The following is a 127,408-nucleotide window of genomic DNA, read 5'->3' as shown; positions in this document are numbered from 1 at the left end:
CTTGGGGGCAGATCTGCCTATTTGTATTAGGTCAATCTGCCCCACTAGACAACAGGGATTTTTTTTTTTGCGTCAATTTCACGCAAGGGGAGCGACCCCTTAGGCAAGGGTCGTTCCTCTGTGGGGCAAATTTATTTTAGGCCATTTCTGCCCCCCTTGGGGGCAGAGTGGCCCATTTCTATTAGGCCGATCTGCCAATGGGGGCAGAAACCACTTAGGCACTAGGGATTGGTGTGTGTGTGTGTATGTGTGTGTTTTGTTTGGGGGGGCAGCCCCTTGGGCAAGGGTCGCTCCCCATGGGGGCACATTACTGTTGGCTATATCTGCCCCCCCATATGGGGCAGATCTGCCTATTTTTGGAAGGCCCATCTGCCCCCCCCAGGGTGGCAGAAAGCCCACCAGAGACCAGGGCAGATTTTTTTTCCAAAAAAGACGGTGGGGGTTTGGCCATACCCCCACCCCAAATAAATGGGGTCAAAGTTGTTCTGCCCACTGGTAGGCAGATGGGGTAATTACCCATGATCCACCCCCCGAGGGGGCAGAAAGCCTACTAGATGCCAGGGAATATAAAAAAATAAAAAATAGTGGGGTGGAGCTACCAACCAGTATGGGCATGGTTATGCCCCCACCCCAACTGAAGGGTGTAACAGTCTTTCAGCTCTCCCCCACACACTAAAACACCTTATCCCACGGCAAGCAAGAAGACATTTGATTATTTTAGGTTTTGGTTTTACATTTGGGCCATGAGAGCTTGTCTAACTCTAAAAATCATCCCACTTCGAATGGTGAGGGCTGCACTTTTTGGACTTTGGGACGCTGTCATGTAAAAAAAATCCAAAAGACCTAGACACATCTGAAAAGTAAACATCTGGGTGAGTCCAGGGTGGTGTGCTTCACATGCACCCTGCACCATTTTCTTACCCACAATGCCCTGCAAACCTCAAACTTTGCTGGAAATCACACATTTCCCCACATTTTTGTGATGGAACCTTCCGGAATCTGCAGAAATTGACAAAATTCCTACCACCCACTATTGTCTCATATAAACCGATAAAAATGCTGCCCCACGTGCCAGCCTAAAAATTTTTTTTTTCCAAACTGCCCTTTTGGACCCGCTTTGGTTCCCCCTCAAATTCAACATCCTTTTGGCTCTTCCCTGTCACAGGCACTTGACCCACCTACACAAGTGAGGTATCGTTTTTACCAGGAGACCGAGGGGAATGTTGGGTGGTAATAAATTTGTCCCAGTCCGGTGATCCCACACAAAAATGTGGGACAAATGTGATTTTTTAGCTAAATTTGAGGTTTGCTGAGGATTCCGGGTAAGAAAACACTGGGGGATCGACACAAGTCACACCTCCCTGGAATTCCTTGGGTGTCTAGTTTTCAGAAATGTTTGGATTTGGTAGGATTCCCTATATGGCTACTGAGCCCAGACCAAAAAAAGCAGGTGCCCCCCAGCAAAAACAGGTAGTTTTGTATTTGATCATTTTGATGTGTCCACATAGTGTTTTGGGGCATTTCCTTTCGCATGCACTAGGCCTACTCACACAAGTGAGGTACCATTTTTATCGGGAGACTTTGGGGAACGCTGGGTGGAAGGAAATTTGTGGCTTCTCTCCGATTCCAGAACTTTCTGTTTTGGAAATGTGAGGAAAAGGTGTTTTTTTGGCCAAATTTTGAGGTTTGCAAAGGATTCTGGGTAACAGAACCTGGTGAGATCCCTACAAGTCCCTCCATGCTGGGTTCCCCGAGGTGTCTAGTTTTCAAAATGCACAGGTTTAGTAGGTTTTCCTAGGTGCCGGCTGAACTAGAGGTCAAAATCCACAGTTAGCCCAAAAAACATGTCAGTTTTCAATGTAAAAATGTGATGTGTCCATGTTGCGTTTCTTGTCGCAGGCATTAGGCCTACCCACGCAAGTAAGGTACCATTTTGTATCGGGAGACTTGGGGGAACACAGAATAGCAGAACAAGTGCTATTGCCCTTTGTCTTTCTCTACTTTTTTTCATTCCATATGTAAGACAGCATGTAAAAAAGAAGTCTATTTGAGAAATGCCCTGTAATTCACATGCTAGTATGGGGACCCCGGAATTCAGAGATGTGCAAATAACCACTGCTTCTCAACACCTTATCTTGTGCCCATTTTGGAAATACAAAGGTTTTCTTGATACTATTTTTCACTCTTTATATTTCACCAAATGAATTGCTGTATACCCGGTATACAAGGAAAACCCATTGCATAGGGCAAAGATCATCAGTGCTTATTTTGTAAATAAAAACGGGCCGGTACCCAAACCACACCTTTGAAATGCGTGGCTGCTGCAATTAAATGTGCGAACACGGAATACTGAGGCAGGTAGTCCTAAACCCATCTCAGGCCTCTTTAATCCATTTGCAGCCACTCCCTGCCCGTTCAGCTCACTCTTGCAGCTTTCTGCTTTCTCCCTTTGTGGCGCTTTTTCGTTTTTCCCTTCCTCTGTCTTTCCATATGTGTCTTTTGCTCACAGTAAATGCTTGAGGCAGAAGAATAAGCGCTGGCCCTCAAAAATAAGTGCTGGTGCCCCGCACCGGCAACAACAAGCACAAACCAAGCACTGTAGTTCATATTATTAATGTTACTTTTTTGTAACTATGCAGCAGAAGTTAAAACAATTCTGAAATGCATCAACAGTCTTGGCAACCCCTCAAAAAGACTTTTGGGCCCTGAGCAGCTTCCACCTTGGATCAGCAGCTCGATGTAGAAAGTTACTAGTCACTTTGTGAGATCTTTTCCGTGGAGGCCACCGAGTTTGCCTCTGTTTTTGTAAATATGAACCTGTGCAAGGGTGACTGCATCGGACCCCACTGAAGGCGCTTCGCTGGCCTCTGGGGGAAGGAAGAACTAAGTTTAAGTTACTCTGCTCTGTCCACAAAAAGTACTGCATGAGAGGTCTTAAACTTACTATAACCCCCACCCCCTCAAAGGTACAAACTGTAGCCCCCAAATGTGTGCTAATCAGGAACGGCTGCTCCCTTCCGCCCCCAAGATATCCCTCAAAATATTAAACAGAGAGGTCAATTCTAGAGGGTTCAAGGTTCTTGGTTATGGGGAGTCCAGAACCCAAGCTGAGAGCCTCACCCGGCTACACAGGGCTCGGACACCGGCTGAGAAGAGAACCTCTCAAGCGTGGATGCAACCCTGCTGTGTGGGGGAAAGAGGCTGTGACTGAAGGAGACCGGACAAGGTGCACCTCACAGGTCCAGTTCTAATGACTCCCACAAGCCACCAAAGCTGGCCTTCATCTTTCAGACCGCCAGCACTCAAAGGAGACATACAGAGCTTTAAAGAAGTCACGAATAAAGCGCTTTGGGGGGCAGCAGTTTGCACATAAGACACTATTTGCAAGGACTTTAGAGACAGCTATTTTATAAACGGGGTGACCTACCGTCACAGAAAGAGCAAGCCCGGCAAGTGACCATATGGTTTCTGTGGTCCATATATTCTTTGACTCTGCATGGGCGACAGACCGTCTCGTCTGTTGCTGTGCACTCCTTCTGCAGGTGCTCACCTATAACAAAAACATAAAATACTCAACGAGGCACCCTGAGCAGAACTTCAGCAAAATGTGGGTTATATACATATAACATGAACACTCGAGAAACCCCATCAAAGGCTAGCAAGTCCTTTCAAAGTTCACAAGAGTGGGTCCAATATTATTAAACACCTCGGCACACAAAATCTCTGGCACCATCCCAGCTGGAGGCGCTAGAGAGACAATGTTAGTATTAACAGGAAGGCGGCGAATTTTACAGCTGATCTGTGCAGCCCCAGATGGTCTAAAGACGAGTCCAAAGCAGTGGTTAATTTGGAAATAAAAAGATGCCGGTGCTCAAAGCTCTCCTCTTAAACACGCGGCTCCTGCACTTAAAAGTGCGAACACATAATAATGAGGCAGCGTAATCCTGAAGCCACCTCGGGCCTCTTTAATCCATTTACAGCCACTCCCTGCACCTTCAGCTCACTCTTGCAGCTTTCTGCTTTCTCACTTTGTGACGCTTTTCGTTTTTCTCTTCCTCCGGCTTTCCCAGGCGTCTTTTGCTCGCAGTAAACGCTCGAGGCAGAAAACTAAGCGTCGGCCCTCAAAATTATGTGCCGGTGCAACAAACAACAAGCACAGATTAAGCACTGGCCCAAAGTATTTTACCTTTAAGGTGAAAGAAGTTACAAACACTCAACAATTACTTGTACTGTACCAGTGAAATATTATATGGGATAAAGTACCCCTCACTGTACTTTATCATGATACTGCGAGGCTCCAAGGAGTTCGGCTGCAGTGTAGGGAAATGAGGCAGAAGGGCGATTTACTTTACAATTTAAATAGCCTCCGAGGCAACTTGCAATATTCTCTCTACACATAGAATGGGGCACTTTATTCTGTATAATAGGTAATAATAGGCGAGAACACACACTCGTTTGCATCTGTTACAGAAAGACATCCGGTCGCCACAAGTATGTTGACTTAATGAGGACTCTTAAAATTAACCTGCCAATGTGCAGCCTGTCACGTGTCGCAAACACATCTGCTAAGCAGTTTAATAGAAGCCACTTTGAAGCCAACCTGGTGACCTGTAAACTAAGGCCCATATTTCTCCTTTATTAGCCCCTCATTTGCACCGCTTTTTGACGCAAAAGCGGCGCAAACTTACAAAATACAGGCCCATATTTATACTTTTTTAGTGCCACATTTGTGTCATTTTTTTATGCAAGAGCGGCGCAAACTTACAAAATACAATTGTATTTTGTATGTTTGCGCCGCTTTTGCGTCAAAAAATGACGCAACTGCGGCGCTAAAAAGGTATAAATATGTTCCGAAGTCCTTCTGTTTTGCAGCCAACCTCTGCATTTGAATACATACCAATGTTAACACAAGTGCCTCTCTACCTGGTGGATTTCAAGAAATTGTCAGAAGAGATCTGAAAAGCTAGTTCTCCCTGTTTTAGTATAAGCCTCAGTGGTGATTCTGTTAAGAGACTGATCTTTTACGTTGTCTTATGGCTTTGGGATATCATAAATCACTAGTAATACCTCACTACAGTAGAGAAACTAAACAATTTTCGTATTACAGATGAGTGGTGATGTCACAACTAGTAGGTAATAAGAACATCTTATAAAAATGTTTTCTACAGATATTACAGGCTTCTTTGTATTGTATATCAATATTTAATCACTGACTAGGGTTTAAATGAAATGATTGAAATAAAGTAATTGAACTGTTACACACATGCGTTTAGTAGCATGGACAGGACTTACAAAGCCATTTTTGGTCTGAAATAGGCAGATTTACGCCTGTACAGATTCGACAAAGGGCTCCATAGTAGGCGTAAAGTCACTGACTGCGGCATCACTGTATATCATGAATGCAAACAATTACACTGTAGTAAACTCAACACAACGGGTGGGGAATGGCCAAGCGTAGTCGTGGTTTGTCTTTGTTTGTGAGCCCCATAAAAGTGTGAGCAGTTCAGTGCTTAACATGTGGTTGTTGGTGCCAGTGCGGAGCACCGGCACGTATTTTTGAGGGCCGGCGTTTATTTTTCTGCTCAAGCACTTACTGCGAGCAAAATACACATATGGGAAAGACAGAGGAAGAGAAAACCGAAAAAAGCGTCACAATGAGTGAAAGCAGAAAGCTGCAAGAGTGAGCTGAAGGGGCAGGGAGTGGCTGTAGATGGATTAAAGAGGCCCGAGATGGCTTCAGGATGACTCTGCCTTAGAATTCTGTGCTCGCACATTGTATTGCAGCAGCTGAGTGTTTAAGAGGAGGGCTTTGGGCACCGGCACGTTTGTATTTACAAATTAAGCACTAGAGATCTTGGCATCACTAACTCCTCTCTGACCGGATCCCACCCTGGAAATAATCAGAGTTTTGTCCCAAGTAAAAGCTTTTTGAATCTCTTTAGGGGAGGGAAACTCACAAAGTTTGGAGAGAGAGGGTTTTCCATGAACGAAAATATTTTGCCCGTGGAGAAAATAAAAGAAAAAGTTAAAAAAAGATATTCTGGGTTTGCTTTTCTCAAAGACGATTTGTACTGTGAATTTTGGGGAAATTACATTTCCCAGGAGAACCACCGACAATGTCGCTGAACTGAAAAGGTAGTAAATCCCTACCCATCGTAGGAGTACTTCTACTGGCGAGATTTACTACTATTTCTGTGACTCGGGCGTTTGTGTTTATTAGGGGAATTTGTAACCAAAACGTTGCAGTTAATTAGACACGAAGACTTAGAAACGATGAGTTTGTTTCAATGAGTATTATAGTTGGTGACTCGTCGAATGGGGTTTCCAAGCACCTTTCTGGACCTCCCCTTATCTGCATTTCGAAATAAACAGCTTGTCTCGGCGCTGTGGGCCCTTCTATGCCCCTTCAGTTCTTCTGAGACAGTTTCATGTTGTACACAAACTCATACCTAATGTTCAGCTATAGGAATTATATTAAGCTGTGTACAGATCTCGAAAAAACAACAAAAACGCTAGCTTTGCTTGTTTTTCATATTGTGAAGCACTTAAGTGGGGGGTTTTCCTCCCACTTAAGTGCTTCACAATATGCCCTTCCTGCGTTGTGATCTACTTCACCCCGATTACGCTCGCTTGATGGTTAGTAAGTTTTTAAAGCTTTTTTAAAAAACACCTTAAATATAAGTCGCCCTGCGTTTTCTGGTGCCTCGTCTCAGTTTCCGTTGCACCCTCGTTGCACCCCCCCCCCCAAAAGTGCCTGCATTTATTTATTGCATTTGCTCAGGTAGGTGTTTACACTTCACATCTTTAGGGTTTGTTTTCAAATCTAATTTCCTGTTTTTGTCATTTGCACTTTTTAAAAACATTTTCTCTTTCTATTTTCATTGTTGCGATTAACTGTATTTCAGTTTCTCTATTACCTCCTGGTTCTTCCCTTCACTACCGATTGTCTCGGTGGTGAGTCTCTCTTTGTTTACATGACGCTTCTCTGCTTCACCTGCAAATCAGTTACGGTTCTTGGCAACCAGAGCCCAAAACTACAAAGACAACAGCGGGGCTAACACATGTAAACAAAGCTACCTTGTCAGCCTGAACGGAAATGAATAGCAACACACCGAGCCAGACGGGCAGCCATAACTGAGGCATCCTAACTCCAGACAGATCTATCCTGGCTGCCTTGGGAGGGAACAACTACAGATGAACTACCCGCAGCCACCAGAGGAACTAGGGACCAGATGTGCAAAGCCATTTAGCATTTCTTAATGGTCCAAATCACTATTTCAGGCCGTTAAGAAATGCGTGAAGGGCTTTTCTGATGTACAAAGCCCTTTAAGGATCGCAAATTTGCCATCCCCTAAATGGGAAACTGCAAATAGGGATTACCTGTTTGCGATTCCTATTCGGATGTACAAAGCTGTTCCTAAATGTGAATTGGCCATTTAGGAAATGCAATTACCATTGACTTCAACTCGATCGCAACCAAGTGTAATTTTAAAAAAGTACCCCAAGATGCTTTTTATAAAGTGCAATAGAGCACACACATGCCCCTGGGGCATGGGTGTACTCTACACGTGCACCACTATTTGGGGGTGCACCGGGGGGGGGGGGGGGGGGGCTTTTGTCCATAGTCATCCTTGGTTTTGCATTTCACAATAAATGCAAAACTGGTCCATTGTCTCAAATGGCATGGCATTTCTTATTTGAGATTTCCTAATAGCGGGAAATCGGTATCTTTGTATATAGCATTTTGCATTTCCTAAATAGTAATTTCTATGAAGTCGCTATTTAGGAAATGCAAAATACCGTTTTAGTACATCTGGCCATAAATAACCTCGGGGAAAAACAACCTGGCAACCATTAAGTAATACAAAATCAGTGCTTAATTTGTAAAAATGAGGTGCCAGGGGCCTCATCAGAAGGCCACTTCTGCTTGCACGCCATTGTCCCTGCCAGTGCTGCCAATTACAGTAACAACATAACTACTAACCATTACACTCCTACAAGTGTGACAACTCTGACTATTCCATGCCCCCCAAAGCTATAAGAATGACTTTGGCAGTAGGTATTATTATTTTTTACTATATATTGAATTAAGAAACAAGTCTTGTTGGGTTTGCCTCTAAATTAGAGAAACAGCGCCACAATGTGGCAGACTGTTATAAGAACCAGTGTTGAAACCACTGGCTCAAATTAAGTACTGGACAAAATAAACTCAGACAAATCTACTCTGGCAGCCAAAGGGGAAAAAACAGCTGTAGACATAGTAACCTGGAGCCACCAGAGAGACTAAAGAACTTGAGACACAACTTACCCGGCAGACAAAATAACTACAGAGTATAACTTTTTCTGGAAGCTGTAGGAGGGAGCAAATGACTCTAGATAAAAACCTCCCTGCCAACACAGGAGAGAGTCAAAAATGATCAAAGTAGGCACTGGAAGTAGTAAACCTTACTAAAGAAAAATTGCCACATATGTCACACCAAGTATTGTACAATTACTAATTACTAAACATGTACAAGCCATTAGAGAACTAAACAACTTCATTTAAAAATTACTCTGACCACATGTGATGGGTTGAAACGTAAACAGGCAGTAGCCACACTGAAAGCCACCGAGAGGGAGCGAAAGACTACATGGAAGAATTTACGTAGCCGGAAGTGAGGTCGAAATACTACAATGGAAAACTACCTCAGCAGCTAGCGAGGGATCAAACAACTATAATGTAAAACTCTTCTATAAGCCATCAGAAGTACTAATCAACCGCAGAAATAGTACTCTGTGAACACCTGAAGGACTATACGGCTAATGGAATAAGTAAACAAGTCCCGTGAAAAGCAGGTACTGGCGAATATAGTAAGTCTCCACTGTGAAACCTATTGGCATGGCATTGTCTTTGCTTTTAAGACTGTCTTGACAGTGCATCTGTGCAAGATATTAGCTGAACAACCTAAAAAGGGCTTTCTGGAGTACTACAGAGAGAGAGAGCCTTTGGCTCCTCCCACACTTTGGAGGATCTGAGTGCAGCATTTGATTGGGCAGAAGTTGTATGCTTTCATCAAAAGAGTGCTTGCTTTATCATAGATGACTGTTGTCTGAGCCATCTTTAGATGCATTTTACTTTATTTTAATAAATCCCATTCAAAGATGGCCATGGTTGCGGGTGCTTCTGGGGAGATCATCTTTGAGTGAGATTTGTAAAAATATTTAAAATGTAGTTTCACAGATGTCATGATGTGCAAATGTGACCGGCCATCTCGGAATGGTTAAAACAACATTTTTCAGATAACCACTGCTGAAATTCTGATGGGTGGCACAAACGGCACTTGAGGGGAATGCTAAGGATGGAAATTAGGGGAGAAGGGAGAGAGAGAGAGGTGGGGGGGGGGAGAAAACAGTACCTCACATGCATTGCAGGGCAGTGGTGTAACAAAACTTGAGGGGTCCTCTGCAAAGTACATGGGGAGCCCCCCTTTCAAGATCACCGAGGAGCTCGCAGGCCAGGGTACTGTGCTGAGGGGGGCCCCTGGAGCTCGAGCCCAGCATGGTGGGAATGCATCATCCAATCAAAATACTGTGAGACTAAAATGCTCCAGAGTGAGGTAGACAGAAGAACAGGAAGGGAAGCCATTGAATTAGAAGCAGGATATTACGATAAACACAAAGCCATCCAATCATGAGAAAAGGGCTGACCGAAAGCCAATTCTATATATAACTAAATGAAATGTATTAGACACAATTAGCCTTGAACGCAAGCTAAAGCTACCTGTAAGCGAGATCTTGACAGGCAGAGTAATGTTGTAACTAGGCTAGGCAACAATTCCACAAAAATCTGGAGGACCTGAATGCCCTCCCTAGCAACAATCAGTTGTAATAATCTGCTGTCGCTCGTGCTCAATGAAGTGCAAGTTGTATATTTTATTTGTGTATACTGTATTGTAATTGCATGTAAACAGTAGATGTGTAACGGAGTAAGGGGAGGGCAGACATGATACATTAAACCACTCTTTAAGCGCCACAGTATCAGGACTGCAACAGCTTTCTTGACTTTATTACAAAATGTAAAGTCTGCAAACATTTGTTAGAGACTTGTTACATTTTTACAACTCTTCAGTATATTTGAAAATGTGTTTAAATTAGTTCTTTGGAAACAAGCCTATTAACAGTATCGAAAACGAAACCAAAACCAGAGCACTTAAATAAATACGTTTTAGGAGTAGAAACAAAAGCCACGAAGAGCCTAAAAAGTGCAAAGTTCAAAGCAAAACCTTAGAACTTCAAAAAGGCCGTGGCCCTCCCATCATAGACAGAGAAACTACAAACGCACCTATGGCGCTCACTGCTTCATCAGCAAGCTGGAGCGATTTATCTCATGACACTCTGCCGTGCACATGCTGTCATGAATGCATTCATTCATTCAAATACACATTTGAATAACTCCCCCATGACGCTCCTCAATCTATCCCTGCTCCTGACCACAGACTTTTTTTTGCAGTTCTTCAAACTCGGCCCGAAGATATTGGAGCGCTTTACATGAGCGCCAGTTACGCTACACAAGGACGTGTTCATTTTTTAAAAAACTTTAAGGAAATATCTCCGAATGGCACCCCCGTGCAGTACCTAGGTAAGTGGACAATGATTAAAAGAAATCCCATAACGGGACCTGCAGAGCTGCTCAAGGCAGGCAACTTAGTAAAAACAATAACTTCACGCCTATCTCTCACAGTTCTCCAGCTATCGCACTTCTAAGCGCTTTGTTCTACAACACAGTAACTGAACGTCCGTTCATTTTGCACGACATGGAAAGTCTTCCTGCATATTGTCAAACACAAAGACAGCAGGTTTACAACCACACACCCTACACGGCGTGGCATGCTGCCCATGTAGGGAAGCGCTTCAGTGCCCCACATAGGGGTGGGGAGCACTATATATTGTTTCAATGCAATACAGTATATGGCAGAAATGCTGTTTCGGGGTGACACTCCAGCCCAATACAAGTTTCACACAGGAAAGAAGACTTCTGACCTCACCTGCACTGCACTTCCGGCAGCACTTGTTGGGTGTTTCTGCCCAAAAGTGCTGCTCCCCGCAGGAGCGAGACATGTCTGAGGCTCTGGGGTGTCGATGCAGGAGATTCTCATTTGTGACTCGTCAAATGGATCTGGTGTAGCATATAGCGTGTGGGTGGGAACAGCCAACCAATCAGTAATGAGAGGGATGCACCATCAGCAGAGGGGTGGACCTACAGTGCTGAAGTCAGCGGTATGTCCCGGAGGCATAGACTGACAGCTCCTCACCATTCGGGGAACACCAGCCCATCAGCAGCGAGCAGGTAATCTCTCCCCCCCTCTGTCCGGCGAGAAAACGCAGCCCCTAATGAATCCTGATATTGGTGAACGCTTCTAAGTAGCCAGAATATGCGGACCCTCATGAGTCACAACACAACTGCAGCTCACCAGCCTTTCCTCTGCAAGAATATGACGCCGCTGACGCTCTTTAGCCAGGACCATGGCTGCCCCACATCAGTACTGAACGTGGCTGTCAGATATCAGTCAGGAAATGAACAGAACTACTTAGAATTATGTAGCAATGGTTGGAAACATTTCCTACCGAATTTGACAGAATTATGCTGCAAGAAAAGGCAAATTATGCGGCATAATGCAGAGCAATTTGAGCCATGACTGTATCATTTTGTCATTATGCAGCAGATGGTGAATTATGTGGCAACTGCAGCAAATCTATAATAATGCGGCAAACACCGCGGCAACAAAATTGCATTCTTCTGGAGGCCCTGCATGTACGTGACCGTCGTCAGTCAGAAACTAGCCGTCCCTCCTGGGCCAGGGACAGTTGCGTCTGCTTAAAAATGGCACGAGCCCTCACGAGGGGCATACCACCACTGGAACCAGAACAGATGCGGTCTAGGAAGCACCCCTCAACTAAAGAGGTGACAACTCCTGCCCACATATCATCCATATCACAATAAAAACACAGAAACTGATTTGGGCGGGGCTTGTTATGGCAGGCCCGGTTCTAGCGGCTGGGCCAGGCCCACCCAAACATGACCTTTGGCCCTTCCAATAACAGCAAAAGAGGCCACAGAGAAAGCACCTAAGCGCTTCCTCTATGTTGGCAAACATGATTTTTTTGTTTCACTTTTGTTTACTGTAATTATCAGTCAGGGGTCAATGAGAAACCTCTAGAATGCATTTTATAGTGCATGGTTTTAATAATAGCTGTTTTACTTGTGTACTTTTAGGGAGAAAAATACCAGACAAAACTGGGCATTCCCGTAAAAAGAAAACAGCCGGGTGGCAACCTTAGCTCATGTCTGAGGCAAGCTGCTGAGGGGAGGTGTGTGTTGGGGAAGAGGAGACAGGGGTTTACCTGCCAATGATGCAGCAGGTGCAGTGGCACCAGAGCCCAGGTTGTAGGCTACCCCCAGAATTGTAAAAAATTGGGCACACATTGGCCCACCCAAAATCACCCTTGGCCCATCCTGATATAAATTCCTGGAACTGTTATGGACGTTGGCACACATTAATAATTATCCAGTGCTGTGTTTGCAAACTAAGTAGGGAGTGCATTCGAGCGCACTGTTAAGGGGAGACGTTCTAGGAGCTACGCAAAAAGGAATGCACAGTTACACCCGACAATGGAAAACACAAGTCACTGCTACGTGCACGACAGGACCAGTAATGAGTACGTACCATGGCGTTTTTGTGCTCAGTATTGAAAAGTGCAGCTCTTTAATGCCCTCAATATCAATGCGAAGTGCACACTTCAAATGTGCTAACCAAGGTATATCCCTGCCATGGGCGTAGGAAGTGTGGGGGACGCGGGGGATATATCCCCCCCAGATTTTGGAGGGTGGGGGACACGGGGGACGAAGGTGGGGGGGACAAGGGGACAAAACAATTTCCCCTTTTACATCTATTATTCAGAGGACCATTAGCGCACAAAAGCGCTACTTATAACAGCCCTGTACCGACCATCCTCCGATCTGATGGGAACAGAATGAAGGTGAGTCAGGAGGCCCCCTGTGCCCTCTGCCCTTTTGTTTGTCCTGTTTACAGCTGTGGGCATTAAGGGTGCTCATAAGAACAAAGGGCACAAGGAGGAGAAAAGAGTTTTGGATGATTACTGTCTGCATCACCTGCCGCCTTGAAGAGGAGCACTGCAGGAGGCCTTTAAGAGGAGCTGCAGGACAATGAGGAAGATCTAAAGTGGAAACAGAGTCACACAGCCTGGTGCCTGCAGGCTAGAAAGGAGACTCTGAAACACAATATTTGTATTTCACTAAGATCACACCAGTTGGTGAAACAGTGAAGTCGAGATTGGGCCCAGATTTTACCTTTTCACACAATTTAGCTATTAGAAGGGTACATTTTTCTAAGATTTTATCTAGGTAATGAAGGGCTTGATTATAGCATGGCTAACAGGGAGAAGCGATATTTCATTTTGGGCCGTTATGCCTAGCATTATTATTTATGTTGTTGTTATCATTACATACTTCAGCATATTGAAGTATATTATCTTTTCTCTATCTTTTCTTCACTGTACTCTGAAACAATCTACCCTATGCCACTGCACCCTACACCACTTTTTTCCACTCTGTGCTCCGTGCTACTCTACGCCACTGCAATCTATGCTGTACCACTCCACTCTACATCACTCTACTCTGCAGCACTCTACACTACGCCACTGCAATCTATGCTATTCTTCTTTAACCATTGTACACTACACCCCTGCACTCCGCCAGTGCACTCTTCACCACTTTACTCAAAACCAATGCACTCTATGCCAATCTACTCTGCACCACAGCACTCTCTTCCACTGCTTTCAATGCCACTGTACTCTGCGCCACAGCACTCTAGGCGACTGCACTCTATGCCACTCTACAATACACTACTGTACTCTGCGGCCCTCTAATCTGCAACACTGCACTCTGCCACTGAACTCCACGCCACTCTACTCTGCACCACTGCATTCAATGCCACTGTACTCTGTCCCACTGCACTCTTCTGCACCACGACACTCTACATCACTCTACTCTGCAGCACTCTACACTACGCCACTGCAATCTATGCTATTCTTCTTTAACCATTGTACACTACACCCCTGCACTCCGCCAGTGCACTCTTCACCACTTTACTCAAAACCAATGCACTCTATGCCAATCTACTCTGCACCACAGCACTCTCTTCCACTGCTTTCAATGCCACTGTACTCTGCGCCACAGCACTCTAGGCGACTGCACTCTATGCCACTCTACAATACACTACTGTACTCTGCGGCCCTCTAATCTGCAACACTGCACTCTGCCACTGAACTCCACGCCACTCTACTCTGCACCACTGCATTCAATGCCACTGTACTCTGTCCCACTGCACTCTTCTGCACCACGACACTCTAATCTACTCTACACCACTCCACTGTAGGAACTTCACTCTACTTTGAAATCATCTCCTCTATGACACTGCAATCTACACAACTCCACTCTATTCTATGCCAGTCTAATCTACCCTGCACCACTCCAATGTACCCTGCGCCACTCCAATCTTCTCTGCACCGCTCTATGCTACTGCACTCTACATCACTATGCTCCACTCTGCAACAATCTACTCTTCACCACTATACTGTACTCTGCAGCAATCTACTCTATGCCACAGCACTCTATGCAGCTCTATTCTACTCTGCACCACTGTACTCTAAGCCACTCTTCTCTACTCTGCATCACTGCAGTCTACACCAATGCATTCTATGCCACTCTACTTTACACCACTGCCCTTTATGACACTCTACTCTGCACTCTGCCACTGAACTATACTCCTCTCTACTCTGCACCACGGCACTCTACTCTGCACCGCTCAACTATATGCCACTCTACTGCACTCTACACCAATGTACTATATGCCACTACACTCTATGCCACTCTACTCTGCATAACTGCACTCCACCCCTGCACTCTACACCAGTCTACTCTACCTTGCACCACTCCACTCTACCATGCACCGCATCACTCTATGACACATCACTCTGAACCACTGCAATCTATGCTGTGCCACTCCAATCTGTGCTCCTCGACTCTTCACCACTCTACGCTACTACAATGTATGCTAAACCAGTGCAGTCTTCGTCAATGCACTCTACACCACTTTACTCAAAACCAACACACTCTATACCAATCTACTTTGCACCACTGTACTCTATGCCACCTCACTCTAGACCACCCAACTCCACTCTACGACACTTCACTCTGACATTATACTCCATGATACTAGACTCTGACACTCTATTCCATTAAACTCTAACACTTTCTCCACTCTGTAACTCCCTATACGCCACTCCATTCCACTTTACTCCACTCTATGCCACTCCACACCACTCTATGCCACTTTAATCCACGATAATCTACTCAATGCCACTGCACAACCCTCTATGCCACTCCACTATACAACAATGTACTACGCTCAACAACACTCTACCCAACTTTCTCTACGCTAGTTCACGTTACTTTACTTCACTCTACTCCAGTTCACTCTTATTTATGCCTTTGCACTCTACGACACTCTACCACTCCACTTTCTGACACTCTATTACACTGTGACACTACTCCACTCTACTACTACTTTATGGCATTGGCGCTTGATTAGATATTCAGATCTCAATTGATTGCCTTGTCAATCATATGAGCCGTGAGTCAGATTTATCTTCGCCGTTTTGGTTACAAGCACTCTGTAACCCTTTTAACTCAAGCTTAACGAAGGCTTAGGATGATCCTGATACTTTTCTAGGGGATCGAAATATCATCGGCCAAAGTACCTTGACTTGAATTTGTGATATTGTACATAAGTTGGCATAAGCATAGGTACTATGAGCTAATGACTTCTTGATTCACTATTTGAGTCATTCATGTAAAAGTGGGTGTATAAAAGCTTGTAACTCATTATTGTGGATGCTAACCTTGTAGGAAAGTAGCCTCTTTCTAGCTTGGTTACCCCCACATTTGGCCTGTTTGTCAGTGTGTTTGAGTGAGTCTACTGGGATCCTGCTAATCAGGACCCCAGTAGTTATGCTCTCTCCCTTAAATTATTGTTGTTGCATACTGGTAACCCAGTATTTCACCCACGATTGGCATACTGGTGCCCCCTTATAAGTACCTATTGTATTGTACTTGGGTACCCAGCGCATTGGGGTTCCAGGAGATCCTCATGGGCTGCAGCATTTCTTTTGCCACCCATAGGGACTCCATGCAAAGGCTTCTGCAGGACTGCCATTGCAGCCTGCGTGAAATGGTGCATGCACCCTTTCACTGCCAATTACACTGCACCAGGTCACTTATAGGTCACCTCTAGAGCAGGCGCTCCAGCCCTGAGGGCAGGGTGCAGAGTACCTGTGTGTGAGGGCACCCCTGCACTAGCAGAGGTGCCCCCCGACTTCCAGGACCATTTTCCCAGACTTCAGGAGTGCGGGGATGACATTTTACACTTGTACTGGAAATAGGTCACTCCCTATTCCCAGCTACATAATGGTAACTCCGAACATAGGTATGTTTGATATCAAACATGTTGGAATCATACCCCAATGCTTTTGCAAGCATTGGTTGTATGATTTCATGCACTCTGGGGGCTCCTTAGAGGACCCTCAGTATTGCCATTCCAGCCTTCAGAGGTTTTCCAGGCAGCCCCAGCTGCTGCCACCTCTCAGACAGGTTTCTGACCTCCTGTTGCTTGAGAAGCTCAAGCCCAGGAAGGCAGAACAAAGGATTTCCTTTTGGGGAGGGGAGTTACACCCTCTCCCTTTGGAAATAGGTTTGAAAGGGGTAGCTTCCTTCCCCAGGCCACTGGAAATGCTTAGAAGGGCACATTTGGTGCCCTCCTTACATAATCCAGTCTAAACAGGATCAGGTACCCCCAGTCCATGCTCTGGCACGAAACTGGACAAAGGAAAGGGGAGTGACCACTCCCCTGTCCATCACCACCCCAGGTGTGGTGCTCAGAGCTCCTCCAGAGGGTCCCTGAGTTTTGCCATCTTGGATTCCAAGTTGGCAAGGACCTACGGGAGCATCTGAGTGGCCAGTGCCAGCAGGAGGTGTCAGAGCCGTCCTCTGATAGGTGCTTACCTGTTTAGCTGACCAATCCTCCTTTCAGGGCTATTTAGGGTCTCTCCTTTGGTAGGTTCTTCAGATTCAGATTGCAAGACTCCAGCAGGGATCTTCTGCATCCTTTACTTCACCTTCTCACTGAAGAAACTGCATCTGGACCCTCCAGGAACTCTACAAACTGCAACAACGAAGCAAAGATGACTTCTGCAACATTGTAACTTCAGCTCCTGCCAGCAACTGAAGCTGTTTCCGGGTTGTGCATCCTCAGAGAACAGCCTGTCTTCAGTCTGCACCAGAAGAATGAATGAATCTCCCTTGGAGTGAAGGAGTCACTCCCCTGCTTCAGCAGGCACCTCTCTGCAACGATGACCATCTGCATGGGTCCCCTCTCCTGACGAGTTGCATGGATCCTGCATCACGGGTGGTAGACTGAAGTGGTCCCGATGGTCCTGACGTCCTACTGTCCAACTTTGGTGGAGGTAAGAGCTTGCCTTCTCATGCAAGACAGTACCCCGTGCACCACGTGTTTTTCAGTTGCCAAGGCGTGTGGCATCCTTCTATGAAATTCTTTGTGCACAATGTAGCTCCGGCCCCCAGCACTCCTTCCTGAGATGCACAGCTTCCCGAGTGGTTCTCTGGCGGTGTGGGATCCTTTGTTTTTGTGCTGCGCGGGCCTCCTTTTGCAACTCCATTTTCTCCGTGCTGGGGGACTCCTGTGTGCGCTGGCTGGTATTCTGTGGGCTCTCCGAGTTGCAGAGAGCCCCCTCTGACTCCTCCTCCTGGGTAGAGTCCACCAGGTCCCTCCTGGTCCCAGGCAGTGCCATTTTCCGCTAACCATGAGCTTTTCCTGTGCCAAGGCTTGTTGGTGGAATCCAGCGATGCAAACCAGACTGCAATTATCCATCCGGTATGGGATATCATCTGCACCAACCACGAACTCGCATCCATCTTCTTGGGTGCAGTACTGACTTCACCAGTGGTTCTTCTTTTGCACCTTGATTCGGGTTAGCAGGGGCCCCTGTCCTCCCTGGACTCTTCTGTGCTTCTTGGACTTAGTCCCATTCTTCCACAGGTCTTTAGGTCCAGGAATCCACCCTTTGTGTCTTGAAGTATCTTCTGGTTCTTGCATTATCTTCTGTCTCATGTTCTTGTGTGTTCAAAGAAAGTTACTGTGATTTACTCCTGCTTTCCTGGGCTCTGAGGTGGGTTTTATTACTTACCTTTGGTGTTTTCTAATACTCCCAGCGCCCCTCTACACACCACACTTGCCTAGGTGGGAAACCGACATTCGCATTCCACTTTCTTAGTACATAGTTCGTGTTTCCCCTAGGCCCATTTCTAACCATTGTGATTTTCACTAATTGCACTGTTTTCTAACTGTTTTTATTGCTATTGCTGCATACTAGTGTATATAATTGGTGTATTACTTACCTCCTAAGGGAGTATAGTCTCCATGGTACTTTTGGCATTTGTGTCACTAAAATAAAGTACCTTTATCTTTGTAACACTGAGTATTTTCTTTCATGTGTGTGAGTACTGTGTGACTACGGTGGTATTGCATGAGTTTTGCATGTCTCCTAGATAAGACTTGACTAGAGCCACCCCTAGAGAGCCTGGCATCTAGACACTGCCTACGTTTCACTAGTAAGGGATAATTGGACGTTGTATAAGGTGTAAGTACCATAGGTGCCCACTACAAACCAGGCCAGCCTCCTCCAAGCCACTGTACTATACAGGTTACTTTTTACATTTTTCTTGTAATTGGCGACATTGGGTCATCCAGATAACTTGTGTAATGCCCGAATACCAGTCTTTCTCGATTTCCCCTGTTGATGTTTTCCCACTACATTTGATCTTTTATATTTTGATTGAATAAATGCATAAAACATTCCATTTGCATACTACTTTAATATCATTGTTTATGGGAGTGGTGTTGCATTTTTTTCAAGCGACCCCTGTTCCTTTAAAGTTAAGTTTACTGCTCCATTCTAGGGCACTCCACTTACTCCATGATACTACGCCACACCAGTCGATGACACATCATTCTCCTTTATGCCATTAACTTTGAGCCATGCTGAATAGTAGTCTCACTAGTGTACAGGGTGGCTAAAACACATTGGCAAAGGCAATAGAACTTGCATAGGCGAGACCTATTGACTTTGCCAATGCTTGTTTATAGGGTATGAACTTTAAAGTGACTTGCAATATCCTTATGTACACAGGGGGTATTTTACACCACCAACTTTCCCACAAACCACTTAAAACCTTAGTGCATAGCTTCTGACATTCAAAGCTATGAAAGTAGAGCAGAAGAAAGAAAAGCAACAGTCCATTTTCTGGTTTAAACAGCTGCATTAATTATGCTCTGTGACCTGATCTGCCTTTTACCTTGGCTGCTAGCTCTGGCAGAAGGCATTGTAATGTCAGAACTCGACTGTAATAACCCTATCATAGTCATTTTCTGATGTCTTTTCTTTACAATCAGTGAATGTCTTTTCTTTACACGCTGTGAATTGGTGCATCACAAACAGCCGTTTCTAAAGAAATTAGTGACTGCAGTTTATACAGAGATTAGAGAATCCATGTTATATAGCCTGTAACTCCAAGAGCTTCTTCAGTTGAAATGCTCCTAGTTATGACTGATGTGGAGCTGAGCTTCCCAAGATCACACACAGGAGTAGAAGTGTTATTAGAACTCTGGTTTCCGAGCACAGTTTCCAACTATTGTACCTAATCGCTTTTGATCTCTCCAGTGCGGTTCCAATTGGCATGAGGCGAAGGGCATGATGGGTGTGGGGCGCAAAGGGTATGTTCTTCCTTTTTACCCTCCTACCTTTATTTGCTTGGTGCATGAAGATGCAAGGTTAATCAACATGTTATTTTCATATTTGAGCTAATTACTTTGTGAATGTAAATAACAATAAAATATACTTTCAGACTGTGTAAACATGCCTTCCTTTCTCCCTATTTCACTTCCAATATATATATATATATATATATATATATATATATATATATATATATATATGATTGTGTATTTTTATCGGAGCCTGCAGTTCGTAAACAACGAGCGATATTTGTATAGGGTTGATTGAAAGTCCCCAAGGCTGTCCCCGTCCCCCCCAGAAATTTATTGTCTCCTACGCCCCTGATCCCTGCTTAAAGACATGGTTCACTTCAAACCTTTTCTAAGCTCAATCATATCTTTAGACGTGAACGAGATCTGTGAGCCTTGCAAGTTGCAACAGGCGACCATTACCTGCAAATGCTTTTTCAGTATTTCTCTGTGTGGTAGTATTTTCTTGTTTGTGTGCTGTTTTTGTGTAAGTTCCACTGTCGCGATCTTTGAACCAAACACCCAACGCGAAGCCCACGTTACCACTTCCACTGGCCAGGAGGGGGGGCTCCTGCCAGGATGACGTTTCGAGGCCTCAGGGGCAAACAGGGGCTTCAATTCTAACAACTGAAGGTGCATTAGATCGGTTCATAGATTTGTTTATTTCAGTGCTTAATTTGTAAATAAAAACGTGCCGGTGCTCAAAGCCCTCCTCTTAAACACGCGGCTGCTGCAATTAAATGTGGGAACACGAATACTGAGGCGGTGTAAACTGGAAGCAGTGCTTAATTTGTGCTTGTTGTTTCCGGTGCTGAGCACCAGCACTTATTTTTGAGGGCGGGGGCTTAATCTTCTGCCTCAAGCATTTGCTGCGAGCAAATGACAAATGTGGGAAAGACAGAGTAAGGGAAAAACGAAAAAGCGTCACAAAGGAAGAAAGCAGAAAGCTGTTAAGAGTGATCTGGAGGGGCAGGGAGGGTCTTTAAATGCATTGAAGAGGCCTGAGATGGCTTCAGGATTACGCTGCCTCAGTATTCCCTGTTCCCACATTTAATTGCAGCAGCCGCGCATTTAAGAATAGGGCTTTGGGCACCGGCACCTTTGTATTTACAAATTAAGCACTGACTTGAAGCCATCTCGGGCCTCTTCAATCCATATACTGTAAAGCCACCCCCTGCCCCTTCAGCTCACTCTTGCAGCTTTCTGCTTTCTCCCTTTTTGACACTTTTTCGTTTTGCACTTCCTCCGTCTTTCCCATATGTGTCTTTTGCTCACAGCAAATGCTTGAAGCAGAAGAATAAGCCCCGGCCCTCAAAAATAAGTGCTGGTGCTCAGCACAGGAAACAACAAGCACAAATTAAGCACTGGTTTATTTAGGATGTTAGTCACTTAAACAGTCCATCAGAAATTCATACTCTTACTTGCAACACATTGCACATTAAATTGGAGGTGTCCTGGGGCCTCCTTACTAGAGGACTTACAACACCAAATAGACCCCTTCAGTTCTAACTCTTGCGAGGCAGGGCATTCCATGGCTTACTCAGGGAGATGACAAAGGCTAGACACTCAGAACACAGTACAGCGCTCTAATACCTGGTGCTACATCAATGTCCAGTCAGGGCTTTACTCTTCGGAAAAAAGGACGAAAGAACTGAGGGGCTTATTTACAAGCCTCTCTGCACAGCCAGAAGGTCCCTTTCAGTGACGGTCCGGCGGCCCACACTGCAGGGCCATATTTACACGACCACCTCCGGCCACCCTGTGTGGCTTTTTATGGCCTTGTAAATATGGACTGAGGCAATGCAACGCAAGTCGCAGCACTGCCTCAACATATGACAGGGAGGCAAGCCATCGGCGTTATAGTAGGTGCCCCCACGTATCACCCATGGCATGTGACAAATTCCCAGATTTACGAGATTTCGCAAAGCTGGGAATGTGTCAAAACTCCTACGCCTCCCCAGGCGTAGGGAGGCGCAAAGAGGACAAATACCTTTATTTCTCCTTGTTGTTTCTTTTTCTATGTGTGCTGCATTCTGCAGCACACATAGAAAGAGGAACATGCCTCTTGTAATTGTTTTTGTGCAGGAAGGTGTCACCAAAGTGCAATGGTGCCTATGTTGGTGCATGGCAGCCCATTGTATGTCAGCACATGGGGAAAAGGACAGGAAAGCAACATATCTTATAGATACAGCTCATTCCTGCCCTTTTCTTTTGCCGCAGGGCAGCGCAGCAAGAAGGCTTGCAGCTTTCCCCTGTGCCAAACACTGGTAAATATGCCCCTGAGTCTGAAGTGCTTTGGCGCTTGTTAAAAATGGGGTCTCTAATTGGCAGTCAGTTTGCACTCTGTCCAAGCAGGGACCCTCACTCTAGTCAGGGTGAAGGAGAGAAACAGCTCAGATAACCCCTGCTCACCCCCGTGGTAGCTTGGCACAAGCATTCAGGCTTATCTCAGAGGCAATGTGTAAAGTATTTGTACCAACACACACACTAACAAAGTGAAAGCACCACAGAAGGACTCTAGACCCCTTTAGAAAAATAGCCAATATGTATCTAAATCAAACAAGACCAAAACAACAGAAATCCAACATACACAAGCAAAGATATTAATTTTTAAATTAAAAAGAGTCTTAATCCATAGAAATCAATGCATCCATTGTTTTAGCACAGAGTACTTGGTATGTGTCAAAAATAAAGCCGCACAGATGAGCGTGCATCAGAAAAAGAAGCGATGCGTCAATTCCTTATTAGCAAGTGAGGCTGATTCTTTCTCTGTTTAGTAAGTGATGCATTGTTTCTTTCCATGGAGGGAAGGGATGTGTCGATTTTTGGACAAGCAGCCTCAGGCCTGTGCGGAGATGTTGAAGATTTTGATGCCCAGGGTCGATACGTGGAAAATTCAGATGTGCTGTGCGAAGTATCCACGTTGAGAACAGATGCTGCATCGATTCTCCTGGCGCGAGGCAGGCACTGCGTTGAATTTTCAGCCACGAGACAGGTGCTGCATTGATTTTTCTGATGCGCACACAACGGTGCGTGGATTTTCCCTCACAAGTTACCAGCTTCCACTTCTAAGGACCCAGGGACTGGATATTGCACCACTTAGCAAGTCAGGACTGTCAGTATATGAGCCCAGGCACTGGCAGGTGAAGTCTTTGAGACTTCTTAAAAGAGGGAAGCTCAGTCCAAGCCCTTGGAGAATCTTCTCAAGCAAGATACACAGCAAAGTCCAGTCTTTGTCCTTTCTAAGGCAGAAGCAGTAACTACAGGCCAACCCAGCAAAACACACACAGCGAAGGGGCAGTACTCCTCCTCCAGCTCTTCTCCTTGGCAGAGGGTCCTCTTGATCCAGAAGTGTTCTAATAATATGGGGCTTTGGGTCCACTACTTATACTTATTTCTGGCTTTGAAGTAGGCACATTTCAAAGGAAAGTCTTTCTTGTTCACAAAATCCTGCATTGCCCAGGCCTGGCACCAGACACACTCCTGGGGGATGGAAAATGCATTGTGTGAGGACAGTGACAGCCCTTTCAGGTGCAAGTGACAGCTCCTACCTCTCCACTCTAGCCCAGGAAGACTCATCAGGATATGCAGGACACACCTCAACTCCCTTTGAGCTACTGTCTAGAGGGAATTCACAAACAGCCCAACGGTCAGTCTGACCCAGACGTGGATTTCACAGGCAGGTAGAGGCACAGAACGGTTAAGCAAGAAAATACCCACTTTCTGAAAGTGGCATTTCAAACAGACAATCTAAAAACCAACTCTACCAAAACCTGTATTTTTAAATTGTGAGTTCAGAGACCCCAAACTCCAGATCTCTATCTGCTCCCAATGGGAAACCACACTTAAAAGACATTTAAAGGCATTCCCCATGTTACCTATAGGAGAGAAAGGCTGTGCAATAGTGAAAAACGAATTTGGCAGTATTTCACTATCAGGACATGTAAAACACACCAGTACATATCCTACCTTTTAAATAGACTGCACCCCACCAATGGGGCTACATAGGGTCTAGCTTAGGGGTGAATTACATGTAGTAAAATGGAAGGTTTAGACTGGCAAGTTGGCACACTTGCCAGGTCGAATTGGCAGTGCAAGAGTGCACACACAGATACTGCAGTGGCAGGTCTGAGACATCTTTACAGGGTTACTCATGTGGGTGGCACAATCAGTGCTGCAGGCCCACTAGTAGCATTTGATTTACATGCCCTGGGCACCTCAAGTACACTTTACTAGTGACTTACTAGTAAATCAAATTTGCGAATCAGGGAAAACCAATCATAATCACAATTTATATAGGGAGCGCTTGCACTTCAGCACCGGTCAGCAGTGGTAAAGTGCTCGAAGCACCAAAAACCAGCAAAAACAAAGTCCAGCACATAGTAAAAAAAAAGGAAGCAGAGGCAAAAAGACAGGGGAAACCATGCCAATGACACCAGGTTTAACACTGCTAACTGCTACACCTCTTACATTGTGAATTAGGATAAAAGCCATGTGTTAAATATATATGTGACAAAAATGCAGGTGTTCATATTGTTCCTCACACTGAAATCATTACAGTTTTCAGATACATCTGATGTTTAGTCCAGGTAGAAAAATGGACAAAGATCTGCAGGGCCTTCACTACCTTTGGAATCTGGCATTCATCAGCAAGCAAGATCTAAAATTGTGTGCATCCCGACCTAGTGAAACACACTTCTTACATACAACAGTATCATGTAGCCGCTGAGCCACACAATCATAGATTGAAGTGAATGGGCATCTGCACCTTTGGTTGCTGGGGTTCGCGGATCTGAGTTATGGTTGTGGGTGAAGTATCTACAAGCACTGTAGAACAGCAGTGGCAACTGGATTAAAACAAATTTTGCAGGCCCTGCCCACACTATTGCTCCATTGATGTATGCCATTCCTGCCATCATGTTCCTCTTGTGGCATGTGGATGGCCTTCCGGACCATACTAAGCACACAGTGGCCCTTCGGTATGGCAAATGAATGGGCCAGGACATACAGCTGTCACAAGAAACCCACTTAATAGGAACTCAATGCCCCTTCCTGGGCTGATACGGATACAACAGAGTCTACCACTCTGGATTCACCAGAGCATCCCGTGGGTGAAGTGAAGGCTTATATATGTACCCAAAAGTGGGCAAAGCAAATGCATGTGTTGGAGATTAAGTCCCGGATCCGGACATTGGAATTTCAGTATGCCCTTGATTTGAATCTGACTACCCTTCTACAGTTGGAATTGGACAGAAGCTCCTTTCATCAGCTGACCCTTGAGGAAGTCTCCCAGTGTTGGAGTGCTGCGACCCAACTGGTCTATAAGCAAGGGGACAAATCTGGCAAGCTCCTATACTGGCTGGCAATGGCAGATCAGTCGTCCAGTATTGTGCCAGATATACTTGATGGACATGGGCAAATACAGACATCAGTAGGGAAATAGCACAAGTCTTTGCATACAGTTATCAAACACTTTACGCACAGGCTTCACACCCTCCTGCAAAACTGGAGGATCCCCTCCTCCAGGCCATTGCGCTGCTGGCTCTGTCGGTGGCCCAAAGGGAAGTGCTTCAGCCACCCTTGAGGAACACCATGAAAATTCTGGGCCCAGATGGGTTCCTGGTCAAGTACTACAATCAACACCCCACCTGCTTAACCCATTTGTAGATGCAGTAGACAAATGTCAGTTCCACCCAGAGCTAGGTCTGGCGACCATAGTACTAATCTACAAGCCTGGTCAAACCTCCGGAACAGTGCTCCTCCTATCGGCCAGTTCTATTGATCAATACGGAGATTAAGTTCTATCCAAAGGTCCTGGCAGCTTCTCCTGGTGCTCCCATCACTCGTTTACCCTGACCAATGTGGCTTTATGTCATCCTGTAGGATTCAGCATTGTATCAGGTGCTTTCACCTGGCACTGGCCAGCAGATTTGAACTCTAGATGTTGAGTTACACTTCTCTTAGTTGACTTAGAGAAGGTGTTCAATATGGTTGACTGGTTTTACCATGGCGAGGTGCTGGAAGGGATGTGCTTCGGTCCCCTCTTCTGGCAACTCATGGAGCGGCTGTAGAATGCACTACAGTCGCAAATAAGTGTTAATGGGGAGTTCTCCTACACTTTTCCTGTTGGCAGGTGTTAGAAATTGGGTTTTTGGTTGGCAGTCAGGTTGCCCTCTGTCCAAGCAAGAACCCTCACTCTAGTCAGGGTAAGTCACACACAATCCAAAATCAGCCTGTGCTCACCCTCCGGTAGCTTGGCACGAGCAGTCAGGCTTAACTTAGAAGGCAATGTGTAAAGCATTTGTGCAATAAATCATACAATACCATAATATAACACCACAAAAGTACACCACACAGTGTTTAGAAAAATATATAATATTTATCTGGGTATTTGCAGGTCAAAACGATCAAAGTTGCAATATGAATTTGTAAAGATATCACTGAAAAGTGATATAAAGTGTCTTAAGTCTTTAAAGAGTAAATAAAGTGTCTTTCAAGCACAGAGTACCTGGTTTCTGGTGGGAAATCTCCTCAGAGGGCCACAGGAGAAGAGATACGTGGAAAAAGGGTGTGTGCGTCGATTTCTCCTCAGCACACACGGACTTGCGTCGTTATTTTTCACGCGGGGAAGTCGGGCGTCGTTTTCCGGCGCGCGGACAGTCTCTTTCTGTGGATCGCGGGGATTACCAGATGGCCCGGGTCTGAGCGTGGATTTTCCTGCTTGTTTACCGGCTGCGCGTCGTTCTGCGGGGCGGCGCGTCGAAGTTTCGATCTCACGGCGGGCGTCGCGTCGATTTCTCCTTGGAAGTCGGGCGGCGTTGTCCTTGCGAGGCCATGCGTCGAAGTTTTGGTCTCACGGCAGGCGTCGCGTCAATTTCTCCTTGGAAGTCGGGCGGCATTGTCCTTGCGAAGCCGTGCGTCAAAGTTTCGAGCTCCTGGTAGGCGTTGCGTCGATTTCTCCTTAGAAGTCGGGCGGCGTTGTCCTTGCGAGGCCGTGCGTCAAAGTTTTGGTCGTCCCGAAGGCGTCGCGTCGATCAGCGTCGGTGTGCGGCGTTTTTCTTGCCGCGGAGCAAGATGTGCGTCGAAAATTTTGGCGCACTGAGTGTCCAAGTGAAAGCGAGAAGTCTTTTTGGTCCTGAGACTTCAGGGAACAGGAGGCTAGCTCTATCCAAGCCCTTGGAGAGCACTTTTACAGCCAGACAAGAGTTCAGCAAGGCAGCAGGCCAACAGCAAGGCAGCAGTCCTTTGTAGAAAAGCAGACAGGTGAGTCCTTTGAGCAGCCAGGCAGTTCTTCTTGGCAGGATGTAGTTTCTGGTTCAGGTTTCTTCTCCAGCAAGTGTCTGATGAGGTAGGGCAGAGGCCCTGTTTTATACTAAGTTGTGCCTTTGAAGTGGGGGTGACTTCAAAGAGTGTCGAAGAAATGCACCAAGCCCCCTTTCAGTTCAATCCTGTCTGCCAGAGTCCCAGTAGGGGGTGTGGCAGTCCTTTGTGTGAGGGCAGGCCCTCCACCCTCCCAGCCCAGGAAGACCCATTCAAAATGCAGATGTATGCTAGTGAGGCTGAGTACCCTGTGTTTGGGGTGTGTCTGAGTGAATGCACAAGGAGCTGTCAACTAAACCTAGCCAGAAGTGGATTGAAGGGCACAACAAGGTTTTAGTGCAAAGAAATGCTCACTTTCTAAAAGTGGCATTTCTAGAATAGTAATATTAAATTCGACTTCACCAGTCAGCAGGATTTTATATTACCATTCTGGCCATACTAAATATGACCTTCCTGCTCCTTTCAGATCAGCAGCTGCCACTTCAACAATGTAGGAGAGCAGCCCCAATGTTAGCCTATGAAGGGAGCAGGCCTCACAGTAGTGTAAAAACGAATTTAGGAGTTTTACACTACCAGGACATATAACCGCATAAGTATATGTCCTGCCTTTTACCCACACAGCACCCTGCTCTAGGGGTTACCTAGGGCACACATTAGGGGTGACTTATGTATAGAAAAAGGGGAGTTCTAGGCTTGGCAAGTACCTTTTAATGCCAAGTCGAAGTGGCAGTGAAACTGCACACACAGGCCTTGCAATGGCAGGCCTGAGACAAGGTTAAGGGGCTACTGAGGTGGGTGGCACAACCAGTGCTGCAGGCCCACTAGTAGCATTTAATCTACCTGCCCTAGGCACATGTAGTGCACTCTACCAGGGACTTACAAGTAAATTAAATAGTCAATCATGGACAAACCAATCAGTAGTACAATTTACACAGAGAGCATATGCACTTTAGCACTGGTTAGCAGTGGTAAAGTGCCCAGAGGCCAAAAGCCAACAACAACAGGTCAGACAAAATAGGAGGAAGGAGGCAAAAAGTTTGGGGATGACCCTGTCAAAAAGCCAGGTCCAACAGCAGGGGACTAGACAGGGCTGCCCCTTATCTCCGCTCCTCTTCAGCCTAGCCAATGAGCCGCTGGGGGGGATCCTCTGGTGTGATGACCAGATCTGGGGTTGGGGTGGAAATGGAAGGAGGGTGAAGAAGACCTAATCCCCCTCTATGTGGATGATTTACTCTTGCACTTGGCACAGCTACAGGACCCAGGGCCCTGGGTGCTGCACATCCTAGACCTCTTCGGGGAGGCCTCTGGTCTATGGCCCAACTGGTCCAAGTTGTTCCTGGTGCCGGTTGGCCCACTTGTGAGTTGGGGAAAAGGAGAAAAAATATCCCAGTGCAGCAGCTCTGTTTTTGATACCTGGGAGGCTTAGTTTGCCTGAAGACCCTCCTGACCTAGAGCCTTAACCTACAACCATTGGTGACAAGGATTAGAGAGGACCTCCAGCAATGGATAGACCTCCCACTCTCCGTGCGAGGCCAGGTAGCTCTTTTTAAGGTGAAGACCCCCCCATCTCCTATAAGCCCTCCAGAATTTTCCCCTCTAGATCCTGGAAGCTTAGTTCTGGAGCCTCATGACTACGACTTGCTCCTTTTTATGGATAGGTCACCGCCTATGAATTTCTCTAGATAAATGCTGTTGACCGACATATAAAAAGGGGCAATGGCATGGCAGACACTAGGACGCACTATTGGGCATCCCAGCTTGTAGTGATCAATGACTAACGTAACAGGGGCTAGAGGACCCTGCTTACTTGACTGAGCTTGCACTACTGGGGCTAGACAACATCATGCATATACTCTACTGGGGCCCGATTCGAAACACTCTACCGGCCCCAACTAGAGTGGTCCTCACGATATGGAGACATGTGACTCGACTGCTGGGGTGAGATGCTCACCCAACTTTCCCTGTTCTGGATGGGTACCTGGCTCTTCCACACAGCTCAGTTGGAGTTCTTCACCAAATGGGATAGAATTGGGATTTCACAACTCGGGGGTGTCTGGGCAGGATCGGTCATTAGATAATTTCAGGAGCTACAGGATTAATTTTGCTGGCCATCACACAATTCCACAAATACCTTCAACTGTGACATGTGCTGATGGCACATGCCCTAGAGTTGCAAGAAGTACCTGAGTCCTTTGGAGGCTAAACTCCCTATGGACCACTTGGGGGAATCTCTCAAATATACAAAACACTGATTCACAACACCCTGGGCAGATTCTCCGCAGTCAAGAGCACATGGGGAATCTAGGTGGGACCCTTGGATGAGGCGGATTGGAGAGATGCAATAATGGCATCCCATCCATCAGCCATTGTATGGACTCCGATTGATACAATTTAACTATGTTACGACCACATACTACATGCCATTTAGGCTGTGCAGGGCCGTGGCACCCCCGAATTTGAGTTGCTTATGATGTGGGGAACTGGGCACAGATTTTTACTGTATAGTTTGGACCTGCCTCCATATCATCACATACTGGCAGGCGGTAAGGGGGGAGTTATCTGAGATTATTGGAATGCCCTTAGACCCTACACCCAAGGTGGCTCTCCTCGGTATACTGGAAGATGTGGGATTCTCCAGGGTGGAACAGACACTAACTGGGCTGGCCACACTTTTAGCCAAAAGGGACATAGCACATTGTTGGAATCATCCCCTACCCCTACCGAAACAGACCCGGCAGAGAGCAATGGAATGGTTTGCCATGTTGGATGAGCCAATTTATAGAGCAAGTGGCTGTCCTCAGAAATGTCAGAAGATCTGGGGGCTTGGTGGGAACAGTCGGGCTGGCTGTTTTGACTGGTACTGTGTAAGGGGTATGATGGAGCTGGCAGTGGGTGGGGATTCGGGTGGTGGGGAGGTGGAGGCAATCTTGGATAGGTTATGTGGCAAGGGCTGGCTATTGGATGGTACATGCTGTGAAAATTCAATAAAATTGGTTATATAAAAATTTTATTTGCATGCTCCCAATTTTGAACGCGTATGTGAACTTTGTCATTAAAACTTGGTGTGTAAAAAATTATGCTACTAACTCATACAGTAAAGTATGCCATTTTATCATTTATTCAAACTGAAAATGTTTTAATTTTAAAACATCTTTGGAGAAATTCTGCTGCTGTCACATTCAGATTCTGTCAAAATGTCTTTGGGGGGGTTTTAATGTCTTTGTTTTTTTTTTTAGCAAAATACCTAGCAGAAAAAAAACAGCAAAACGGTGATGCATTTTCAAGAAAGGTGCAGTTTCCCATCACATTTCCTTGAAAACCTATAATTCTGAATACTCTTAAGTAAAATCCTAATGTCTAAGGTGATCTTTTAAAACTACAGTTTCTAACAGGTGGAGAGTGGCTGGAGTGGGACCCAATTAACTTGAAGGCACACGCCTTAGACCCTTCCTTGCTTCTTCATTGGTGCTCACCTGGTACACTATCCGCAGCATCGCAGAGATGCCTGTGGATTCCCTATCTGTGGTGTGCTGAGCACCAGGCTCATACTCACACCCCTTGAGGCCTTGTGGCACTGTGATGGGCTTCACTGTAGTCAGAGCCACTGAAATGATGCAGCAGCAGAGGACCAAATTAATGCGCAGAGTTGAGTAAATAATGCAGCAAAAAAAGGCAGATTATGGGAATTAATGCAACACAATTTCTGATAAACCCAAATTCATCATTTTGTCATTTTTTCCACATATTAACCCTGTAAGGGCGAAAACTTTACTTCATTAGTCCCAGTTTAGCATCCAAATATGGTTCAGTGACTAAATATCAAAACCCTAAATCTTGTGATGCAGAAATATAGTGTCAAAAATATTGAGCACAAAATATTGTTTTCCTGTACATATAATGGTGAGTACAAAAATATCCCCCAAAAATATTGTTTTACACTAATATCGAAAAAATATACAAAACTAATGTACTAAAAATATATCATATATTACAAACTAAAAAATATAATTTAAAATACCCAGAAACAAAATAATAATATAATTTTAAACAATATAGACAAAATTATAAATTTCTAGGAATAATACATATACTATTCCCACTCCAGTCTGTGAAACAGTAGGGAAAGCGTTAAACTCAGGAGGGTATCACTATTCCCACTCCAGTTGGTGCAACAGTAGGATACGTATTTTGCTTCAAACACATACTGTTAGAAATGGGGTCTCTAGCTGGCAGTCGGTTTGAATCCTGTCCGGTAGGGACCGTCACTCTAGTCAGGATTAGGGAGATACCCAATCAGATATCCCCTGCTCACCCCCTTGGTAGCTTGGAAAAAGCAGTCAGGCTTATCTCAGAAGCAATGTGTAAAGCATTTGCACATAACACACAGTAACACAGTCAAAACACTACAAAATGACATCACACCAGTTTTAGAAATATAGCCAAAATGTATCTATATAAAAAAAGACCAAAACGATAAAAATCCAACATACAGTAATAAAGATATAAATTTTACAAGATTTACTCAAAAATACAGTTCCCTGAAGTCGACAGTCCCACCTGGGGCTATCACGGCGACGTGATCAACAAAACCAACAGTTTAGGCCAGCTGCGGTGTCGCGGGTCAGTTATGGTGTTGGGAAGACCCGCAAACAGTACCTTGGAATTGCAGGACATTGTGATCCTTGTGGTGCACTCCAGAGAGCAGCGTTGCTGGCGTTGTGGTGTTGGTTCCGGAGTCGGTGCTGGAGTCATTGTGCCCTCGGGGATCGGACCCGGGCTGATGAAATCAGGTGCGCTGGCGTGAATGGCATTGTGGCTGCGGTGTGAAGCAGGACGATGCGATGTATGGTGCCCACAGGTCACGGTGCAGGCAGCGGCTCGGTGACAGCGTCCAGCAGTGTCAGTGAGACCAGGGCTGCGATGTGAAGAGGGGCGGTGCGACGTGCGGTGTTACCAGGTCACAGTGCAGGCAGCGGCGTCATCGTTGCTGAAGCACTGTCGTCGGTAGGCCCAAGCCACCGGTGCAGGATGGGACGACGCTTTGTGACCCTCACCACTGGTGTCCACAGGCCACGTGCAGGCAAGGATGCCTGGTGATGACTCGGAAGGCAATGATGCTGGCGTCGGTGGACAGGGACTGCGGTGTGGGACGGGATGGTGCTTCGTGTGCCTCATGAGTGGTTTCCACAGGTCACGGTGCAGGCAGCGGCGACGGAGTCAGCAGGAGCATCGTCGTCGGGGATGGCCAGGCTGCGGTGTGAGCAGGCGATGCTGTAGTGCGGGGCTCACATGTCGCAGTGCGAGCAGCGGCTCAGTGAAGTTGTCCGATGACGGCGTCGGAGAGACCAGGGTCGCGGTACGAAGCGGGGCAGTGAGGCTTCGTGCGGCGTCGGCAGGTCACAGTGCAGGCCAGTGGCTTCGTTTGCAGTGTCGCAGTGGTTTCTCCTCTTGAACAGCACAAAACACACAGTTCCCAGTGCTGCAGGTCGAGGAAATTGAAGTGGCAGGTCTGAGCCATGTTTACAGGGCTACTAATGTGGGTGGCACAACCAGTGCTGCGGGCGGACTAGTAGCATTTGATTTACAGGCCCTGGGCACCTCCAGTGCACTTTACTAGGGACTTACCAGACTTACCTTATTTTAATACAAGTATTCATTTCATAAAATTATAAAACGATTAACATAAAATTAAATATATACATAAAAAAATAAACAATTAAAATTATCAATTTTTAAATAATTAATATAAGAAAAATTGCTATTTTAATAATTATTTCATTAAATTCCTACACTATGGTCACATATTTAACATATATCTAAATTTCAAAATTATAATAATTACACAATTTACAGAATTACTTAACAATTAATTAAATAATAATAAATAAATAGTTTATAATTAATCAAATAATATTTTTTTACCTTCCCACCCTATGCCCGTACAAACCCAACAACCCACACCGAAAATATAAATTAAAATTATAATAATTGCACAATTTACACAATTAATTAATGATTATTTAATAATGTATCAATAATTCATAATTAATACATTATTATTTAATTAACTTCCCATCCTATACCACAACAAACCCAACAACCCCCCCAAATGATAACTTAAAACAATATTATTTACACAATTTACATACTTAATAACCAAATAAATAATTAATATGAACTAAAAAATATATAAATTAATTAGACTTAATTAACTTCCCTGTACCCCTACAAACCACACAACGCACTACAATACTATAAATTACTATTTTACAATTAAATTAAAAATATGAATAATTTAAAATTACTAACTATATTTAAAAAACATTACCAACAATTGCACAAACAATATAAACCATATACATTAAAATACAATTAAAATATTATTTAAACACACAAAGAAACTTAAAAATCAATATTTCTCACCTTAAACAATCGATATTTTTGTCAACGATATTTTTGCACACAATATTTCTGTCACAATATTAAAAACTCAATATTTCTGCAAATCAATATTTTCAACTCAATATTTTGTTTCAACGCCTCCAAATACAAGAGACACTGGAAGGTGATCAGTCAACCAGATCTTTAGTTACTTTAGAAGCAACATTTTCTATTTAAAATCTGAAAATTAAGCAGCAGATGATGGATTATGTGGCAAGTTCAACAAACCCATAATTATTCCAAAAACATAGCAGAATCGCATAATTCCAGTGGCTGTCAGTAGTTTACTGCATTCTTCCACTGGCCCTCGCCTCACTTCACACCGACCCATGATGATAATAAATCCTCTTCGTTTGTTCCACACAAACTATCATCATTAGGTGTGTCCCCCAGGCGCCGGTCTCTTGGTTTGCTCCTCCCATCTGTACCGTGCCAGGTGTTGTCCTCTTTGTGAGGCGGCCACTGCCCGCGGACAGTGCATCATTGGTAGTGGGGTGCACTCACCTTTCACGTGCAGCCCCAGGGTAGGGAATCTTGTATGAACGTCCCTGGAAGCATCATGATTTCTGTCCCTTTCTCCGTCACTCAGGATGCCTCTCATTTGTTGGGTCCAAACTATTCTTAAGATTGTAGAATGATGGAGACTGAAGTTTCCCCTATGTGCCCACAAACCTGCAAATCCGCTCACAAAATATCTTATTCCCCTGGTTATTCTGTGTGTCTTCTTATCATCCAACACCCCCCTGAACACTTTGACAGACAGGTCCTTCAGGGGTTGTCCATCACATAATGACACCCTCTGTGTTGACATTAAATTTGTGTGTACATTCTTGTCAGCATCTTGCGGCAAATGTCACCCACTGACTAACCGTATGGATTCTTTGGATACGGTATGAAAGAGCCTTGTTTCCCATTTATGTTCTTTTTTGCTTTCCAGTCATCCCTGGAGTCTAAACGAGTTTCCCTTTGCCTCCACCAGGGGAACCTTTTGCTCTTTCCTCCCATGATGCTCCCAAAATTCTAATTCCATGAGTTGCACAGGAGTTGTCCACTATTGCGTCCAAGTGTGTATTGTGTTTACCCCCTTTTAAAGAGATTGCTTTTTAATAGTTTCAGTCTCTCCGCTCATAAACTGACATCCAGGCCTTCCTTCCATGACACCGCTGTGTTTCATGGCTATCAGTGTAGCCGTGTTTTGTGGTTGAAAGGGAATGCTTCACCGCTCATATTATAACTGAGATCACAGAGGGAGTAATACATTCGATTGTACACTGATGTGACTGACAGGAGCAGACGACACTGTTAAAGTTTTGAATAGTGGCAATTAGGCCTTATCATTCATCAAACGACCCCTTAGCAAATGTTTTTTTCTTTTTTACTAAATAAATTACAAGATCATCTTCTTGGAGAATACTGTCGATAATGGACACTAGATGGCGGAAGAGGCGCATTTACAGATCAAAAATACTTTTGCTTTACACACCGTCTAATAATGTTTGCTGTAGTAATGTACATTTTTAAAGAACTTTATTTATACATTAAAAACCCGCACATACCCATAATGCTCTCCACGAAATTGCTTCTTCAGCTGTTCTTGTGAATACTACTTTTGTTATAAAATTGCTCTATTTTGCTTGTCTGTGGGTCCTCAGCTTCTGCTGTTTTGCCAGTATCTTGTTTTTTATCATAGTAAAAATAAATTCATAGACAAAAGACGGGCTTTCAATCAGCCTTCCTCTTCTATTGGTCTTTTCATGTGTCATTCACATTTTGCTTCCGCCCATCAGAGATAACAGCATGGGTCACTGGGTCAGCCCACTTTAACCATTTGGGTGATCTTCATTCTGAGTCCAAACTGAGGTGGCATGGTGTGCAGAATAAATATGGACTAGGATGCAGCCTGAGTAATTACAAGTGGCTGAGATGAATTCAAGCTTTCCATCCATCACTTTTATGTATACTTTAGAATGATGGCCAGAGTGGGATGGGTATGCCCGGATGTGAGTTCCATGTACACTTGTAAACTGGAACCCAGCCATGCTTCACTGGTGATCCCCAACCAGGGCGAAACTGCTCTTGGTTTGCTTGTGTTACGGTTTGGAGAGTGTATTACCTGGTAATTCGGGCTGACCATTTCCCGTTGGTGCAGGGTCAGGACTGATTTGCATATGATTGGGTCCAAACTAAGGTGGCAGGGTAAGCAAAGTAATTAATGCTTGGGATGCGGCCCGTGAAATTACTAGTGGCTGAGATTAATCCAAGCATTCCATCCATCACTTTTTTCTGCAATTCAGTGTAGCACCATCTTTAGAAGGCATCATTTTTTCTGAACTGAAACTGGACTTAAAGCTCCTAGGTCATGCTTTTATTTTTCCAAATCAGTAAAACCTAACCTACTACTTTCGTCTATCTTCGTTATTTACCACCATGTCGCCCGCGGCTCCCACAGGCATGAGGTGCTTCCAGCTGTCCCATCTTTTTCCATCACAGACTTTTGTGGTGGACAATGTGAAGCCCTTAGAGTTGAACCAAAGTAAAGCTAGATTTTATTGCAACCTCCCTGGGATGCAGTAAAGCTTCTTCCTACTACCAGTATTCCAGGGTACTGAGGTTCTTCTCCCATGGACTTCTCAAATTGTCAAGTATGACCTGGGAATTACTGGTTAATTTCTTATAAGTGTGTGGTGCCAGAATATTGAGCTTTCACTATCGACCTGCACGTATCTCTACCCCAAAATATTGACTTCAACTGCATTCTCTATATAATTTGTTTGGGAGTTAGAGTAGGTAATCTAAACTTCTTTGTGTATGCTTATTTTGACTGTACATTAGTAGAAGTTGAAATTTTAGGGTTGATACCATTCAAGTAGATATTTCTGTGGTTGATATTTTGACACACAACCCCTGTAGATCATATACAAAGCCCCCTGTTAAGAGTATGTGTCTGTCATCTCAAGACGAGTGATCAGGCATGAACATCCTCACCTCAATATGGTGCTTGCAACTTATGGAGAACCTGTATTTCCCTAAATTTGTAGCTCCATGGCAATGAAATATATGGATCCACTTTTGCGCTGTTCAAAATATTTCGTTTCCTTGTGTCCCCAAGGAACTCAGTTTAGATATGCCCATCAGATCCCACCTCCAGAAACTTTCCAGACCTGAAAGGTTGCACAATTTGTTCATCGCCCATAGGGTGGTCGCGCATACCAATCACCCTTGCACCCTACCAGGGCTACAGCAGCTTTCAAGGCCCGTGTGACCGCTTCATTGCAAAAGGCAATGTTGTGTTCACAATATCACAAATGCAGGTACTTTTCTGATCCATTTCCAGCTTGTCCAGCCTCAGTGATGGCTCATCCTGTTGAGCAAACACCAGCCTAATTTGTAAAAAAATAAAGAAATTCATAATAATTATTGCAGGTCCTCAAAGTTTTTCTAGGAGTCCATCACCAATGCTGCCAAATACCAGCCTGCCAACTAATAAGGTTGCCTGGCCTTGATTCTATATCATGCCTCTTTCTTCAGCCTTGATACATTTCCTCTCCTTTAATCAGACTCTAGCAGGTTCTTTTTGTTCCCTTTGTTCTCCATTTGTCATTTATTCCTATCATTCTCTGCCTTCTTCATTCTTTCCTTTCTGTCTTTCTCTCTCTCTCTGGGTCAAAGTCTGAGGTTGAAAAATAAGTTCTGGTCCCTAAGAATGAGTGGCGGTGCCCACCACCCGCAACCACCAGTACAAATTAAGTGCCGGCCAATCCCCAATCCCTTAACATGATTATCTGTGTAGCCCAGTGCTAGGTCCTAAGATGTGAAAGCAGTATTCGTCGTTGTACACACTTTTAAAGGGTCCCTACTGAGATTTGCAGTTAACCTCAGCCTCACAACAGGGTCTAATGATTATATTCGCCTTGTCAAGGAAATCTTTTCAAATCCAGAATAGGATGTTCTGCATTACATGAAGAAACTTGGCCGACGTCATCATCTAAATTAGCTCCCCTGCTCACAAGAGATGGGGAAAGGCCTCTTGTCTAGTGCATGGTAACTGGTTCTATGTCCTAGGGGTGGGGTGTTGTCCTCAGATCTGGCCTGCTCTAGAGTTATTTGTTTCCAGTTTTGCAGAGTATTTCTGCATCGTGGTGTACATTATGGGGCTCGATTCATAATGGGACTCCGCAGTCCTGGCAGAGGCCCTGCAGTCGTGGCGGAGACCTGCGCTCGTGTCGGGACCTCTGTACTCCAGTTACCCATTGCGGATGTCCCACCACAAGCGCAGGACCCCTGTCAAAACTGCGAGCTGCCACGACCGTGGGGGCTTTTTGTGAATCAGGCCCTCTGTGTCTAGTTTCAGAGATCTCATCTAGAAAGCGATACCCAGTTCACAAGATCAAAAGCCATGGCTGTAGTTCCAGGGCCCTGGTCTAAAATGTGGTGTACAGTTCTGGAGACCGGAAGCCGCAGCTCTAGCTCCAGGGACCTTATCTAGAATGCACTGTCCAGTTTTAGACACCAGAGGCAACAGCTCTTGTTACAGAGGTCTCATGTAGAATGTAGTGCCCACATCAAGAGACCTGAGGTGACTGCTCAGGTTCCAGGAGCCTCACCTAGAATGTGGTTTCCAGTTCTGGAGACCAGAGGCCACAGTTCCATCTCCAGGGTCTTTATCTGTAATGAGGTGATGAGGTGTCCGCTTCTGGAGACCGCAGGCCACAGCTCTAGTTGCAGAGGTCTCATCTAGAAAGTAGAGCCCAGTTTAGGAGACCTGTTGTCACACCTCTAGTTCCAGAGGCCTCATCTAGAATGTGGCGACTAGTTCTGGAGACCTGAAGTCACAGCTCTACCTCTGGGAGCCTTAACTAGAATGTGGGGTCCGGTATTAGATACATGAATCAGCAGCTCTACTTCCAGAGGCCTCAGTTAGAACGTAGTGCCCACTTCAAGAGAGCTGAGGTCACAGCTCTAGTTCCAGGGGTCTCATCTACAATGTGGTGTGTAGTTCTGAAGATCCGAGGCCACAGCTCTAGCTTCAGGAGTCTTACCTAGAATGTGGTGTCCAGTTTTAAAAACTGGAGCCACAGCTCTAGTTCCAGAAGCCTCATCTAGGAGACCTTTGGTGTCAGCTCTAGTTCCAGGGGTCTCATCTAGAAAGTGGTGTCCAGTTCTAGAGTTTGGAGGCCAAGCTCTAGCTCCACGTGCCTTAACTAGATGATAGTGTCCAGGTCTACACACCAGGTTCAACAGCTCTAATTTCCAGGGGTAATCTAGAATGTAGTGCCCACTTCACAAGATCTTGGGTCACTGCTCTACTTCTAGGAGCCTCACCTGGAGTGTGGTGTCTTGTTCATGAGACCTGAGGTAACAGTGCCATCTCCAGGGGCTTTATCTAGAATACAATGATGAGGAGTCCAGTTCTGGAGACTGGAGGCCATTGCTCTGGTCTAAGAAGTCTCATCTAGAATGTAGCACTCCGTTTAGAAGATCTGAGGTCAGAGCTGTAGCACTAGAGCCTCATCTAGAATGCGGTGTCTAGTTCTGGAGACCTGACGTCACAGCTCTGCCTCAAGGTACCTTATCTAGTTCAGTTCTAGACACCTGAAGCAACAGCTCTAGTTCCAGAGGCTTCATTTAGACAGTAGTGCCCACTTAAAGAGACCTCAGTTAATAGCTCTGGTTCCAGGTGCCTCATTTAGAATGTGGGGTCTATTTCTGAAGACCAGAGGCCACAGCTCTAGTTCCAGAAGTTTCATTTAGACAGTAGTGCCCACTTCAGAAGACCTGAGTTCATAGCTCTGGTATCAGGTGCCTCATTTACAATGTGGGTTGTAGTTCTGAAGACACAAGGCCACAGCTCTGGTTCCAGGTGCCTCAGTTAGAATGTGGGTTGTCGTTCTGAAGACCCGAGGCCACAGCTCTAGCTTCAGGAGCCTTATATAGAATGTGGGTTCTAGTTCTGAAGACCCGAGACCACAGCTCTAGCTTCAGGGGTCTTATCTAGAATGTGGTTTTCAGCTCAAGAGACTGTAGGCCACAGCTCCATTACCAGAGGCCTCCTCTAGAATGTGGCACCCAGTCTAGGAGACCTGAGTTCACATCTATAGTTCCAAGGGTCTCATCTAGAACGTGGTGTCTAGTTCTAGAGACCGGAGGCCACCCCTCCGCCTCCAGGTGACTTATCTAGAATGTGGGTCCAGATCTAGAAAACGGAGGCCACAGCTCTGGCTCCGGAAGCCTGATCTAGGATGTAGAACCCAGCTCATAAGACCTGAAGCCAAAACACCTGCATCCTGGATGAAGGGAATGTGACAGATAAGTGTGCAGTATTGATGTCTGTATTCAAAAAACAGATATATGAAAATAAGCCTGCATTTTTCAGTGACATTTTCTAATAAAAAAGAGATTATTTTAGCGCGGAATGTGGAGACTCCGGAGCAATACTAGAGCAACGTTAGAAAAAGTTTCTTTGAAAATACATTGATAACAAGGAACAACATTCAAAAGAAGGGGCAAAGTTACATATAACATTAAAGAGAATCTAACCTGCCTGGGACATGCAAGGGTGAAATGGCAGGGAGCTCTCGAGGAGGATGCTGCAGCCATGTTAATGCCAATATGTGCCAGCAGGCCGGATGGATTGGGAATACTGCGTGGGATTTCAGCAGACGTGGGAGAATAATTGAACCGAGTAAGCTCAGGTAAACCAGGAGGGGGTGCAGGCTGTGCATGGCAAGAGGATTTAGAGAAATGGGCAGAATAGATGTCACTTGAGCAGGCACAGGGATCAAACAGGACATAGCACTGTCCAGAGGAGTGAAGATGGAGACCGCTCAGAGACTCCGTCTGGGAGAAGCGAGGAGGCAGTGAAGTGGACCTGAATACATGCAGCTTCTGTAAGGACAGACACTCACAGGAGCAGCCTGGATGTGGCCCACAGAGACACAAAGAAGAGATGTACAGCGCGCATAAGCAAAGCTGAAGACCGGCCAGGGTATGTAAGGACAGACACTCACAGGGCAGCCTGGATGTGGCCCAGAGAGGCACAGAGAAGAGAGGTACCCCGCGCATAAGCAAAGCTGGAGACCAACCAGGGTCTGTAAGGACAAACAGTCGAAGGTCACTCTGGGTGTGGCCCAGTGAGGCAAAGAGAAGAGATGTACAGCGCACATAAGGAAAGCTGGAGACCGAACAAGGTCTGTAAGGACAAATTCGAAGGTCACTCTGGATGTGACCCAAAGAGGCACAGAGAAGAGATGTACAGCAGGCATAAGAAAAGCTGGAGACCTGACAGGGTCTGTAGGGACAACCAGTCGAAGGACAGTCTGGATGTGGCCCAGGGAGGCACTGAGAAGAGATGTGCAGCGCCCATAAGCAAAGCTGGAGAGCGGCCAGGGTCTGTAAGGACAAACACTCACAGGGCAGCCTGGATGTGGCCCAGGCAGGCACTGAGAAGAGATGTACAGCGGGCATAAGCAAAGCTGGAGACCGGCCAGGGTCTGTAAGGACAAACAGTTGAAGGGCAGCCTGGATGTGGCCCAGGCAGTCACAGAGAAGAGATGTACAGCGCACATAAGCAAAGCTGGAGACCGAACAGGGTCAGTAAGGACAACCAGTCGAAGGTCAGTCTGGATGTGGCCCAGGGAGGCACTGAGAAGAGATGTACCCCCCCGCATAAGCAAAGCTGGAAACCGACCAGGGTCTGTAAGGACAAACAGTCGAAGGTCACTCTGGATGTGGCCCAGTGAGGCAAAGAGAAGAGATGTACAGCGCACATAAGTAAAGCTGGAGACCGACCAGGATCTGTAAGGACAGACACTCACAGGGCAGCCTGGATGTGGCCCAGAGAGGCACAGAGAAGAGATGTACAGCAGGCATAAGAAAAGCTGGAGAACGGACAGGGTCTTTAGGGACAACCAGTCGAAGGTTAGTCTGGATGTGGCCCAGGGGGCACAGAGAAGAGATGTACAGCGCGCAGAAGCAAAGCTGGAGATCGACCAGGGTCTGTAAGGACAGACACTCACAGGGCAGTCTGGATGTGGCCCAGGGAGGCACAGAGATGTACAGCGCACAGAAGCAAAGCTGGAGACCGACCAGGGTCTCTAAGGGCACTGCGAGAAGACAAAGCGCATACAAAAGTGGGCCGATACAAGAGACAATCATTTGGACCAGTTCTGAGGCTGCTCCACGGCCAGGAGGGAGCAGCACAGGCCCGCCAGAGGAGCGTAGCGAGAAATCCGGGAATTCCCTCAAATCTGCAATTCCTGTGTCTGGAGCCAGGACACTCCCCTGCCGCCCCCTCGGCCGGGGTCTGCTGGATCCAGGGAGAGCTCTCCCAGCCTGGCAGAGAGCGGCGTCCGGAGACTGGACGAGCTGGAGAGGCGGCATGTGAGTGTCTGGGGAGGAGGGAAGGAGTTTGGGAAGAGGGGGAGGCTGAGTCGGGGTGCCTAGGGGTTGGGATGAGAGTGGGCCAGATACCTGTGGTCCCACTGTGGCCTATTCACTCTGCTTCTGTAGCCCGCCATGGTGTCCGAATTTACCCTGAAATACTGACCCATGGTGTCTGCCCCAGACCCAACCTGCCCTCGTCCTCCCAGCTCCAGCGCAGTACTAGGCCGCCCCTACCCAGCCCAGCCCCCTCCCGCTCGCACTGAGGTTACTTCCTCGTGTCGAACAATTTTAATTTACGTCTCTAATCACGCACCCTTACTCCTGGAAAAACCATACCTTCTACTACTGTCATTTCTTAAGCATATCAGAAGACTCCCTCAGCAGATCTTTTCTCAAGATGAACCGCTGTGATAGAACCCCATCTTCCCCGTCATGTGATTGGTGCGATATTTTTTTGTTTTAATTATTTGATTTTTTTTCCATTTTAAGTTTTATATGGGGAGCGCCTAAAACCTGTCAGAGTACCTCACAATATGTTTTACATCTCGTAATACAATATACGACAAATGATGAGTTTTAATATTCCTCAAAAGGCAACTGTCGCGATACAGCGCGACTTAGCAGTGTCACTATACCAGTGAGGGCTCTAACACAGCCCCCCCTCTACTGCGGTTTCCACGTAGTTCAGTCATTCCCGGTCTGTGCATCTCCTCTCTCCTCTTCGGGTGTGTTTGTAACAGTCAGGTGCGTGACCATTTTTACAATTTAGTTTCAGTTCCAAGAAGTCTTTATTTATGTGCACTCTACTAATCTGTTGATATTATTTAATTTTCTAAACTGTTGTGGACCCCCTGAGTAAGTGTCGCGGCCCCCAGGGGTCCCCCGGATCTCAATCTAGGCACATCTGCGGACAGTTGAAAATGTTTGGCAGTTTGGATGTTGTGTGCTTGTAATGGTCAGTGCTCTGATATCTCAGTGTCTGTTTTTCATTAACTGGGATCTGCACAACATCCTCTTAGGCAGTAAACAAGTGAAGGCATAACTGGAGAGCGCAGATATTGACGTAGTTTGGTGGGTTAGTGTGCGCATCTGTGCTGATTACAGCACAAACCAATGGTCAGGGGTTACATAGGTACCAACTCACACGGTGGCATCGTGTGTCACACAGTATCTGCTCTCCTCACACGGTCTCCCAGTCAGCAGCCAATATCACACGGCAAACCACGCTCCGGTTCAGAGTTTCCAAATTGGGTAATTTTTCAAATGGGTGACCTTTTTCTCATTTGTACAGGAAAAAGTACCACTGGCGGCTGTGGGTCAATATTTTTGGCCTGCTGGATAATAGTAGTGTGCGTAAACAACTTAATTTTCCACCCGCCTATTATGAGGCACGCCGCTCCAGAAACTGGGGTCTCTCCCTGCCTCAGCATAAGCGGTAGGTAAAGGTCTACCAATGACAGTGTGCAATAGATTATTTGCCCCTCCCTCCTTGGCCGCGTTGAATCACGTGTCCTAAGTCGGACCAATTGATGAGTACTGTCTTCCCCTCATAGTGCGCAGCGTGCTGCTAGTCAGTCAAAGAGAGTGGCTGACAGAAGAAGCAAGCAGCGTGTTGTGCACTGCAGCAGCACTGCTCACTGGCGGCCTGAGATCATTAATAAACTCACTTTGACAGTAGTAAAGGTCTCATAGCAATGAACTTGAGGCATCATGATACCCAAATGGGACAAACCGAACGTCAATGTACTAGGGGACTGCACCACTTTTCTAGCGCCCCATTGTATCCCCCTAACTACACCATGCATGCGTCGTATTTACAATACAGCACACCATTGCGGTTGCGTTCACATTAGCGACATCATTTATGATGCTAATGTAGCGCTTTGCTGGATTAGCACCATAAATTATGGCAAAAATGCAGCAAAGCACAGGGAGGCCCATTGTTTTCAATTGGAGCATCATCTTAGCGGCTGCCTTAGGCATTAAGAATGACGCTAAAAATGGCTCAGTGAAATCTATTACATTTCAGTGCGTGATTTTTCTGAGCCTTCCTATGTGGGAACGCCCCCTTACATACATTATGCCTGGCGCAGGCATAATGTGGCGCAGGGGTTTACAAGGTGGTCCACTTTGTAAATATGGCACGTGGAAAATGCCAACTCAAAAAAACATGACGCAAATGTGGCGCAAGGTGGCACTAGAGACATCATAAATATGCCCCTCATTTTTTTTCATACTTTACCCTAAGCGCGCCATGTGCGCCTAGCCAAATCAGGACAGAAGGAAGCACTCTGTGACATGTGTTTCGGAACTGCACAGGCCTCAGATAATTTTCATCACATTATCCAAGCTCTGTGCAGTGCTTCAGTGGACGACACACAGGGCTTGCTTCTTCTGACTCTGACTGACTAGCGGCACACTGATCAATTATGGTAAAGCAAGAGAAAATTACCGTCACAGCCACGTCTTGAGCTTGACACTGTTAATGTCAGTGTCTCAAAGTTTAAGACACTGACAGTAACAGTATCGGGCACGTCTGCACGAGATGTAATGGTCTCTACGGTAATTTGCTCATACTTTACCCTAAATGCACAGTGCACCTCTAGTAAGTTAGGGGTATATTTACTAAGATTTTACACTGTGTTTGCATCACAAAAGTGACGCTAATCAACAGAAAATCTTTTTTTTACCTATTTACTAACCAGCACAAAACTTGTTTTGCGCCGGAGAGTACCCTAAAAGTAACACAAAGCAACATGAAGCATTGCTTTGCGTTACTTAGGACCATGGGGGTGTTACATGGGTGGCACATGGGCGTTCTCATGCTATCGCCCATGACTTTTGATGCAAAACCCTATCTACAAACAATAGTAGACATGGTTTTGTGCCAAAAATAATGACGTGAAAGCAGGCGTTACAAGGAGAATGTTTCTCCTTTGTTTTCCAGCTTTGCATGTGTGCTGTACTGTGCAGCACACATACAATGTAGGAAAAGCTTTAAAGAGTGTCTATGCATAGTATTTTGCACACGGAAGGGTACTGTTCCAGTACAAAACCTATTCTAGACTCACGCACACACCCATGCACTGTGGCGGAAAGGTGTGTATGTGTGACGCACTGCAGCAGATTTCTGATCCAGCGCAAGGGAGTGGGGAGGAGAGTGACATATTTCTGTAAATATGGCGCTCTCTTGCGTCCTCCCTCTCATGCAGTGCAGATTTTTTGGCTGTTGTAATGTGCTGCATGAGAATTCAGTAAATCTGGGCCAGTTAGAGTCAGAAGAAACAAGGACTGTGTGTGGGGTGCAACAGCACTGCACAGGCCTCAGATAATTTTAAGACACTGGTGGTAACATTGTGAGACATGAGACAGTTGACTGTGACCTGTCGTGTCCCAAGAAGTATTATAATTGAGTTCCTATTTCCTAATTTAGATGAAGGCCGCACATTGCATCTACTTTGTAAGGGTGCGCAAAGTCAAAGAATTAAGGGCCAGATGTAGCAAAGGTTTTTACCCATTCTGTGTCTATGGGAAAAGGTGTTCGTACATATGGCCCTAAATTCCTGACCCTTGTTGCAATTAATTCGATTCTTGTTCCTTTAAAGCCTTGCATATTTTGGTGTGCATTTTAATTTAAGAGATGGTGCACTAGGAAATATAGCTTGGTGTATTAACCCCTTCCTTGATGAGGACGGAGCCGTTCCGTCCTCAAACACAGTGCTCGTGTGCTGAGGACGGAACCGTTACGTCCTCGGCACATGAGCAGGAAATCCCTCTGGTGCAGGAACCAGAGGAATTCTTTTCACCCAAAACAGCCTCTGGCAGAGGGGAACAACTTCCCCACCGCCCAACGCTGTTTATAGTTTTCAGGGAAATGGTGATCAGCGCTCACGGTGTGCTGATGTCATTTCTCTGAAAAGGAAAGTGAAATGAGCCGATCACCTCATTTCACTTTCTCTGCATCGGTGCTCATGGGGATATCGCAGCCCCTAGAGCACTGATCCAGCCAGGAGAGGTATTGTTAAAAAGGGGAGAAACTCGCCTTTCCAATGGTACCCCTCGCCAGTGGATCCATGCTTGGGGATCACCGCTGCAGGGCGATCAACAAGTAGGGATCCACCTACTAGACACCAGAGAGGGTGGAGCAAACGCTTGGGCAAGGGCTTTAGCTCTACCCCCATTTTTCTTTAGGCCAGTTCAGTCTTCATGCCTCCCGGGGTTGAGAGAAAGACCTCTACGCATCAGGGATCTTTTTTGTTCATGTGTAGGGGTGGGGGCTGCCCATAATGGCTATGCCGAAGCACCCCCCAAAGTAAATAGAAAAGACTTTCTGCCCCCCCACCCGGGGCAGATGGGGTAATTACCCCCGATCTGCCCCCCAGAGGTGACACAAAGCCCATTAGACACCAGGGTATTATTTTTTAAAGAGAGGTGGGGCTGCCCACAATGGGCAAGGCGATGCCCGACCATATTTATAAATGGGGACAAAAGTATTTCTGCCCCCCCAAAGGGGGCAATAGCCCTGATCTGCTCTCCCAGGAGGAAGAATGTCCACTAGGGAATTTTTTATAACACATAGGGGTAGGGCCTGCCTAAAATGAGTATGCTATTGTCCCTCCCAAACACAAATGGGCAGTGTTTTTCGGGGCAAATGGGGGTTATTACCCCAGTTTGTCCCCTCCAGAGGGGAAGAAAGCCACTAGACACCAGTGATTTTTTTGTTTTGTTAGTGTAGGGGTGTGGGCTGCCCAGAATGGGCATGACAATGCCCCCCCCACACAAAAAAGGTCACAGTTTTTTTGCCCCCCCCGGGAGGCAGAAAGCCCACTACACACTAGAGGAGTTTTTTTTTTAAAGAAAGGTGGGTCATGCCTCCACCCCAAACAAATGATGACAAAGTCTTTCTGCCCCATGGGGGAACATGAGGTGATTACCCCCTATCCGCCTGGCTGGGCATACAGCCCACTAGACACCAGAGAATAAAAAAAAAAATAGAGGGGTGGAGGCTGTCCACCACCATGTGCATGGTTATGCCCCCACCCCAAACTGAAGCGGGTCACAGTCTTTCTGCCCCTCCCCCTGCAGACCAAAGCATCTCATCCCAGTGGCAAACAAGAGGACATTTGGGGCCTGATTAGGAGTTCGGTGGATGAGATGATCCGTCTGCTGAACTTCCGACGGGAAGGTTGTCGCAATGCTGGCTACCTCCCCGCTGGGCCCCTTATGACTTTCCTTCTGGGTTGACAGGCAGAAACCAAGGTTTCTGCCCGTCAGCCCAGCGGGAAAGTGGAGGCAGCATTGTCGCTAGCTCGTAATTGAACCGGCAGCGATGCTGCCACCTGCAGGATACACCAGCACAGTCTCAATGCTCACTATCTTCTGTACACTCAGTGATCATTGCGAGAGTGCTGAGCAGAGGGATCCCTGCACTGCCCATGCCAAGTGCATGGGCAGTGCAGGAGCCTTCCCGTGGCCGCCTGCACCTGTTCTCTGCTAACCTTTTCATGGCGGTCGAAAAGGGTGGCGGAGAACCAGGCCATAATCAGCAGGAAAGCGCTGGATGCAGCGCTGCCCTAGCTGATTGCGATCTGCACCCGCCGTCAAACCCGATGGAGATGCCTGCACCCTGGCAGTGTGACCGTCAGGGTCGTAATGTGGCAATAGGATCGCCACAGCAGCGGCGCTCCCTGACCGCCACCGGGAGGCTGGCGGTCTCAAGACTGTCAGCCTTGTAATGAGGCCCTTGATTCTATTGGGTTTTGATTTTACATACAGGTATAGAGAGCTTGGCTTACTCCCAATATCATCCCACTTGCAATGATGAGCGGCTGCCCTCTTTGGACTTGGGCACACTGCCAACTGGAAAAACCTACCAGACCCATACACTTCTGAAAACTAAACATCTGAAGAGAGTCCATAGTGGTGTGCTTCAAATGAACCCCACACCATTTTCATACCTACAGTGGACTTTGCCTGAAATCATATATTTTCCCTACATTTCTGTGATGAAAACTTCTGCAATCAACAGGAATCCACAAAGTCCCTACCATCCAGCATTGCCTCATCAGTATTGATAAAGCAGGTGCCGCCCTTGCATAAACAGGTCATTTTGTGATAGATAATTTTGATGTCTCCACAATATGTTTTGGGCCCTTCCCTGTTTGGGGTTTGCAAGGGATTCTGGGTAACAGAACCTGGTGGGAGCCACACACGTCACCCAATCCTAAATTCCCCTGAGTGTCTAGTTGAAAAAAATTTAGAGGTTTGCTAGGTCACCGTAGGTGCCAGCTGAACTAGGACACAAGATCCACAGCTAGGCACATTGCAAAAAAATTTTTTGGGTGGAAAAATGTGATGGGTCCATGTTGCACTATGGGCTGTTTCCTGTCGAGGGCAGTAGGCCTACATACACATGTGAGGTACCATTTTTATCAGAAGACTTGCTGGGTAGAAGGAAGTTTGTGGCTCCACTCAGATTCCAGAACTTTCCATCACAGAAATTGGAGGAAAATGTGTTTTGTTAGGCAAATTTTGAGGTTTTCAAGGGATTCTGAGTAACAGAACCGCATGAGAGCCACAAAAGGCACCCCATCCTGGATTCCCCAGGTTGTCTAGTTTAAAAAAATGTTCAGGTTTGCTAGGTTTCCGTAGGTACCGGTTGAGCTAGGGCCCAAAACCCACAGCTCGGCACATTGCAAAAACAAACAGGATTATTCTAACTTTGGAGGAGGTGTTAATCCGTCCCAAAAGTGACGGAAAAGTGACGGATTTACCACCAGCCGTATTACGAGTTCATTATATCCTATGGAACTCGTAATACGGCTGGTAGTATATCCGTCACTTTACCGTCACTTTTGGGACGGATTAACACTCCTCCAAAGTTAGAATAACCCCCAAAGTCTGTTTTGGATGAACAAATGTGATGGGTCCAAGTTGCGGACACCAAGCATACCAACACAAGTGAGTTACCATTATTACAGGGAGACTTGGGGGTATCAGGCACAGCTCCTCCATAAGCGCGGAGAAGCGTTGCTCCCCCCGCCAGCAACGCCAGCTGAAAAACCTTTCAAAGAAAAGGATAATAAACAACGTTTATTATCTTTTTCTTTGAAAGGGGCATGCCACAGGGGATTTCTTTGAAAGGGGTGGCCCACAGGGGCCACAGGGGTGACGTGGATTGAGGGGGAGTGCGCATGTATATTTGACCGGCCGTCTCGGGCTGGCCAAACACACATGCGTACAGGGCTCTCTCCAGCCCAGCAACACAGTTGCCGGGCTGGAGGGAGCCTGCACAGGCTCGCAGTCTGCCTGGAAACACCCAGCCAGAGCACTCCCAGCCAATCCTGATGCTGCTTTGAGCTGGGAGCCTGTGCCTGTGTTCAGTGACGACGCAGGAGAGAGGAGAGGCACGCGTCGGAGGAGGTATGTTTTTTAATATTTTATTTGAATAAATCTAAATGTATTAATACTCCCCACGCCACCACGCCCGCCCCCAGAAATCCCTCCGAGCTGCGACTGGTGGGATGCTGGGTGGAAGGAAGTTTGCAGCTCCCCTCAGATTCCAGGACTTTCCAACACAGAAATGTGAGGAAAATGTGTTTTGTTAGACACATTTTGAGTTTTGCAAGGGATTCTGGGTAACATATTCTGGTGGGAGCCATATAAGTCACTACATCTTGGAATACTTTAGGTGTCTAGTTTTCAAAAATATACAGGTTTGCTAGGTTTCTCTGGGTGTTGGCTGAACTAGAGCCCAAAATCCACAGCTAGGCACATTGCAAAAAAAGGGTCAGTTTTTAGTGGAAAAATGCACTGTGCCCACATTGTGTTTTGGGCCATTTCCTGTCGCATACACTAGCCCTGCCCACACAAGTGAGGTACCATTCCTCTATATTTTTTTTCACTCTTTATATTTTACCAAATGAATTGCTATAAACCATTGCAAGGTGCAGCTCAGTTATTGGCTCCGCGTTCCTCAGGTTCTTGGTGAACCTAGTTGCCCTATATATCAGTGCAACCACAAGGGTCTAGTGGATGTGACAATATATTGCTTTTAAAAATCTGCCATATGTAGACACAAATGGCTGTTTTTTTAACTCAATTTCAATTTTTTATTTACTTTAAATGTTACTTTCTGTAGGGAAACCTTGAAGGATCGTCTTAAATGACCCATTGCTGAATTCAGAATGTTGCCTACTTTCCAGAAATGTATGGCTTTCCGGGATCCACTATTGGTTTCATACCCATTTCTACCACTAACTGGACGGAGGCTGTAAGCACAAAAAATAGGAAAAATTTGCTATCTCACAGTAAAATGCCAAAAACTCTGTTGACAAACTTAGTTTTCTGATTCAAGTTTGCCTATTACTGAAAACTGAAAAGATGATGATTTTAGCACTGTAAACCCTTTGTTGAAAAACCAGACACTTTCTTCTGCATCACTTGCCCCACATTTTGCTGTATATTTGGCTAATTTCTCTGTACCCTCCATGGGAATCCACACACCCTGGGTACTTTTAGAATCCTTAAACTGACATCTGTTGTAATTTATAAGCTAAAGGCTTGTCAGCTTTGTCCACCCTTCAAATTCAGCTACTTGCTTAATGGTATGGGCTGCATCTGTCGCCAACAATTCTTACAGTTCACCTCTCGCACATCTAAGATTCCTGTAGGTATGTCTTGAACTTTTTTCTTACATTCCTGTTCCATTCTGCCTATCTCTGTCCTATTCCAGCCTAAGGTTTTTACAATTTCAGCGAGTTCGAAACCGAAAATGCAGAATGGCAATGACTCAGTTTATAGATAAGCAAACTTTCATTGGAAACAGATGAGGAAGCCAAAGCAAAATCAGGGTTAGGCTACAGTTTCAGCCACGTCTCTGTTAAAGAGACTAAATCAGCACTTTTCTCACATAATTAAAGTGCCAAATGTCTGCAGAATGTTTAGGGAAGGGGAACATGTTTTTTATTTACAAAGGGCCTGATTCACAAATGTAAACTTAGACGTTTGGTCTAAACTTGGACTAAACTTAGACCAAATGTCTAAATAAACGACTTTGGGAATTCACAAAGGGCATTTACGAGTAGTATCTTTATGTCTGCACTTGGGGCAGAGATCTACAGCGAATACGGACATAAAGATACTGCTCGTAAATGCCCTTTGTGGATTCCCAAAGTCATAAACTTAAATGTTTAGTCTAAGTTTAGACCAAATGTCCACGTTTACCTTTGTGAATCGGGCCCAAAATGTGCAATCCAAAACAGCAGATTAAAGATTTTGCTTTTCTTTGTTCAGCTCTATTTTAATAGACAAGCAGAGACTATCTGGCTCATTATGAACCCGGCGGTTCAAAGCGCCATGCCGGTGGCGGGGGAAAAGACCGCCACTGGCATGGCGGTCTGAATGGCGGCGGCGGAATACATTATCCGACAGGGAAGCACTGCAAGCAGCACTGCCCTCCGGAACATGAACCCTGTTTCCCCCAGACTTTCCCTGGCGGGTTCCCCCACCAGAGAAAGGCTGGCGGAAGGGGTGCTCCGGGGCATGGGCAGTGCAGGGGCTCCTGTGCAGTGCCAAGGTTGCTGCTGCCCCCGCCGCACTGAGGCATTGACGACGGCTCCATGTCGAGCTGTCAGCAATGTCCCGGCCCTGCATTCTGCTGGGCCGGAGGGCGGAAACACTGTTTCCACCTTCCGGCCCAGCGGAATGTTCATAATGCAACCGGCGGGGTCGCAAGGAGGCTGGCGGTCTATGGAAAGACCACCAGCATGAACACGGCAGGGTTTACCGCTGTGTTCATAATGAGCCCGTATATGTTTATTGTTTGCACTCCTTAAATAGAGAAAAGCTAGAATGTCTTTCTGCATGTTTCTACACATTCCGGGGTACTGCCCCTTTTAAAAATATTTTTTAACTGACTTGTATTGAAGTGTTTCTAATATCTGTCTGGAACAAATATCCACCAAGTTTTTGATGTGTTTAGTTTTGCACTAGAGGTTTTATTTTTATTCTTTATGTTTAAATGTACTCACTCTTTCATATGAAAGAGCTACACACCAAGGTAGAAAAACACCCATTTAATAAACAAAATGAAACCAAATGACAAGAATCCAAAAAGGGAACCTTGGATGCTTGCCTGGCAGACCAGCACTTCCAGTGGGTCAAACAGCCCACATCAAGGGTGAAACATTCTGTGTCATGTAAGGTCTTCCTGGTCCAGAGCTCCTGTTTCCTGTCACTACAACAGTTCAGGCAGTATCTTCTATGCTCCACCAGTGCCAGTTTTGTGGTCTGCTCCTGTCAACGCAAGTAACCCCTGACCCTTTGTTCCTCCCACTGTGGATGACATCCATCTCCTTCTCCTTTCTCTTCTTCCAGGCCTCTGTACCCTTCATTTAGGGGCAGTCCACCAGGAAGTACCCCCAGGCATCTGTATTTTTGGGGGACCCTGGGAGGCTGCCACTCCAAGCAGTTTTCTTGATTGTGGGATCGCACTGCCAAGTAGGCAGTCTATGGGCAAGCAGGGGTGGACATCTACCTTTCTATGAACAACTATCCCCCTACACTTTAGGGAGACCAAAGGCAAAACACAGCTGCACTCCCCCATTGACATTCATTACCCTATAGACCTCTCCCTTCAAGCACTGTTCTGGGAATACCTGACCTTCCACTACCAGGCTCTGGTTGGCATAGCTATCCTACAGAGCTGTGATTTGGACTCCATTCACTGCAACTTTCTGGAAAGACTTCCTGGAAACCCCTGGGATCACCAGCTTACCTCCTGGGTCCACTTTCCATCAAGGAGCACTAAGGTGTGGTCTATCCTCTCCTCCTGAGAATCATCTCCCCCTTTCGCTACACTAGCCACCTCTATAGAGTGCCCATTAGTGAGTGCCTTCCGGGGCATTGGGTAGCTCCCCTCCTATGCCTGGCTGATGACAGTCAATGCACCTGCCCCTTTCAAACGGCTTTTTCTCCTGTGGGTACCTTACTTCCTTCTTCCCTGAGGTGGATTGGGACTCTCTCCCTTGTCGGATGTTTGGGGCCCTAAGGTGTTCTCACTTTTCTGTCTGTTGGTACAAACTGGTACCTTCTTGTACACTCTGGCGCTGAGCCAGAGGTCACCCTCTTCACCTGGCTCCGTAGGGGTAGTGGACTTCAGGTCTGTTAGGCACTGGTGCAACTCTGTGAAGCAATTACTTAAGCTATGTTCTAGCATAAACAAATTACATGGCCCCTCGCAGCCCTTAACTTTACTGCGCCTTTTCACCCATCCCATGCCTTACCTGACAATTCTATAAAATCCCCTCAAGATGAAGTGGCTATTTCTGTTCCTCTGTGTACTTCAGGTGATAAGTCCCTGGGATTACACTATATTTGAAGTTGAGGGCCTACTTTATGAAGAAATACTGAACCTGGTCAGCTGCATCCAGGACCAGTAGTGTGTCCCTATCCCTATTGGGCATGTGCTTCCACAGGCTAACCTCCTTTCCCTCTCTGCGAATGCACAAGGCCACTTGTCAAGGTCATCCCCACCATATAACTAGGCACCAGGTCTTATGTGGACTCTACGTTCACATCCTTTAGGCAGTTCTTAATTGCTGACATCAACATCGCTAGACTTAAATGCCCTTCTGGACTTCTTGTCCATCTTGCACTGGTTCTTCTTGTGAGCCAGAATTACTTTCTTTTCTACTAAGGCAAAGGTCTACTTTTCTCATTAGCAACCAAGGCTACCATGTTCTCTTTAGCATCACAGAGCAGCGTTTTCTCTCCAGGAACTGGGGTAGTGAGCTTCAATTTTAAGGCCTTCTCAACCTTGCTATCCTTCAGTTTTGATGAGGACAAACTGCAAGAGGACATCCCTGGACCACAGACATTATGCTATTTCGTGGGGACAACCCCATGTAGGATTGTGGCCTTCTCAGCTTTATCCTCATTCTCCTTTTAAACTTCATCCTCATTCTCCTATGAAATGGACTGTCGATGACAGACCTCCCAGGCTCAGACGGCAATGTGGTAATTTTCCTTCTTGGATTCCCTGCTGATCTTCAGTCCTTGCTGTTTGCATATGCTTCTCAGCTCTGCCACGCTAAGTCTATTCAAGGTAGGTCAGATCTAGCATCATGCCTCCCAATGACTTAAGGTGCAAATTTGAGTGCAATAATTAATTTAGGAAAAAATTAAAATTACATAATAAGACTAAAATCTATTTAAAAATCTAAAAAGTAAATTTATCTTGTTAAATTAGAAAAGGATGTTTAATATAAATTAAGATCAGTGCATGGGACTGTAGAAGACAAGTACTGAATCCCACCGCTGAACACCAGTGTAAGAAAGTGGATTATTATTTGAGGTGGGAAGTCATCCACTTCAACAAGCAATGATACTAACTTGTCAGGGTGAACCCAGAGTGCTAAATTAAGTAAGCTCAACCCTCTGGTAGCTATGGTACAGAGCAGACAGATTTAACATAGGGTAATGTGTAAAGTATTTATGCAGTACCAAAACAGAAATAAAGTCAAACAGCAAATAATAAAAATCCCAACCCAAATAAAAAAAATATAATTCAGCGTATTAAACAAAATAACACCCAAACAAAAATCAAATAGGGGGAGCTGGAGATATGAATGTATAAAGTTGCAAGTAAAAATAGCACAAATAGCACCAAAATGCACTAAGGGCCCGTGGTGAAGGTTGGACAGTCTGACCGCCACATTACAACACAGGGGACCGGGACTGCCGGAAAACCACTGCCGTCGCCAGGAACACTGTTCTCGACAGGCTGACGACGGTCTGAGTTGTGGTCAGCCATGGCGACACTGCACTCAGCACCGCCTTGCTGATTACAACTCAACTTTCCAATAGCCTATTCATTTCGGGGACCCCGCCATGAAATGCTGGTGGAAAGCCAGTGTGGTGGACCACAGAGGGGCCCCTGCACTGATTATCCCCATGGCCTGGGCAGTGCAGAGAGCCCATGCCCAACACCCTTGGAATCTCACTGTCTGCTTTGCAGATAGTGCACATTCAGAGGCTGCTGTTGTGCTATGATATTGGCCTCAGCTCCCTTAAGGGGGCTGAGACTAATACCGTAGCACTGTTCCCGCAAGTCAGCCTGGCGGTCACATCATAATACAGTTTTCCTGCTGGTGAGCCCAGCAAGAACATTGTAATACAACTGGCAGAGGGGTGCTGCCGGCATGACAGCAGTGTCCTCCCTGTGGCATTGGCAGTCCTGTGGTGTAACCGTCAATGTCATAATGAGGGCCTAAGTGCCAATGATGGTCTATGGAAGTGGTAGACCGAGGCCTAAGTACGATTTCCGACCGTCTGCAATAGAGTGCGAGTCAGATACACCAAGTGGGTTCAACCCAGTCACAGATGTTACCTTCTGACTTCATCTTCTGTAAGGAGCTCAAAAACCTCCAGCAGGGCAAGCCTGATGCTGTATCTGAGGAATGTGCAACAAAGTCATACACCTTTGCCCCAAGGGCTTCCATACAGCTTCAAACGTCTTGAAAGTCCGAAAAGTTTGAAAGTCCCAACATTTCAGAGGGAAATATACCCACCCAATATACTGTTTCCAGATGTCTCCTTCCTTAACGTTCATGTGGCGATTCTATTGTTTCAGTCTCTATCACTCATTCTATGTCCTATCCATGTTTAGCTCCAGGGGCTGCCACTGAACATATCCTTTTAGTTTGATCTAAATTCAGTTTTAAGTTATGACCACTAATAATCTCCATGTAGTCCATCAATACATCTTCCTTCAAATGAATAAAAGGTAGTAAGTAAAGCGTTTCCAATTAACTTCGTGCTCATGCTAATTCTAGAGCAATGGGGTCTGAACCACAGTCTGCTTCTATTATGTGGTAGCTGGACAGACAGAGGGTGGTACAGTAACTCCATTCTGCTGTACTCTAATTCTGAATAAAAGATTCTTCATTGGACATGAACATTTGCATTATATCTGACACACCATTTAAGAATTGTTCATTAAAGTATTTTTTTATTCAGAATTTAGGTAAATTAAATGCTACTAGTGGCCTGTAGCACATATTGTGCCACCCACCTAAGTAGCCATTTAGAACATGTCCCACGCATGCTATTACAACCTGCGTACCGTTTTAAAACTTGCATTTCGACTCAGCAAAGTAACCTCTTTGGCAAGCCTAAAACTCCCTTTTTAATACAGATAAGTCACCACTACAGTAGGCCCTAAACAGGCCATAGGTCAGGGTTCATCTTATTTAGAAAGTTGGACATTTGCTTTTAGGTCCTGCTAGCAAATTTGATTTTCACTACTGAGACCTATCCCTCCCATAGGATAACATTGGGTTACCTTATTACATTTAATATGTGATACCACTTGCATAGTCCAGGTAGAAATATCGTGGGAATCCCAATTTAAAATCCTTTTTAATTGTAAAGTTGGATTTTAAGTTACAATTTCAAAAAATACCACTTTTAGATAGTTGATATTTTTTCTAGTCATAACAATTTGGTGCCTGCAACCTGTTCCTGGGTCACATGAAAAGGTTAAGTTGACCTTTGTGTATTCTCCCTAACAGCCACATAATAGCGGGATTAGGTGTTACCTGGATGGACCATCCCAGTTAAAATGGGGGATGGATGTGTGAACAGCCACACTTGCGTTTCAAAAGACTGGACCTCTGCTCTCGCACAAATACCTTCTGACTAGCCTATTGTGCCGGCAGACAGACTAGGACCAGGGCAGGGAGGTAGGAAATTCCAGACACTTCTGTGGGCTGAAGTCTGCAGAAGTTTCTTGCACTTCAAAGGGGGGACCCGGTATAAAAATCGGACCCTCAGACTTACTCTTCAGTACACCTCTGGACCTCCGGATAGTACAGAAGAAGGCGGCCTGCTGCTTGAGGTTTTCCCTGCTTGCTGAGAAGGAAGCCTGTACCTGCTCCCTTCATCACAGGCTGAATGACTCCAGGGGACAGCTGAGGGACCTCCTGTTCTGAGGTACAGGGACATAACAAGCTCCGGAGGCCTTCCTGCATCTGTTCCCCTGACCTGCTGCCTGTACCTGCAACTGGAACTGCCTGAGCCCAACTGGCCTCTGCTAGAGTTAGTGCCAGATCCCCAAGAGGGGCCTCCCCAAGTCATGTACCCTTTGCTGGCATAAGAGTGCAGTTCTTTGACTTAAAAAGGAGACATTTTCATGTTTTGGACTCACAGCTGCTAACAGGCCAGTTCATGGCAAGACCACCAATGCGAAGTTCCAGTGGACGTGACCCTTCACTTTTCAGCGACTGCCTGCGGCAACCAGCAATGCGAGATTTGCACTCTGTGCTACAGCATCAACAGCCCTTGGTTACCACCAAAGCGAAACTCCAGCAACGCCCTTCCGCAACGCCCAATAGGTCCTTCATGCTACAGCGACGACCATCAGCAATGCCCAATGTGCTCTTTTACATCGATGACCACCGTGACGCTCTACCTGTTCCTCACGGCCTCCTCTTCCATGAAAGACTCTTCACACCAGACTTTGAGAAGGTAATTTTTTCAGCAAGAATAACATGGTTCCTGTATCCGACTTGTGCTCTATCGTGGTCGGCCTGAACTTGTATCTTTTGCCCGGCATAGTGTGGCCAGATGACCTTGAGTGGCTCTTAGTGCATTTTGGCGCTATACTTTCCATAAATCTTGGTATTTTTGTTGTTTTGGTATTAAACAATTTATTACTTTTTAATTTATTTTTCTAAATCGGTGTATGGTTGTTCTTGTGTTGTGTTTTCATTTCATTACTGTTTAAGAGCTGCATAAATACTTTACACATTGCCTCTGAGTAAGCATCACTTCTTTTGTGCCAATCTACTAGATTGTTAAGCACAGATTAGTTCCTTTTGTGTTTCACCCTGACAAGGATTTTGGCTGTTGCTTGAAAAGGGCTCACACACCCTCAACCAATAACACAGGTTTTTCACATAGGGTCACAAATCCATACCCTGTTACCCTCAGTTTCAATCCCCAGTGTTTCACAAACAGAAAAATATTAAAAAGTGTTCAGTTGAAAGTTGTATGTCTGTGTCACAGACTACAACTCTCTCATGCAGTGTACTTGCAAAATCTTTCCATGAAATACTTCACCTCCTAGATCGCTATGTTTTGTTACTGAAAGCCTTGTGGTAATTCGCTATATTCAGCTCTAGAGAAAGGGCAGTCACACATTCTAGTTTATCACTGCAATGTATTGGAACTCTTGTCTCTCATCAGTATTCACCTGTCCTTCTATCTACTTTGTATTCAGGTATTTCAAAGGCAGGACAACCAAGAGTGGATAAATGTCACTCTATTCGTTCGTTTGTACATTCATTCATTTACACATGCATTCACCGTTCAAGTTAATCATAACTTGCAATTGCCTTCACTTCCTGATGGTAAACCTGTCATGTCTTCTGACCTGTTACTTGAAAAAAATGTATTCACGTTAACTTTGAATGTAGAATCAAAAAGATGTATTATTGATCCAGATGTAATAAGGTTCTGGGCATGAGAAGTGGTTGAAAATGTTTCAAACTGACCTCAGTTTGCGAAATGCAGAATCATAGAGGGTCGCTGACCGACCTGTCTAATGAACATCAATTACGAAAGTCGCAATTTGCAACCCTGCATGATTGGCTGAAAATGTAGGGAAGGTGGTCCGCAGTGGTCACCAGACCACCATCCCTGTGATACAGGTACCGAATCTCAATTTGGTTGGGATGTCCACAGCTCACCAATCCAAGCTACGATTCAGTATCTGTTTCTAAACCCATTTTAGGATTCTGTAAACTTTTTAGACTTCTCAAGTGGGCTTAGTACATACACAATAACATTTTAGCTATTGCAAATTTTCAGTTTTTGTGAATAGCATTCTTTGTGGCTGCTAAAACCTTTAATTCATCTGGCCATTAGTCTACACCACAACCACATCTCTCTGGGGAGAAAAGTCAATCATTGTTTATCATTTGAAAACATTCTCATACGTACAAGGTTAAACATGTAGGGCCTGATTATATGTAGGCTTGTGTGACAGAATAATTATTGCAGCTGCTAAAAACTTGACACCAAGGTATTCATACTTTATCACATAGTGTAAGGGCCTCGTTGTGAGTTTGGTGGTTCCACCACAGGACCGCCAAACCCAGGGGGTGGATGCCACCCCCATAGCAGTGACATCCCCCTGAGCGTATTAGAATGTTCCTGCCGGGCTGACCAGCGACAACATTGTAATATGCGTTTCCGCTGGGCTGCCCGGCAGGAACAGTGTGAGGATATTATTAATGTCAGCTCCTTTAAGGAAGTTGAGGATAATATCCTAACAATCCAGCACCCTTGGAATGCGCACTGTCTGCAAAGCAGACAGTGCTGATTCTGATGGTGCTGGGCGGGGAGGCCTTGAGCTGCCCATGCCGTAGGGTTGGGCAGTCTGGCTTTTTGCCAACCTTTTCATGGCGAGGTCTCGGCCATGAAAAGGCAGGAAGAAAGAGGGGTTATTAGCTGCCAGGCAGTGCTGAGTTCAGCGCTGCCCTGTCTAGTTACAAGCCCAACCACGTCATGTGGTCGGGAACCATATTCCCAGCAGGGACAGTGGTCCCCTGGTGGGGCCGCCCACCAGGGTTGTAATTGGGAAGTCAGACCGCCAAAATTGCAGTGGTCCGACCTCCATCGTGAGTGTGGCGGTCCTCGGACCACCACACTCGTAATGAGGCCCTAGGTGTTTAGCTTATTGCACTAAAGTCTGCATGTTCCAGTAAATTCCTGACTTTTTTCTCTTGTTAGGGTGCAGCAGATTTGACCTGTGAAATTTTAACATAGGGCGTGATCTTTATCACATCTGGCAATTACCTGGTAAATACCTGTAAGCTTTGCTCTACTTGTCACTCAAATGTGAGCAGGGATTGCAATTTAACGGACCACTTGTAATCAGGCCCTATAGGGGTTATTAGGAGTTCTGATAGATGCCCTCCTCCAACCTTTTTAAGAGTGTATACAAATGTACACAGTGTACGGCAACCTGTTGTGCATCCACTAAACTCTAAATCACCACTTGACCCTTTTGGTTCTGTTTACAATGTCACCAAAGCCTTTTCTGTTATTGTTAATATTTGCTTGCTGACCCTATGTGGATACCAATTCCGAAACGCTGGAGCCGCTCTTACCTCACCTTATCCTCTCTCACAGTCATATGTTCTGTTTTCTAGACACTGCAGGGTGCTTCTATAAATCACATTTTCACCACCTCCTCCTTTGTTCTTAGCACTGAAATTTGGTAAGGTGGAGGATAAAGAATCGCAGGATGAAGAAAATAAAGCAATGCATATATTATGTTCTTCCCTGTCATTCTGTCTTTCTCTTCTCAAATTTCCACAAAAACATGTACATAAACCTAGAGAAGATTCTTGTTTGTCCCATCCAAGTTTGTGTAGATTGCTCTCTTTAATCTTTACTGAATTTCTCCAATCTAGTATTCGCATCTTACCACTTTACTATCACATCATCTGGCACATCCGTTGCTATGATCTCAGATTCAAGTGCCAAAGCTTATTTGTTATATAGCAGTTGATCCAAGGAGCCATGTTTAGCCAGATTCTCAATCATTTTCTGGTTCTCAGATTGTGATTTTCCACCAACTCTTTTAGCAGGCTCAGGCTAGGTCTGCATAACTCAGAAGATCAAATATTTTAATTTTCTCAGTATCTCATTCACTGAAAACATTATGCATTCTAGTAAGTTTCCTGCATTTAATAAAATCTTGACTGCTCTTCAAAAACAACATGCTTATTCTCATAGATCTGGGTCACTAGTTCCCCATCTTGATTTAGTCAATTCCTAGAAGTGGACAAACCTGTTGTTCAATACATTGTCCTGCTTACTGCTGTCCACTTTCTTCCATCACTTTTTGCTAGTGAGAAAGGAGCTCGTAGTTTTATGGAAAAGGCAAACATTAATTTGGAAAAGTTGATCTTGCATGGTCAACTTAACTTTTATTACCGACTAGTGTTGTTCAAAGGATCTATCTAAACCTTCCAAACCAATTAGCCAAGGGTTCGGACAGCAACTGAGTAGCAAGATTTTCTCAGAGTTCACAGGAGAATATATGAGTATGGGCGTACCCCTTGTTTCCTCACACATGTACCCAGCTTGGGCCCCAACCCTATGTGGCTATGTGATGTGAGACACTGACACATATTTCATTACAAGAGTAGTATAACGCTCTGCATTGTGGAGCTTGGTCAACAGTGTATTTGTGTGTTTGTGTGTGGGTGTGCCTGTGTGTGTGTGTGTTTACAGGGGCTCAGGATGACACCCTGTGCTTGTGCCCATGTGTGATATTGGGAGTTCAGCATGCCTTGTTTTTGTGGTTATGGATCTGTGCTATCAATGGTACATAATATTGAAGACATACCATTGTAGGTACCTTAATATTGTAGTTTTGAATATCGATGGTAAGTATATTACTTTACATTTTTTTAACAATAATGAAAAAGTTTTAAATATCTTATATTTAATGTTGTGGTTTTGGTTATTAATATCAATTTTATGTGTTTTTGTTAATAATTCAATTTATATTTATTTTAAATATATTTTAACTTATTTGTGTTTTTCATAGGGGCATTTAAAAATATACATTTTAGACTTTTTTGTTTTACTATTTTAATTAAATTTGTAAATCTAATGTTTTCATTGTTGACTTTAAATTGTCTTTTTTAATTAAAATGTTTAATTAGTTTTATAATAACATTGAAAATATTTATTTTTTATATTATTTATCTTTTGAAAGATGGGTTTTACAGGGGTTTTGGGTGATGGACATTTTACAATCATGTTTGTTATATTTCTTTTAAATTAATGACATTGTTCATATTATTTTTTTATTTACTGTTCAAATGTTTATTTTAAATCATGTTTCAGGATGATGTGTTTTGTAGGGGTTTGTGTAGGTAGTGTTTTAAAATTTAAATATTCTTATTTCATTATTTTAAATATTTGTGCATATTTTGGTTAAACATTTAAAAAAAAAACTTTTAGTGTTGTAGTAGAAAATATTTTGTTTAGGAATCTTGTTTCTGATTTTTAATTGTTTTACATTTTTTATCAACTGTTACAAATTTAAAAATTGTGAATGAAATTATTGTGTTTATCTAGATTGACATGGCAGATATTATTACATTTATTGAATTATTAATTTTGATATTACTATTACAGGTTTCATGTTTTAAATAATATTATTTTGCTTTTCACTTTATTAGGTAAATCATTTCTCATATCTTTATTGGTATTTATTTTATTTGTATGCATCTACCTTCTTTCCATTTTTACTTCTACCATTGATTAGTTTGGAGGGGAATAGTACATTTGAAACCTCCCCCCCACACATTTCCCTCAATGTTAAGGTTGTATTGGAAATAGTAATGCTGACACGCAGCTCCAGGCCCAAGTGCCCAGTGTTTTCCCTAATGTTGTTCAGTTTTTAATCAAAATAGTAAATCTTGCCCTTGAGAGCCCAGTGCTTTCTTGAATGCTGCTTTGTTTTAAGTGGGAATAGTATGCTTGACCCCTCCAGAGTTCAACACTTTCTCCAATTTCGTTTCATTTTAAGCGGTAATAGTAAATCTACTCCCCCACCTGACAAGTGATTTCCTCATGTTTTTCCTAGTGTGGAGTGGGAATAGTAAATCTTACACCACAGAGTCCAAAACGTTCATCTCTGTTGCGTAGTTTAGAGTAGAAATAGTTAAAATGACCTCCCACCCCCCAGAGTCCAATGCTTTCCCTATTGCTGGTTAGTTTAGAGTTGGAATAGTAAATGCTTACATTTTCTATAGTTTGGAGACAGAATAATCAGACTCCTGTGCTACTCTATCATCCAACATTTTCCCCATTATTGCTTAATATTGTTTGAGAATAGCACATCTGAAATCCCCTGGGTCCACCGCTTATCGCACTACAGCTTAGGTCATAGTGGGAATATTAAATCTCACCCCTCTAGAGTCCAACACATTCCCCAGTGTTACTTAGGTTGGAGTGGGAATAGTAAATTTGCCCACATTATTCCCGTAATCTACTGAGTTTGGAGTGGAAATAGTAAAAATGGTGCCCTCAGAGTCCAACGTTTTCCCCCATGGTTTTAAGTTTGGAATAGGAATATGAAATCTGACCACTCTCAAATATATGTCAATTTATTAAAAAAGTAAATGTTCTAAATATGGTTTAATATTTTTGCTGAAGTATATGAAATTATGTAAATTTTTAAACTTAAAAAATGTATGAAGATGTTCAGTTTTAATATTTTTAGTTGTATGAATTATGTTATTTTTTAACTGATCTGTGTTTTGTAAATTTAATATTTTTCAATGTAGAAAAGTATATACGTTTTGATTAATTGTAATTTAAAACACATTTTAAAAGAAGAATTACAAAATACATCTATGTTAATTATATACAATATATTTTAAGGAGTACTGCAGCTTTCAATTCAATTTAAAAATAATTTTAATAAAAAAAAATGTTATATTCCAAAATTATATTCTACATATTTGTCACATTACATTTTCTTAATAATATTTTTATCATTTTAATGTTTATTTTAAAACTTATGGGCTGATGACGAGTTTGGCGGACGGTAAGACCCGTCCGCTAACTTCCGATGGAAAGGTTGCCGCCTTACTGTCGACCTCGCCAACGGCCCCATTACGACTTACCCTCTGGGCTGACGGGTGGAAACCAAGGTTTCTGCCCATCAGCCCAGTGGGAATGTGGCAGCAGCATTGTTGATTGCTTGTAATCGAGCTAGCAGCAATGCTGTCGCCCACCGGGGCACACTATGAGGGAGCAGACAGTGCGCATTATGAAGGTGCTAGGCAGGGGTACACCTGCACTGCCCATACCTTGGGCATGGGTAGTGCAGGGTCCCACCTGTGGCCCCTGCACCTGTTCTCCGGAAGCCTTTTCATGGTAGTGAAACTACCACGAAAAGGCTGGTGGAGAACCAGGTTGTAATCAGCAGGGCGGTGCTAAGTTCAACACTGCCTTGGCTGATTCCAACCTGAACTACTGTCAGACCATCAGGAACATCGATGAGTCATTTGACCGCCAAACTTGTAATGAGGACCATAACCTTATTGTAGTCTATATTTTTGCATTAGATTATTTTTTAACCTTATATATTTTGGTAGGACCATAGCGTGAAATCACTGTTTTAATTATATGTGTAGGTTGCCAATATTAAGGTTCTCTATATTTTATCCTCAATATTATTGTAGGTCGATATTTTTGTAGTTGATATTTAGGACTATAACTTGTTTTGTGTTTCCACCAGGCCTTATCGTGCACAAGGAACCCTGTGTGTAACTGTAGAAAGAATATGCACAAAGAACTGCTTTGCACAACACTATGGTCTTATTATTTTATGAGACAGTATACTTTATGATCACTGATAAACGTTGGGGTCCCTTTCTTGAGGCAAGTACCACTGCTAAATACGTTGGTCACTCTCACAACATAGAAGTGCCTATGGGCTTCACAGGCACACACTCCTTGACTCTATTGGACTTCAGATCAAGCCACGTGTATTTTTTTGCATCCTCTCCACCTGAGTTGTTTCCTACTCTCACCCTGCAACATAGAGGTCCCAAGAGTCCCCTTTCCCTCCACTAGTAAACCTTTCAGGTCCCTCTAGCGACTCATTAGGCTTGAGAGATAATAAGTGAGGCTCAAACCCTGGACATGTGGCCTTTCCTTGGAAACTAGTACCACCTGTACATTTGTCAATGGCACTGGATAGTCCATCTCTAGGACACAGGGCATTTGTCTTTACTTGCAGCTGGTGACTAGGCCGAAACATATCCATTGACATAGAGGAAGATACTGGAACAGATCCTGCAGGCAGACAAAATCACTTACTCCCTGGTCTCCACTATACAAGAGTTGACACATCCTTCCTCAGCCTGATAATGAGAGCTGAATCCAGAACATATAGGGTATTACCTGGGAATGTAGAATGGACTTGCCCCCTTTTACTGTCCCCAATTAGGCTAAGGGCACTATTTTATTAGCAGTCTCTGATCTCCCCTTCAGTAGGCTTGATTAAGCAAAAGACTGCTAAGCTTAGTGATAACTAAACTATTGCTATTTGCAATTTACTGCATCAAAAATGTTAAGATAAAAAGCATATACGTCTTTTTACTCTGCATCTAACATATGTTGTTGTGGTGCTCCTATTTGGTGGTGATGAATTACAGTCACCCTCGTGTTCTATGTTTGTTACCCATCCCTTGGGATTCCTTGGCATTCTGAGTGTATAGTTAAGACATCCATTGTGTGCCGGTTGGGCCACTCTGTTTATCCTTATGACTACCATCCCATTCTGTGACCCTACTTTCATGAGTTGAGCTGGTGGCATCCACTTCTAAGCCAGACTGATCTGATTATCTCATGTGCTCATTTTGGTTTCAGTTTGAATAGTAAATAAGCCTCATGGACTATTCAGGAGAAAGTTGTACTTTCTTCAGATATTTTAAGGCTGGAGTTAGAATACTTTATTAGTATGTCCAGGATCCACCAAACCCTCTGCAAGCCTGTAGGCAAACTGATGGCAAAACACCTGCTATGGTCAACATGGCAAGTCCCCTGACCTATGGCCAGAGAGAAGCAGTAACAAGGAGCAATAGACAGAATATTATTTCTTCAGTGAAAATGTGCAGAGAAAGAAGGTGCTTTCATGAAACAGAAAGAAAGACTTTCACTCTTCAACACTGGCTAAAAGCAAACAACTAAGACCATGGTTCTGTTGAGAAATGTGAGGCTCAGAGTAAAGAAGTACTTCAATGAAACCAGAACTTTCCCTAGAGTAATAATGTTCTTGGTGCCCCTTTAACTACAGAAGCAAATATGTTGTGGTATCTCTGCTCATTTATCATACCCTGCTTGTGTTCTCAGGTTTGCGTTACTCATCTGGAGTTCCTTTATTGGACTGGTGGGATCGGTCGTGGTAACCCGGCCTTATTTTGGAGAGATCAAGTCTCCCAATTTCCCCAACCCATACCCTAATGACAATGTGAGCTCATGGGACATTATGGTGCCCAAAGGCTTTTCGGTGAAGCTCACATTCTGGCAGTTTGACCTGGAGCCATCTGAGTCTTGCCTGTACGATTATGTGAAGGTGAGTGTTAAAAGTAATATCACCTAAGTTGTGTGCTATCAGGGACACTAATGTGCATCTATGGTAGGTACATAACTATGTACCTATTCTATGAATACTGCCTCCTCATCTCTAGCTCTATGTCTCTCCTAAGTTCCCTCACAAAGTATCACTTCTCTATTCTGCTGCTCCCTTTTGTGCTGGAGAGACTTTGCAAGCATACCTGTCCTCTTCTAATTCAGCTCTAAAGCACATCTCGTTAAGTCTCATTCCGCTGTTTCTTATTTGCCTCTTTTATAGGCCATACTGAGGACACAACTCCACTTTTACTACTCTCCTTTCTCTACATTCTTAAGGCACACCACCACCTGTCTGCTCTATATGTCCCTACTTCACCGTGTGCTCATCGCTCTATCCATATCTACCTCAGGTAGGCACCTCCTCTTTTAACAGAAGCACTCAGCTTCATTCAGTTCAACCCAGTATACACCACTTCACAAGCACCCCAAGATTTAATATACCACTCCAAACCCTTGGCACATCACTTCACGTGTGTACGTTCCTCTACCAGAACCTGATGCAGAAGGCTGCATGTGTACCACATTTTTCAAGACATTCTCAAGAAACAGACCTCTACCTCTACAGCTTGCATCTGGTCCCAATAGCACTGCAGCACTCCCCCCACCTCCACATGTTTCCTATATTACAGGAGATTCTTCCAGAAATCCATCTCTGGTGCCTTCTTCTTCTTAGTGATGGGGTATAAGAGACACAGCCCTCCCCTTCTAGCAGTCTCTCTTTGGTAATAGGATACAGCAGACACATCATGTTACCATTAAAACTATCCACAGTAGTGCTATATCGCAACCATGTTTTACCACTTTCAGGTCTCCTCCTTGGTGATGTGATAATGTACACACAACACTCCTGCTCTCGTCATCTCTCACGGGTGATTGAATCCTCCAGGCACAGCCTTCCTCTTCTACCCTCTCCTGAATGATTTGATACTGTAAACACACTGTGCTTCTTCTAACACTCACTCTGCGGTGATGGAATATCACAGACACAACCTCCCACTTCTAGGTGTCTCTTCACAGGTACAGGATACCTCACACACATACCAAGGACACATTCCTTCACTTGTAACCTCTCTGTCTAGTGATGGACACCTCAGACTCATCCTCCACTTATATACTCTCTTCCTAGTGGTGGCACACCTCAGACACATCCCTCAGACACATTTCACCTCTTCTAATCTCTCTCCCTGTTAATGAGGTACTATAAACATACCACTCCACTTTTACCCTATCTCCACAGTGGTAGACACTGTAAACACACCACTCCACTTCCCCCTCTGTCCCCAATGATGGGGTACTGTGAATAAAGTACTTCACTTTTACCTTTCTCCCTATTGATGGGCTAGCACAGGCACATCCCTCTATGTATATCCTCTCTTCCCACTAAGGGATACCTCAAACACATCCCTTGAACACATCCATCCAGTTCTGCGTTCTCGCCCTTGCACACTGTTTCTCCTTTTCCAGTCTCTCTTCATTGGTGATCTATTGAATAGCCATATCAATACTGTTTACATCCTTAGTCCTCAATAGTCATAAACCTATGTCCTTCAATGTTTACAGAAGTCAGAAGACATGCCGTCTTTACCTCTGACAATGCCTCCGTAATTGCCAGTCATGCCCGGTTGCCTCATCTTCTCTTGATCCTTAGATCTCTGCAGACAAAAAGGACCTGGGGAGGTACTGCGGGCAGGTGGGCTCAAAGCTGGGCAACCACCCTAAGAAGAGGACATTTGTGTCCAGAGGGAACCGAATGAGGTTGATCTTCAAATCAGACTTTTCCAATGAAGAGAATGGCACCACCATCTTCTACAAGGGCTTCCTGGCCTACTATCAGGCCATAGGTATGTGGAACCGTGCAAATATATCCTAAACTTCAACCTGCAGCAGGTAAGTGACACCAGGCAAAAGATTCCGTAATAAAGTGTGTTCTCTAGACCATGTTTGGACAATAGGTGTGGAACACTGTACCAGGACATCCTGATCTATAACTAGGCATCAGTATATGGCAATGTAGTTCCAACCTATGACATTTTGTATAATGTTGTGTTATGTGCTATATTGTATTGTTATGATATGCATTGTGGTGTTTGACACAGAACAAGGGGTTCATAGTTACATGATACCATCCCTTGGTTTATTGCCATTTTCGTGAGCAGTAGTTATGTCACACAATACAGAGAGTGCCTAAAACAGCCAAAAGGTGATTAATGGAAATAAAGACAAAGCTTCCTAACACCTGGCTTCTCCACTTGGAAGCACTTCATTCCATCTGAACCTTCCATATGAATATCATTGCTAACCCTTAGCAATATGGTTAGAATTGATGCACCATGTTCTTTCTACAGTGGAACATAAACAACTCCAGATACATGTGCACTCTTTAATCACTCTGAAGCCTCACCGCTGCATGGTGCTCCTACTTAGCAAGAAGACTCACTGAGACAGCCAAGATTGGTGGGTGACTATTTACTAGCCAATGAGAATATTTCTAAGTAGAATTCCATTCATTCCATCTTAGCTTGTTGGTATCTTGGCCCTGCCTCCAAGGAGCAGTGTTATGTCTGGATTACATCACACTATACATCTGTTGAGTCTCTGCATCATTAAATAACTCCAGCTGTCACCTCATAGTGCTTTCTTGGCAGTGAGGCATGCAGAAGTCTGATGATTGGGTTGAGAAAGGTCTCCATCTGTTAATTAGACTCAGAATTGGTTTTGTAGGGGAAAGAATGCCAAACGAGGGGTGGGTTTGGACACCAAGTTGTATGAAACGCAACACATATTTCATGATTAGAGCCTAGACCTTGTTTTCCTCCAGCGCTTTTGGGATCCAGTTTTACTGTTTTTACTCAAATGTTCAGTGGGTTTAATCTGTTTCTTGTTTGTGTTTATGATTTTAGTTTTGTGTCTTTCTCTGTAGTTTGTCTCAGGGTTTTTGTATTCATGCTTTTGCTTTGTTGATTTTTTTGCTTTGTCTCACTTTCATGTCATACTATGTGAGACCATTCTGTTTTAAATAATGTCTCTGGTGCACACATTATAATCATGTCTGCAAGGTAAGATGACCTCGTAGAGATCAGGCTCGAAAGGAAGATGGAAAAGGTATCAATTGCTTCCATTTAGGCACTGGTATCACATTTTTTGTAGCAAAACAGGAGTCAAGCATGAGTGACCCTTCCTTGCTCCATAAGACATCATTGGTGGACAACCAGAAATCGACAAATACCACTTTCAGGATTAATCACAAAAAGAAAACCATAAGGATGAATGACAATGGAAGAATGAAAGCACAATTCAACATAATAGAAAGAAAGTCTAGAGATAAAAAAGAAAAACTCAAACTACACTAGTACAACAGAGCCTACAGATGAGTCCCTAGAACCACAAAGGACCACATTATTTCACAAATATAATAGAAGCTGACTGCCCTTGTAAGGAACCCTTCATAATCTGAGCAGAATTCCTTCCATCCAGCGAGCCAAAACACAGAAACACCACAACCACCAACCTTCTGTAACAAAATACCATGGAATAGATCCCAATGATTAAAAAGATAATTACTTTAAGGTAAACACATATAGCACCCCCTCTACACATGACTCAAACACCATTGAAAGAGACATTGCTTAAAACTCAATTCATTTAATAACATTATCACTTTTAGTCCCAGTATCTCCAAAAATCTTTAAAGATATCCTTCACAAATCCTGTGCAGGGGAGGAAACTGGAGGTTTACTCTTCAAGTTATGGAACTAGGTTCTTTCCCACCTGAGTTGAACATTAACTTGAACTTTCCAATTTAAAGAGGAAAATGAGTTGATGTAATGCAACAATCTGGATAGAGACCAGGTAGAAGCAGAAAGTCAGCATTTGTATTAATTTGAGATGACCTAAAACTTGCATTGGAAAATAGTGGGTAGGCCACTAAATTGCTTCTGCATTCTGCACCTGTCAGCAACATTTGACACTGTCCACCTCCAGTCATTAGTGCAAAAACTTTGTCCTCGTGGAAATGTGAAAACTCTTTGAATTTCATTACCTAATACGTTAGTGGACACAAAACACATAAACATGTTATACTTACCCCCTTTAATATCAGTCTTTCGCACTCAATTGTGGCATCCATCAGGATCTCTCACACTCAATTGTGGCATCCATTAGGATCTCTCACACTCAATTGTGGCATCCATCAAGAGTCTATCATACCTTCTATTTTTGTTAAAACCCCCCCTAACCTCCTTACCAGACCTGATTAAATCATTCAACCTCACCTGCTACACCTATGGAGATCATACACAAATCAGTCTAAAAGTGGATGGCTCAGAAGAGCGTTACAAATCAAAGCTTAATGAATACCTTTGCTTAGTAAATGTGTGGATGATTAGTGACTACCTAAATCTCAAAATCAGAAAGACAGAGATTAGGACCTTTGAACCATGGCAAAACATCCGCCTATGGCCATATCACCCAAGGGACTCAGTGGTCCTCCAACAACACCAAGTGAAGTAAGAAACCTAGGGTAACCATGGATTTATATCCGTCCTTGATAACACATGTCAACTTGGTGTTAAAGAGCAGGTAATAAAATGAAAATACTGTGACATATTTTACCATACTTTGTATAGCAACAAAAGCTAAAAACTGTCTGAAACATTGTAATCGCCAACAATTCACTATGCCAACAGCTTTTTATGTGGTACCCTCAGTTTCATCAAACACAAAATACAACTAATCCAAAATGTTGCTGCGAAACACGCCACCCTTCACTCAAAAGAACGCATGACTCCAGTACTGCTATCACAAAACTGGCTACCTATACCAAGAAGGGCAATATTCAAGGCACTCTGCTTTGTCCCCAGAGCCTCCCAAGGAAAAAGACTGTTATATCTACAAGTTGAATTTAAGCAATACAAAAAATAGGCTCTGCACGCCAGGTTATTATCGCCGACCACCATGTCACCTTACACTAAGAAATCCATAGGAGGAATCTTTTTTGTAGTACAAGACACAAAGCTATAGAGTTCACTCCCAGACAGTATTTGAAACATTCAGCAGCATTTACACTTACCAAGAGAGGTGAAAAGATTTCTATTTCCAAGATAACTACGTCATGTAATAACCTTGGGATACAAAGTGGAATAATAATTGCTCCTTAAAGTACAAGCTACATTATGAAGGGCTACCCAGTGTTGAGCCTGGATGTCATATAGTAATGTCAATTGATATATAACCCCCGGGTCCTCACTAATATCATAGAGCACTTTTCTCCATGTAAATACTGATTCTGAAAGCGTTCTCCGATTAATCTATAGTTCCAACTGAGCATAAATTCAAAATTCATTAACGTGAAGCTGATTCGCCTCCACAAGGGAGACAGTGGTTAATGTTCTAAACCATAAAGGTTAATTTAATGATTTGCAAAGTTGCAAACTCAGATCATCAAATTAGTGGTAATCGATAACCAGGTGTTAGGCAACATGTTCAAAGCAATTCAACGCAATATAATTAAAGGCAAACCATTACAGCGTTGTCTCAAAATTAAATTTAAGCAATGAGGCCCTGATTGTTCTGGTTAAGTCTCCACCATATTGCATCCTAGCTCCTGCCACTTTCTCATTGACATCTCTTTTGTTATGTTTGGAATGGTTTTATAGACCAGGGCAGTATGTGAGGGGCAAATGGTGGTTGTCTCAGTACCATTTAAATCGCTTTCTCTCAGGCCATTTTGACCCGGCAGACCACAGATGGGTAAGTAATGGACACATTTTGTCACATCATCACAGTGCTTTTAGCAACGGTCCCTATGGGGAGGTTACGAACAATTCTTTTTTCACAATTAGTGCTCTTGCCAAACAATTTTACTGCGTTTTGTAATTGTGGAGCTACAAAATACAATACGGAGTCCACTAGCTAGTGGGAGTTTCCACGTGGCGAGTTTAACTCAGTTACACTTACTTTTCCAGAGTGAGTACATAAGAGTGCATCTAGTTCTGTGAAAAGCTTAAAATGGGTCGGGGACATTGAGTTTTGCAGCAGATATAAGCAGGATGGCAACAATAACATTTTCCACTGATATCCCTCCCCAGCTAACGTTTTCCAGTAATCGAAAGAATAAGTGAATCAAGTAACAACTTTCCCCATACCAAGCGTATATTGTGTATTTATGTTGTTAGTAACTGTATACTCAGGTATTGGAAACTTCCTGTTATCCATTTTATGTCTAATTTTGGTAGATCATTTTTGTCTACAGCCTTTAGTTTGCCCAGTAGGTATATTCTAGATTTACCCCAATTAGTAATATTTCTCTTAATTTGTTTAATTCTTAGAGAAGAAGAGGGGCCCATTATATTGATTCTTTTTAGTATATCAAGGCATCATCTGCAAATAGAGATATTACATGTGTTGTTTCCCACTACTATGTCCCACTTGTCCAATGCTTTGTTTCGTCTATATACCAGCGGCTCCATCGTCATTTCAAATAGCAATGGGGTCAGTGGCCAGCCTTGTTGAGTTCCCCTTTCTAGCATCCTACTACCCCGAACCAACCGTCTAGTTTAATTCTTGCTTTGAGTTCTGAATATAGTAGCCTTAAACAAGTAAAAAAAAATAGCAAAATGCTTTAAATTAAAAATCTCAGTTAAACAACCAAGGGCAGTAACCAGTCTTTTGGGCTATGATCATAAGGAATACCATAAAATAACCAAGAGAGCTGGTCAAAGCTGCCGACCTGATGAAAAACATAAACTGCATGCCTATTTCAAACATTTCTTCATTCATCTCTCTGGTAAGTGCTGCGTCCCATAACGCAATAATCCCACCTCAGTGGTCATCATGCCCAACATGGAAACATTCCCACATAGGATTGTTGCACAGCCATTTTAGTGATGTCTCTGGGCACATTATTTTAGCAACTTGGCCTGCTGCTTGTGCCCTTTAGCATAGTTACATTTTATCCTGCTTCATTTTATTATTTTAGAATCGGCCACATTCGTGGTGCTGATTTTTTTTTTTTTAATCTAGTTGTCCTTTTGCCTAGGAAAACATTGCGTCTTTTAGCGCAATACTCTTTCACCCTGCGCTTTAATCAAGGCTGCAGCAAAGATAGGATTGTTGATACAAGTGGTACACCGTGTCTCTAACATGCAAGGAAACACATATTTTGATGTGGTAACACTTTCTTAATACACCCCCTGTTTTATTATAAAAACATTTTCCTGTCCCAAGTACGTTATAGGGAGGTTCAAGCCAGATGACCACAACCGCATGCTGATTGACTTTGCTACAGCTTCTTGCAAGATTACCGGTTCCCTGCCCTACTTGGGGATGGTGTCTCTCTAGACAACAGGCACACTCAGGTGTGGGGGGGATGATGTCTTCCAAGGGGGGAATCCTGATGGGTGGCTTAGGCTTAGTACGCTGTGCGCTAACATAGCTTAGGTAGGAATCATCTACATATGTAGCGCTTAATGAGACTATGGTGGGACTTTTTCTGTGGATCACTTTTCTTGTCACAATTTTGCTTTTAGCATGTTTCATCATTCTTATTATTGCATTTCATGCCATTTTATCTAAGACGCAGCTGATTCAATAAGTCTTAGTGAACCATCTCCTGACTCTGTTTGTCTTCGGATGTGTGAGACTCTTGTGACTGAGAGAAAAGGATGCAATCTGATCCACCATGATTTCCCTGAGAAGTCATTCTTGTCATGTGCTCGGTTGCACAAAAAATCACTGCTCTCGGGCAGAGGTGAGATGCTGCAAATTGGCCAGGCACCAGATTAGACCGACAGTTGTCACATGGTGTGGGATTGGACTCACAATTCCGCCCACATCCAGCAGCTTCATTAGGATAATGAGAGCCCACGTGACAGGATCATTACAAAGACAGTACCGAACCACACACCCTACATAGCACAGCACCCTTCCTATGTAGACAAGTGTTCAGTGTCCTACGTAGGGGTAGTAAGCATAGTGAGCAACACATACAGATAGAGGCTTTGGGTAAGTCCTCTTCACCCGTTGATCCTTTCACCTGTTATTTATGTTTTGCTTCTGCCCACCACAACATATAGCCTGAGGCAATAAGGCAGCCCATTTTAGCCATGGGCTCCCTTGCATTTTGAGTGACATCCTTTTGTCAGGCCATCTGTGCGTATTTGCCTAAAAGTATGCTTTATGCCAGGGCAAAGGAAAAAAATAAATTAGCCATTGCACCAGCTTGCCAAGGCCAGACTTATTGACTTTGTCAATGCTTATTTACAAGGTAAATCCCAGAATATGTTCCAACACTTACCCACTATTGTGGGGGGGGGGGAGGAGGAGGATGGTGCTTTGGCTGAGAACCTGGAAGTAGTACAAAGTTTAGAGGGGCATTTTAATCGATGGCAGTGCCTGGCAGTGCACTGCCACATGTTGTTTAGAGGAACAAACCATGAGTCTGTTGATGAATATGTGTTGGGGGTTGTAGTTACCTTGTGGGAGGTTGGGAACTTCACACCACATATTACTAGGGACCGGCTGCTAGTTGGATGTTTAATTACACAAGTTCAGGAAAAAGCACTAGTCTTCAAGCACAATTGAGTGGATGATATCATTGGCATATCAGGAAGTATTGACATAATTCAAGCTCATATAACCTCTTAAGTGATGCCAAGACAAGTGCAGCAACATCTGTGGGTGACGCAGACAGGAAATGCATCCGGATGTTTGCCTGTGGTGAATAGAAGTGAAAGAAAGAAGTGGTGAATCGCATGTAGGAGATCAGAAGCTGTGGGTTAAATAAAAATGCTATAAGTATGTGACGCCTTCTTTCCAAGTTCCACCACAGAAGGCTGTTCTTTTAAGAAAGGGTGCCATTTGTGTGGCTACACCCACACTTTGCAAGAGTTTGCAGCAATGAAATGTACGTTGGTGTGAAGGCTGTTGTTGGAAGTTTAGAGGATTTGCAAGGAGTTAAAGAAGGCACAGGTTCTGCTAATGAAAAATAAAATTGGGTTGGCTGTGGAGTGTGTAGACCTGTATGCTAGGGGGAAAAGTAAAAAAAATGTCTTTTTGAGCTATAAGTGGATGTTTTTACTTTCATAAGAAATGCATAAGAAATGGTAAAGTGCTAAGGTGCAGGTTCCAGCAACCTGTCATTGGATACTCTTAGTGGGAAAAAGATGTAAAAATATTACTGTGTTAGTTCTTAGATGAAGTACAAGGATTGTTGCAAAATGTATGGTACACCCAAGGGTATTAACATGTTGGGATGAGAGCACCGCAGTGAGATTTTATGATTTTCAGGCTCAACAAAAAGTGCAATTATTAAAAATTCTGTAATGGTATTGTGAGGAGTATCGATTGAAAGCAGAATAGAATATTCAGATGTTTGTTTGGGCGCATAGATTAGAACCTACTTTGTTTCTTGGTATGAACAGAGTGTTGTGCTGTGCCAAAGCAGAGACTTTAAACATGCCAGAAGAGGAAACATAGTGCTAATCCTATGAAACTATTTAAACTTTTTTAATTCTCTATCACTGGGAGGAAGGAGTTGTCTCTTGAAGGCCCCGCATGAAGAGGTCATGACTAAGCATACCAGAAGTTCTCAATGGCTTTCTCCTATTAAAACTATATGCAAGAACAAGGGCTGTAACGTAGTGATGCTTGCAATAGAATCATAGTGAATAGTTAAGGTCTACCATCCTCTGGGAGAAGCATGATGTTTTTTCAAAGACAACTTTGCATGTCCCTTATCAAGTGGAGTTAGAAAGAGGGTCACACCACCTTCGTACACTTGTGTATCTGGAGGGCACATTCCATTGTTGAGAATATGCTTTCAACTGGCATGCCTACATGCTACGTTACATGTGTTTAGGGCGGTGAATGAAGCTTAGGGAGCACAATGAAGCGGTCTATAAGGTAATACTTACGTTGGAAAAGTTTAGGAATAGTTTAAGGATAAAGAAGTGCATGTTCTATCTATAGAATGATGAGTTTTTGAGACACATTGCATCTAGATGTGTTAAACTAATGCCAGGGTTAATTGATCCTATCATCGATGTTTCCATACCCCAAAATGAAAATAAGTTAAATAGTTTTTGGCTGCAGTATCACGGTAAATGCCAAATGTTATTTGTTTAAAGCATTCTTGACCATCCTGTTGATGAAGCAGATCCCACCAAAGCTTTCTTGCTCCATTACAAGTGAGTGTACATCTCTGAGGAAGGAACACCATGGCTAATTTATTTTCTAGGTTACTGATAGAGTTAGCCTAGTGTGATGCAGTCTGGTGAGATGGCTGAGGAGGGTGGGGAATGTCTCATTGCCTGGAAAGATTGAGTGACTAGTGGCATAATTGATATTATTGAAGATGAGGAGCTGGGAAGAGCCATGAACTTGGCTGTTGATGGATGGACATGTGAAATATATTTTATACAGTTTTTGTGATTATATTCCAAATCCCCTGACAAATATCTTTAAAAAACATATTAAAGTGTCACTGAATTGACGCCTCTTTTTTGTAGTACTTGATGTTAGTGGATTGGGATCATGCAGTACAACCATGACACTGACTTAGAGGCATTTACAAGCTGATTTCAGTTGGTGGGCTGCCCACACTGAGACATAAAAGTAAGAGTTAAATTTTGTCCTGAACATTTGAATAGTAACCATCTTTCCTGAAGATTGCAGCATTGCCGAGTGGGCTGTGAGATAAGGCTGTTTTTCATGGCAGTTCAGAATATCAAGTAAACATATTGACTTACTAAAATATTGTAGGCAAAATACCAAGGACCAAAATATCATTAAAGTAAGTATATTGGTAAGAATGAGTATACTTTACTTAACTCCAAATATATGCAACTTGCCAATATATATCCTTATGGTACGTTGATGTGGAGTTAAAAATAATCAATACTTACCAAAATGTTTGTACCTCCTCAATATTTTAGTCTTCAATATATTGACTATAATATTCTGGTATGTCGATGTTCCATACTCGATATTCGGGACTGCAGTCATTTTTTTTCACAACAATCCAGGTATTCTCAATTTAGGAAAATATACTGCAGTTCTAGTTGACAAAAACAAGTGCACAGGTGAGGTTTGTACTTGAACCAGACACAAAGAGTATGGTCAAGGTTTTCATTGACGGTTTTCCCAAATAGGAGTTTTCTAGGGGGATTTGTCAGGCAACAGTGTCCATTGCACTTGAAAACAATGTCACATTTCGCGTCAAAGAAGCGTTGTCAATAGTGGCCTTAGATCAGACTTAAGTGAATGGTTTTGTGGAGAGTATTTATAGGTTGGAGGCATAGTTTGTCCAGGAGTAGTTGCTCATAGGAAGTTTGTGGTTGAATCTCTTTGTTCAATGTAATATGGGCTTATCTCAACACCCCAAATTCCACTACAGACCTTTAGAGCTTTAGAGCTTGAATAAGGTTTGAATATGCATGAGTTCTGGACATGCAGGAAAGGTATTAGAGAGGGTCAGTTTTTCTGCGTGATTTGGCTTTAGTGAAGGTCCCACAAATGGTGCAGATGAGAAGATCTAAGTTCCTTAATTCTAGAGGAGGTGACTGGTGACACTCTGGCCATGATTCCAAGTAGGCTGGAACTTAAAGGTAGTGTCCTGGCCGGTGCTATATTTACAGAATGCAGTAAATACCTCCTATTAAGAGTTCCCTTTACCGAAATGAGGGACATTCAGTACATCTACAAATTTACCTCATGTTTTTTATCCAGTAAATGTCAGCAGGCTTCCCCAGCCAAAATTAATCAGGATGTGGTGGGGTGGTAACTACCGTATGTCTCAGGGTTCGATTCCTGCAGAAACAGGACCTCTACAAGGAGTAAAATTTACCGGCCCACTTGAAATCGGGTTCTTTTTTGTATGTGTGGTTTGTGGTTGGTTAATAGGAGAGTCTGGAAGATGCTCACATTGTCACACCTGAAATGTGTGAGTGGTGCACTAGGTATCAGAAAGCAAATGGGTCAAGGGATCATACAAGATAAATGTGAAAGAAGAATACCCATCAGCTTTAGCTATTAAATGTTTTTTCCTCCGAGTGCTTTTATGTTCAGTTTAACAATCATGCTGGCTTGTTGCTCATGGAACAGTTACAGGGATTTCCTTGTTTCTTTCTTTCCCTACTTTGTTGTTAATCTGTGTCTCACTAGACCTGCTGTTTTTTGTTTATGTTGTTTTGTTTCTACAGGGGTTTAATGATGCCTGTGTTTTACCTTAATTTCCACTCTCTCTGAGATCTTAGTATTTTAATGTATAAAAGATGCAATGTTTTGATATTTGATGTACAGTAGACCAGGGATGGGTGGTTGAGTTGTCGGGTGCTGCTCTTTGTTTCACTGCATCATTAGAGGGCCTAAACTACCCCCTACCCTGCTTTTCATTACAGTGTGGCAAATAAAATGTTCCTTTCACCAGGGTCTCACGCAGCTCCAGACACTAATAAGCTTTGTGAGGGAGGTGCAGCTGCATTCACCCAACACAGCAACTTCTGAGCCAATTTCTGGGCTTACACTTCCCACTGAAGACAACCAAAAAGTAGTAAATTAAAATGCTCAAGTCAACATGGGTTAACATTTGGATATTGTTCTAGGCAGCATTCTATCCTTGTTGGTTTGACTTTTATTTCAGAAGGCACCAACCATGTGCAAACTAATTTTGACTCAACCCCAAAGGGCAAACCCAATGTGACTTAGAAGGCCAAACCACCATTCGACGAGCACACAGCAAATTCCATTGCAAACCTATTAGGACTCATTGATGTGCTGATTGAAACCTTGGCATAATAAGCTTGGGAACCATATCCAGGCATCCCCCATTGCAATAATGAATATCCTAGAAGACGGTAATCAAGTGATGGATAAAAACCCTTTGTAAGCTTCTAGGATTGCCAATGTAAGTGAGTATGTCTAGGTTGTAGGCTTTACTTCACACATGAACCTCATGATGACTGAGATGCATGTTTTGGGGCAAGTCCAAGACTGACCATTCCATTCCTCCTCTGCTCCCATTCACTCCTTCAGTGCCCTAATCTCCTAATCATCTCACCCTATTTCTCCCACAGATCTTAATGAATGTGCCCAGACCATTGACGATGAAGCCCCGGCGGAGCCACCTTGCAGCCACATCTGTCACAACTATGTAGGAGGCTACTTTTGCTCCTGTCGCCCAGGTTTCCAGCTGCAGAGTGACCGGAGAACCTGCCAAGGTAAAGCCATTGGTCATAAACCCCAGCTGCCCTTTTGATCTTCCATGGTCTCTTGTAATTATTAACCTCTGTCTTCTAGTTGACTGCAGCAGTGAACTGTACACTGAGGAGTCCGGGTATATCTCCAGCCCAGAGTACCCCCATCCGTATCCCCCGAACCTCCAGTGCAACTACAGCATCCGCCTCGAGAAAGGGCTGCTTATCACACTAAAGTTTCTCGACACGTTTGAAATCGATGATCACCAGCAAGTGCACTGTCCATATGACCTTCTGAAGGTGCCTCCAACAGTCCTTCATCTTGTGGTTTCATTGCATGCACAGCGTTACTGGCGAGACATAAGGATCCAGTTTCTGAATGTTCATTATTACATCTTCTGGCAGGACTTTGATTCCACACCTCACTTTTTCTTTCTTTGTTTTTTTTCTCTTTTTCTTGCCTTTCAATAATTGCATTCATTCACTCACATGCCAAGTTGCTGGTTCCATTTACATTCTTCAACATATTTATATTGCCACATGTTTACCCTTTTTTGTTTTGCCATTCAGCATCTTTCAGCATCCCAATTTTTCATATGTACAATCTCCAGTGGCTTCACTCTTTGTTCATACACGTGAATCCATGCTTTTTTCATCACCCACTAACCTTTTCAAATTTCCGTACACACATATCACATTATTATCAATCGATCATTCATTTAATATTTCAGCAAATCTTAGTCCTCTTTCGATTTCTGTGCTTACGTATATGACCATCCTTACCTCCTTTCTGGATTAATCTTCTTATTTTTATGTCAAGCAGTCCCTATATTCCTTCTGTTTATCTAAATTAATTTGCTTCAATTTTACATTCATCTCTTATTTGTTCCTTCTATCCAAGACATCTCCTTCTAAACATTGGCTCAACACTTTTCCTTTCCTGTATTCAGTTAAATACTCTATTTTTGTTCTTGTAGCAGTCCTTCCACCCACTCATATTTCTTTTTGCATACATTTATTGTGGCTTACTGGTTTAAATTAAATCATCTTCCTTTTTCCTGACATCCATCACCGAGTCCTTATATTTTCCTTCTAAAAGGTTATCCACACATACATCCAAGTCCCCCTTACGTTTCTCATCAGTCGAGCATTTGACCCATCCGTCCTTCTTTCTCCCTCTCATCAGTTAGATTACCCTGACACCAAAGCTTTCTTTCTTGTCCCATTACGCAGGACATTGGTTCATCCTTCCAAGTTCTTTTTTTTGTCCATCTACACAACCTCTTTGCATCCTTAAAATCATAAAGAATCTTCAATGTGCCCCTGTGTATTTATGAGTCTTCCTTTATATCATATCCCACATCAGTTCAACCACCTATCATTCACTGTGTTTGTCCATTCAACAATCCATCTTGCTTCCTCCATCCTTCCATCAGTTGCTGAGGGCCAGCTTTTGAAACTTTAAAAGTAAGGCATTGGACCAACAATGTTTACTTTGGTCTGCTTTCTTATTGCCATCTCTCTGCCCTAATCAGATTATTTGAATCCCTTATCCCACAGTTCTTCTAGGCATATATTGCAGAAGAATGACCCGATGTACTACTTTCTGTTCCTTAGATACAGACCGGAGAACAGGAAATTGGTACTTACTGTGGCAGGCAGAGCCCAGGCCTCATCCACATCAACACCCACACTTTAGACATCTTCTTCACAACGGATGATTCTGGGGACAGCCGTGGCTGGAAGATTCGCTACACTTCAGAGAGTAAGTACACAATCTCTGTCACCACATTGTTTCTTTTACCTTACTTCATAACATCTTTTAAGCAACATTACTCTTGCATGCAGTGGGCTTTCAAATATAAAAGCTTCTCCTTCTCAAGTGGGCTGTTTGAAGGTTTTCAGATATTTTTCACTTTCATTCTAACAAGGAATGCTCCAACCCATTTTCATGTTATGGACGGACTGTAGAAGTTGTGTAGAATTTGTAAATCTACAGAAGAGCCTATCTTCTTGCTCATGTCTACAGTTGTTTGTGTCCATATTACAGGAATTTCAGACAGATATGGTAAGAATGAAGTCAATTTTAGGAACAAGTTGCCATTTGGATACAGGATGTAGTGCTACGTTATGCAATTCAGAAATGAGGACTAGACGATCAATTACTGACTGTGGAACAGCAAGATCATAAGTCACACTGGTACATATTTGTAGTCCATCCCACCTGTCAAAATTGTATGATCTCAGGTAAAATACTGAGTGAGATCTGCAGGCTTCAGAAAAAGGAAGACAACAGATACACTCCAGTATTGAATGCAATAGACTAGTCTGACCAGAACTACATATCCATTACTTGCAGCAATGTTTTTTTCTGGTTTACAACTCTGTGCTCACACCACCAAGAACGTAATCTCTGATGTGTCAAACTTCATTACTAAGGTCTCCAGGTGGCTGGAACACAGAAATGAAGGCTATCGTGTGTTATGTTTGCTAGATAGATAGCACTGGTCCTTTTCACCTGTACTTGAAAGCCTGCTCCTACATCGAGCTCTCTTTTGTTCCTGTCCACAGGGGTCAGCTGTCCACAGCCTGTCGCACTCGATGAGTTCAGCATCATCAGGCCTCAGATTGCAGATTACCGTTACCAGGACTATATCATCGTGAGCTGTAAGACTGGGTACAAGCTCATGGAGGTGAGTCATTGGCACAACTGCTGTCCTGTCCGGTCACCCCTTCCTCCAGTCCTGCCTGATCTACTTGTCTTATGTCTGCATTGTATCTTCCTTCTTCATCACCTGCATCAGAGATCTTTGTTTCCCTGCTCTCTATCTCTGCATCCTCTTTTTTTACCTATTCTCCCATTTCAGTGTCCTCTTGTAGATTCTACATGGTTTACTTATTGACTCCTGCCTGTTACTCTCAACCCTCTATCTCACTTCCATTCATCTTTCCCATCTATTAATTCCCTTTTACCTATTTTTCTATACCTCTGTATAATCCTTCTTTCTTCCTTTTCCACCGAAATGAATTTCTCTGTATCCTTCGATTCCCTCTTTCTGTCAGTTATTTGTATTTCTTTTTCTCTTATCTTTCTTCCTGTTTTATTTTGTCAGTCCTCATATCTTAATAAGGTTTTTAGGCAATTATTCTCTCTTTCTGGTCCCAAATGAAACAAATAAAACATCCACGAAATTCTGCTTGATATATCAGCTCTAATTAGATTTGTAAACTCAATGTAAGATTTAATAATTGAACTTTAGGCTTTTCAGTAGCCAATAATCCAATCAGAAAAGTAAACTAGGCACCAACCTCCTAATAAACTTAAATTCAAACAAGTGAAATCATTTACCCTGAAGTAGACATTCATCACCAAAAAGAGATACAAAAGTTAGCCAGTATTTACAGACTATAGCTCTAGCAAGCAAAACTAGATACAAAGTTAGGAATGTTTTTATTTGTGGAGAGCAGCAAATCAAAGGAAGGTATCCCAACATTTTTTGCCAGGTTGTTTACTGAAGTATTATGTTTTACAAACACTAACATCACCCTCGCAGCACCCTAGTGATTGAGAATATAAAGGCAATGAAAAAATGTAGGGAGCTACTCTTCCATAATGTAGTCACATTTTTGGCAAGTCGTTATTGTGTGTCATCATGAGCTCCACCATTCAGGATCCCATATAGACCCATGTCCTCACTACATGTTTAACCTCAGCTTTAGCACCATTGGCAACAAACTAACAAACATCCTTAACACCTTCATCACCTCAGCCACATACCCTGAATATTGGAAACACACTAGTCAAACCTACCCTCAAGAAATCCTCCACCGACCCCCAATGAACTCAAAAACTACAGTCTGATCTGCCTGCTCCCCTTTCCAGCAAAGGTTATTGAAAATGGCATAAACCAACAGCTCACAACTTACTTAGAGGCACACAAACTCCTGGGCTCATCTCAATCTGGTTTCCGCTCCAACCATTGCACTGAATCTACACTGATTGCCGTGACGGACTGGATTAAAACCCTCCTCAACCAAAGAGACTCAGCTGCTCTCATCCTCCTCGACCTCTCCGTGGTCTTCGATACCGTCTCCCATCACACCCTGCTCAAGAGGCTGCACCAGATTGGCATCAGAGGAAACACCCTGAAATTAATCACCTCCTTTCTGTCAGGCAGAACTCAGAAAGTCCTTCTCCCTCCCTTCACCTCAAAGATGAAGGACATTACCTGCAGTGTCCCCCTGAGTTCATTCCACAGCCTCACCCTCTTCAACACCACCTACATCAACCCCTTGGACAGCATCGTCAGAAACCTCAGACTAAGAACAATCTCCTATGCAGATGACACACAGCTCACCATCCAAAGACCCCTCCACCACGAAGATGAACTTCAACATCTGCATGAACAGCATCAATGACTGGATGAAGGACAACTGCCTCAAACACAACATTCACAAAACAGAAGTCCTGCTGTTCGGAAACACCACCTCACCTGCTGACCTAGGAGCCCACCACCCCAATGAGCCATGCCATGCCAGAAACCTAGGAATCATCACCTACAAAAAACCCAACATGAAGAAACAGATCAATGCAGTCTCATCTGTCTGCTTCCTCACCATTTGCATGCTCCGTAAGATCTTCAAGTGGCACCCAGTGGCCACCAGACAAACTGTCACACAGGCCCTCATCACCAGCTTCCTAGATTACAGAAATACTCGATATGCTGGACTCATAACACACCTCACGAAAAGACTTCAAATCATCCAGAACTTAGCAACCACACACATCTTGCACCTCCAAGATAGACCCACACCTCCCTCTACCCAAGGAACCTCCACTGGCTCAAACAATGTAAATTCAGACTGCTGACATACACCCACAAAGCCCTGCACAATCAAGGACCCGCTTGCCTTAAACACCACCTGAATTTCCACTGCCCCTCCAGACACCTGCCTTGCACCTCGCTCTCCCTCCCGCATACCCCCACATCTGCTGCAGTACCTATTGTGGCTGCGCCTTCTCCTTCATCACAGCAGAAGCCGGGAACAGCCTCCCTGTCCATCTAAGAACTTCTCCATCCATCCAAGAATTCAGAAGAGACCTCAAGACCTGGCTGTTCGAAAGAGGCCCATGCAACATCCTTAGCACCTGGATACCCTCATGGGTGATAAGTGCACTCTACAAATCCTGTTGATTGATTAGCTGCTTATCAACTGTGTTGAATTTAAGGTATTTATAGAGCGTACAAAATCTGTAGGCATCAAAGCACTGAGCCGGAAGAAGACAATTGAGAGGAGAGTACCTCCCTCACCACAGGCAAAGCTGATATCCTGAGGCTAATTTGAGAATATCCAGGTTTTCACCTATCTCTGGAACAATAGGTATAACTTTGTGCTTTGTTGATTTTAGGATTTCTTTTAGAAAAACATGTGATACTTGGTGTAATTTAGAGATCGCCAAAGGTAGGAACTATCCCCTCCATGGTTTTTCCACAGGTTCCATGAAAGTTCCAAGATGTTGGCAAGTACATAGTACCGCTAAACTCTGAAGCAGTCCCTTCCCATGACTCCATCCTTTGTTGCCCCAGGAATATTACACAACCTAACTTTCATTTACCTTCTTCTGTAAGACTGCTAAGGTTTACTCTGAGGTCTGAAATCTGGCCACAGTTTATTGGTTTGCTGCAATATTTTTCTGAACCCACAACTCTACTGATTCTATTTTCTGAACCAGGTCATCCATCTTTCTGCCTGCTCTGCACTAGCCACCTGAATCTCACTCTGATACCCTTGTGAGGCTTACAATTTGACCAAGATGTTACAGCAAAGTATCTTTAGCAAATGTTCAGCAATCTCTAGAGGGCCTCCACATAGCCGACCTTTGAAGCTATTTAGGGGCGTGCCCGTGACTGGGCAGTGTTGCAACATATTTTTCAAACTGACATCCGTGTAGCATAATCAGCTAGAGATCAAGGATTGAACTTTGAGAATGCGCTATTCAAATATCTTCCTGAAGTTGTGCTTAATGAGGGAGGAGATTTAGAAAAGTATCAGGGAATGGTAAAAAAAAAACTGGCTTTAGGATGTGATGTGCAACCAAATGTAGTTATGTTAAAGCACAATTGGGGCTCCTTTATTTACCTCTCTTCCATCTCCACTTCCTGCTAAATCACCACTACCACGTTGCTCAAAGTCTCTGCTAAGTTGCCTTCATCACTAACAACATTGGCACAGGCATTTTTGTTTACTGCACTAGGCATTCCGGCAAAATGGCCTACAGCACCTCAACACTACATTTCTGTTTTCCAGTGATGAGATCATTTTTTACACCAGTGCTTAATTTGTAAGATAATATGTGCCAGGGCCCTTGTTAGGAGGCCACTGCAGCCTACACCTTCCACTGCCTTTCCAGCACTGCCAATGACAGTACCATGACAACTACTAACAATACTGGTGTAACAAAATAGACTATTCCAGGCCCTCAATGGTATAAGAATGACTTTGGTGTCAGGTATTAGTCATTTTTAAAGTTTATTTAACTAATAAACAACTGTTGTGCCCATCCTTAAACTAGACATACAGTGCCACCATATGGTGCACTGTCATATGTGCCTGTGTTAATAATGAAGTGCTGGGTCGAGCACCAAAAACCACTGGCTCAAATTATGCAATATTTAACACTCATCATCATTACTAGAATTTAATGACCCTTACCACTTTTGTTTATTTTTTTATTTTTTCCACCATTTTGGGAAACATTATGAGTACGTACTGCAGCGGTTTCTTCTCCAGCCATACGCTGTTCTTTTACCTCACCTTGTGGATTTTCAATACTCTCCTTCATCTTTTACTACACTAACTTTGCCCTTTTTGCTTGCTGCTCTGAATACCCCAGCAAATGACTGGCAAAAACCACACCACACTCCATATTTTTTTTGTTCGCCAGACGTATGGGTAGCACTCTTCAACGTTACTCAAATTTACAGTGCACCCGCTCCCCTGAATCCACTTTTTTAGAAAACTTTCTCAATGTGTACTGCAATTTCTCCTCCATCCTCAATCAGTTCTTTTGCCACACCTGCACATTTTTTCATAACAACCACTGTCTCAATAGCTTCCAGTACTGAAGGTTTCCAACAAGTTAGTAACTTTTATTTTCTTATCAGATCATCTTACAACCAGTGGCTTAGCAAAGTTCCTAGATTGACATGGAGCCCTGCATGCTAGTACATATGAATCAACAGTATTTTGTGGAGAGCTGTTCTGTGGAAAAGAAAGTATGTCTTTGGAAAAACCAAACTTTAATGCACTGTAAGATATTTGTTAAGCCTCTTTGCCAACTCCTGTGTGTTCGTCATACTCTTCCCACTCTAGTAATTTAAACATAGGGTATTGGAAAAATATTTTTAGCCTCCATTAGAAAATACATCTCTTCCTAATCAGCAAAAACTGGATCCTATCAATGGTTACAAGGTACATGTTAAATGCCCTGGACCTTCCCATACAAAAATGTGTTGACACATCAGGTATTTGTAAAAAAAAGTGAGGAAGCATAATTAATTCCATGTAGCCTAGGTATGTAGGCTGTCTTCAGATTATACAGATTAAAATTAAAAAATCAATGAATGGATGCAAGATAAGAAGAAATACTATACATTTTTGAAGTTCCAACACTCATCCTATATTTAAAAAATAATACAGGAAGTGCACACGGAAGAGGAGAAACCAATTTGGTTCCTCCACATGGCATAGGCGCCATATCAGGGAATGTACCCATGCATTTTTGTCAGATGCGGCTCATCTTCAGATGTTTTGGGAAGAAGGGCCATACTTATTTCTATTGAAATAATTTATAATTCTGATTATTAGGAATGACAGAAGAAGATAAAGAGGTGGAAGAAGAAAGATTCACTGTAGATGATAATGATCACCATGCTCAAGATGAGGATGATGAGTGTAACAATGAAGAAAAGCATAAAATAGTAATCCACAAGCATCACTTCCAAACAGTGTACCTTCCTTCTACAACCTCATCTATAAGGCAGACAGTTTGTTTCAAATCTACATAGAGACACTCTGTTTTGTGACATAAAGAATTAGAATCAATACCAACTAAATATTAAATAATTTGGAAAGCCTAGAGGCTCAAAGTTACACAAAAAGTACAAAGCATCTAGAGATGTGCATTTGTTCTGTGCTGCTCTGTGCAGATTCCCTAGTAGCTCTATGTACCACAAGGCACTCTGTCCTCTGCCTCCTTGATCATGTTGCATGCATAAGTATAGTGGAAAGAATAATGCTTTTAGCTAGAGGGAGAGAACAACACCCTTACTAACAGGCACAGGTTCTGATTCCCCCCACTTGTGGTTACATGTAAAAGGTAAGTGTGGAGTATTATCAGGTGCTATGGTGAATGCTGTTCAGGTAAGAGGGAAAAGGCAAAAGCAGTCATCAAGAATAGAGAACTGGCATTCAACTCTCAACTGATGATACAAACATGTATTTTAATGCATAAACTTTCACCATGATGTCCAGCCTATAGATTCACAAACACCATGAAAAGAGAGGAGTTATTTGGCATCAAGTTGTAAGATAAAGCAGGCTCTAAAGGGGAGGTTTCACCTGGACAACGAACAATGGATTTTCTCACTCAAACAAAACCTTGCCAGCCATTATGAGAGATTTTCATAAACCTGCAGATGTCTAAATACTAGCAGTTTCATGACCAATGCAGATCAGCTTTGCCACCAAAACCTATAGATTCCATCAGCTTTTTGGGGCTAGCATTCAGATCCTTGCAGTAAATACAAATGGGATCAAGACCAAAAACACAGCATACTTACCACAGCTAACATCTCTAAACAATGCCATCCAAAATGAAATCTTAATGGTGCTCCATCCACTAAAGACAGTACTACTGCAGAGTTAAGATGGCTCCCACCAAGACAGGCCAGATATTTCCAGTCCTAAAGAAAACTCACACTAGACCCTGATGACCTTGCCAAGCACTGATCCACCACTTACCTGCCCTTCATAACAAAACTTTGAGTAAGCAGTCTACGTTCAACTGCAAGATCATATAAGTGCTAACCAGATCATGCTGCAGCTCAGAGACCACCACCTTACACATCATAGACAATGCACTTCTAACCACAGATAAAGACCTCTGCCTCCTGATATACCTGGACCTCTCAGCTGCCGTCAACACAGTCAACCATTCAGCCCCCATCCTTATCCTGGAGTCTTGAATGGGATTCAGCAGCAAAGTCCTTCATTGGTGCGCTACTTACCTTTATAATCAACACAAGTTTTGATCACATGGGCACATCCAGGTCCCAAAATATCCCTATCACTTTTGGAGCACCCAAGGGTCCCACACTGCCTTATGTTATCTTTAACATCTATATGGAGCCCCTTGGGGCTCTTCTAAGAGATACAAAAAATAGGATTCATCAATATGTAAATGATACACCAAACATTCTTGAAACTCTCCTCTGCTCTTGACATCCAGTACCTCAATCATTGCCTGCACATCATCCAAACCTGGATGTCTAGTACCTACCTGAAACTCCACCCAACCGAAACGCTGCTCCACTTTAGGAAAGAGTTTAAGACACTACACAATAATGCAGTCACATCCACTAACCAACTAGCAACCTCTCCTATCGCTCAAGACTGTAACAATCCACTAACCAGATACATCTTCTTATAGCACTCAACGCAGTAACTGTCCACTAACCAGCTATCTCTACTGTCACTGTTTACTTTCTTTTGACACTGTGCAGCATCCCACTGCCTTTTTTATACTATACAAATACCACACACATGCATACCATACACGGACATTTCACTCCCAGCCTGGAGGTTGCATATTTCTATATTCTGTTCACAAAAAGACGCCATACATTCCTCAGAATTGTAGTTACTGATCATGCAGTGAAGATGTCAAATAAGAATCATCATCGACTGCAGATGCAAGTTCAAATGCATACAGGGGTCATGTGAAGGAGTACAGACATCCTTTGACTTATGAAAACAAATCTTTGGTGAAAGAGGAAAGCAAACCTGATTAAAAAACTCTTGTTTCAAATTGCATCTGGGCACAGTGACCATGGTGAGACTGAGTGGTGCATTGGGACATCTTCACAACAGAAGGTACCAATTAGAGTCTAGTTTTCCAGGTGACCAATGGTTGTCACTGAAAATAAAACTTTGCTGTTCTATAAGAAGAAACATGGTGTATAAGATTCTTTGTGCTGCTCGAAGATGCCCAAACACTATAGACATGTCTATCAAAATGGGGAGTGACCCTGTTGGGAAATGGGTGCAGGATTCTTAAATCAATCAACACCAACAAATACTCCCTACACCATAAATGTCTTGTGTTACTTATGAAGGCCACATAGTTATACCACGCCTCTCATCACTATTATTTCATAAAACATTGCTTTAACTATTGCTTTTTCAATCAGTAGCTGCCCTCTACCATACTCTTCATGCTCACCCACTGTTCAAAGCATCAATCTAAACATACACCAAAAGAGTTTTTATTATATCATGGATTTTTTTTATGTATCTACAGGCTGTATTTCTAGAGCATGACAAAACATGAAAATACATAAACAGTACTTCAATATACATATGACATCACATTGTACACTGTACATCCACATCCATAAGTGTCCAACATACAGGCAAGTATTTTATGAAGATGTGTCCATATGGGGTGTATTATTGTCCTTCACAAGCGTGATCCTCCAAGTATCGTGGGGGCCTTAAGCAGTTGAGGCATATTATTACTAGAACATTCAAGATGTCTGAAAGGTACAAATCCTTTCAGTCCTTGTCATATAAGTTTTGATTTTATGTAGGTGTTCAAGCCTTCAGTCCGCACTACAAAGTATGCCGACGTGCTAAGATCTTCTGGGTGGGCCTATAATTCTTAAGGAAAGTCTTCTTCAGGGCTGAATGGTTTTAAAGGAAGTTGGACACTATACAAAGGACATAAAAATCAGGGAGACATGATTAATGTAATGTTGCAAGAACAGTGTAGGAAGTCATATTGGGGGGAGTACTTCTAGTCACACTCTCTACATTTACCCTGTTACAGTGATACATCCATAGGATCTTCCTGGTGTGGAGGGTTAGCTTGTCTTCTAGGGTCCACCCTTTAGGAAAAGAGACGAGGCTTCTTTAGACCAGTATGGGGCACACGTAATGCATTGACAATAAAATTGCCAAAATACAAAATTATATGAAAGTGGTGTGGTCTTACTTATAGAGGCATGTGTCCTCCTGTCATTATAATTAATGAAAGAATGGAACGCCAAATTAAAAAGCCCTATGACAAGACAAGAAATCAGTAAAAAACACAATGAATGTCTTATCTTGGCAGGTTGTCAGTTCATCTGTGGCTGTGAAAATGACTCAACGGACGCCTACCTTAAAACAACTGGGTGGGTTGAATAAGGAACTCGTGCAGTCGCATTATGGCCTCGGAGTAGTGTGCTTCCTAAATAGCATGTACAGCTCCTCCCGATGTTGGTTAGGCGAAAACCGGGAGGCTACCGCCAGAGCAAACTTCCAGAGGCATATAGGCTGCAAAGTTACAAAGCAAGATATTCCTTATCTTTTATAGGCCTTACCTTTGCTCATAGTTTAGTTTTGTGGGATACAGGAGTTTGCTTTTGATATTGCCGGGTCCAACCTTAGGCCCATATTCATACTTTTTTAGTGCCACATTTGCGTAATTTTTTTACACAAAAGCAGTGCAAACTTCCAAAATACAATTGTATTTTGTAAGTTTGCGCCGATTTTGAGTAAAAAAACGTCGCAAATGTGGCGCTAAAAAAGTATAAATATGGGCTTTAATGTCTACGCTGGAACCACTTGATGCACAAATACGCGGCTGGAAGTGGGTGTGGGCACGACAGAGGCAATGGAGAGGTCCTCTCAGTGGGGACTCTGGCTTCAAATAATGTGGGGAATATGTAATCTTTATTAGGCCTGGATGGAGTTTGCAGGGTTCTGCTAGGCAAAACGTGCAAAGTGCAGAAAAAAAACTGCTGCACTACACATAGTTCCACGAGCGGCAGAGTGCTATAAGTCGTGCTGCTCATGCTGATTTTTAATGGTGGGAGTTTGTCCCATGTTGTGAAATCAGCACAAGCGGCACAATGCGCAGCGCAAGAGGGCACTGCTTCTTTTTGCCACTTCAGTAGATGTTCTACTCGAACGGCAGCTTCCTCAACGCGAGCAGCAGGTTTTTCACTGCGAGCGGGATTGTGACCTTTAGCGACTGCTCGTGTTGAGATATCTTGCTGGGATGTGGTCTCTTATTAGATTTTATTTTAGTTATTATGTGATTTGAGAGAAAAAACTCAGCTCTGCTCCATGCCACTCTGGTGAGTTTTTGTGAACTCCGCGCTTTGCACGGAGTGGGCAAAACTCTGCGAACTCTTCCAGCGGATTGGACTTCATCACCCACCCCTAATCTTTATGAGTGCTGTTTACGCGCCCAATCAGTGGTTTTAGGAACAAAGGGGGTTATTCTAACTTTGGAGGAGGTGTTAATCCGTCCCAAAAGTGACGGAAAAGTGACGGATTTACCACCAGCCGTATTACGAGTCCATTATATCCTATGGAACTCGTAATACGGCTGGTGGTATATCCGTCACTTTACCGTCACTTTTGGGACAGATTAACACTCCTCCAAAGTTAGAATAACCCCCAAAGTTTGAAAGCTCTTGTCAGGAGGGCCTATAATTAAAATAAGTGAATTGTTGAAGTACAGTGGAGGTATCTGAAGGTGAGGCAGGTGTTTCACCAAATGCAGTATGGGAATGTGTACGCTAATAAAAACGCAATTTTAACCCTATCTGGTACTGTGAGATTGAAACATATACATGTGTTGTGTACATGGATTATCATAATATCTTTTATATAAAAACAACAAGCCATATCATTCCAGAAACATTCCAGAAACATCACAGTGGTTGAAGTCCATCCATAAAACAAGATAGAAATCTTTCCATTACAACAGTATTGAGTATATACATGTTATACATGTTATGTATTCCAGAACTGGTAACATCGTACGATAGTTTGGAAAAATAATGATGATGTTCAGAGATACATTTTTTACATCCATGTCAATAGTGCTTACATTCTTTCCCTATTCCTAGAGCACGTGAGGCCCACAAATCCCTCCCTAGGAACCCTTGATGTGCGCTCATGTGAGTCACTTAAGGTGGGATCTATTCAAAGGTGCCTATGCAGATCTTAATAACTGGCCTTTACCCCTTGTTGGCAATAAACTTCTATTGTGCAAAAAAGTTTCCCATCTCAATGGACATACCGGTCATACAAAAAATATCCTTCAAAGAAAAACATCTTCTAAGGCTTTATGTGAAGGCACTGAGTTGTGCCATGAGGGATCAGATGGACAGTGTTTTAACTGATTAGAAAAGGTAACACATGGACTTGTTCATTGCAAATAGACTTTTAAAAATACCAAGAGTTGACCAACATGTAAAGGCCACAATATTCTCTGGACAAAGTTTTTTTAAATTCCTTATGTGTGCTTTTCTTCTGATCTGATGGTAAGTTGAAACATAGTTGTAATTGCCACAGCCTAGGCTATGTTTGTGAAGCTGACTAGGATGTCCACACAACCTCTACTTCTCATGGAAGAGAATGAACAGACTTTTCATCACAAACCAGCTTTTCAGAGGTTTAATGCATAGCACCAGAAGTCCTCGAAGTAGGGCAGATCTACCTGGTCATTCAAAGATTTATGTGAATCTTCGGTTTGTAGCAAGGGGGCGCATGATAAGTATTGAAAGTGCCTTCTATACACAGTGTCAGATTAAAGGTATCTATACAATCATTGCTTTTTCACATCAGATTTTGCTGTATTTCATTCCTGGCCGAGCCATGTCTGCATCAAACATCTACATTAGAGCCCACTCAATCCTCCAAAAGCCCATCAAAGAATTGTTAAGGGGTTTGTTTAGAGGGCATTTACTAACTCACAAGTCAGCCACTTCCAGGGAACTCCATACTGTACTGTCCAAGATGAGGGGCCTTTACAGTGAACACCAACATAAGCGTGACATGCCATTTCTATCATGGAATACACCTCTAATTGTATGTATGTTGTCTGGTATACACAACAATTAGCTACAAGGTTTTCAGTCAAAAGCCATGCACAAGAGTCTTCAAAAAAAGGGGCTACGCCCAGTATTATGTTTGTGTATCTTGGTAGTGGTGGGTCAGAATGTTGCAGCTATGGGTTTTCTGGAACGCAATAAAGTTTGTTAGAATAAGTATAATGTTACGGTTTAAGTCTGACCACCCAAAAATCGATATGTTGTTGCTCAACCCATGATTGGAAAGGACCTGCATGCCCTGGCTGTGAGCTTGGAATAATGAGTTATCATTTTGACACACCCTTTGTCGATCCTAAGATTGACAAGAAGAGTGTCATTCCACAACAAACCCCAATCAAGAAGAAACCCTAGTGTGCAGTTATGTCTTCTGATCAGATATTCCTGATCTCGGTTGATTCCAACCTTCATGCACCAAAGGGTGTGAACAATACAGAAGACATCAGTGCTGGTAGAGGTTAAGGTCTGAGTTTGAATTCTTGAATCAGAGGCTAGCCAGACAAATCTCTGCAGATAAGGCAAGCATTTTAAATAAAAATGATTTACTATTTCCAACCTTACTACTTTGCTTCCACTCCCTTTCATTTCTCTTGTTTCCCTTCATCTTTCCCCCTCCCCTTTCCTTCTACCTTTTCTGATGCCTCTAATGCGTCCCCCACTTTCACTCTTGGTCAAACTAAATTCTTTTATTTCCTCTTGTCCTCTCTCTTAATTTTTTGCTTGAATTGTTTTATCACTCTTGTTCTGTTCTGCACTCTTCAATCACATCCTCTTTTTTCTTGTTCTCTTGTCCCTCCTGTGACCTTTTCATCTCTTTTGCTCTTCATTTTGTTCCCCCAAGCACTAGTCCCCCATTCTTCTTCCCTCTGTGTTGACTCATCCCAAATCTCTACTCACAAACTTGATGGCAGATGAAGAACTCCTATGACTAAAGTCTCCTTGTTCAAGTTTACCCTTTACTTCTTATCCATATTCTCCTTCTAGAATGGAGTAGAGCTGAGATCCTTCACTGCCATCTGCCAGAACGATGGGACATGGCACAGGGCTCTCCCACGGTGTGAAAGTGAGTGTACACAGCATCCTTCCTCCTCCTCCTTTTGTGTGCGCCAAACCCAACTCATTGCTGATGTAAGAAAGACACAACACAAGTTTTAATGGATATGAACTTCACCGGTAGACATGATTGCTCTATGTCAAACACGAGTCATCTGGCTGGGTTGAACCATGCGATCGACACTGAAAGGGTGAGGCATGTGTTACTTTCCTATTGTGTACATTATTTGGGGTAGGACAGGTTCAAGAGAACAAGTGTCATCTCTTTCTTTGTTACATTGTGAGTTGGAGACAGTCTTGAAGGGTGTGTGATACTTTTTCTTCTTTTTTTACAATGAGGTGGTGACAGACTTGTGCCTCGTGTTACATTGTTACACTGTGTTGTGAGGAAAGGCTTGAAGGACCATATTTATTTGTGAATACTTGAAGGTTTTAGCCCACCTTACAGAGAACAAATAGCAATACATTTATCAGCAGAGATCTGAATGTTGTATCAGAGATCTGAATCAATTTTCAAGGAAATACATCAGAGTCAATGCAGGTGGCTAAGAAAAAGTTGTGTTTAAAAATCTTGTGGTTTGACATAACGTGTTGATATGTGGATGTACTGAGAATGAAACCCAAAGATTTGATAGTTGAGGAAACAGCAGGAGAACATCCTTCTGTCTTAAGTTCATGCATGATAGTGGGATAAAGTTTCTGATGTAGTTGAGATTATGTGAAGGACTTTGACTTTAAAGGGGTTTAACGCTAAGAAGTTGTCTTGCGTTCATTTTGTGGTTTATATAAGCATGAATGAAAAGTGAGGATGTCAACTGAGGATAATGTTTTCAGACATAATTCTATATTGTAAAAATGTTTACAAGAGATCCAGTCCCCTCGAACAGCGAGGTCAGTGGTTCAAGATACATGTTGGGGTGGATGTGGGTGCCAGCATGGACCACTGAGGAACACCACTTGACTATTATTTGTCTATTCTTCATTATTTGAAAAGGGTTCAGCAAGAAAGTGGGGAGCTAGTCCAGGGCTTATCTTTGAATGCGTGTTTGATGCCCTGGCGTTGCTAGTAACTTGCAATGATTAGCGGTGTCATCGGCTGCTGATAGCTCAAAAGGGAGAGTTTGGCAGGGTTCTCCATCATCTACAAACAATAGTGTCTGTCTCTATTTTACATTCAGAGTAGAACACAGATTAACAGGGTGTAGGTAATAGTTTTTCATCGACGTAAGGGGTCTACTGTCTTTGTAACACCACATGGTGGGAAAAGCCTCACCGGACTACGATTCTTACTATCTCGTTCACGGCAAGCATTGGGGACATGATGGAAGTATCATGGGTCGCATCTGCTTGTGTTCTAATGCTATTGGGACACGTTTGATTGGTGGTGAGACCATCTCTGTCTTTTTTACACCATATAGTGGTTTAGACATGACTTGGCTATAGTGGCAGTTATCACATTATAAAAACAATTCATACACTTTATGTTCTACCTCCTACTATTTTGCAGCATCAACAATTATTAAATTGGATTTAATGTCACAAAGAACAACACTTTCACCAATTCTCCACCTCAAAGACACATTTAGAATGAAAAATTGACAAATTTTATGAATAAACTGTGCTCATAGATTTAATTGACTATACTAATATTTTAAGATCGTCAATATGTTCTTTTTTCTGTGAGTGCTGATGTTAAGAAACACAAGGCACATGCTTGGACAAATCCTTTTGTCTTTTAGTCATCAGCTGCATGACACCTCAGACGTTGACCAATGGGATGTACAAGTACAAGACCAAAGCCGACCTCAACACGTACCAGTCGGTGATTAAATACCAGTGCAATGAACCGTACTACAAGATGGTGACACAGAGCGGGGAAGGTAAGTGGCTCTATGATACAGATATCGGTAGTGAACTCTGGGCGTGCAGTGCACAGCAGAATCATGAGACTGAAGAAAGTTATCTGAAAGTCTGATTGGCTAATGGGAAGCCTGATAACAACCTGACTGCTGCTTAATTTGGATGCAATATTATACATTTTTAGAATTCAAAAGACTAAAACACAAACTGTTTACAAAGTCCATCCCCTAATAATTGCCAGTCAGAACCCAAGCAGGATGAGAAAAATCTTTTGAATTTATTTAAATGTTGGGAATGGGAACCTTATCATATAACACACAATGGGCCATAAGTACGAACACTTTTTCCCATAGACATAGAATGGGTAAAAACCTTTGCTACATCTGGCCCAATGTCTCATACTTAAGGATTTTGATCCTGATTTAAAGTATGGCGAGCTGTGCTCCGTTCCTAAAGCTCAGCAGATCACTGTTGTAGCACAGCCCAACACATCTACAGATATCCTCCAGGCAGGTGGTCCACATGTGCTGAGGCTCTGTCCCTGTAGTCAGGCATGCTCAATGTGCAGAGTTTTTCGTTTTTTAAAAAGTTGGAAGTGTTTATGCATGAACAAAAAATGAATGCCCCTGACAATCTGAAATTGTTTGCCAGTATGTAGGGGTTATAATTTTTGTCTCCATTTTGGGTTAACAGGAACTCTCTGGAGGTCCTGAGCAGGAACAAACAATGTCAGACAATCCATTACGTCTTAGGATAGAACAGGGTAGCTTAGGTTTCGGCAAATAGGGCACACTGACCATTTCTTTAATGGAGTACCCAGTTTGCCAAACTCTTGATAGAGCCCTTTGTTTCTTTGGGGATTTTGTCTAATTTTCCATGTTTCCAAAGATCTATGCTAACTCTTAACTTGAGCATTTTATTATGAATGATTACAACAGCATTATCGCAGCTCTAATTTCAGTCCTCTCTGTCATCCCTCTAGTAAAGTTGAGTCCTGCTATGAAATGACAACACTTAATTAGACGAAATTAATGTTTATCTGGCTTTCTGGTGCTTCTGAGTGAATTGGACTGTATTTTCATTCACAGATTTTTTACAGGTGAGGAGTGAGGAGCACATAGTTCCTCACCCACATCATCTGAAAGAACCTTTAATTTGTTCCATTGTTCATTACAATGATCTAATTTCACAGTCGGTCATGTCACTGAAAATAAACTTTTTTCTGATTGCTGTGAGCATCAGTAAGTTGTACATGTTTGATTTAAATTGGATTGTTGTCAAGACTCAATTGCCTTATCTGCATCCAGCATTTTTGCTATCTGATTAATTTGGATGTTGGTTATTTAAGGTGTTCTCCTTGGTGCAGCAACTACTGTAGTTAAGCAGAGGGATTGACCACCCCTCTGATCACCCTTGAGATCTACAGTTTTTCAGACTTTCATTCACTATTACATTTAGGGAAGTCCCCTGTCTCTTTCAAAGCTTGTCTTGCCGAGATGGTGGTTGATTGTTGCAGGGTAAGCTGTCTCATAATGGCAGATTTGCACTGGCCCTGCTTTCTGGAGGACAGACACAAAACCTGAAAATCAATATCAGGACTTCAGTGCTTTAGCATAAGGTCAGAGAGAGAGAGAGGAACTAGACAGATCACAATGGAGAGTTCAAGTATCAACGCTGAGCAGCTGCGAGACACCCCGGAGCTCCTCATATGCCCCTGACTCATATTTCAGACCAGAATTGCCGGTACCCCTTCACCGGTTGTTGTGTTATAGAAGGTATTGGATTGCATCATTTATTTTGTTTTGAGACATTGTCTGAAGTGTCTAACGTGAGGAGCCAGTGCACTGTTCCTCAGCGCTGAAGGCAGACCATTGTGCACGCAGGAAAGAGCTCAATCATCATTCAGGATCCACGTTGAAATGTTGAGGGCTTCAGTTTGGCGCCGGTAAAGGTTGTCATTTGCTGAGTGCCGTTAATTTTTAATATTAGTTTGAACTATCCATGCATATATTTGGTACTTTAAAATAATTTTCCATGATGGTGGAAGTAGTAATTCAGGCAGCCGTCTTGGTCAACATCTTCCAGAACCCCAGAGACGTTTTAGGGCATGGGCAATTTGGCAAGTGCTCAGAGAGCCACGCTAAGAAAGTAAACCTTCTCTCTAGTCCACTGGTTCCCAACCTTTTCACTCCAGAGGACCCCCACTGAATCACTACTGGAAGCCGGTGACCTGCGAGCAGTTTGTACAATTTAAAATTCAAACGTTAAAACATTAATTCACAACAAATACACAAACAAGTACACACCAAACAAATACTCAAATTACTAAAGATTTGATTATTTTATATTGAAAAAATATGCAAAACTCGAAAACTTTTAATGGGAAGGTGGGCGCTTTATCTCGGCGACTAACTTTTCAGTGGTTGGCTTTATTTAGGAAAGCTGAATATTCAGGTCAGTTTTTACATTTCCCAAGCAATTTCTGTTTATTTTTTTAGGTACATAAGATCACATGTAATTCATTTGTTCTGTAGCACCTCTCATTACCAGTGTAGGGTATCGAAGCACTTTACAGGAGATTACAAGGTGTAGGATTCAAATGTAATCCGGACTGGTAGGCATTTTCTAAGAGTGCTTGGTCTTCGTTGACTTTAATAATAAGAATGTATTTCTTTGCAAGCAAATCTTTTTTAGCAGCATAAGGATAATCAAAGACTGGGAAAAAACATAAGTTTCTAATTTGTGCCATACAGTTTGCATGCAGCTCTTTGATGGCAGGTCATAGCTCACTGTACTAGATAATGATTGTAATTTATGAACTGCACAGTAACAAAATAATCTCTGTGACAAAAGCAGTAACCTACTGTGCTATGCACATAAAAAGTGTTCTTCGCATGATATACACTCTTTGCAGCAGGTATATTACTCATCTGCGCTACCACAGATGAGTCAAAACTGCCACTAGACAAAACTCTCATCTCTCTCCAGCAGGTACATTTATCGCCAGTTATCGTGACACTTTTAGTTTTTGCCTTTAAAAAGCTGCTGGTTGTATAAGGAACTTTGCAGCACTTTTAAAACTGCTGCACAAAGAAAGTAATAAATATAAAAACGTGCACATGTTTCTGTGGAGAGGCCCCAAATGGAGAAGTGCCTTACTGCCTGCCCAGGTCTGCGGAGCCCCTGGGAATGTGTCACGGACCCCTGGGAGGCCACAGACCACAGGTTGGGTACCGCTGCTCTAGTCGAATTCTCTATCTAAACATCTCTCCCTCTCTGCCTATACCTGTCTCTGACTGTCTCTGTACTCAGTGTCATCTTCTGTTTTTTTTGGGGTTCTAGTAATACATATTTCAATTGTTTTTTCTGATCCTGTTCAAATTTACCATATATTTTAATATTGCTTGGCATTATTCACGATTGAATTAGCAAGCAACTGAAAATAATAATCACATTTCTGCCCTAAAGGGGTCCTGTTACAAATGGGTCTCTAGTTGGTGGAAGCGTGCACCCCCAAGTAAGGACCACAATCCTAGTCAGGGTAAGTCACCCTAAATTATCCTGTGCTCATGCTCGGGTATCTTGGCACAGAGCAGTCAGGCTTAACTTAAGAGGCACTGCGTACAGTATTTATGCAACACTTTAAACAGTAGCACAGTGAAAACACATCAAAAACACTCCAAACCAAGTTAGGAAACTATATTATTATTTTATAAATAAAACAAGACTAAAACGGCAAAAGTCCATTCAGTAGAATTTGAGATATAAATTTTTAAAGATTAAATGCAAAATATAGTGCTTAGAAACAAGTGGCGCTCAAAGAGTTAATTGGTCATGCTGGACAGGGACAAAGTTAAGAGTTCATGCCTCAGGGATGGAATGTAAGGCGACTACAGGACCCAAGCAGGGCCCAATGAGGAAAAGTACCTTAATCCTGCGTTGACGATTCCCTTGAAGTTGGGGTATTGCACCGGAGTTGCTGGAGGCAGCGATGCGTTGATTACGGTGAGCGAAGCACCGGTTCATGAGGGCAGCGGTTCCGAAGGTGATGCACCGGGTTAGTCCATGCTGGAGGGGCAGTGTGTCAATCTTCTTCACTTTGTGGCGGTGATGCGTTCATTTTGAGGCAGTGCGGCAGTTCAGAGTGCCTAGCACCAGTCCAGTTCTGTAACAGCGGCAATTAATCAATGCTGCTCTTGCAGCAGAGGATGCGTTGGTTCCACTGGAGTAAGCCACTAGGTCCACTTCCGGGGGTCCAGGACTGGGGTGGCACCACTTGGCAGGACAGACTCACAAGCAGACGAGCCCAAGGGTTGAAACAGGAGGGTTCTAAGTCTTTTGTGTTCCTGAGACTTAGGGAACAGGAGGCACGCCCACAAGCCCTTGAAGTCACTCTGGTTTCAAGTGATGTGGGTCCAGTCCTGCTCATCCAGGCATGGGAATAGCAAGCACCTGGGTAGCTCAGCAAGGTAGTTTAGCAAAGCAGCAGCCCAGCAGAGTGGCAATTCTTTCAGCACAGCATTTCTTCCTGGCCGAGTAGTCACAGGTCTTGAAGTGTACTGAGTTCTTGGGGTTTGGGGCCCAGTACCTATACCCAGTTGTGCCTTTGAAGTGGGGGAGACTTCAAGAAGGTTCTTTTAAAGTGCACAGAGGCCCTTTCTTCCCTGCCCTTGCTCCAGACTATCATTGGGGGATAATCAACCCTTTATGTGGGAACAGGCACCACCAGTTCAGGTGTAACTGTCAGCCCTCCCTCTCTTCCTGCCCAGGAAGGGCCATTAGAATGCAGATGAGTACTCAGACACACCTAACCTTCGTGTGTTTGTGGCTGTGTAGAGGAAATGCACAAAGTGTAGCTTTCACCTATCCCAGACATATATTAGAAACTTTTAAAAACAGGCATTTCTAAAATAGTAATGTTAAATCCAACTTTATCAGTAGAGAGGATTTATCATTACCAATCAAATGAAATTAAAAATGACATAGCCACTCCACCCCAAACAGGAATTACATCTTAAAAGCGAGATAAGTAATTCCCAATGTTAACCTATTTGAGGAGTAGGCCGCACTGTAGAGAAAAATGAATGTAGGTGTTTTCACCACTGTGGTATGTAAAACTTAAAAGCACAGGTCCTGCCTTTACTTACACAGCACCCTACCCTAAGGTCTACCTAGGGCCTCCACTAGTATGAATTATGTGTAATAAAAGGGAAGTTTATGGCTTGGCAAAGGGTTTTAAGTGCCAAGTCGAAGTTGCAGAAATACTGCACACACAGGCTCTGCAATGGCAGGGCTGGGACATGGTTAGAGGGCTAATGAAGTGGGTGGCACAATGAATGTTGCAGGCCTGCTAGTAGCATGTAATCTACTGGTTTTGGGCACAAGTAGTGCACCTTACTAGGGATTTATAAGTAAATGACATATGCCAATTGGGGTTAAGCCAATATTTCCATGTTTAGGGGAGGAAGCACAAGCCCAGTGCCCACAGTCAGAAAGCCAGTAAAAACTAGGTCATAAGAATGGAGGGAGGCAGGCAAAAAGTTGGGGGAAGACCACCCAAAGGCTGGCAGGTCTAACAGGCCCCAAAATATGTATTCCAGGGGGCCTCAAAAACCTTAAGATGACAATTGATTATTTATGTATGAAGCTATGGTGTAATGATAGAAGGATTTTCCATTATTGCTCTTTTTTTGTCTTGTTACTATTCTATATATAATTATATGTAACATTGTAGTTTACATGTGTGCAGTGTTTCCTGATTATTGATATTATTTGTGAAACAATCAATAAAGAAGTATTATTTAAATAAGATCTTCGTGGCCCACTGGCCTTTATTGGCCATCTGAGACAAATCTGTAAAAAAGAGACAACATGGTTACAAAAAAAGTATTGAAACTGGCCACAAATGAAATTATGCAGCCTCTATAATGCTCAGATCAAAGTCACAATGCATTGCTTCCCCAAATGTAAAACATTACCTCACTTTAAAACCTGCATCCATTTCAGCGGTGCCCAGCTGTAAGTTTGAGCTGTGGTTGCCGGTGGGGGCCACCAGCACTCATTTTGGAGATTGCCATTTTTTTTCTTCATCCTATATTGACCTAGAGCAAGAGAAGGAAAAACATAAAAACAGGAATGAAGGGAGAAGAGAAAGCCACAAAGACCATTTAAAAGGAGGAAGTGGGGACCGGCAAGAGTTAGGCAAAGGGGCGATTGGTAGTGAATTAAATAGGATTGAGGTGAATTCAAGACCATGAAGCCATGGTATTCAGAGGCCACAGGTCACCAGCATGCATTCCTTTAAAAATTAAGCACTACCAGTGCCTTCTATTACTTTTCAGAAAGTTTACACTTTTGAGTAAGTATTCTACTTTTCATTATTCACAAACTCTGAGTGCAAGTTACCATTTAAAAAAAAAAAGCAGCGGGTCCCAGGCTACATACGGCCAATATAATTCTGTAGGAAACAATGTCAAATTAAAATAAATTATTTAAAAGAGTTAAACTGAGTTCATTCCTGCACGCAGTTGTCAGACCCTACCCACTCCCCACTGAATTCTATTGAATTATATTCGGAGACCAACAGCCACCGCTTGACTAGGTTTGATGTGGGGGGGATCAAGGTGTTACTCTTAGGGTCAATGTAAGCTGTCTTTCCCTTACAAATACCTCAATGGAGGTTTCCATCTTACTATCAATTGCTGGGTCATACACAAGCCAAGCTTATAAAATGACAGAAGAGTGTAGCCAGCCCTCTTCAAATCCAACCAAGAACTGTTTAGGTCCTTCCAATTTTTTATTTTGTCTTACGGCCTCTTGGCTGCCTCTTCTGTTCACAGACCAATATACCTGCACCGCAGAGCGTCGCTGGAAGGACAACCATGGCTCTGAGGGCATCCCGCAGTGCTTACCAGGTGAGTGTTAAGAGGAGGGGACATAAGTGAACACTGTGTCTGAGGGGATGAGAATGGCTTTCTCCATCTATGCACCCAGGATCTGGAAACACATCAACACAGCCACCTGAAATTTAGGGCCTGATTTAAGGAAAGTGGTGCTGCACCCAGTGCAGCGCCACTTTCCTTGTGCCCCTTAATGCCCCCCTAATGCCAGCATTTGTGCACCGTATCTAAGATACAGCGCACCATGGCGGTACTTAGGGCAACTAGCATCAAAATGTATGAGGCTAGTTTGGAGCTTTGCAGGATTAGCATCAAAAATGTTGACGCTAATCCTGCAAAGCCCATTGAGGTCCATTGTAACCAATGGGAGCCTTCTTTTAACGCCTGCTCTGAGCGTCAAAGGGATGGCACTCATCATATTCTACAGTGTCCTATCTATAAATTTTCAACTACACAGTGAAAGGGGGGGTGGCAGAAACAATAAATGAATATAGAAGAACCAAGTAAAGGCAAGAACAGAACTGAGAGGTTCACTGTAAAGGAAAAAAAGTAGGATTCATTGTTATGAGTATTGTAAGTCCTTGATTGGGTTGTGTAGGAAAGTATGAAAGAGAGTGAGTGAGATGGAGTGAGACAGAGAGGATAAATATTGAGGAAATGCAATGTTTTTATTCTTGAGTTGTGCTCATTCTGCCAGTCTGAATGTTACCCGAGTGAAGAGGGCAGAAAGATATAATGGAACAAGCAGGAAAGAAGCTGACAAGGATGACGTATTTCTCTTTCTTTCATAGTATGTGGGAAGCCAAAGCAACCTGTGAGGCAAACTGGGAAAATTATTGGCGGGGACAAAGCGGAGGCTGGAAATTTTCCGTGGCAGGTGTATCTGAACACAGAAGGCCCAGGTGGTGGTGCATTGATCGGTGACCGCTGGATTCTCACCGCTGCTCATATGCTCGTCTCCAAAGGGGACAGTGATACAGAGAAAAGAGTGACTAATGTGAGTGAGGTGGAGGTCTACATGGGAGATATTGAAAAGGGTAAGCAGATTGAACTGGGACCGTACCCTGTAGAAAGCGTATTTGTTCACCCCAAATTCATACGTGTGGACCATAACTTCGAAAATGACATTGCCCTGATAAAGCTGAGCAAAAGTGTGACCATGAGTGCCAACATCATGCCTATCTGTCTGCCCTGGAACAACACCGAGGCATTATATGAAGATGACCTCCTGGGCTACGTCAGTGGATTTGGTGTCACTGAAAAGAACACAATAGCTCACCACCTAAGATACGTCATGCTTCCAATAGTCAGCCATAAGAAGTGCAAGGACTTCCTTAGAGGCAAGGTGATTGATGGTCAACCATATCTGTTCTCTGATAACATGTTCTGTGCAGGTTTATCTCCGAATGAGAAGAAGCAGAAGGACTCGTGCCAGGGCGACAGCGGAGGAGCCTTCACTGTCTTGGACGAGGAAGCAGAACGCTGGGTGGCCACAGGGATTGTGTCCTGGGGTATCGGATGTGGCCGTGGCTATGGCTACTACACCAAAGTTATCAACTACATGCACTGGATGGAGGAGGTGATGAAGGAGGCACCTCCAGTCCTCTGATTCCACTGACAGAGGTGTAACCAAAACCAAGGGCAAATGGAGGTTTTCCGTATCAGCTCATTCCACCCCATTTCGGGTTCCCTGTTCCCAGTCACATTTTATTCCATGACTTGAAAAGAAGCTATGACAGGTGCAAATGTGCCCTTCACAAAGCAAGGAAGTCCTCCTGACCTCCTCAGTCCTTCTTTCTGCTCAATAGAGCAGACATTCATTTTAAGAAAGGGGAAACCCTAGCAATTGTGCCAAAGCTTTGCATGAATTAACTTGCTTCATATCCGGCATTCCATCTGATGTGCTTGTCCTAAGTTAATAGGTGCATCTGTAAATACCATCTGTAAAGAAAGTTTTTCAGCAAGGAGCTATTGGGGCTTCCCAGTCGTGGGTGTCGAGTGTCCTTGCTTGACAGTCTTGTGCACTGACTGCCTTTGCCTTTAAAGCTAAAATCAAAGATGCTATTCCAACAATAAAAAAAATACTGAAATACACAGTTTGCTGACAATCATGTATCCACCAGGAGGTAATCCTGGCTTCCTCTGTCGATCTTGACTGTGGCTCAACCATTCACAGCAAGTATTCAATGATGGTCTTGGCCACACGTCTGCTATGACATCACAGACTCTGTCACAAGTTACAAGGTGGATTGATGATGTGCTTGTCCTAAGTTAGCAGGTGACGTAGCCTCAGATAAGGTAATAGATGACGATCTGAACACATTATAAGTTAGTAGGTGTGAGAACATGTATATTATCATGAGAGTCGTGTCACTTTCCATTTATATTATGTAAGTACGTATGGTAATACTTCCAATATTTTTACATTCCAAACTTAGGTAAGAACCAAGCTTGTCTTTCTTGTGGGTAGCTGCTCCTCCCCTGGGCTTGCTCTTCATTCCTCGCACTTTACTTGCTACTTTACTTCTCAAGGGTCTTAAGCATGGCTAACTTTTTAAAAACTGCATGTTGCCTGTCTTCCACAATGCAGCAAAGAATAAAACTGAAGCATTAAGTACCATATTTATGAAAAGTTTGCGCCACCTTAGTGTCATTTGTTTGACGTAAAAGCAGCGCAAATTTACAAAGTATGATTGTGTTTTGTAAGTTTATGCCGCTTTCGCGTCAAAAAATGATGCAAAGGCGATGCAAACTTTTCATAAATCAGACCCTAAGGGTGGGACAAAGAGTAGACCCTATGATGTCATCAATCGTCAAAAAGTCACTTTCACCACCCCTTGTATTCAGGTGAATCAATTCCTCAGCTAAAACTCCTAACATGAATGTTTCAGTACTGCGACACCTTATTTCTCCTGAAAGCTTCAAATTCTGAGTTGGTTTCCATTCAAGCACTTTGTGTTCTGAAAAATACAGAAAGCTATGAGTACCACTGAGATAACTGCTAAACGTAATGTTGACTCCTACCTTTCTAGCCGAGTCCTTAAAAACATAGGCCCAGATCTGCAAAATATGATCTGACACCTCAGTCCTGTGTTTTAAATTTCCCCTACAACTATTGGTCAACTGATGCTTTTACTCAGACATTTGAAACCCTCCAGTCTGATATTTGGCAGTGCTTCTTGCTAGTTCCTACAATCTTTCCAGCACTGTTTCACTGCTTACTTGTTGAGCATTTTGTATTAATCTTTTTTGCAGGGAATCATCTCAGATCCACTGAAAGAAACTATCACTGTTCTTCTTCTGAAAAGAAAAACATATTTACTGTAGACTCAGGCTTTACAGTGAATCACAGACCTCATGCACGTCTCCCCACCCCACCAAAAAAGTGAGCCACTGGAAAATAATTTTACCTATATCGAACATCAGATAACAATTATTGCATTAGACAGAGATCAATCAAGATTTCACACCTGTTTTGGTGCATAGACCATTATTATCAATGGTCCAGCAAACAGACCTGCAAACAGCCTGCAAAATATTCAATTTTTGTTCATGCTCACTTTCCTTGTCTAACAAAATACTCTGCCCAATAAGTTTAATTACTTGGTGTGTGTTAGAAATTGGGTGACTTATTGACTGTTTCGTGAGCCCTTTTCAAGCAGCAACCACAATCCTGGTCAGGGTAAGGCACAAACAAACCCCAAAGTAACCTGTGCTCAGCCCCCTGGTAGCTTGACACTGAGCAGCCAAGCTTAACTTAGAGGACATATGTAAAGTATTTGTGGAACACATTAAACAGTCAAACAGCGAAGACACCACTTAAAAAAGATCCCACACCGAGTTAGAAAAATAGAGCCAAATTTAAACAATGAAACACCAAAAACAGCAAAATCAAATCAGTAGAACCTGAGTTGCTCTGAATTGGGTGAACGTCAAAAGTTCAGGCCTGCCGTAATCGAATGAGGGTTGGATACTATCCCAGGCTAGCCCTGGTGTCATTTTACCTTCTCTGTTTTTGGGCCATGAACCCCATTTGCATGGAGAGGATCACCAGAATCAAGGAGAGCGTTGCAGGCAGTGGCCGGTGTTGTGCGAAGAGCAGGCTGAGCTTCGCGGACAGATGAGCTGGAGATTCACGGTGGTGGTCCTCCATGGCATCGATGCTGGCTGTGCAGAGATAGGCTGGCAGTGGCTCACGCTGAACTTCGGTGTGAACAGGCCCGTTTGCAGTCTCGAAGAGCCCAAAAGCTTGAATTAAGAGCACACTAAGCCGCACTAAGGATCATATAAAATACAAATGGCTCTAGCAGGACAGATTCAAGCTCATAAGTCTACCGGAATTAACCTTTCGACTTTTATAGGTAAGGATTATTATGAGCCTTCTCAAATACTTTCAAACACATTTCTTATAACCTGGATTTTGTTACTGTGTTTTTTTTACCATATAAGATATCACACACATATTGTTGCAGAAGAACTTTTACATTTATCTTAAAACAGAAAACACTTGTGCAAATAATGCAATTGTACAAAGAAAAAATCACATATATCTTAGATGATGCACAGTTCTAGCCAAAACAATGGGGGTTATTACGAATCTGGCTGTCTACTTACCGCCAGACTCCTGGTGGCGTATGGAGTGCTGCCAAATGCGGTGGTCCGAACGCCACATTATGACCGTGGCAGTTCTGCCGCAGTCGGACAGCCAGTCCTGCCAGGATTCGTTGTCCCGGTGGTCTGGTGGTCGTGGCGGTCCTAATAAACCAGGGCAGCGCTACATACAGCACTGCCCTAGGGATTACGACTACGTTCTCTGTCAGCGATTTCATGGCAGTTTCACCCCCATGAAAAAGCTGTCAGAGAACGGGTGCAGGGGGCCCCAGGAGGGCCCCTGAACTGACCATGCACTTGGGCAATGGTCACTGTCAGTGCAGACAGTGAACATCACGAGCATGCTGGTGCACCCTGCGCACTACAGCATTGCCGCTGGCTCTATTTCGAGCCGGAGACAATGCTGTAGGCCATTTCTCGCTGGGCCAGCGGGCCGAAACTGAGCTTTCGGCCCGCTGACCCAGCGGGAAACACAATAATGGGCCTGGAGGGCAGGCCACAATGGAGTTGGAATTTCATCGGACGGGCTTTTCCGTCCGCCAAAATCATAGTCCGGCCCAATATGTTGCATTAGAGATGGTCTATCCTGTTATTAAGGGCTTTGTATCATGCAACACACATCTAGTGCATTAAATAGGGGAAATACAAGTAAAATGTACACAAATACTGAAACCAAAGCCATGTTGAAAACATAACATTAAACGTATGAAATTCTACAAATAGTGAAAAACTCACTCACCAAATCCACAAACTGAAAAACTCAAGTTACATGCAGAAGTCAGTTAAACCACATCTCATGCATCAGTTAGAACATATTGCATCATGCAAGCAAGTGTAACTGCTATGCTTAAATTATACTTGAATTATACCTGATAAATCATGCATATCACATGCTGGTGAAACCAACCCAGTGCAAACAAAATAGACAAAAAAGTACTGAATTACCCCATAAACATAATATAAAATTGTTATAATGTTTATTAATTTGTTTCCATCCTTTGGATAGTTTGCACCCTTCCGAAAATACAGAGAAAACCATGGGAGTATACCAGCACTGGAGGTTCACTTGTCACTATGTTTCTACGTATAGAGAATTCCATCAGGAATGACTGTTACCATCTTAATAATTGATGAGCATTGTTACAACTTTATAGACGACTTGAATTGTTCATTATGTAGTAATCGTATTTATATGTATTATATGTTTTCAAGCAGTACTCCGTTTAGTTATTTATTATTTTTAAACATTAGGATAATTCTATATTATGATTATGGGGTAATTCAGTACTTTTTAGTGGAATTTGTATTGTTTCATGTTGTTTGTTTTTCAAAATGCACAGTATTTTGTGTGATTGATTTTTTTGTCCATTTTGTTTGTATTGGGTTGGTTTCACCGGCAGGTGATATGGATTAATTATCAGGTGTAATTTAAGCATAGTGGTTACACCTGTAAACTGTAATAGGTAGAGTTTCATACATTTAATGTTATGTTTTCAAAACGGCTTTGGTTTCACTATTTGTGCATGTTGTACATGTATTTCTGGTATCATAATAATGGAAGGACAACAGTAAGGCAGAATTGAAAATGTAATCGCATGCCAATAGCCACCATAAGTACCAAAGTGACAAATATTATACATAAACCATTGTCCAGAAAGGGCCAATGCCCAGTCCAAAGTAAAAAAGGCCCACATGGCCACAGTGCAGCGTCCAAGCCCCAACTTGATCCTGACATTCACCGCACCAAACTGTGCAGGGCAACATGTTGGAAGTGGTCAGGCACCTCAGGGGGAAGGGGGTGGTGGGCACCTCAGCTGAAGTGGGGAACTCGCCCACTGGTTCTGGAAGGGGCTGCATGCCATTCCCCAATGCTGGGGAGTGCAAGGTCACAGTCTCTGAAGTGGGGAACTTGCCCACTGCTTCTGGAGGGGGCTCCATGCCCATTTCCCAATGCTGGGGAGGGCAAGGTCACAGTCTCTGAAGTGGGGAACTTGCCCACTGCTTCTGGAGGGGGCTCCATGCCCATTTCCCAATGCTGGGGAGGGCAAGGTCACAGTCTCTGAAGTGCGGAACTTGCCCACTGCTTCTGGAGGGTGCTCCATGCTCATTTCCCAATGCTGGGGAGTGCAAGGTCACAGACTCTGAAGTAGGGAACTTGCCCACTGCTTCTGGAGGGGGCTGCATGCCCATTTCCCAATGCTGGGGAGTGCAAGGTCACAGTCTCTGAAGTGGGAAACTTGCCCACTGCTTTCTGGAGGGGGCTCCATGCCCATTTCCCAATGCTGGGGAGTGCACGGTCACAGTCTCTGAAGTGGGGAACTTGCCCACTGCTTCTGGAAGAGGCTCCTTTTACAACAGTCCCTGGAGGGTGTCTTACATGCCCTCTGATGGAGGTGAGTGGTGCATTGTCTCTGCTGGTGGAGGTGTCTTCTGGGCAGCCTCTGCTGGAGGTGAGGGCTGCTGTGTCTCAGCTGGAGCTGAGGGCTTCTTGCCTTACATTGGTGGTTGAGTAGGAACCGCTGCTGTCATTGGTGGTTGAGTGGGAACCTTACCCCTTCTGGCTGGTGGAGTGGGATCCATCCCTTTCCTGGCTGGTGGAGTGGGATCCTTCCCTTTCCTGGCTGGTGGAGTGGGACCCTTCCATTTACTGGCTGGTGGGGTGGGGTCCTTCCCTTTCCTGGCTGGTGGAGTGGGATCCTTCACTTTCTTGCCTCCACGACTAGGAGGTGCCTTTACTGTCCCCGTGGACTGTTTGGCTGAGGTGCTGGGCTGGGTCGTTGGGACCCTGCTCTTATGGGCAGGATGGGGGAGTGGAGGGGGGAAGAGGTCAAATTGGGCAAGGAAAAGTTTCTTAGGGACAATGGAGCGGGATGAGGGATGGGAGTGGAGGTCGATGGAGTAGTTGGAGGAATACATCTGTTGGTCTTGGGTGCAGGTGCATGGGGAGTGCGCTGATGTGAGGTGGATGGCTGTTGGGTGTCTGAGTGTCTGCATTTGTGTCCCTTGGGGGGAGACAACTGGGTGGGAGAGGACACAGGGGATGGATGTTGTGGAGGTGTCTGCTAGTGAGGTGTGTGTGCTGCTTGGCGTGGTGATGATGGTGCTGGCTGGTAAAGCAGTGCATGCAGGTGTGAGTGTGGATGTGACTGTGAGGGAGGAGGAGTGGGAGACAGTGGAGGCATCGGATGTTGTTGTATGTGCAACTGTCTGTTGTTTGTGTGAGTGCCTGTGGCCTGAAGTGTGCTGCCTGTGTTTGACTGTGCTGCTCTTGTGTGATGTTCTGTGTGCATGCTTGTCTGTATGTGTGCATGGGATGGGATGGGGTTGAGGAGACTGGGACTGAGCAGTGGTAGTTAGAGGGGGGATGGTAGGAACAGGGACAATGCCTGCCATCAGGGAGGAGGCCAGAGCCTGGCACGATCTCTGTTCGGCCGCCAATCCAACGTGGATGCCCTCTAGGAATGCATTGCATTGCTGCATCTGGGATGCTAACCCCTGGATGGCATTCACTATGGTTGACTGCCCTACAGAGATGGTTCTCAGGAGGTCAATAGCCTCCTCACTCAGGAAAGCAGGGCTTACTGGGGCAGGGCCTGAGGTGCCTGGGGCGAACGAGGTGCCCACCCTCCTGGGTGAGCAGGCACGGGCAACTTGGTGAGGGGCTACTGGGAGGGCAGTGCTGGTAAGGGGGGTGGCGGCTGTACCTGGAGCTGGGATGGTCCCAAAGGTGTTCGCCACCACCAGGGAGTTCCCATCGGAGGAGGAATCAGAGTCAGTGTTGTCACCTCCTGGTGCTCCCCCGTCCCCTGTCCCACTGGTTCCCTCGGCGTCGGTGGACTCTGCCTCCTGGGTCTTGTGGGATGCAGCTCCCTCGGTCCCCGGAATCCCTGCTCCTCCACCAGATGATGCTAATGCACACATTGACAGGATGACAGAAGAAAAAAGGGGGGAGTTAAAGGGAACACTGAGTCAATTACAGCACCAACACCACAGTTGGCATACACATTACCATCACACACAGGGTTCAGGATTGAGCACTATGCACCATACTGGCAATCAATTGGCTAGGTGCCACAGCAAGATGAGGGCCGAACACTGCCAACTGCAGCCCTTCTGGGACCCACTAAGCCCTATCTGACATGGAATACAACCTCGCTAGGTTTCCTGAATTAGCTATACACCCATTACCCTTGAGCTGGGTCATGCTGCAATGTCTGACCTGGCATTAAGGGGCACCCACTGACTCACATCCTCCACCAAGATCCCATGCCACTTACCAATGATTGTAGTTATGCCCACTGTACTCACCCCCTCGTGGCTGCTGTGATGCCCTCAAGCACCCATCCAGATCTGGGTAGGCCACCGCTAGTATGTGGGCCATCAGGGGGGTCAGGTTCCGACGGGCATCCCTTCCTCGTTGGGGGGCTACCCCGGCTGGACCTCCGCAGTCTTCCGTGCCCAGCGTCTTAGGTCCTCCCACCTTTTCTGACAGTCAGTGCTCTGCCTGCTCTAGACCCCCAGGGTCCGCACGTCCTTGGCGATGGCACGCCACAATCCCTTCTTCTGATGGGCACTGACCTGCAGAGGTAATACAGACGGAAGGACACCATTACACATACAATATAGCCTGTCACACATATGGCCCACAAATCACATTTCCATCTTCATTGGCTACCACATCACCCGGCGCCCACCATGTACACTGCCAACAGACATACCACCCCCCCCAAATTACACAATGCTTCCACAAGGATCTCCATGCAACCTTGGCACATGCATCGTGCCCAAGGTGTACTCACCTGTTGGTCTGGAGGCCCATACAGCAGTCCATACAGGGGTAGGACCCCTTACACCAAAAGCTCCAACTCCTCCGAAGTGAAGGCAGTGGCCCTTTCCCCAGTCACATGGGTCATGGTAGGTTCAAGACACAGATCACAGCAGCACACACAGTGTAGGTGTTGTCCTGTGGAAAGTCAGAAATCAAGTGAGGATATAGATAGAAAATGGCGGTCACGTCCGAGGCAGTGTAAACCATCACTGCCACCGCTGATCCCCATTGGCCACTTTACTCCGAAGAGCCCCATCTTAGCCAATGAGGAATTCAACGGCGGTGTGAGACCCCCTTCCGCCACAACACCCAACGTCGGCGGAGTTGCCTCACTTCCACCTGTCCCTACATACAGGACAAGCGGTCGCCATTTAATGGTGGTGGACAACATTCAGATAATCCATAACTGTTTCATTGCTGATGATTGCATGTACATTGCCATTCCCACTGTCCCATCACATTAATGCTCTATGTACTCTGAGGTGGTGGTTCCATTGTTCACATTGCAGCCTACTCACTCTTGTGCCCCTTAGATATCTACCACTGTGGATGAATAGGAGGAGGAGACAAGCCCCGTGTACAGACCCCTTGTGGACTTGGCTACACTGGAGGACAGGCACATAATACTCACCTATAGAATGGACAAGGCCACAATCACAGAACTGTGCGCCCAATTGGAGCCTGATCTGATATCTGATATCCGTCATCCCACTGGGATCCCCCATCTTGTGCAAGTCCTATTAGTCCTATGCTCCATATCTTGGCAGCTGGTTCTTTCCATGTGACAGTGGGCTTGGCAGCAGGAATGTCACAACCAATGTTCTCAATCATGCTGGAAAGGGTTCTGTATGCCTTGGTCAAACACATGTACCTGCTACATCGCTTTCCCCCAGGAGGAAGATTTGGCCACTGTGAAGGCAGGATTCTATGCAATCGGACATACATCAAATATTGTTGGGGCGAATGATGGAACACAAATTGCGTTTGTCCCCCCCACCCCTGCCAGAATGAACAGGTGTTCAGGAATCAGAAGAGTTTCCACTCGCTCAATGTGCAAATGGTGTGCCTGGCGGACCAGTATTTCTCCCTCGTCACTGCCAAGTATCCTGGGTCGGTGCATGACGCCTTTTGTTCTGAGGAATAGCAGCATCCCACTGCTGATGGCACAACTACATGGGCACAGAGTGTGGCTAATAGGTGCGCTTGAGTGCCCACCCAATTTATGTCAGTGTATGCCTTCTGGTGTTAACCCCATGCCATTGTGTAAGGCTAATGTTTGTCCCTCAGTACTTGCAGGTGACTCAGGCTACCCATACCTAATGTGTCTCCTGACCCCTGTGAGGAATGCCAGGACAGGGGCAGAGAATCGTTACAATGATGCACATGGGCGAACCACGAGAATTATCGAAAGGACCTTCGGCGACCTAAAGGGTAGGTTCAGATGCCTGCATCTGAAAGCTGGATCCCTGTGCTACTCACCCGAAAAGGTCTGCAACATAGTAGTGGTGTGCTGCATGTTGCACATCCTGGCCCTCAGACAGTGAGGATGAGGAGGCAGTGGATGATGATGTGGACAACAGAACATCAATTATACGTCAATACTTCCAATGACACACAGGTGAGACAGTGTAACTGACCATTCCTCTGACTATTGTTTTATCTGTGTGGCTGTAGCAGGATGGCATTCACTTCCTTTGCATCTCTACTTACTGTCACCAATGGCTTCTCATTTTGCAGATGTTGGCAGATATTACAACAATGTATTGATGTGATGTCTACAGACAGCTACTGGTCATTAATTGTATTCTATCACAGTTTTCAGATCATTTGCACATGATGTGACTGTTTCCATAAATGCACATTTTCACCACATTAAACACTATCAGTCACGTTGTGTTCAATGGTGTTTATTGTAGTGCAAATAATTGACGGGAAAGTGCAATGGAATGGGGTGATGGTAGAGCAAAGTCCAGGGTATGGTTCCATTCTGTTTGTAGCACAGGTCCACTGTCCAATATCCATAGGAAGGGTGGCAAAGGCAGTTCAAAGTGGACAAGGTGACAAGGTGGGACACAAGGGTGACATTCAGGAGGGTCTTATTTCCTGGCGGTGGTCTTGGTAAGTGCCTCGGGCTTCTGTCTGGGTCACAGGGAACGTTTGCGGGTTGGTTCACCTTCTGCAGGGGGAGGGGTGCTGGTGACCTGTGGGTCCTGTGGCAGGGCCTTCTGCCCACTAGCTTCAGCGGAAGTGGAGGGCTGGTCAATAGACTGGCTAGTGGTAGGGGCCCGCTGGTGTGCTGTCCATTCCCATATGATGTTGGCCATGTCTGCCAGCACCCCTGCTATGGAGATCATGGTGGTGTTGAGGGCCTGCAAATCCTCCCTGATCTCCTGATGGTGTTCCTGCTGCAGCCGCTTGTTCTCCTGCATGTTGCTAAGGATCTGGCCCATTTTGTCTTGGGATTGTTGGTAAGCCCCCAGGACATTAGTGAGTGCCTCCTGGAGCGTCGGCACACAGCGGTCCTCCCAGTGTCCCTGTAGCTATGTGCCTCTGTTCCCTGAGAGGTGTGCCCACTGCCACTGACCCCAGGACCCTGATTGTCTTGTGGGTGAGGTGTGGACTGGGGTCCCTGTACAGGTAGGCGCACTGCTGATTGACGTGTCCTGGGAGTGAGGGTGAGGGGGTGAGATGGCATGCAGGTATGGGGGTGATAAGCAGTAAATCTTGACTCACCAGTGTCCAGTCCTCTGGCAACTCCAGTGAGTCCCTCAGGATGCAGTATTGCTAAGACTTGCTCCTCCCATGCTGTGGGCTGGGGGGAGGAGGTGGGGGTCCACCGCCAGTCCTCTGGATGGCGAGCTGGTGCCTTGCTGCCACGGAACGTACCTTCCCCAGTAGGTCGTTCCACCTCTTCCTGATGTCGTTCCTTGTTCTTGGATGCTCTCCAACGACGTTCACCCTGTCCAGGATTCTCCACCATAGCTCCATCTTCCTGGCAATGGATATTTGCTGTACCTGTGCTCCAAACAGCTGTGGCTCTACCCTGACTATTTCCTCCACCATGACCCGCAACTCCTTATCATTGAAACTGGGGTGCCTTACTAGGGACATGGGTGTTGTGTGGTATGTGCTGGTGGGAGGGTGTTGAGTAATGTGGTGGGGTGTGGGATATGGGGTGCGTGATGGATGTGTGGGTGTTTGTGCTCTGTGTGTGTAGTTGTCTCCGTGGTCTTGGTTTCCGTCTGGTGGCAATAATTGGTGTTCGTAAAGGGTTGTGGGTAATGTGGGTATGTTTTATGGTGCTGTGGGTGGGTGGACGTGGTGTGTGTATGAGTGTCAGGTGTGTGATTTCGGTTTTGGCCAATGTAGTGTTGTTTTGTATTTGGGTGTCCATTCTGAGCACACCGGTGTGTACGCCAATAGTTTGCCGCCATTGAATGTCCACCATGGTGATTCGTGGGTCATAATGTGGTGGGCGTTGTTTTGTTGCCGTAACAGTATGGGTGCTGGTACCGACACTTTACCACTAACCTTTGGGATGGCGGATTTGTGTATGTGGCAGTATTCTGTCGGATTAGTGTGTGTGTGTCATAATATGCCGAACGGATATCAGCCACCGTGGCGGTATGTTGGCGGTCGTCACCATGGTGGTAAGCGGCATTTACCGCCAATGTCATAATGAGGGCAATACTATTTAATGCTCGATTACAATTTGCGACTAGTACTTTTGTAATCAGTAAATAATTGTTAGGATTACCTATGTACAAAAAAGTTGGTTTGGAAAATTCACATGCAGTAGGTCACAAATTGCAATTTACTCTAAATGGAGGCCATTACTAAAAAGTAAACCACAACTAAAAAGTTTACTTTTTTAAACATTTGTTTGAGAGTTGGCAGTGGTCCTGTAGACCACAGTCTACTCCCCAACAACACACACAAACGGTAAAAGCTTTCCAAGGAGACCTCTTCCCTTTTTTCAAATGAGTTACCACTCCAAGTTGAGGGCTGGAAACTCCAACAGGAGGGAAGGGTTCCAAGGGGACTCCATCCCTTGTGTGAATGGGTACCATGCCAAATTGGGGGCTGGTTACTTTTCAGTGGCTTACGACTGCTATTTGGATCTTAAATGATTGATACATATGGATTAGAATTGCTCTTTGGGAGGGCCACCTAAAAATGCTCTCCCAACTACCGCTTCCTTATAAATGAATGAAAGTGTATTTGTAAAGCTCAACTGCTGCTTCATAAGACGAATCCTGGCACTGTGCTGGCAGTGGAAACAGAACTAGATTACACCTTCTGAAAAAGAAAAGTCTTCAAGTGGGCCTTAAGACCGGAGAAACTATAGTAAGGCATTCCAGAGACAAGGAGCTAAGAAGGAAAAAGATGCGCCTCCTGCTCTGGCTTTACACACTTTAGGTGCACATAACAGGTTTTGATTGGCAGAGCATAGGTCCCTTGCAGGAAGATATTCTTTTTAGTTTATCCTGGATACACCTAGGGCTGTTATGATGCAATGGCTTGCAACTAATCATGGGTGCTTTAAACTTAATTCTTGACTTGACGGCCAACTAGAGCAATAGTTTTAAGCCTTTTTAAGATTTTTAGAACAAAACTAGTCACTTAATTCTGAACTCCCTGAAGCCTGAAGCTGGTTTAACAAATCCTGAGGGGCTCCAAGATAGACAACATTGGCATAATCCAATCCAGATGTGATTAGTGCATGTACAATATCTTTCTGGGTAGTCAGAGGAGAGGATAATTAAAAAACTTTCTGAAAGGATTTTAAAAGTGCAAAACAGGTCACAGTGGTGGCCTGCTTCGAAGGTCTAAAAGATAAAGCTGTATCCAACAGAACTCTAAGATTCCTGCCAACCGATGCTGGAGTGGGGGATGTCCCTAAATCAGTAGGTCAAAGTCTTGAGGAGTCAACCGGGGAAGCTGCGCCAAAAACTCAGATTTCTGATTTGTCTGAATTAAGCTGTAGACAACAACTGTGAATCCAATCTGCAAATGCAGCAGGACAACCCTGAAAATCACCAACCACGGCATCATCAAGCTGTTGGAATGCCAGCATCAGCTGTGTGTCATCTGCATAAGAAATGATGTTCAGACCCCATCTTTGAGCTAGCTGAGCTAATGGAGCCATGTAGATGCTGAACAGCGTTGAGGTTAATGCTGGGCCCTGCAGGACCCTATGGGGCATCTCTCTAAACTGGGCGGTAAAAGATAATGCAAAGACTGCTTTCTGCCTGCCACGTCAATAAGATTGGAGCAATTTCTAAGCTATACCCACCTTCTTGAGTCTTAGCAGGAGTATTTTGTGGGAGATCGTAACAAATGCAGCAGACAAGTCTAACAGAATGACTACCGCTTTTCTTCCCAGGTCCAGGTTACATCTAATATACTCAGTGACCTCCAGGAGGGCAAACTCTGAGCTGAAGCCCAAATGGAAGCCAGACTGAGATGATTGAAGGATGTTATTTCTTTCAATGTGGCCATTAATGTGTCAGATTACTCATGTTTCCAGCATCTTCCCCATCCCAGGGAGAAGCGTAAGAGTCCTATAATTACTCAGGATAAGTGGATCGGAGGAAGCAACACAAGCAAACTTTCCCAAATTGTTGCCATGCTTGCCCAATTCAGAAGTAAAAAAAAGGGCATTAATCCGCAGAATGATGGAGGCAACTGCCTAAGAGAAAATATAAGGTGGACAAACATTGAGAGTCGATCAAGAATTAACTTTTTGAATAATGCCCTCAGATTCTGCAAAAGTTATCCTCTCAAAGAACTCAAGGAGAGAGCCTTTCTTTTGGTACCTAAGGACAAAATATCCTCAGGTCTATAAAAATTAGAACAGATTTTTTCCACTTTCTCATGAAAAAACATAAATAGGGCTTTTGCCAAGTGCTGAGAGGCTGGAATAGTCTATTAGCCTGTGGGTTCAAGAATGCGCTAAGGATTTTGAAAACCATGTAGGTGCATTCTCGGAGGCAGCTATTTGTTTGCCAAAAAATCTATTTTCGTTTTTTTTATATTTTTACAAAACTGCTTAAGAGAAGGTTTATGTGCCCTCGTATTCTCAATATCATATCTCAGCCTCCCTGTCCTTTCAAGCTGTTTACATCTTAGTTTTTTTCTGCCTGAAGGCTGGACGAAAACCATGGTGCGGAGGGCACTTCTTCCTTGTACCTAATGTTAGGGGTGCCAATTTATCAAGGCCTTGTAACAAGGCTGAGTTAAAGGAGTTAACCACTTCATCAATTCCCTCAGACATACTTACCATAATCTGAGAGCACATATCAACCACACTCGAATCAAGAGTAGAGTGCCAAGGCCTAGAAATTCCCCAAGCCCTACCTGTGTCGGTCTGAATAGGACAAGTGAATGGCAACTTAAAAATGATCAGTCCAAACTAAGTGAAGGGGAGAACCCGATGGGAGAACTGTGAATCAGGTCAAGGGTATGCCCACATTTATGTGCGGGGCCTTTGACTAGTAGTACTAAATTGAGATTGGCCATAGGTTCCCTAAACTGCTCAGCCAGTCTACTGTTAGGATCCTCCATATGCATATTAAAGTCTCCCTGTACTATAAAGTTAAAATATTGTAAGTAGAAAGGGGTGCTCGCCTTTGTGAACACTTCCAGATGCTTTGGGATGATTTAGGAAGGCAGTGGACCAGGGCACCCGAGAGGGAGAAATTGTCTGATAATTTAAGGGAAAAGACTAGTCCCTCGGCTAATTCAAAATCCTTTAGTTTAGTGGTGGTGCGCACAAATGTTGACCAATAAATTATAGCGATAGAGGAACCCTCTGCAATTGGCAAGTCAATATTGGGGCCAGAATTGGCATTCAGCCAGGTTTTAGCTAAAAATACTTCATCCCAAACACTGTCGTTTAACATATCACAAATGTCTATTTTATGTTTGGGTAGGGATCTGGCATTGATCAGACAGGCTTTTAACTTGGTTCTGCGTGTATTAGGTTCCCTCCTAAGAAACTTGGAGCTCATTATTTTATAATCCCAAAAGATGGCCGTAAGAGAGGCTGACCTGTTCTCAAATTACACCTGGAGCATGGCTTAATTACACTGACTTCCTGGGAACTGAGCAATACATGGCCACAACATGGAGGTCGAAGGGCTAATGGGGTTTCCTTACCATAAGATAGTCCCAGTGGCTTGGCTGGTACAGAAGGGACAGCATGGCTGGTGCTCCTTGTGTTCCAGGTGCTGATGGGCAGGGATGGGCCTACCTTACCAATGGTGTGGTCGCTGCACACGTCTACTGAGCATCCTTGCTGTTCCCACCATTAAAAGGTCAAGGGAGCAGTAATAGCCCAGCCCAGGTTCTAACTACTATAGCAAACAGCTGTCGAAATGGCGTCACTGTATGGAGCGCGAGGACAACATTTTAAAAAAGCCTCCAATTTAAATTGTCTTCTGCCCTATCGTTCCCAAACCAGAAAACTTCAATATTAAAAAAAAAGGTAAGGATAAAAACAACAGAGTACAGAGGAATCTATTTGCCTATTTTCTTGCCGCTATGCGTCCACGCCGCTCCCGGCATTAAATGGCAAGGGAGTACTGATAACCCCGCCAGGGATCCAACCACTACAGCGAACAGCTCTCAAAATGGCGTCACTGTATGGAGCACATGAAGACATTTTAAAAAAATGCCTGCAAATAAGAATATTTCCCCCACCCCATTGCCTCCGAAACAGTAAGCTTCAATTCCAAAAATAAACAAAGTAAGGCTCAAAACAAAGGAATCTATTTGCTTACTTAGTTGCCCCTGATCCATCCATTTCTAAACCCATTTAAGGAGATGGAAAATGGTTCTGACCCCTAAAATTGGATTCGTACATACCATAAAGCATTTTTTTGTGGTCTCAAACTTTGAATCAGGCCATTTGTGACCTCAAAAAAGCTTTGTACAACTGGTGTCTTGTGCCTTTCCCAAGTAGTTTAAAGCAGAAAATGGGGATCACCATCAAAAGTGTATGCCTTAAGTGTTTCTGACCCTCGTACATGAGAGAGCCAATCTCCGCCATCCAACCCAAATGTCAACTACATTTTCTTGAATAGCCCCAGAGCTTTGGGTAGCCGAGGGCCCAGAAAAGCTCCTACTTGGAGTGCCATATACAAGTGTACCACTCTTTCACATACTCACACCACTGGGCCATCTAATGTATATGTGTGCTTCTGATAGAGAAAGATTCATTGCTTAATTTGTAAATAAAAACGTGCTGGTGCTCAAAGTCCTCCTCTTAAACACGGGGCTGCTGCAATTAAATGTGTGAACACGGAAGACCGAGGCAGCGTAATCGTGAAGCCATCTCGGGCCTCTTCAAAATCCATTTATGGCCACTCCCAGCCCCTTCATCTCGCTCTTGCAGCTTTCTGCTTTCTCCCATTGTGACGCTTTTTCGTTTTTCTCTTTCTCCATATTTCCCATATGTGTCCTTTGCTCACAGTAAATGCTTGAGGCAGAAAAATAAGTGCCGGCCCTCCAAAAGAAGTGCCGGTGCCACGCACCAGCAACAACAAGCAAAAATTAGGCACTGGCCAGATTGTCAGAGACTGAAATTCCAGCAGAAAAAACAACCGATTTCCATTTGTGCCTTCATCCATTGTCCTGTTAAAATTCCTTGTTTCTTTGCTCATCTCCACTTTCTTCCCTCCACACACCTTTTCAGAGCCCTCCTGGCATTTAAATGAGAATTGTTTTCGAACTTCCTATAAGGCCTGTCTACTTTCAAGCTATTTTCTAATGCGTGTTGCACGTACACAGCTGCAGTCTTGGAAGTGTACTCTTTGAGTTTTACAAGTAGCTACTAAATAAATCAATAAATAAAAGTAACTCTGATACTGAGAGTGTAACTGACTTGTAGGTAGAGGTCAGAGGGGTGGATGTGGCTTACCGTGTGTGGGAGGGAATCCTATGAGCATCTAGCAGTGCACTGTTGATTCAAGCAGAGGTATGCATGCTTAAATCCAAAAGGAAGATAGGTTTTGCACTGGTAAGCTCAAGATGAGATAAATGACCTGATTCAGTTGAATGAAACATCAGTCTCTGAATAAAGATCATTGCCGACGTAAACACAAATTAACCCCCAAAAACAGGTAAAGTATGTTAAACCAGCTACATTTGAAAGAGAGAACATTTTCACAACAAATCTCCTGTGAGGTGCACAAGAAACAACTTAACACATAATAAATACGAACCCCAGGAGAGTTACTTAACACTTGCCTAGAGTGGGAGCACTTTCACCACCCCTGAGGAAGAAAAATAAATCCACAGAGGACCGTACAACAAACATTGAGAATGGGAAAAACAAAGGTCACAGAGCTATGAAACACAAACACAACAGGAGACTTGTCATATGCCCTGCCAAGTGCCACGCATCTAGGGTTAAAATAACGCATTTTAGTGCATTTCCCCGCACCACCGCACTAGAAAGTAATGTCACGCATATTTAGCTGCTGATCGTTGTTCGAAGGCTTAACCCTAGATGCGTGGCACTCGGCAGGTCTTCACTCTGATCCCAGTACTGCTTGTGTAATGCTAGTGCTAGCGTGACAGAGGCAATGTGAAGCAGTCCCATAGAAGCGTTTGCTCAGGTTTCTATGGCAACTGGTTTGGGCCCGTACAGTTCTTACTGAGAAGAGCAGTGACAGAGCTGAAGCCTGATCAGTGCTACGAGACTGCAGCAGGAACTTAGAGCAGCTCTGATGTTTGCAAAAGTTACAGTAAACCCTTCAGGGAATCCAAGTCAGCAATGCAGTGTGAGTCCCAGTTTACTTTTAATAATATTGATGTTATTTTTGAGAAGTTTGTTTCCCATGCATGTAACTTTTTATACAAACGAATAAGATGACATAGTGTAGTGCCACTTTTCTTGTGCCTCTTAGCGCCCCCCTAACGCCACCATATTTGCACTGTATTTAATATATGGTGCACCATGGCAGTAGTTAAGAAACTAGCATCAGATTTTTTTACGCTAGTTCAGCGCTTTGCACGATTAGCATCAAAAATTTGACGCTAATCCTGCAAAGCACCCAGAGGCCCATTGAAAGCAATGGGAGCCTCTTTTTAATGCCTGCCCTGAGCAGGCATTAAAAAAACAGAAAAAATGGCGCAAAGAAATCAGTTAGATTTCTTTGTCTCATTTTAATGACCCCCTAACAGTGGAGTTATGGTGCAGGCATAACGTAGGGCAAAGGGTTACAGATTGGCCCCAAAACATGTATTACACCACTTTGTAAATCTGGTGCTGGGATTTTGCCCTTCTAACCACACATTAGCGTAAACATTTTTCTCTAATGTGGCGTTGTAATGGCGCAAGGCCCTCTTAAATCTGGGCCTAACTGCAAGATTTGACATATTATCAGAATGTGTGCCTCAGAAAGCAACCAGATAAGTCTACAGAAGTAGGGCACACTTTGAAGGAAAGAGGTCAAACAAGAGGAAATACATTAGCAAATTGCATTTTAGTAGGAAATGGCTCAGATCAAAAGGGCACTGTTAGACCTGTGGTGTTCCCTCAAACTTTTTGTCACCCTCCTCTACTTCTGCTGATCTCGTTGTGACTGGCCTTAGGACTCTGCACACTTTATCACTGCTGACCAGTGCTTAAGTGTATGTGCTCACTCCTTCAAACATGGTAACATTGGCTTATCCCATATTAGAATATTTAATTTACTTGTATGTCCCTAGAAAAGTGCACTATGTGTGCTGAGGACCTGTAAATTAAGGGCCTGTAAATTAAATGTTACCAGTGGGACTATAGCACTTGTAATGATTGCTGACTCCAGTTTTGTGATTTAAGTAAGAGCTTTATTTAGAGCATCCATGTACGAGGAGAGCAGCTGAGCAACCTCCCAACTCCACCTTCACAATCTAGAATCTTAGTTAAATACTAACACCTAATGATGTTCAACTGAGTGTGCCTCACTAAAGCAGCTCATGCATATAACAACTTACACAATTGTTTACATTCCAAATTACCACATATCTTCCTTCTTAAGAAGTTAACAAAACTAACAGACAACTTACTAATATATTACAACATTTTGAAATTTCTTTGGTAACATTCTTCTCTCTTTTTTTATTTCTCTAGATACAATATTGGGTTCATATGGAAGACTCACATTTTCTATATTCATTGCATCAATGGTAACACTTTCAAAATCTGGTTCATGAATTTTATAACCTTCATTATTGATTGATGAATTGATCTCTGCCACCCTAGAAATACTACACCAAGATCCATTGTTCAATAAGACCGAGGTTTTGCCAATTTTCTTTACCTGTATTGGTAATTTTAATTTTTCACTTGGTCACCTAATTTCAAGGAAATTCACTTATCCTTACTTGATATAATGTTTCCTTTAATTTCCATATGATTGTCTTTCACTTTCTTATATATGGGTTTTATATCAAGTATTTTCTCATTAGTACTAACCCCATTAAGAGAGAGTTCCTGTCTTGATTTCCTTCTCTTGAGTAAAACATAAGGTGAAACATTTGTCATTCAGTGAGAAGTGAAATGATAAGACCAAATCCAATCTGAAATACGTTTTTTAACATCAATGCGAGGTTTAATGGATAATTGTAACCATTCAACTAATGTTTTATCGAACCTTTCAACAAGGTCATTCATGTTTGGAGAGTAAAGTGCTGTTTTAATAAGCCAAATATTGGTGTTTTTAAGAAAAGATGTAAACTTATTAGAAGTGAACTATGTCCTGTTATCAGTAACAATACTTGTGGGTAAACCCTTTTTCTGTACTTCCTGTAAAAACACTATAACTGTCAAAGGATTGATTTGATGGACCCACCTAATCTCAACCAACTTGGAAAAGTAGTCAATTACAACAATTATATATAGTTTTCCATTTGAGATTCCTTCATATGGACCTAAGATGTCAATGGCAAGTTTCTCCCATGGTGTATCAGGCATCATGGATTGTAACTGTATTGGAATGTTGCATATTTAAAACCTTGTCTGAGTTGGTACAAAGTGAGCAACTTTTATCAAAAGCCACAATAGCATCATCCAAGTAAGGCCACCAAAATAGGTCCCTAAATGTTTTAATAGTATTTGTTTATAATCAATGAGCTAAATGAGCAATCAAAATTAATTTTGTCCTTATTCCCACCGGTGGCACAATTGATTCACTTTTAAAAATCAACTCATTGTTAAGGCTCAACCCATTCCTAACCTTCCAGAAACACAAAACTCCTTGGACAATTGTCTTTCTGATGGCCATCCTTCGACAATTAACTGTCTCAACACAACCATAGTCTCATCATCTGAAATGGCTTTCAACCATAGTTCTTTGGAGACAACATGTGCTACTGATAACACACCATCCTCAATAGATACTACTATACAACCCTCCTAAGGACAAATTTTATTTATCAGTGAAAATTCAGAAGACAATCTAGACAAACAATTTTTTCTCAAGTGTTGTAATCTTGGTAAATAAACCACATTAGAATTATACTCATATAATTTCGCTAGTAAGGGAACAAGTCTAGAAGATGCTCTGCCTACCCTATTGTTGGACAACAACTATATTGATTGAAGGTTTGTGGTCCATTCTTAATTTAGAAGATTTACCCCACAAATACATTTTAAAATGTTCAACCGTCCATGAGCACCCCAAAGCTTCCCTTTCTATAGTGGAATATTTGGCCTCAGTTAAAGTAAGTGGTCTGGATGCAACTGCAATGTTTTTTCCAATTTTTCCTTTCAGTTGGCTAAACACCCCCCCTAATCCTGTGGCACTAGCATCTACATTAACTATGTTTTCTGTTGAACGCGCAAATGGTGACAATGGTTTGCATTCCGATATTGCATTCTTGATAATTTTGACAGCCTGAATATGATCACTATTCCATTCAAATTTGGCTCCTTTTTTAATAATGACCTTAAAGGTAAAACTGTCAGCAAAATTAGACCACAAACCTCGCATAATATTCAGACAAACCTGAAAATGATTCGAGTTGACCCTTGTTTTGCGGTTCTTTCTTGTTTTTTATGGATTCAAAAAGGTAATTCTTTGGATATAGTCCTGTACTTTTAATTTGATGTTTCAATTATTCTACTTCTTTGGTAAAGAATTTGCATTTCTCTGTACGACTAGCCATGCATTTGTCTCTTAGCACAGATAAAACATTTTGTAATGTTAAGAAATGTTTTCAGCTGTATCTGAATAGATTAAAATGTCATCCTGAAATGCTACTACCCCATCAATGCTTCCAAATAAACAATTCATTAAGTTCTGAAACACTGATGCAGCAGAAGACAATCTGAATGGCATTCTGACATATCTAAAAGTACCTTCAGGAGTTATAAATGTAGTAATAATTCTAGATTCTACTGTTAGTTCCATTTGGTGGTACTCTGCTTTCAAGTCAATGGTACTAAAAAACTTAGCACCATCTAATTTTGCCAATAACTCCTGTACTTTAGGTAGGGGATGACACTCCACCACAATTTGTTTATTTACAGACCTGAAGTCAAAACGCATTCTTAGCTCACCATTTTTTTAAACCAAAACAAGAGGAGAAACCCACTCTGGCACATCCACAGGTTAAATTATACCTTCCTCACACAATCTTTTTTTGCTGCAGCCTGCGTGTGCAGTTTTTAAACGGCCATTTTGATTTGGCAAAAAACACCTTTTGCCACACCCAAACATTCCTTTCTAAGACACATGTCACCTCTAGGAGAGGCACTGGACAACCCAAAGGTGAGGGTGCAGTGTATATAAAAAGGAGGACATGTACTTTTTAAGTTTTACATGTTCTCGTAGTAAAAAACTCCTAAATTAGTTATTCACTGCTGCAAGCCCTACCTCCCCAGAGGATACCATTTGTGTTCTTTATTTAATTTAATAAGCTGCAATTTTCAAATAGGAACAGGTAACCAGTTTGTGTTATACTGAAAAATCCTCTCTAATGGTAAAGTCATTTTTTCAAATTATTGTTTTGAAAATGCCACTTTTAGAAAGTTGTCATTTTCATGCCTGTAGCCTGCCTCTCAGTCACATGACAGGATGTAGCTGACAGGTGGGCTTTGTGTATTGTGTCTAGACATCCACACACAGTAGAGAGCTTTGGTGAGCCTGAATGGTCCATCTGTTGTATCTTAGTGTTAGACCTAACAGCTTTATGGTGGTCACCCCAAACTTTTTGCCTGCCTCCCTCCCCTTTTGAGATTCTGTTTTTGCTGGTTTTTAGACTCTGCGCACTTTACCACTGCTAACCATTGCTAAAGTGCATATGCTCTCTCCCTTTAGAACCTGGTAACATTGGATCATACCCAATTGGGCTATTTAATTTACTTATAAGTCCCTAGTAGAGTGCACTATATGTGCCCAGGGCCTGTAAATTAAATGCTACTGGTGGGCCTGCAGCACTGATTGTGCCACCCCCTTCAGTAGCCCCGAACATTGTCTCAGGTCTGCCA

The 127,408-nt window shown here is 43.8% G+C and overlaps 1 protein-coding gene across 1 annotated transcript; it reads left to right on the top strand.

The window, feature by feature from the left end:
- The first annotated feature begins 41,844 nt into the window (after positions 1–41,844).
- On the top strand, positions 41,845–105,579 carry C1R (complement C1r). Its single transcript, XM_069243027.1, has 11 exons — positions 41,845–42,077; positions 66,036–66,258; positions 67,966–68,158; positions 79,388–79,531; positions 79,611–79,807; positions 81,125–81,272; positions 82,079–82,200; positions 94,660–94,738; positions 96,468–96,608; positions 103,428–103,502; positions 104,279–105,579. Coding segments are annotated over exons 1-11 (2,142 nt in total). The 5' UTR covers positions 41,845–42,075; the 3' UTR covers positions 105,097–105,579.
- Positions 105,580–127,408: the final 21,829 nt, after the last annotated feature.

This window comes from Pleurodeles waltl, chromosome 7 (assembly GCF_031143425.1).
Source record: "Pleurodeles waltl isolate 20211129_DDA chromosome 7, aPleWal1.hap1.20221129, whole genome shotgun sequence".
Taxonomy (NCBI): domain Eukaryota; kingdom Metazoa; phylum Chordata; class Amphibia; order Caudata; family Salamandridae; genus Pleurodeles; species Pleurodeles waltl.
Note: the sequence above shows the minus strand (reverse complement) of the source record. Positions and strands in the feature narration are given on the sequence as shown.

Excerpts from the sequence above, each read along its gene's own strand:
- C1R (XM_069243027.1), top strand. Across the intron at positions 79,532-79,610 it reads TGACCGGAGAACCTGCCAAG|TTGACTGCAGCAGTGAACTG; the intron begins GTAAAGCCATTG and ends TCTGTCTTCTAG. Across the intron at positions 94,739-96,467 it reads GGCTCTCCCACGGTGTGAAA|TCATCAGCTGCATGACACCT; the intron begins GTGAGTGTACAC and ends TTTGTCTTTTAG.